At 47.4% G+C, this 128,681-nt stretch overlaps 1 protein-coding gene and 1 long non-coding RNA gene across 2 annotated transcripts; one reads left to right on the forward strand and one right to left on the reverse strand.

Annotated features, from left to right (window-relative positions):
- The first annotated feature begins 21,744 nt into the window (after positions 1-21,744).
- Positions 21,745-106,650, forward strand: MAPK1 (mitogen-activated protein kinase 1). The gene is given in 10 exon segments (XM_078154487.1): positions 21,745-22,103; positions 78,189-78,371; positions 86,275-86,464; positions 93,918-94,034; positions 96,535-96,609; positions 96,611-96,650; positions 97,120-97,251; positions 98,569-98,678; positions 100,745-100,871; positions 103,098-106,650. Coding segments are annotated over 9 exon segments (1,089 nt in total). The 5' UTR covers positions 21,745-21,978; the 3' UTR covers positions 100,862-100,871; positions 103,098-106,650.
- On the reverse strand, positions 31,862-34,657 carry LOC110215169 (uncharacterized). The gene is made up of 3 exons (XR_002326445.2): positions 34,590-34,657; positions 32,661-32,763; positions 31,862-32,035 (listed from the first exon to the last, which is right to left on the reverse strand). It is a non-coding gene; the product is annotated as an uncharacterized LOC110215169 (long non-coding RNA).
- Positions 106,651-128,681: the final 22,031 nt, after the last annotated feature.

A 128,681-nucleotide genomic window follows, 5' to 3' on the forward strand; every position in this document is an offset into this window, starting at 1 on the left:
GGAGCAGAGATCTAGGGCAGGAAGGAAGCGTGGATGGCGTGGAGTCCAGGCCCCCCCACCCCCCAGTCAATCAGCCTTTCTTAAGCACCTACTATGTGCCAGGAAATGGGGAGACAAAGAAAGGCAACGGCAGGCCCTGCTCCCAAGGAGCTCACAGTCAAACGGGGGAGACAGTGTGCCAGCAACTAGGTCTAAACAAACTGTGAACAGGAAAATTGGAAATAATCTATACAGGGAAGACCCTGCATGAAGAGGTATGGAGGAAAGGCCCATTTAGGGTTTTACCTGGGTCTTGAAGGAAGTGAGGGATGCCAGAGGCAGAGAGGAAGAGAGGGGCATTCTAGATGTGGGGCACAGCTGGAGAGAGTGCCTGGAGCCAATACATGGAGAGTCTTTTTCTAGAAACAGCCAGGAGGCCCGTGTCCTTGGAGCACAGTGTGTGTGTGTGATGTGGGGTGTGTATATGTGGGGTGTGTATGGGTGGGTGTGGGGGTTGTATGTGTGGGACATGGGTGTGTGTGGCGTGTGTGTGTGTGTATGGTGTGTGTGATGTGTGGTGTGTATGTGTGTAGAACAATATAACATACAAGAAGACTGGGAAAGTAGGAGATTGGTGGGGGGCGGGTTATAAAGGGCTTTGAATGCCAAAAAGAGGATTCTGTCTTTGATCCTGGGAAGCCACTGGAATTTATTGACTGGAGTAGAGGAGGGGTGACATGGTCAGGCTGGTACTTTCAGAAAATCCACCTGAGTGGAGAGTGACTTGGAGTGGGGGAAAGACTTGAGGCAGCAGGCTCCGCAGCAGCTACTGCAATAGTGATGAGAGGTGATGAGAGTCTGCACTAGAGAGGGGACCTGAGTCAAAGGAGAGAAAGGGGTGTATTAGAGAGATGCTGCAGAGGTGAAATCAACTAGAGATGTTGCACAAGTGAAATGGACAGGAGATGCTGCAGAGGTGAAATGGACAAGAGATGCTGCAGAGGTGAAGTCAACTAGAGATGTTGCAAAAGTGAAATGGACAGGAGATGCTGCAGAGGTGAAATGGACAAGAGATGCTGCAGAGGTGAAGTCAACTAGAGATGTTGCAAAAGTGAAATGGACAGGAGATGCTGCAGAGGTGAAATGGACAAGAGATGCTGCAGAGGTGAAGTCAACTAGAGATGTTGCAAAAGTGAAATGGACAGGAGATGCTGCAGAGGTGAAATGGACAAGAGATGCTGCAGAGGTGAAATCAACTAGAGATGTTGCAAAAGTGAAATGGACAGGAGATGCTGCAGAGGTGAAATGGACAAGAGATGCTGCAGAGGTGAAATCAACAGGCCTTGGCACCATATTGGATATGGGGCAGGGGTGAGAGATAGTGAGGAGTCCAGGATGACTCCTGGGTTGTGAGCCAGATTGGGAGGAGGGCGGTGCCCTGACAGATCGGTGGGGGGCGGGTTATAAAGGGCTTTGAATGCCAAAAAGAGGATTCTGTCTTTGATCCTGGGAAGCCACTGGAATTTATTGACTGGAGTGGAGGAGGGGTGGGAATGGGGAGAGTTTAGGGGGAAAGAGAATGGATTCAATTTGGGACCTGTTGAGCTTAGGATGTCTACAGGACCTTCAGGTCGGGATGTCTAGTAGGCAGGTGGAGATGTGAGACTGGAGGTCAGCAGAGATCGGGACTGGATAAGTAAATCTGAGAATCTTCAGAATAGAGATGATAATTGACTCCATGGGAGCTGATGAGATTACCTAGGGAAATAGTATGGAGAGAGAAGAGAAGAGGCCCAAGACAGAGCCCTGCAGGACACCCAACTTTAGCAGCAACTTGGGTAAAGATCCAACAAAGATGACTTGAAGGAGTGGTCAGACAAGTAAGAAGAGAACCAGAAGAGAAGAGTGTCCCAAGAATGTAGAGAGAAGAGAGTATCAAGGAGAAGAGGATGATGGTCAATGTCAAAGGCTGCAACGAGGATTGAGAAAAGGCCAGTCATTAGATATGGCACTGAAGAGATCATTGGTTTGGAGAAGGCAGCGTCAGTTGAATGATGAGGTCGAAAGCCAGATTGTAGGGTAAGAAAGGAGTTTGAGGAGGCATCTATTATAAATGACCTTCTCAAGGAGTTTAGCCACAAAAGGGATCAGAGATATCGGCTAATACCTAATGGGAATGGGTGGATCAAGCGAGAGGTTTTTTTGAGGATGAGGAAAAAATGGGCATGTTTGTAGACAGCAAGGAAGGAACCCCAGCAGACACGGAGCTGCTGAAGATAAGTGAAAGTGGGAGGGTTCTAGACGGGGCAGTCTGGGGAAGAAGACAGGATGGAATGGGATTGCCTGAGCAGGTAGAGAAATCTGCCTTGGCCAGGACAAGCCTTCCCGACCAACCTTCTTTACACCAGCACCTGCTTGCTTTTCATTTCAATTTTTATTTTTATATCCTAAGCACCTAGCACAACACCCAATACACAGGGGACAATTAATAAGTCATTATTGAAAGGGAAGTAGATTGAACTGAATTGTTGACTCCCAGTTGGTCTCTGACTCTACTACCCACGTCTCCAATCTGTCCTCACACCGTTGACAAATCAATATTCCTAAATCAAGAGTAATCATGTCAACTTGCTCCCCCCTCACTTTCCATGAACTCAAAAATCTTCTGTGGCTCCCTATTGCTTCTAGGATAGAACACAAAATTCTCAGCCTCGTATTTAAAGCATTTTGCAGTCTGGCTCCCGCCTACCTTTCCAATTTGATTTTAGACTCTTCCCCAAATGTTTCCAGCCCAGCTGGCCAGCTAGCTGCTCCTCAAGTGTGGCTCTCCCTCTCTTGCCTTGTGGCTTTGCAAAAATGGTCGACAATCTGTGCCTGAAACATTCTCCTTTCTCATCTCTACCTCGTGGAAACTAGCTTCTTTCAAAGCCCCCCTGTCGCATTTATTCTCTCTGTCTCTGTCTCTGTCTGTCTGTCTCTTTCTCTCTCTGTCTCTTTCTTTCTGTCTCTGTCTCTCTGTCTTTCTCTTTCTCTCTCTGTCTGTCTCTGTCTCTGTCTCTCTGTCTTTCTCTTTCTCTCTCTGTCTCTCTCTCTCTCTGTCTCTCTCTTTCTCTCCATTCATTTACTTATGGATCCATAATATCCCTTTAACAAAATGTAATGGTGCCATTGAGGACAGAAACCTTTTCCATCTTTTTATCCCTACTATGTGCCTAGCACGTAGTAGGTGCTTGATAAATGCTGGTTTCCTTTCTTCCTTCATATAAGTATTTGCTGAATTGAATGTATATCTCCCTGAGGAAGGGAACTGCTTGGGTTTTGTCTTTGAATCCGTATCCCTTGAACATCGTAATAACAACAACAATAATAACATTTATACAAGGCTTACCACGTGCCAGGTATTGTGCTAAGAGCTTTATAATTATTATTTCATTGGAGCCTTCCCTGGGAGGGAGGTGCTAGCATTATCCCCATTTTACAGGTGAGGAAACTGAGGCCTAGGTTAAGAATGAATTGTTTGTTGAGTTGAATTACCTGAGTCCATCCAATCCAGCCTGTACCTAAAAATAATGAGCACCACAACCCTAACAACCCTGACAAAATCCATCCTGTCTTCACGTGAAGACGCCCATTCATCGCCCCAGAAGCAGCCACTCCATTTTGCAGTGGATCTCATTTTTCAGCAGTCTGTCCTGACATCCAGCTGAAATCTGCAGCTTCCACCTGGGTGCCCAGCCCTGCCCTGTGGGGCCAAGAAGAACAAGTCTGAGCCTTCTCCCACAAGTCAGCCCTTCTACGACGTCAGGATCTAGGGTAGGGCTTTGCCCCAGGGAACACACAGTCCTGTAGCACAGAAATAACTGGGCTTAGCTCGGTGTTGGCAAGAAGAATTCATTCAAACCCAAAGCTCCCTTTCCTGCCCCGCCCTGCTCCCCTCCATTCCCCCCTACCCCACTAGGAGGTCCAGCTGACCTTCTCCTTGGCCCTGCTCCCCCAACCCTAACCTTGTCTCCACCCAGGGAGGGCAGTGTCCAGGAGTCTCTGGCTCCCTGCTTCAGGGGAGTGCCGCAGGGTCCTCATGTGTTTTGTAAAGCTTGTCCTGGGCCCCCAAAGAGTTATGGTTCTTCCCAGTATCCCCCTCCTAATTTTCTCTTCCACAAATCTTCAACAAACACGCATTAAATACCTATTCATGCAAGGCACTTAGCTAAAACACTTTCAATTCCTTTATCTAATTCTCATGGGGCTGATCTTGGGTTCTTTTCTGTAACACCAAAGAGTTGGCCTAGATGGTCTCTGTGGTCTAGGAGCCTGAATCCTAAAATCTTAGGTCGATGGCAGGAGTGTAGGCAAAGGCTATGGCCAGTCAGGAGAGAGTGGTTTAATTGGGGGCCATGAATTCGAAAGAAGAGGAGGATGTTGAATATTGCTGGTGCTGTAAGTCGGGGTCTAGAAGCAAGGACTGTGATGATTCCAGCTTCAAGCCCTGGAGGAGAGGGGGAAGGATGTAGGGGAAGAATGTAATAGCTAGCATTGAAATAGTACTTTGAGGTTTCCCAAGCACTTTCCAAATATGATCTCATTTGATCTGTGCTATAACACTGAGAGCTAGGTGCTATTATGACCCCCATTTTACAGATAAGGAAACAGGCTGAGAAAGGTTCTATGACTTGTCCATTTACAGCTAGTAAGTGTCTACAGCTAGATTTGAACTCAGATCTTCTTGACTCTATGTCTATCACCCTATCCACTGGACAACCCAGCTGCCTCTTGAGCTGCTTCTAGATAAATATAAATAAAAATGGGGGAAAAGTGAGGCCAGCACCATAGAAGGCTAGCAGGCTCACAGAGAGCTGGGAAGGCCCTCAGAGTTTACTTAAAGTCCAGCCCTTCCTTTTGTAGATGAGGAAACTGAGTCTGGGAGAGAAATGAGTTCTTTAGAGGAAAACTAGGTTTCACTTAATGGGAGGTGGTAGAAAGAGTGAGAAAAGGAGAGGTAGAGGATAAACTGATTGAGGAAAAACTCCTTCCCCCACCTCAGTGCCTTGGCATAGGCCTAAAATGCCTGAAATGCATTCCTTCCTCATCTCTGCCTCTCAGAATCCCTAGCTTCCTTCAAGCGCCATCTCCCATAGAAAGCCTTACCTGAGCTCCCCACATATGGGGCCTTGAGGACTTGCAGGAAGCTTTAAATACATGCTCTCATTTCACCCTTACCACAACTCTGTGAAGTAGATACTGTCATTATTCCCATGTTACAGATGTAACAACATGGAACTGCTGCTGGCCTCAAGGAGGTTGGCATGCGACCCTCTTCCCCCAAAGGGAGCCCCTGTTCTGGACCCAAATATGTGGCCCTGGTTTAGTCTTGAGTGTGTAGGGGGAGCCTTCCCCTAAAAAGAGGGGCTAGCCCCTTTATCTCAAACTTCCTGACTCTCTTTTCCCCTACCCCAGAGCCCTGGGGAGATACATACAAGTTCAGGTTTGGTTCCTGTCTAAGGTACCCCCCAAAAGGGAGTAGAAAGATATTCATTATGCAATGTAGCTCAGGTATAGGACAGCTATTTATTTCCTCCACACAAGAGAAATGCTTAGAACACAAAAGACTCATAAGCATACATTAGCAGACTGAAGAAGCATTAGTTAGAGATCCTATTGACTCTTCCAGAGGTTGATGGTTAAATGTGCACTTCACCTTCCTCTCTCTGTCTCAGTTCTGCACTGTCTGAACAGCTACCTCAAGGTAAATATACCTATCCTTTACAGGAAGTCCTAGAGAGAAAGAGAGAATTACATCCTCTTCATTCTGGAGGCTGGAAGGAAGGAGAGCCCCCCCGAAGGCGAAATCACTTGCTTTAAGTCCACCGAGTAAGCAGCTCTTCCTGGTTCAGAGACCAATTTTCTCTGATGCAGCTTTGATACAGCCCATGTTTCATCACACCAAAGTGCCATGACCCTCCACAATAAGCCAGAATGCACATGGCCCACTGGAAGTGTTCCAGGGCCAGCAGACAAGGATGAGGAGGGCTCTCCTGATTCCTCCCTTCCCCATTACACAGATGAGTGAAACTGAGGCTCAGTGAATTTCAATGATTTGGCCACTGGAAGTGTTCCAGGACCAGCAGAACACGGTTAGGGAGAGCTCTCCTGACTTCTTCCCCCTCCCCACTACAGAGATGGTGAAACTGAGCCTCAGAGAAATTCAATGACTTGTACACAGAAACACACAAATTAAAAAGTATTGGAGGCAGAGTTCAAACCCATATCTTTTTGACCCCAAGTCCAGACCTCTAATTACTTGTACTGAGGTGGGGTTCTGTCCTTCCTCAAATTGTCATATCTATGCTTATCTGTGCCTATGTTTTCTTTCCCCCTCCTCCTGAAGAATGCAAATTCCTTGAAGACAGGGGCTATTTTTCTGCACCGTACATTGTACATAGTAGCTGGTTTGGAAGAAAGGATGTTTGTTAACAAAGAAGCAATTGGAATGAGGGTTGGAACGAATCCCACAGAAGGGGCGGGCAAGGAACAGGCGGGTAAAGGGGAGGTAGAGCCAGGCTGAAGAGGGAGCCACAGGACTGGTGCCTCTGTGCCTGCCTCTGGATGCCAGCAGCAAAGGGAATAGGAAGTTGTTAGGGGCACTAGCAGGGCATCTCAGCTATAGGGGAAGGGCAGGGCAGAATGATCAGAAACGGTGAAGGCTGGCTCTTAGGAGAGTCTATCTTTTCCCTGAGCTGGCATGCAAACTGTTTTCCGGAAGGCTGCTTATGCATAGCACTGATGTGGGGGTTGCCCAGCTGCTGGTGGGGGGAGGTGATTCAACCTCCTCTTGGAGCTCCATTCTATCAAGGGCTATTAGCAAGCAGGACTCTTGCTACTAGAATCCAGTTCAGAGCCAAAGACTCGAGAGGAATCACACCAATGACTGAGCAGGGGGCTCTGGGGAGAAGCCAGCACTGCTTACTAGGAAGGTGTGAGTGAATAACAAAAAGTATTTATTAAGCCTTTACTAGGATCGGCCATCGTACAATGCACTAGTGAGGCAAAAACAGGCAGTCCATGCCCTATTTGTAAGAGGGCGCCGGCCACTGATCACTCATCGATGGCACATTTGAACGGGCACGTTAGGACCCAGGATATGCAGAAACTCTGCCAAGTCTAAGCCTACTCGCCCCAGGGACTAAGGGTTTGTAGAGGAGACTGTAATGGTGGGGGGAAATGTCTGGACTTCTGTTCTTACCGTGTCTTCTAAGTTAATATCCATTTGTCGAAGCTAATTGATGTTGGTTGGCTAAATGGGAAGCACTGGGGGCTAACGGTGGGGTGGGGAGAGCCTACACCAGAAATAGGAGATTGGAGGCAATGACATTGGAGAAAAGACCAATCCTCTCGGAGATACCCCGGAACCCCTGCTCCGGGAGAATGAGGCCAGAGAGATACTAACTCCACCTTCTCATAGTGGAAGATAAAACCTATGATAGAGGGGTGGTCAGGGACAAGTGATTTGGATGGGGAATTCAGAGAGAATGGTGCTGACAGTCATTGGAAAATTGATTGGCACAACCGTACAGGGAATGGAGGGGTTGACTTGGTTACTGTTCTCAGAGATAGAATTGGAAAAGGGCCAGGGTAGAATTTAGAATGACAGCAAGCATGGCATACATATGGATGAGCATTGATGGTGTAGGATCCTTTTTAATCCAATATACAGATTAGGAAACTGAGGCCCAGAGAGGTTAGGGATTTGCTCAAGGTTACTCAGGTAGCCTTCTCTTACGCCCACTCAGTGAGCCAGCGGGAGAATTAGATATACTCCTTGGGTTGGTTGGTTTGTTTGCTTGTTCGAGTTCCACACTCTCCCTCCACAACAATTACTCGGCAAGTTCTCCTATTCTGAGGCTCACTCCATCCAGCTGTGTTGTTCTGTCCAGGTCTGGTGGGTGTTTTTTCCCCACCCTGGGCTGTTCTCTCTTCTTTCTCAAGGAGTCCAGCACCTTCCTTTATAATTCAAAATGTAACTTCATATTTTGAGACTTCAACATATGTATTATTGTGGCATATAAAAAGTTCAAGAGACATAATTTCTGGGTAAACATTTTATTAATCATGCTAGCATATAATTAATAATTACATACCCTCTCAAATGTCAAAGACCCCTCATGGATCCCACTTATCGCTTATATGCCCTTGGAAGAGTGGGTGTTCCTGAGGGTGACAATTAACTCTGATTGGTTAACAAGTAATGAGAGAGAATAAACACTATAATGAGAGGTAGACCTATTCTAATGAGGAGCTGGTGGAGTGACTGTGATGACTCAGTCTATACCCATATCACCTGTCTGACAAAAGGGAGAATCCACATTTTCTCAGACCTGTCTGAGTAAAACACAATGGGCCGGAATCTATCAATTCACTAGAATTTCTTTACCTTCTGAGCAGATCTGAGTTCTCCCCCTCAGTCTGAGCCCAGCATTTCAAAGGCTACCTGAATAATCTACAGGGAGTAGAAAAGGGAAAAACCTTGGCCCTAATTCCATAATCAGTTTTTAATACAAGAGAGAAATAATCACTTCTCTCAATATCTATATTACTAAACACCCTGGCCTCCTAATTCCCCTTCTTCAAGTCCAATGCTCTGCAGTGACGGGACATCACAGTGCACAGAGCCCCGGGCCTAGAGTCATGAAGACTTGAGTTCCAATCCAGCTTTGGACACTTATCAGTTCTGTGACCTTGGGCAGGTCACCTATCCTCACTTTGCCTCAACTTCCTCAACTGCAAAATGGGGATAATAATAACACTGACCTGTCAGTGCTGTTGTAAGGATCAAATGAGATACTAATTGTGAAGTGCTTAGCACAGTGCCTGGCACATAGTAAGTGATGTGTGTTAGCTACTATTATTATTTTTATGATTTTTATTAAAAGGTGATTCTCTCCTTGCCAAGGCCAACCCTTCTGCTTGTATTCTTGATCTCATCCCTTCCAGTGTCAGAATCACTGAACTTGAGATGGGAGGGACCAAGGAGCAGCTGAGTGGCACAGTGGATAGAGCACCAGCCCTAGAATCAGGAGGACCTGAGTTCAAATCTAGCCCCAGGGACTTACTAGCTGGGCAAGTCACTTAAGCTTAACTGCCTGAGCAACCCAGGCAAGTATAGTGGTTACCAACCTCGCATCACTTATCTGTGATCAGACTAGCCTAGAGCTTAACACATAGCTAAGTATTTAATAAATGTTTCATTAATTCACTCACTCATTCATCTCTTCTGAATTGCTTTTTGCTCTTCTATTCATTTAAAAATATTTCATAGATGCTTTTTTCTTCCTTTTCGTTTTGCATTTCTATTATACTCCCAAACTCCTTTTCCCCCTCCACCTAAAAAGTAAGCCCTCTCTTGTAACGAATTAGTAATGTCATGGAAAACAAATTCACCTCTTGGTTGTGTCCCAGCTTGGACATCTTATTTTGCCTCTCGAGCCCAGGCCCTCTCTGGTAGGGGTGGGCAGCCCCCTCCATCAGAGTTTTCTGATGGGGACTTTGGTCATTGCATCAATCCGAGCTCTGAAGTCTTCCAAAGTTGTTTTTCATTAGAACTTCACTGTCTAAATTGTGCTTCTGGTTTTGCTTGTTTGTATGAGTCTCGGCTGGTTTCTCTCAGTGCAGTAATATTCTGTTCCATTCATACACCACGATTTGTTCAGGCCCTTTGGGCATCCACTTCGCTACCACTGAAACGTGCTGCTATGACTGTCTTTGTCCATGTAGGTCCTTTCCCTCATTCTTTGATCTATATGGGGGGATAGGCCTGCTAGGTGTTGCTGGCTCCTAATGGGGCCCACAGTTTCATGACTTTGGGCCTATAATTCCAAATTCCCTTCCAGGATTGTTGGGCCAATCCCCAGCTCCTCCAACAATGCAGTGGGGTGCCTGTCTTCCCACAGCCCCTCCAACAACTGCCATCTTCTTTTTCTGTCATTTCTGCCAATCTAACGGGTAGGAGCTAAAAACAGTTCTTTTAATTTGCTTTTCTCTTAGTCATTGGGAGCATTTTGTATGTAGCTGTTGATAGACTGCATCTCATTGTTTGAGGATTGCTTCTTTATGTCTTTTGTGCCCATGCCCACTGGGGAAAGGCTCTTGCTCTCATATCAGTCCTTTATGGACAAAGTTGCTGCAAAGATATTTGCCCAGTTCACCGAGGCTCCAGTCTTGCATCACCTCTGTCTAGTGGATAGCTCTATCTGGATGTCCCACAGGTAGATCAAACATGTCCAGAATGAACTTGCTTTTCTCTCCCCTCTACCAATCCCTCCCTTCTTCTAGAGGCAGCTAGGTATCACAGTGGATAGAGCGCTGGGCCTGGAGTCAGGAAGACCTAAGTTCAAATCTGGCCTCAAACACTCACTAGCTATGTGATTTTTGGGCAAGTCATTTAACTTTTATCTGCCTCAGTTTCTCAACTGTAAAATGGAGATAATAGTAGCATCTATCTCCCAGGGTTGTTATGAGAATCAAATGAGATCATATTTGTAAAGCACTTAGTATAGTACCGAGCACATAGTAGGTGCTTAATTACCTCCCCTCTTCTGTCAAGGGTACTTCCTTTCAGTCACCAAGGTTATTAACCTCAAAATCATCTTTGATTCTTCACTCCCCCCTCCATTCAATCAGTTGCTAAGTCTTTTCCATTCTATGTTCACATCTCTCAGTCATTTTTTTTCTTTCTTTCCACTTATATGATCACTACCCTCATCAACTGCATTTCCATAATAGTTTTCTTCTTCTTCTTCTTCTTCTTCTTCTTCTTCTTCTTCTTCTTCTTCTTCTTCTTCATTGGTTAAATGACCAGGTTAAATGACTTGCCCAGGGTCACACAGCTAGCAAGTGTCAAGTGTCAGAGGTCATATTTGAACTCAGGTCCCCCTGACTCCAGGGCCAGGGCTCTATCCACTGCAGCACCACCTAGCTGTCCCCTTAATAGCCTCTTACTTGGTTTCCCAGTCCCCACCTTCTCCAATCCAACCTCCACTTAGCTGTGAAACTGACAGTACTGAAGCTCTGGACTTCTCTAGCTCCAGAAGCTCAGAAGCTCCCTAGTGCTTCTAGGACAAAATGCAAATCCCTTTGCTTGGCATTTAAAGCCCTTCACACAATCTGGCTTCAGCCTCTATTTCTAGAGCAGTTTCCCATGACTACCCCATATGTATTCTACTTTCCAGAAAACAGATCTATTTGCATTTCTCTGTGAAGAATGTTCCATCTCCCATCTCTCTGTCTTTGCTCTGCCCTGTCTTAGATTCATGTCAGAGTCAGTCCTCACTCTGGCCCACATCGGGGCTTTGCCCAAGCATCTGCCAGAAACCTTTCCTGATCCCCTCACCTGCTTGGACCTCCTCCCCTTCCTGACCTGTCACACTGTATTTATTTTATATCTGTAAGAGAACATTTATGGCATAGTCCTTAGAATTGAGGAAGCACCTCTTCTCCCCCAACTACACAGAACAGATGATTGTGTAAAGACGACTTCCAAGGGAGGTAGATGGGATCCAGGGAGCTCCCCTGATTGGCTCCCAGGATTGCCCCCAAAACGACTGGCACTGAGAGTCAGAGAGGCAAGCTTTTGGCCGAAGAACTACTGTCTTCGCCATCAAGGTAAATTCTAGAGTAACTCAGTCCTTTCTTAGACACTTTTCTGTTTTGGATTTCCAGACTTGAGTGCTCAGGGGGTTGGAGACAGCATTCCTCTCTTCCACCATGCCCTCAGAGCAGAAAATGGTTATTACTTAACAGATGAGGCACACAGCTCCAGTGCTTTAAGTGCCTACTGTGTGCTGAGCATTGTGCTAAGCACTAGGGATACAAGACAAAAGTGGCCCCCCCCACACACACACCCTGGCCAGTCTGAGAGGTGAGCTCATGGACCTCCAGGTTCTGGCTGCCTTCTTTCTGTTTCATTTCTAAGATCAGGTAAGCCCCTAAAATTTCTGAGAATGGACTTCTCATGCCTTAAGGATTACTTTGTGGGGATTCCCAAGTTGGAGAATGTCCAAGGTACCTAGAGTTTCTGAACTGAAGTATTCAGACATCAGATATCCTTGAGGGAGAGCTCCTTCACAGTGTTGAGGAAATTCCTTGGAGAAGGCAGAGATCCGCCCATGTGGCCTCCCCAGCTAGAGGCCTGGAGACACATCATGGGGGCTGGGGAGACCTGGGACTTGCCAGCCCTTTTCCTGCTATTCATGAGTTGCTTGGTTGATGCAGGTCTGGGGCAAAGGAGAAGTGTAAGCTTGGTCCCAAAGCCCATTGGGATAGGACTCTCTCTTTATTGGTGGAGATTCATATCCTGATCCTGTCCTGTGTGAGGGTAGGGTGGAATTAGAGACAGCGGGAGAGGTGCGAGCTCTCGGGTTCTGTCTCTTCAGGCCCTGGGCGCTTCTGGCTTCCAGCTTCGAGGGAGAAGCCTGAAGGTGCCAACCTCACTTCAGGCTGCTGAAGGAAAAGACTCTGGAAAGAAGTCGATGTGAGAGGAGTGGACAGTCTCCTTCAGGCCCCTCTCCCCAGCTTGCTACACTAGACACTTTGGGAAACTTCACCTTGGGTGAGATCTAGGACTCCCTCTATTGGTTAAGGTGAGTTACCTCTCCCAGATAGGAGAGCTCTCCTTCACCGGGTATATTGTCTCATATGTAGACTTTCTCTACTTTCTACTTTGCTACCCATTAGGACAAATGGATTTCTTGGCTAAGTACAATGTATGTTTATCGCAGAATTGGTATTTGGTTGGAAAGGGGTCAAGCCTTGGATCTGAAACTTGGTTCGCCTCAATTAATAAACACTTATTGGAAGTTAGATTAAACTGAGGACTGCATCCCCTAGACTAACAGTATTTAAGAAAGAGGATAAATGTAACTGGGCCAGCTAAGTGGCACAAGAGATAGAGTGTTGGACCTGGAGTCAGGGAGAGTCATCTTCCTGAGTTCAAATCTGGTCTCAGACACCTCCTGGCTGCGTGACCCTGGGCAAGTCACTTCACCCTGTTTGCCTCAGTTTCTTCATCTGTAAAATGAGTTGGAGAAGGAAATGGCCAACCACTTTAGTATCTCTGCCAAGAAAATCCCCAATGGAATGATGAAGAATCTGGCCCAATTGAAAAATGACTGAACAACAAAACCCCCCTCTCTGAGGAAAGCAGAGTAGTCAAGCTTTTGGCCCCAACCTCCTCCTTCTCTTATTGGCAGAAATGAAAGTCTCCCTTGGAGAGGGGCTGAGGAAGAGGCTCGAGATGTCTGACCTGCCTCCTCTGAGCCCACAGTGATGACTGAGCTGCACCGGGGACAATCCTTACTACAGAAGCATTTGTTCAATATCTCTTTCCCGCCCCTTCCCCCGAAAGGATCTCCACTTTCTAAGGAGAGCTGAACAGGTTATTTGAATACTTCATATTTCTTGATCATTCATGGGCTCCTTCTCACACAGGATGACATCACCTAGAAGTGTCTGAGGCAGGATTTGAACCCAGATCTTCCTGCCTTGAATCCCAATGCTTTATCCATGACTGGCCATTAGAAACATCATGTGAAATCTAAAGCTTCCACACACTGGAATTTTAAATCTCTCTGGTGCCAGACTTAGCAACTTGATGTCACATGGGAGAGGACGGAGACCTAGAGTCCTTGGTCCCATACGGGAGAACCATGGCCAATGGGAGGAAGTCAAGGGCAGGGTTGGCAGCTTTCAGTTCCATCATTTTGGAACAATGTGCCCTGTCCCGGAATGGCGTTGGCTACCTCCTGAGCCCTCCTGAGGCTGGTTCACTGCTTCTCAGGGGAGTCAGGCTTCAGGGTGTGCTTTGTGCTGGAGCCAGCTCCAACCTGCTTTATCTCAGGGAGATTGTTTCAGTGTCAGTGGGAACATTCACACCCACAAGTCAGGAAACCCTACCAATCGGGGCTGGCTCTACTGTTTTGTTGAGTGTCTAGGCTTCAGAAAGTGATGGAGAAAATGGTAATGAAGCAGATTAAACTTACAAAGTGTCAAGGGTACACTTCTGCCCTACCCAGGACTGGATATTAACCAGCACACCCCTGGTATGGTGCCCTCCACACCAAAACAATGTCATGGATGAAGACCCCCGATTGTAGAATTCAAGGTTAACAAGGCACTTCTCTTACATCTCAAGAGGGCAGAATTACTGCCCTCTACATACTGAGGAGTCAGATGACTTACCTAAAGTCACAAAGCCAGCAAGTGTCCAAGAAATGTAGTTATTGTTCAGTCATTTCAGTTGTGTCCAATTCTCCATGATCCCACTGAGTTTTTTTCTTTTTCTTTTAAAAAAATCATTATTTTTCAACATTCATGTTTATAAGATTTTGAGTTCCACATTTTTTTTCTCCCTCCCTCTCTCCTCTCCCGCCTCCACAAGATGGCAAGCAATCTGATATAGGCTATACATGTACAATCATATTAAACATATTTCCACATTAGTCATGTTGTGAAAGAAGAATCAGAACAAAAAAAAAAGGGACAAGAAACACACACACATACACACACACACACAGACACACGAGACCAAATAGTCTGCTTCAATCGGCATTCAGACTCCATAGTTGTTTCTCTGGATGTAGACAACATTTTCTATTGTGAGTCTTATGGAATTGTCTTAGATCATTGCGTTGCTCAGGCAGCTAGGTGGCACAGTGGATAGAGCACCGGCCCTGAAGTCAGAAGGACCCGAGTTCAAATCTGACCTCAGACCAGACATTTGACACTAGCTGTGTGACCCTAGGCAAGTCACTTAACCCTAATTGCCTCAAAGTTAAAAAAAAAAAGATCATTGCATTGCTGAGAAGAGCTAAGTCTTTCAAAGCTGATCATCTCACAATATTGCTGTTACTGTATACAATGTTCTGGTTGTGCTCACTTCACTCAGCTTCAGTTCGTGTAACTCTTTCCAGGTTTTTCTGAAATCTGCCTACTTATCATTTCTTATGGAACAATAGTATTCCATTACATTCAGTTGTGGTACAACTTGTTCAGCCATTCCCCAACAGATGGGCATCCCCTCCATTTCCAATTCTTTGCTACCACAGAAAGAGCTGCTATAAATATTTTTGTACGTGTGGGTCCTTTTCCCTTTTTTATGATCTCCTTGGGATACAGACCTAGTAGTGGGATTGCTAGTTTTACAGCCCTTTGGGCATAGTTCCAAATTGCTCTCCTGAATGGTTGGATCAGTTCACAACTCCACCAACAATGCATTAGCGTTCCAATTCCATTTGGGGTTTTCTTGGCAGAAATACTGGAGTGGTTTGTCATTTCCTTCTCCAGCTCATTTTACAGATGAGGAAACTGAGGCAAACAGGGTGAAGTAACTTGTCCAGGGTCACACAGCTAGTAAGTGTCCGAGGCCAGATTTGAACCCAGGAAAATGTGTCTTTCTGACTCCAGGCCCAATGCTCTATCCATTGCACCACCTAGCTGCCCAAGAAATGTGGAGAACTCCAGACCACGATTAGATCTCCATGATACAGTACCACTGAAAAGAAACCATTTCCCATCCCAGATTCCAGATCTTTCTCTACCTCCAGAATGGAAGTTGGAGCTTAAGAAGGGACTTGGGCTATCTAGGGGGCTCCTGGTGATGTGACTGGTACATTTTTGCCTGTCAAGGTAGAGTTCAGAGTTAGGAATAGGGTCCCAACACGAAGTGGGATTAGAGATTCTCTTACTCCCTGGCAGCCTAGGTAAGATACCAGCACTGCTTTGGAAAGTTAAAAATCATAGACTCCCCCAAAACAGGCCAGGTGAGTCCATAAATGCTAGCTATTTATTATTATAATGGGCAGCTAGATGGTTCAGCAGGTAGAATGCTGGGCCAGGAGTCAGGAGGATTTGAGTTAAAATCTAACTTCAGATATACTTGCTAGCTACATGACCCTGGGTGAGTCACTTAACCCTGTTTGCTTCAGTTTCCTCATCTGTCAAATGAGCTGGAGAAGGAAACTGCAAACCGTCTCAGTATCTTTGCCAAGAAAACCCCATAGACTGTGTTGGCAGGGTCCATGGGGTCACCCAGAGCAGGACACAGCTGAACAGCAAAAATACTCTTGTTGATACTGGTGTTGTTAATAAAGGCTTTTCTCCTGGGGAGTTCTAGCAGCCCACACTTTACTTCCCCTTCCCCCCCCCCCAGGGGAGGTAGATAGAGATGTACAAAGTGCCTTTGTTTCCCTTTTGGAAGAAAAGGAGATCAGTGAAGGGAACAGAATGAACGGAGTCATTGTTTTCCTTCAGTAACAATCTGTCCAACTTCCTGTCAATCTGTCCATCGGCCTTGCTTATTCCTCTGGGGATACACAGAGTTAACGGACACAGATCGCCAGCTTTCTGAAGAGGACTGATGATTCCCTCCCCAACATTTCCATTTACCTCAATGAACATTTCTGAAAAGCCTACTCTGCCCAGGTCACTGTGCTGGATACTGAAACACCCTCAGTACCCTCAGCCAATCACAGGGCTAGGGAGGCGGTCACAGAAGATCACAGAAGGTCCAGACTTCCCCACTGAGTCAATCAATCAATCACCCCACCCCAACCAGTGTAACTAACCAGACGCTTTACCCAGCATACCTTTACCAGGTGAGAGCACCTCTGAATAAGTTACAGAATAAATCAATTAAAGCTGCAAACTAGGTATGGGAGAAGTCTTTAATCATTCTGAAATGCTAGCCATTGGATGAAATGAAATGAGATCATACTGCCCAGGATGTGTATTGGAATTGGCTGAAGAGCATCAGTCCTTCCCTGTGGGGCTTGGATACAAATAGCCAGCCAGCTGGAACCTGGGCTTCCTTCCACTGGCTGGCCAGCCTGGTGCTGGGATGGTTCCAGACAAGCTCTTAAGAGACCTCTCCCTCAGAAGGAGGGAGGGAGACAGGGGAGGAGGGAAACAGGGAGGGAAGAGGGAGGAAGACAGGGGAGAAGGGAGGGAGGGACATAGGGGAGGAGGAAGGGAGGGGAAGAGGGAGACAGGGAGAAGGGAGGGAGGGAAGGAGGGGAGGGAGGGTGGGCAAGAAGAAGGGAGGGAAGAAAGGCAGGAAGGAGGAAGGGCAGGATACGGGGGGAGGGAGGAAGGAGAGAGGCTCTGTCTCCTCCCCACTTTTGGCCAGAGGAAGGCTTCATGAGCTTTCCCTCGAGCATCAGAGGCAGGCACCTGTAACACAGTGCCTCAGTAGCCTAGAGCAAGCATGCAAAGGAAAGTCTGCAGCTTCGGGACTCTGATAATCATCGCTAGCAGTTAGATGCCCTTTAAGGTTTGCAAAGCCCTTTACAAATGTTATCATCACAACAACCCTGGGAGAGAGGTGTTATTATTATCCCCATTTTACACATGAGGAAATCGAGGCAGTCAGAAGTAAAGTGATTTGTTCAGGGTCACCCTGCTAGCGAGTATTTGAGGCTGGGTTTGAACTCAGGTCTCCATGACTTTGGGGCAGGTAGGTAGTGCAGTGGGTGGTGCACTGGGCTTGGCATCAGGAAGACTCATCTTCCAAAGTTCAAATCCAGCCTTCTAGCTGGGTGATCCCAGGCAAGTCACTTAATCCTATTTGCCTCCATTTTCTCATCTGTAAAATGAGCTGGAGATAGAAATGGCCTACCACTCCAGCACCTTTGCCGAGCAAACCCCAAATGGTGTCACAGAGAGTCAGACCCAGCTGAAACACAGATACATAACCAGAACAACATCATCACTGCAGGTCAGGCGCTCCACCCACCACGGTGACACCTGCCCTTAAGCACTGCGGGAGGGCTCCCCGAAGGGAGAAAGAAGAAGCCCGGAATCCAGGCACTGCGACTTACTTGGCCACGTGCTCTGTATTCCATAGCTCTCGGGGGAGAGTGCATCCCAGACTTTTTCGGGGGGTGTGTGTGAGAGAGAGACTTAGTTGCACTTTGGTCCTCTATGCCTTAATACCCCTTTGTAAAAGCTAACTAACGTTAATTGATAATGGGGCCACATCGGCTGGTCAAGGAATCGTCCCAGAACACGTTTTTCATAAGCAGCCCGACTAGAACCTGGAGGACAGAAGTCGCTGCCCCCTTGGGGGACCCAGCCTAACTATGAGAGAGAGAAAGGAAGAAGAAGAAAGTAGCCCCAGCCCCTGCGATTACACAGGGCTCCAGATCGAGGGCTGGCAGGGACCTCGGACCCCTTCATCTCACAGATGCCCAGGGAGGTGGAGGGACAGGTCACAGAGGTGGTGAGCATTAGAGGTGGAATTGGAACCTGGTTCTCCGATTCTAAAGTCAATGCTTTCCTTTCTTCCTGGATCCCCTGCCTCCCGGAGCAGAAGAGAGCAAAACTGTTCCCTCGCTTGCCTCTCTGAACGCAGCCCCAGAACGCATCAGCTTTCTTTGGCTGCCACAACACGATGCTGACTCATATGGAGCTTGCAGTTTCTTCAGTGTTCTTTCATATTGAGCTCCATCTCCTTCATTCCGAGTTCATAACAGTTGTTTTTTTTGGAAGTGAGAGCACAGCATCGATCCAGTAATCACTAGTCTTCGAATAGTTTTTCAATTAGTCATGAATTCATCTAACTTATACTTGCACATGCTACATCTTGGCACCTGGAGCCTTTGGTTTTTTTTTTTTTTTTTTTGCTGAAATCCATCTATTGTGTACCGACAGCCTGGCAGTCAGTAAACTGGCAAAGAAGGAAGTTCATTTAGGCTGGCATCCTTTGTTCTGGCTCCTGGCACCAACCACTCCTCGTTCCAGGGGTTCCCGGATCATGTTTGAGAATATATTCTAGAATTCTGATGGGCATTTACATGCAGTCCGTCAGTCAAACCGTGTTCCTCTTTCAATCTATCACCAACCAATGCACATTTATTAAGCACCTACTATATGTCAGGCACTCTGCTAAGTGCTGGGGATACAAAAAGAGGTAAAAGACAGTCTGCCCTCAGAGAACTTTGCAAGAAGTAGGGCAGTCTTTCTGCCCCGGTTTCTCCTCAGAGTTTACTAACGGCAGCCTTAAAGTCAGATATGCAAAGTAGGTCCAAGCAGCTACACTCCCAGCTTCCGATTTTGTCACGCACTGTGCTCGCCCTGCTTCCAAAAACAGCGGCTGAACCCGGGTGGATGATGTCGGCTTATCTCTGGCTGGCTGTGGTTTGTGTCTGGGGTGTGTGAGTGTGTGTGTGTGTGTGTGTGAGTGTGTGTGTGTGTGTGTGTGTGTGTGTGTGAGTGCGTGTGTGTGTGTGTGTGTGTGAGTGAGCGTGTGTGTGTGTGTGTGTGTGTGTGTGTGTGTGTGTGTTGTGTGTGAGAGAGACAGAGAGCTGCAGAGGCAGTAGATCGAGGATGAAGGCGTCAGGGCACTTCTCAGCGGGTGTTTCAGTGGCTCTATGTGTGGAAGGTGCCTGTAGGATGGGGGTGGTCTGGAAGGTGTATAGAACGAGTGGATGTGGGAAGAGTGGGGGTGCCTTTGGGGAGATGTGCCTGGAGGCAATAGCTGGGTAGCTCAGTGTGTGTGGTATTGCTGAGTGGGTGTGAGATCCGAGTGGGTTGTAATGGTATGTACAGGAAGAGGGGTTCTTCGGAGTGTGTGTGGGGTCTGGGCATCTGAGGGTGTCTCTAGTGGGGTGGGAGGGCCTCCGAGACTGCACACCTGCTTGTCTCTCTGCATGTGTATGAGCTGCATCTTGGAGTGTTTTATTACCTTTCACCTTATTATAGAGTCCTTTTAGCAATGAGCCTACAGAAGTTAAAAATGCTACATTTAAATAACCCCACACTTGGCAGAGCTGGAATTTGATCCCAGGTCCTCTGACTTTAAAGCCAGTGTTCTTTCCACTAATACTCTGGGCAAAGAAACCTATTTTGGCCTCAGTTTTTTCATCTGAAGAATGGGACTCATAATGACACCTATCTCCTAAGATTGTCATAATGACCATATGAGATAACATTTAAGTGATCTGCAAACCTTCTATAAAGCAGCTAGGTTGTGCAGTGGATAGACTACTGGGCCTGCAGTCAAGAAGACCTGAGTTCAGATCCAGCCTCAGACACTCACTAGCACTGTGACCTTATGCTAGTCATATAACCTCTGCTGCCTCAGTTTCTTCAACTGTAAAAGGGGCATAATAATAGCACCTACCTCCCAGGGTAGTTGTCAGGATTGGAAAGTTCCTGACAGGTAGGAGGCACTATAGCTAATATTATTATTCTGTTAGCTATTATAATTTATTATTAGCTCTTACTGCATCACACCAAGATGAAAAGTGTGTCTTTGGAATGGTGTGTATCGGAAGAACAGGGGTGCATGAGTGCCTCTGTGTCCGTGTGTTTGGGTGCATCTCTCAGCATTGTGATACTATCCTGAGGGAGCGTGGGGTCTCAGGGTGTGTCTCTGAGGGCGTTGGAGCAGTAGGCAGAATACGTATGTCATGCTGAGTGGCCATTGGGGTCTGTGTGTATGTCTGTGTCTCTGGGGCAGATGGACTCGGCATCTCTTGAGTGGGTGAGTGGTACCTGTGTCCCTGAGCATGACTGACTTGACAGAGATGTGTCTCTGGAGGCTCTGTTGAACAATGTGTGTAGGGACAAGAGGGAGGCCTCCTCAGTTTTTGACTGAGCATGTCTGCGTGGGGTGTGTGTCTGGGGGGGAGGTCTGAGTGTGCGCATCTGAGTACATTGGAATGGCATGTTCAGGAAGAAAAAGGTGCTTCTGAGTGTGTGGGTGGGTGGGGTCTGGGCATTTGGATATCTACGAGGGGCTCGTGGGTGGCTCTGAGCTTGCCAGCGAGTGCGTTTGTATGGGAAGACTAGGAGTCTCTGGGGGTGTGTGTGGGTGTGCTCAGCACGCATGTGACCCCCATCTCCGAGTGTGTGCCTGGAGGAGGAGAAGCGGGGCCCAGCTATGTGTGTGGCCCCAGGTAGAGTGCTGGATGTGTGAGGGCAGGTGGTGCCCTGACCCCGAGAGTGAGGGCATGCACGGGCATCTCAGGGCCTGCCAGTCCTGGGTGGAGGCTGTGCCTGCGGGCGTGCTTGGGCATATCTGGCATGCGTGTCTCTGGGGCAGCCAGGAGGGCTACCCTGGGGGCTCCCCCAATTAGACGGGGAGGCCACCGAAGGCACGGACTGATTTCTGCATTTCTCTGCACCCCCCAGAACGTAGCACATCGCCGGGCACACATCAGGTCCCGAGTCAGGACTGCCTCACTGGACCAGGGCGCCGCTGCACGCACGACACCACCGGGGTAGGGTGGGGGAACGTGGATTCCGCCCGCAGAGCTGTGCGGCGCATGCGTGGCTTTCCATTTCTGGGTCTGGGTCCAGGGCGTGGATGTGGCGGGCGTGTCTGTGCCCGCCTGCAGGGGGCGCCGGCGCGCGGCTGGGCGTGGGCGGGCGGCGGCGCCTCCCGGCGCATGCGTAGTCCGGTGTCTCTTGCTTCCCATCAGTAGGGGGTGCGTGGGTGCGGTAGTCGTCACCTCGGACCGAGGGTCCTCCTTTCGGCCTCCTCCCTGCCGCTCTCCCTCACGTTATCGCGGCCCCTCTCCTTATCCTATAAGTCTTCGTCTTCCTCCTCCTCCCCGACTCTCCCCGGGCTGCGGCGTGTGCGCGTGCGCGTCCACCTCCCCTCCGCTCCCAGCTCGCTCCCTTCCCACGTGACTGCGAAGCCTCGGCTTCCCCCCCACCCCCGCGGCCGGGCCTTCCGCATCGGCGCGCGCTCGCCGCAGGCCCCGCCCCTCGCCGCGCGCCCGCCCTCCGGCGCACCAGTCAGTCAGGCAGTCGGTCCGTCAGGCAGTCGGGCGGCAGCAGCGGGCGGCGGGCCGGAGGCAGCGGGAGGCAGCGCGCTCGGCGGGGCACGCACGCAGCTCCCGGCGGCTCGGTGGTCGGCGCCCCCTCCTCGTCGTCCTCGCCGTCCTCGCCCTCGCCCTTCTCTTCCTCCTCCCTCTCCCCTCGGCCCGGGCGGCGGCGGCGGCCATCATGGCGGCGGCGGCGGGAGGCGGCGGCGGCGCGGGGCCCGAGATGGTCCGCGGGCAGGTGTTCGACGTGGGCCCGCGTTACACCAACCTCTCCTACATCGGCGAGGGCGCCTACGGCATGGTGTGGTGAGTGCCCGGGCGGGGGAGGGAGGCCCCCCCCGCCGTGACCCCCCCGACCCCCTGCCGCGACCCTCGGGCTCCCGCAGCCGCGGCCGGCCAGGCCCAGGCCGGGGAGGGGCTGTCAAGGCCGCCCGTGGCCTCGGGGGGCCCCTGGGGGAGGCCGGGCCCGCCCGCGGGGCCTTTTCCCTTTTCTGCCTGGTTACCAGCTGGGTGGAAGGATGGAGACACGATCTGAATTTGAATGGAAGCGTGAGGGGAGCGGGGAGCCCGGAGCTGCCCAAGATGGCTGGTTCGGGCGGGTTTTCCAGAGTCCAGCCCAGCTTCTCCTTGGCTCCGGGGTGGGGGTGGGGGGGCTCGTTAACGCGACCGACTGGAAGTCGTCCCCCACCTGCACCCCCGGGTCCGATGTGATGCAGATGCTCGCGGCCGCTGGGAAGACGATCCCGAGTCCTTCCCAAAGGAAGTAACAGTAACAGGATCAGTAACAGTATCCAGTAACTGGGCGGGGTGGGGTGGGGGGGCTGGCCCGTGTGCGCCGCAGGGTTCGCCCCTGTTTTACGGATGAGGAAACAGAGGCCGGGAGATGAAGGTCACACAGCCAGGGGCAGGGTTGGAGCTCGAGCCTAGGTCGTGTCCATCTGCCCCTGGAGCATAAAAATCCTCCAGGAATGCCCCTTCAAGTTGTCTTCTGGAGATGCTGGGTATGGGCCTCCTTGGAGTCGAGGGATGGTCCCTGCTGCCGCTTGTCACTCACTCTCCTTTACTGCTCTGCTCTTGAAGAGTTTTCCATAGCTGATCCTTGCGGGATCATTTTATAAGGGGACTTTACACACAATGTATGAAGCCCTTCGTGGCACCCACAGTTCCAGGCTGTGGTGCTGATAGAAGCAATAGCCCTTCGACATCTCACCCAGAGCCCCAGAGAAGTACATTTATCTGGAGCTTAAGGACCTTGGCTCTTCCTAGTGATCCTGGTAGGTGGTCAGGGCACATATCACCACTTAACAAATGAGGAGACCTGAGACTCGTCAGAGTCGGGATTGGAACTCCTGATTCTCTCTTCCTGACTCTAAGGCACCCTTTTCAGTGTGCCATCGTGTTCCCTTTAGCAGCAGAGTTAGAGTTGCCTTCCCTCTTTTCATATTTACATTCGGCAGAATCCTAGTTTTAATCATTGGGCTGCCATCTGAGATCTTACATTTTGGAGGATGAGATGGGTTTATTCATTGGTTACCATCAGATTCTGCTTAAAAGCTCTATTGTGTGACCTAATATTGGCCTCCCTTGGTAAATTATAAGCTTCTTAAGGGTGGGAACAATTTCCCTTTTTTCCTCTTTGCATCCCCACCTACATCTTTTCATTGCACTCGGTAGCTGTCTAATGTTTGTTGAATTGAATCTAGTGGACAAGGGTTTAGCGTTATTGTTTTATGGCCTTTTATTGGTTTGAGACTTGAACAGTTGTACATTGTGCTTTTAAAAAAAACCATTTAATGATTAATAGAATCACAGAAAGTATGGATGGGAAATTTTTCAGGTATTTGGTTTCCAACTCATTTCTGCCCCTGATGATCTGCCTATTCTAACCCCTTTGGATTCACTTGAATTTTTGTTGTCAATCTAGACATGCTAGTTTGATGTCCTAATGAGATAATGACATCATATGGAAGCATCCAAATAAGAGTTGAGATAACAAATTTTTTATTCAAGTGTATTTTTCAGTGATTCAAAAGGAAATTATTTTTATCTTATTATTCTGCTCAAAAAACCTCAGTATTGTCATCTTATCTGGTGTAGAATTCAGACTTTTAATGATACTCTTCTGAGCATTGTGGCTCTGTCTTACCATATATTCCCCAAAGTGAGAGAGAGCTCAGCCAGGGTGGTCCTTTCTTGCTCCTTCTTAGAATGAACCAAGCATGATGGATTCTCTCTCTCTTTCTTTCTGTTCTTTCTCTCCCCCTCTTCCCTTCCCTCCTTCACACCCTCCCTTCCTCACACCCGCCTTCCCTCTCTCTTTTTCTCTGTTGCTTTTGCTGTTTCTTTGCTTCCCAGTTACCAGGCCTGCTCCTGGTGGTTATTCTAGGTGCCACTTGATTCTTCCAGATTCAATCTGTCTGCCCTCTCCCACAGTCTTTTCTGTTCCTTCCTAGAACTCCATTAGGGTGTTCGATAGGGTGTTGTGACCCATGTTCTCTTTACTTCTTTTTTAAGAAGTTGTCGCCCAGACCCTGCTGTGGAGGCAGCAGAAGGCCGACCCCACTGGAATGATTTTGTTTTGGGAACTGGTCAAACTTAGAACACTTAATGATATATGTAATTGTTACTGGACTTGTGTAATTAGGCAGGGCTCAGAAGCAGTGCTTAGGACTGACTGGGGTTGCTTTATTTTTGGAAGGGAAGTATGGACTTCTCATAGTGATATACCACTTAGCATGGCTTTGTGAATAGAAAATTCATAGTTGTTGTGTTGTGATGCATCCAGTCCTTTACTCTTGGATTTGAAAGCATTCTTTAGATTGTTTTCGTTGGAGTGGAGGACTTGGCTGCTATTGGAATTTTAAAAAGTTTATTGATGCTTTACTAGTAAAACTACTTTTTCTCTTTCCTCTTGGAGTTTTCTGGTATTTATAATTTAACACCACTGTTGGTAGTTTTCTGCAATGCCATATATAGTTTAATCTTGAACCATATGTTGATATTAAGGAATCAGGATCCAGCTCTCCAGCCCCCAGCCTTCCCTGTGTTCCCCTCTCCTTCCCCCTGAAAGACGTGTCGCCCCTGGGCATATTGAGTTGTTCTGGTTCGTAGGAACCCAGTTGAGCACAAAGCTCTTTCCGGTATAATTGCTGTGCTTTGAAGGGAGGGTAGGAACAGGTCTCTGGGTGGTACGGGGTGGGGAGAGAACCCAGTGAATGTGGACTTTGGCCCCTTAGCACCTGGGCGTCGGGGTAGAAGGAGAAACCATTTGGTGGCTGTGAGCTGCATACATGTAACCTTGGACAGATCACAGGAAGGTAGACTTCCAAGGCTAGGCCTGGGGACCTTAAAGGTCATCTATTTCAATCCAGTCCCTCTGGAGGAATCCCTTCTCCCACTTCCTCCAGAATTGACCGTTGGGGTCTGTTTTTAACACCTACAGTGAAGGCAAATTTGTTGTCTCCTGAAACGTCCCATTGTATTTTGAACAGCTCTGGCTGAATCAAGGCTTCATAGTACATTAGACTAGGAAGGAACTTTAGAAATCATCCGATTCAAACCCCACCTGAAGGATGAATTCCATCAGTAACATCTTCTTAATTGTTTGAAAGTGCATTCTGTGTACTGAGCCAGACTTTTCTCTAACAACTTACTTTATTCCCTTTGGTCCCCGCTGGAGCTACAAGAATGGCTCATGCCTCTTTACATGGAGGCAGCTGTGTCAGATATCCTCTCTCTGGCTTTTAAAGCCTTGCCCCACCCCCAACCCCACCCCCCTCCAGTCATCTTACGTCTTACTCCCTTCTATATACTCTGTGATCCAGTGACCTTGGCCTGTTTGCTGTGGCGCATACCAAACACTCCATCTCTGGACTCCTTTTCACTCATCCCCCATGCCTAGAATTCTCTCCCTCGTCTCTGCCTCCTGGCTCCCCAACTTGTTCATGTCCAAGCTAAAATCCTGCCTTCTCTAAGAAGCCTTTCCCAGGCCTCTTAATTCTAGTGCCTTCCTTCTGAGATTGAGTGTGGTTCTTTGCCCCCCATTAGATTATGAACTCCTTGAGGGCAGGGACTGTTTTTTCCTTGTTTTGTATCCCTGGGCTTAGCTCAGTGCCTGGAATCTGGTAGGTGCTTAATAAATACTTGTTGACCTGACTTGAGATAGCTCTGAGGGGATGGATGGGAGACGTGTAGGCAAGATCTGGCGACTGAGTGAATGGAGGGGGTGAAAGAGAGGGAAGTATAGATCACAAATTTGGGGGGTCCTAGGAGGGATGAGGCAACAAAGGACCGGTAAGGTTTGGTAACTTGTTTGACTCGCTGGCCTCTGGTCCCTCCTGCTCGGCATCTGTCTTAGTGCAAGCTAGGTGCGGAGGTGCCCTGGCCGGCATTCTCCATTAGACTGAACTTCTGGAGAGCAGGCAACGGGTTTGCCTCTTTAACAAAAGCTTATTGACTGACTGAATATTACTGAGCCCCTCTTTCTTCTACCCCTTGTTCCCTTCTCTTCTCAAAAAGACAAAAAACGACAAAGCAACAAAAGCCCAACCAGCAGCAGCAGCAGCAGCGACAGTGAAACTTGGTGAATAGGGAAAGTAGCATTGAAGGGAGGAGGAATGGACTGTGGCGGAGCAGGAAACAGGATAGCATTCTCTAGTGCGTCAACAAACGTTTATCGCACACTTATGTCCTGGGCACTATGACAAGCAAAGTGTTAAGGGTGCAGAGAAAGACAGGGCACATGTCATGGCAGGGGAGGAGTTCATAGGGAGCTCCATTAGAGCTGGAGGGGCTCTTAGAGACCATCTCGTTTGACCGTTTCCTTTTAGAGATGAGGAAACTGAATCCTCTGGGAAATAAGTGTGTGGGGTGGGGCAGGAAGCCTGGTCCTATTGCGTTGTGAGGCTGAGTCCATTTTCTGTCTCCACCCTTATTGTAAGGTTGAGGTCAGAGCTCATACAACAGCATTGCACCCATGATGGATCAATCAGTCTTTAGAGATAATCGAAGGTGAGACATGGGCAGGGACAGATGTGCACAATTTGGAAATGTTGGGAGGCCGTGTTTATTGAGGGGCATCCATTAGAAAGGTTCAGGGGTCACTAAGAGCTCACTGAAGGCTGCCAGCTTGTGGGGGTGGCTCTGTTTAGGCAGCATGGTGGTAGGTATGCCATATTTGAAGTCTGGCTCTCTTACTGTCTCTGTGACCATGGGGAAGCCAGCTTATCTCTTCTCCGTTTCCTTAGTTGTAGGCCTCTAAAAAGTCCCTTCCAGCTCTAAATCCTTTGATTCTAAGATTGATGGGAAAACATGAGCAGGAGTTGCTCAGGATGAAGGGCAGAGAGAGGCTTCCATCTGTGGGTGTGAACTGTTGGAGTTAGCAAGCAAGGCATCTCTCTCGTGCATGTTAAGATTCAGGGTGTTCTCTATGCACGGAGGGCTAGGTGTGTGTTGTCCTTTCTGACTAGACATGTGGTCCTTTGGGGAAGGAGAAAGGCTTGTCTGGAGTCTCTGGCAAGAGGGGCAGTGAGCTGGGCCTTGAAGAGTCAGCAGAGGTGGAGGAGAGTGTTGGACCTTTTCGGTGATTAGGGTAATGACAGAGGCCAGAGGGAGAGAGACACCAATGAAGTATTGCCAGGAGACTGGTTTGACTGGAATGCTGGATGTATTTTGGGAAGTGTGGGAAATCAGCTGGAAGAGGTAGTGGTGCAACAGAGATTTGGGAAGCCTGTTTGGATCTGTGTAGGTAGAGAGAGGAAGCACCCACCCCAGGGAGTCCAGGAACCTTGAAAGATTGACAGGAGGTGGGGCCTGGGGAATGGGGTAGTAGCTGCTTTGTAGAGGGCCTTAAGAGCTGACCCCTGCTCCCATAGGCGGTACTGAGTCTTTCATTGCCGATTGTGGACTGGAGGGTGATGTAACCAGCAGCGCTTTAAGCAGCATTGTGGATTGGATCTGTCCTAGGAGAGCCTCTCTCATTCAGTGTTGATAAGGACCTGGATTAGGGGAATGAATGGCAGTGGAATGAAGGGGAATGGGTGAACCTCAAAGACATTTCACAGGAAGAGATGGGATTTGGGGACACATGCTTTAAAGAACAGTGGTGCTTTACGTGTGGCCTGGGGATCCCCAGGACCCACAACTTCTTCCATGGAAGTGGGGCCTGGCAAAAGGAAGGGAATAAGCATTGCTCTGGCACCTGCTGTGTGCCAGGCACTGTGCTAAGTGCCTTTTACTAATATTATCTCATTTGATTAATTAAGGCATTTTAATTTCTAGTATGGCAAATATCAGCAGCTATAACCCACATAAAGAAAAGAACTTGGGGGGAGGGGGTATCCTCAATAATTTTTAAGAGTATAAAATAGCAGTCCTGACACCCAAAAGTTTGAGAACCACTGTTATGGAGGATGGAAGTAGAGCAGAGTGTAAGATGAAAATAATTTCAGGTTTTTTAGGGGACTTGGGATCTTTTTGGATTTTATCTTTGTAGCATCTCTTGTGCCCATCATCTTTCCACCCCCACATGGTGATTACAGGTCCTCATTGCCCCCAGCACTGGCTCGACTCCTAACAGATCTCTGTGGGCACTGCCCCTTCTGAGCAGTACTTGGTGCTGCCAGCCTTTCAGTCCCTATGCAGAGCTCTGTCTGTGGCTCCCCATTGACTGCCTGAATAAAGTTCAGGCTTCTTAGTTTGGCATTCGGAGCCTTCCATAAGCACCAACTCCAGGAGCTGAGAGGGGCCTCTGAAGTAATCTAGCCCAGCCTCTGCAGATTCCCACTCATCTTCTCTCTTACTGCCATTGCCTTATACAGCCTCTGCTGGAAGATGTCCGGGGATGGGGAGCTCACTCCTTGAGCCCGACTGGTCTAATAAGGTTTCTTTTATATTGATTGAGTTAGAATTGGCCTGTCTGCAACTTCTGTGCTCTTCTAATTCTACACCCAAGTAGAATAAATCACTTTTCCATGTCTCTCTCTGTCTCTGTCTTCCTATCCTCCCCTCTTCTTTCTATATCTTCTCCCTCCTTCCCCTTTCTTCCCCCTCTCTCTCTCCCCTCCCCCCCTCCTTCTCTGTCTCTCTCGTTTTTGTCTTACTTTAATTGGTCCTCATTATGGCATGGTTTCTCACATCTCCTTCCTATCCCATCTCTCTTTCCCCTCATACTTTAAAGTCCAGTTCAGAAGCTGTTTGTCTCATGGGGTCTTCTTTCCTCATCTCTCAGTCCATCCATGGTGATCCTCCCTCAGACCTCATGGAGCATTTGCTTATTTGCTTTTCATGGGATTACTTGTCTGTACCTCTTTCTACTAGACTATAAACTCCCTGAGGTAAGGACCTGTCTCCTGCCTTTGTCAGTGTTTGCTGCATTGGTGTTCAGAACAGGACTACTGTGGAAGTGTTTTGCATGACTACACATCTGTAACCTGTGTCCAGATGCTTGCCTTTTCAGTGAGGGTGGGTGGGGAGGGGGAAGGGAGAAAATTTGTAACCCAAAGTTTTAAAAACACATGTTAAAAATAAAAAAAACATTTGCTGCATTGAATTAAAGAGTGAGTGACAGAAATGGGCTGGTTGAGGGATTGGGCTAGCTTTTCTTAGTTTGTGCTAGAGTGGAAGCCTTCTTTGAGATAGCAGCATGTAGGTTTGTTGAATGGCCGCCCTGTTCCCTTCAGTACTGACTAACCCTTTTCCATTGCCTGTTGTTTTAAGCTGGAAGAATTTCCCCTGATTTTCATCTTGCTTTTCCCTCTCACAAAGAACAGTATGTTTTTTTCAGCTGTAATGACTGTTTAGAAGTCGTGTCTGGATATTCAATTTATTTAAAGTCATTCTTGGGAGTCGCTTTCTGTATTATGGTGGAAAGCGTATGGAACTTGGCTAGTGCCAAGATCCGAGTTCTGCTCCTGACCCCGTCCCTGTCTGTGTAGCTTCGAAGTGAAGGCCCTGAAGAAAAGTGAGGCTGATGGCTTTGAGTTGTGTGGGCCACTTTACAGCTGAAGCCCTGAGCCTGAGCTTTCTCATCAGGGTAATGATTAACTCACCCGGTGGTTTGCAGATTAAATGACACAATGTATGGGAAAATGTGTAACAGTATCTACATTTCAAATACCTTACCTTTCCCTCAGTGGGCAGCTGGATGGCGCAGTAGGTAGAGTGCCGGCCGGAGTCAGGAGGACCAGACTTCAAATGCAGCCTTCCTAGCTGTGCGAGCCCTTGTTTGCCTCAGTTTCTTCACCTGTTAAGTAAATGAGCTGGAGAAGGACATGGCGAGGCGCCTTAGTATCTTTGGCCGAGAAAACTCCAGTTGGGGTCACCAAGAGTGGGGTGTGACTGAAGTGACTCGGCAGCAAGCAGCTCTCGTGCTAGTTTTTTAGCCTACAGTTGCCAGTTTTCTGACTTGTTCGAGCCTCTTCTGTGCTGCAGTTTCCTCTTCTGTAAAATGGGAGTAATACTTCTGATCTTGTGTATTTTATAGGGCTGCTATGTGCAAAGTACTTTCTAGGTGGTTACTGTCTCATAAAAGGCTTCAGACCTGAAGCATGTGACAAATCCTCCTGGACCTGACTTTCTGACCTGCAGGTTGTTGGCAGGGAGTAGAACTTTTTCTTCTGAAATAATGTCTAAGGCATCATCATCACAATGAGCTGCTACTCTTGTCATGGGGTTCTGACTCTTAAGTGTAATGTCTAGCTGGTTTTCACAGAGCACTTTACAAATCTCTTCTCATGTAATCCTCACCACAGTCCTGAGAGGGAGGTGCTGAGGAAACTGAGATAGACCAACATTAAGTGACTTGCCCAGGGTCACACAGCTAGTATTATCTGAGACTGGCTTTGAACTCGGGTCTTCCTCACTCCAGGCTGAGGGGTCTAGCCACTGTGCCACCTACAATGTAGAGGCAGCATGACTTGATATTTATGGAGTGTGAGCCATAGTATTAGGAGATCTCAGTCAAATCCTGCCCCAGATATTAGCTGCAGGATCATGGGCACAACCAGTTTCCTCATCTGTAAAATGGGCATAACAGTGTTTGTGATACCTGCCTCACAGGGAATCCTGGCTGGAGGCCTTCAGGCAGAGGCTGGTGGACCACCTGTCACACGGATTGTGGTGTGGTTCTTTTTTTTGAGTAGGGCTTGGACCAGATGACTTCTGAGATTGGAGATTCTGTGATAAAATTTGAGTTATGTAATAGAAATGTAAAGAAATCTTAATCCTCATCTGGTTTGCCTTCTGTCTTGACTGATGTTCAGCTTTCCAGAAGAAAACATAAAAAGAGGGAATGCAATGGTAACTCCCTCCTCCAACTTGCTGTGAACAGAACTGTGGACTCAGTGGACCTGAGTTCAAATGTGGCCTCAGACACTTACTAGCTTACCTAGTCACTTACCTTCTGTTTGCCTCAGTCTCCTTATCTGTAAAATGGGGATAATAATAGCACCCACCTCCCAGGGTGATTGTGAGGATCAAAGGAGATAATAATTGTAAAGCACTTAGCACTGTGCCTGGCACATAGTAGGTGCTGTGTAAGTGTTAGCTGTGTTGCAAACTCTGACTTTGTGTAAATGTGCAGTAATGGATGTAGGTAAAGTACTTTGTAGATACATATTTGTTGGCTGGCTGATATACATTAAATACATCAGCCATCCTCAGGATTGTGCAAAAAATGGTTATTGCATTGAATCAGTTTCATCCAAATTTTTGCTGTCTTAATGCTTGTGTTACTGGCACCTATTAAAAGAATTTTTGAGTTGTTGGGTTGGCCCTTTATAGCTGTCTTTTCTCAGAAACTACTTGAAAGGAGGTATATCACATGTTGGCATTTGTAAGGCCTTTCAGAAAATGCCTTTCTTTCCCCCTGGAGCGATTGTCGAGCCGCCCCGGGGTCGGGGGTCTGGGGTCGGCAGAGTCGAAGTCACATTTATCTCTACTCACATTTATTAAGACGAAGCCTCTTAATAAATAGCCTAATAGAAATCTCTGGGAAGTGCTCGCCAGTGTGGTGAATGAAGCAAGAAAGGTACTAGAACCTGGTACTGCCAGCAGCAGCTTGTGGTCAGTGGTTCCCAAGGAAAGGGGTGAAAAGATTGGTTTCATTTTGCAGAAGAAATAGTCTCAGGCGGGAAGCAACACGAACGTGGTTGTCTGGCTGACGAGTGGAGCTGGGTTGTGAACCCAGAAGTCTCGATTCCAAGCCCGCCAGCGCACGTCCCGCTCTCCCACATGGCCTCCTAAATATTGGAAGCAAGGATTAGGCCTGAGCTCTTCGGGGCTCCACTGTAGGGCTTTCTAGGGGTCAGGGGAAGAGAATGCTGGGAGGGCAAGAACAGAGTGGGGATTGAGAGGGATCAGAACTCCTCCACTTTGACTTTGCCTCCTAAACAGTCATCTTCAAGCTGGAAAGGGTGGGGCAGATATGGGAAGGGGAGATGGAGCCCCAGATCCCAGGTTCAAGGACTCTTCTTGGGAGCTGGGAGGAGGCTGTTTCACCCAATCCAGCCTGTGGGAGTCCTTCTCCTGGCTTCCTCTCTCAGAGATCACCAATTGGGATCCCACTCACTGGTTTTGTTTTGGTCCCGTCCCCCCCCCAGGTGTGCTGGCATGTAGTGGTTCATCTGAGCCTTGGCACTTGGATTTCAGTGCTGCCTCCCCCGTTCTCTCCCTCCTCAGCCATTTTTTTTATTCCTTCTGGTCCAGAGATCTTTCTCCTTATCAGAGGAAACAAACAACCTTCTTGCCTCCATAGTCTGTGATTGTCCTGTCTGAGCTGAGATTGTGGCCATTTTGGGGTATTCTTCTCTCCTCGAAGCTAAGAAAGCCCCCTCCCCCCCTTTTATTATTCTTAGGTTTGCTCACAAGCCTTAATTTGCTTTAAACTTTATACTTCCTTCTGACGCTCTTGTTCCTGGACCATTCCGTTCTCTTGTCTTCCTCTGTTACCTCTGCCTTTGTACAGTGTCTTAAAAAACAATTAAAATGGGCTAATGAGTTATCTCCTTATTTATTTATATTGATTTATTTATAGTTTTCAACAATCACTTCCATAAGCTTTGGGTTTAAATTTTTCTCCCCCTCCCTCCCCAAGACAATCTGATATAGGCTCTACATATACATTCCTATTAAATGTATTTTCACATTAGTCATGTTGTAAGGAAGAATTAGAACCAATAGGAGAAACCACAAGAAAGAGGAAACAAAAGAAAAAAAAGAGCAAACACGCACACACCACTTTGTATTTATTTTGTATTTTGTATATATCCTGCAGTTACCTATCTGTGATTATCCCCCCTTCAGGGGGAGGGTCCATCTCGATTTCGTGCTTATATCCCCAACACAGAACACAGTGGAATATAGTAGATGCTTTTAAGAGGTACCTGATGACTGGCTGTTGAAAGCCAGTATGCTTCAATCTGCATTCAAACTCCGTAGTTCTTTCTCTGGATGTAGATAGCATTTTCCATCATGAGATTTTTGGAGATGTCTTAGATCCTTGTATTGCAAAGAAGGTCTAAGTCTATCAAAGGTGGTCATTGCACAGTGTGGCTGTTACTGTGTATACCATTCTCTTGGTTCTGCTCACTTCACTCAGCCTCAGTCCATATGAGGCTTTCCAGGTTTTTCTGAAGTCAGCCTGCTCATCATTTCTTATCGCACAGTAGCATTCCATCACATTCATATACCACAACTTGCTCAGCCATTCCCCAGTTGATGGGCATCCCTCAATTTCCAGTTCTTGACCACCACAGAAAGAGCTGCTATAAATATTTTTGTACACATCGGTCCTTTTCCCATTTGTATGATCTCTTTGGGATATAGCCCTGGAAGTGCTATTGCTGGGTCAAAGGGTATGCACATTTTTATAGCCCTTTGGGTGTAGTTCCAAATAGCTCTCCAAAATGCTTGGATCCATCAGCAATGCATTAGTGTTCCAATTTTTCCACATCTTCAATGAGTTGTCTCTTTATCCACAGCTCTCTTTTTGGGGGGGGGTGAGGAGGGAGGCAGTCAAGGTTAAGTGACTTGCCCAGGGTCAAACAGCTAGTTTCTGAAGCTGGAGTTGAACTCAGGTCCTCCTGACTCCAAGGCTGCTCTATCCACTGCACCACCGTCCTGCTCCCCACATAGGTCTCTTTAGACTAAGGGTTCTTAACCTGGAATCCATGAGCTTGAGGGATAGGGTTTGTTTTGGTTTTTTACTGTTTTGTTAACAATTTGGATAGAAGTGGTTTCCTTTGTAATCCTCTTGTTTTATGCATTTATAAACATTCTGCGAAGGGGTCCATAGGCTTCACCAGACTGCCCAAGGAGGCCGTGATTCAAAAAAGGTACACCCTGCTTTCAACAGCCAGTCATCAGGTACCTCTTAAAAGCATCTACTATATTCCACTGTGTTCCATGTTGGTGATATAAGCACGAAATCGAGATGGACCCTCCCCTTGAAGGGGGGATAATCACAGATAGGTAACTGCAGGATATATACAAAATACAAAATAAATACACAGTGGTGTGTGTGCGTGTGCGTGTGTGTGTGTGTGTGTGTGTGTGTGTGTGTGTGTGTGTGTGAGAGAGAGGGAGAGAGAGAGAGAAATAGTACCTTGGGGCATCAGGAAAGGCCTCCTGAAGGAGGAAGTGCTTGAGCCAAGTTTGGAGAGTTAGAGGTTCCACGAAGCAGAAGGGAGGAGGGAGAGCATGCCAGACATGGGGAGCAGCCTGTGCAAAACCACGGACGTGGGAGATGGGGTATTATGTATGAGGAATAGGAAGCGGGGCTAATGTGTAATGTACCTGGAAAGGTAGAGCAGAGCCAGATTGTGAAGGGCTTCTGGTGCCCAAGAGAGGAACTTGAGTTTCATCCTGAAGACAGCGAGGAGCCCCTGAAGTTTCTTGAGCAGAGGATAACATGATCACACCTTTTCTTTCGGATGGTCCAGCTGTGGGGAGGCCTGACCAGAGAAGGGAGAGGCTGGCTACAGGGGGACCAGTTAGGAAGCAGCAGCTGAGGGGCGATGAGGGCCTGGTCTAGGGTGGTTGTGGTGGGAGGGGAGAGAAGGGGAAGAAGTAGAATTGCCAGTACTTGGCCATTGGTTGGATATGGAGCGAGGAGGAGGATTCTTAGGTTGCAAGCCAGGGTGACCAGGACAGAAATAGAAGGAATTTTGATTTGAAACACCTCTTTTTGCCCTTTGACCACATTCTTTCCTTCCCTTCCCTTGTCATGATAAAAAACAGCAATCTATGATAGCATGATGCCTTGTCTGACTGACTGTGACTATGGCATTTTGTCCTTCCAGCTGGCCCAGTGTGTCATGTGGGAGGGTTGGGGTATTGTTTTCTCCTCTTTCAGACCATCACTGGCTCGGCCGTTACTTGGAGTTGTAGCTCATTTTGCGTGATCTTTTCGTTTCGACCTGGGTTGTCAGTGACTAGGCACCAGGCTCAGCTGTGTTTTCTTTTCCACTGCATCTGTTCATGTGAATCTTCCCATGCTTCTCTGGATTCCTCAGTTATCATCTGTTACTGCCCAGTAATATCTCATTTCAGTCTCATTCTGTGATTTCTCCAGCTTTTCTACACTCAGTACCCATCCTACTTTGTGCCCAGCCCTTTGTAAGCACGGAGTGATGATGGTTCATTTTGGTCTCTTGGGGAACTTTACTTTCCCATCTGTCAGTGGGATTGCTCCATTGTGACATACACAGTTTAGTCCTCTTTCTTGCGTGATCCCAAGTTGGAATCCTGAGTCATTGGGTTCCACGGCAGCTCCACCAAAGTCCGTCAGCATGCCAGCCCTGCTCACCCTCGGCATCACTGACTTCTCCAGTCTCTTTTCATCTTCTCCCGTTCGCAGATAGTGGCTCATAACTTGAGAGTTCTTTTCAAAATTTTCACTTTCTTCCTCTGAGTGATTTGGCGTATATTTTCAGGTAGTCACTTACAGAGTGCATTCTTCTTTGGGAATGTTTGCAGTCTTTGGCGTGGATTCTGTTTGGCATGTGTGGAGGTTAAGGTTGCAGTGGGGCATGGCTGGGGGAGGATGCCCAGCGGGCAGTGGGAGCTGTACACCTGGAGCTCAGGGGAGACAGCACAGACGGCAGCTTGCTCTTTACGTCTTCATCAGAAATTGCTCTTGGTATCCTTGGAATTTCAGGCTTGAGACCCCTCCTACTTCCTGGGCTGGCTTTTCTTGTAACACGTGAGTACCTGAAATCCTACCTATCCTTCAGTCATTGATCACTTACTGAGTCCTTGCTGTGTGCCTGGCACCGTGCTGGGGCAGTGAAGGCCAGGACAAGAATGTGGTAGTTCTTTCCCTCTAAGAGCCTCCACTCAGTGGGGGAGGGTAGGAGAGCTGTTTACTCATAGAAGTGAATCCAGACGAGGTAGTTATTTGGGAAGGTGGGGGAGGAGCGTGAAAGGCCTCCTGAAGGAAGGAGGTGGCGCTTGATCTGAACTTTGAAGGAAGCTAAGGCTTAATCTCAGAGATAAGGTGAGAAGGGGGTGCATTCTGGACTTGGAAGAGAGCCTGTGCACAGGCGTGGAAGTAGGAGGTGTGGTGTTATGTGAACACCGCCAAGTCGTCCTGTCTGGCTGGACTGTATGTATGTAAAAGAGAATGGTGTGTGACCATCCTGGACAGGTCAGATGGAGCCAGGGTGTGGAGGGCCTGGAAAGCCAAACTGAGCTGTTTCTATGTGATCTCAAGGGCACCAAATAATAGGGAGCTACGGAAGCCTCTTGAGCATCAGTGATACGGCCACACCTGTGCTTCATTGGCGACTGTGTGGAGCGGGGTGGAGAAGGGAGGGAGAGACTGGAAGGAGGCCCATCTAAAAGCTGTGGCAGCGGTCCTGGTGAGAGAGGGGATGAGGGTCTTCTCTAGGGACAGTGGCTGTGGCAGTAGAGAGGACAGATGCTAGTGAAAGCTTCTGATTGGACAGGGGTGGAGGGAAGGCTTGAGGCATGGCCAAGCATGCCTAGCTCTCCTCTTCTTTTCTTTTTTTTTTTTCTTTTTTCCCCCGTACATTTTAATACAGGTGGAACATTGAATGATTCCTTCACTTCAGCTGCTTCACAGCCAAACCAGGAGGCAGGGACTGTTTAAGTTTCTCTGCCTTCTCTTTGTCTGTGATGACCAGTGTGTACAGGTACCTGGCTGCAGTGAACCTTAAACTTCACGTTGTCCTTGTTTTTCTTGATCTTGACAGATTTGGCATCTTTTCGCGTGGCTATGAGCAAGAAGTCTTTTATTTCCTCCATTTTCCGGGACATAGCGGGCCGTGGGACGAGGGTGTGTGGCACGAGAGGTAGCGCCACAGAAGAGATACTCACAACTGCCCTCTCCTCTCCTTTTCTGTCACGAGCCTTAGCAGGGAGTGGCCCCTTTGCCTTTGAGGTTTTTTACCTCACTTCACCCCAGCAATGAGTTCCTCCTTGTTGGGTGCAAGCCCTTCCCTTTGTGGACCCTTCCACCTTTTGGAGGATGATGTTAAGGCAAGTCTGAATTATCAGAGACTCTGCCCCCCTGGATTCTCTGGGTAGGGGCATTGACCTCACCTCTTACTTTATTGAGAAGATGGAGGGCGGCCATCCTGACCTTCCTCATCTCTTTCTCCATGCTCCCCTACACTTTCACTCATCCTCTCTTTCATTTTAGTTCTGGAGGAGGCATCGGCTCATTCCCTCCAAGGTTAATTCCTCTCCTGCTCCCAGTCACATCTTTTCCAAGGAGCTTGCCCCATCCACAGTTACGCCCTCTAATCTTCGTTCTCTCCCTATCCCCTGGCTCCTTTCCTGTTGTGTACAAACGTGCTAACCAAGATCTCCCCTTCCTTGGAAAGCCTCCCTTTGGCTCTTCGACTCTCTGTCTCCTCCCTTTCACTGTCAACTCAGAAAGAATCGTCTGTTCTTGCCGCCCCCACGTCTTCAGTACTCACTTCTCAACCACTTACAATCTGGCTTGTGATCCCTGGAAACTCTTCTCTTATTGGATACCCAAAGCCTTCCAGCTGCTAAATTCAAAGGCTTTTTTCTTCTGGTCCTCGTTCTGCCTGACCTCTCTGAAGCTTCTGACACCAGTGACCTTCCCTTTCTCCTACTCTGTGCTTTTTTTTTTCAGTTGGGGTTAAGTGACTTGCCCAGGGTCACACGGCTTGTGAGTGTCAAGTGTCTGAGGCCAGATTTGAACTCAGATCCCCCTGACTCCAGAGCCAGTGCTTTGTTACATACTCTTTCCCCTTGGCTGGCATGACACTGTTCTCTTCTAGTTTTCCAATTTCACCCCTTAGATCTGTCCCAGGCTTTCCTTTGTTGTGACTTCTGGTAAGACTCAGCCTGTCTCTTAGCCTCTATTTGCCCATCCTTGATGGAGAGGATACTTCTTCTCCATTTCCCAAGGCACGGTGCCTAGCACTTAACGAAAGCTTAATATATGGTTGTTGCTTGATAGATGGGAAGGGAGGGGAAGGGAGGGGAGACTAGAAGAATGGTGGTATCACTGACAGAAAGAAGATCCCTTGATTCCCCGTGTTGGAAAGAGGAGGCAGTTTGTGAGAGAGGCAATGAGTCAGTTTTGGACATTTAAAAAAAATTTAATTTAATTTAATTTCCCCCCATTGATAGAATTTTTTTTTTGGTGAGACAGTTGGGGTTAAGTGACTTGCCCAGGGTCACACAGCTAGTAAGTGTTGTGTCTGAGGCCAGATTTGAACTCAGGTCCTCTTGACTCCAAGGCCAGTGTTCTATTCATCGCACCACCTAACTGCTCCCTGGTAGAAGAAATCTTCTCTCTTTTCCTATCCCCCCTATTGAAAAAACAGAAAACGAAAGAAAAAACCTGTGCAATATATGTGCACGGTCAATCAGAAATTCCTACATTGGCCACGTCCAAAACGTTTATGCCTCAGTCTTCTCACTGTGTCTATCAGCTCTCTACGGGGGTGGGAACGTGTTTCTGGATGGAATTGTGGTTGGTCATTGTGTCTGTCACATTGTACACATCTTTCAGAGTCATTGGTCTTTATGATGCGGCTGCTGCTGTGTACGCTCATCCCTCTCCTGCTTCTCTTCATTTCGTTCTGTTGAATCAGTTCATGCAGGTTTTCCCAGGTTTCTCTGAGACCATTCCTTTAATCATTTCTTACCACCCGGCAGTGTTTGGGGGCACATTGCTGGGTTTGCAGTGGTATAATCTTATAGGAAATTGCAAGCCCAGGTACTCACCAGAGGGAACAAGTTAGGGGTGAAGATGCAGTGGTGGAGGACCCCCCAGCTTCATGGAGGGAAACAGTTTATAAGAATTTGCCTTTCTTTGAATCAGGATCATGAAGTATCCTACGTTCATTCCCAACTGAAGACTATAGCAGTTTTGTAAAAAAAAAACAAACATTGTAAACTTTGTTTTCTGTGTATCAGACTGAATGGAAACATGGACTGGCAAGGACCTCCATAAGATGCCAAAAGGAATCAGGTCAGAGTGCAGCTGACCTTCTGTGTTCCTAAGACTGGTGAGATGAAGTCTAATCACAGCATTTTGGGAAATGGCATTTAATTCGGGCTCTTTCTCTGCCCTTCCTCATAGCCTTCTGGAGTTGGAAGGGATTTTAGCAATCCAAGAATCTACCTTCCCACTCAGCGTGGTAGTGGCTTGTATAACCTCCCTGACAGGTGGTCTTCCAGCCAAACTGGGTAGATTTCCTTTGAGTAATTATGCCAAACTCAGAAAATGTTTACATAGAATATTCATTTGGGAGTTGAAGAAATGAAACCCTTGTGGGAGGTGACATTACAAATCTCCAAATGTGTTGATAGAGCTTCTTATCTCTGTTCTGAAGGACAGCATGTTAAAATCGCTAGGGTTGGGAGGCGCCTCAGAGAGCATTGAGTCATAGCTCACATTAATGCGGTGCTTGGAAGTTTTAACGTGCTTTTAACGGCATTATCTTACTTGAACCTAAAACCCTGGGAGGTAGGTGCAATTATTATGCCTGTTTACAGATCAAGAAACTGAGGTTCACAAAGGTAATGACTTGTCCTCGGTCCCACAAAGAGATAAGTGTCAACATCCTCATTTGGTAGGGGGGAGGAGGACCCACTTGGCTTACGTGTAGTTTTAGAGAAGTGGGTCAGCCTGCTGGTTGGGTAGGAATGTGATTGTATCACCACATTTGTCAGGACAGGGATTTCCTCTCAGTCAGTCACCTTGCATTTGTTTGGGGTTTTTTTTTGTTTTGTTTTTTTTAATAAGAAATTTTTGTTTGTTTGTTTTTGGTTAGGCAATGGGGTTAAGTGACTTGCCCAGGGTCACACAGCTAGTAAGTGTTAGGTATCTGAGGCTGGATTTGAACTTAGGTCCTCCTGAATCCAGGGCCAGTGTTCTATCCACTGCGCCAGCTAGCTGCCCCAGTTACCTTGCATTTGTTAAGCACCTCCCATGTTATGTACCAGGCCATGTACTAAGCACTAGGGATGCAGAGAGGTAGAGAAGCCTAGTTCCTGCTCTCAAGCTGCTCCCAGCCTAACGGCGAGACGACACCCATACAGCTTTGTGGAGGATAAATTGGGGAAGGCATCTAGATGGAGAAAACTGGGCAAGACTCCTCAGAGCAGGTGGGACATCACCTGAGACTGAAGGAAGCCAGGAGGTGGAGACGGGGAGGGTGAGTATTCGTGCCAGGTATGGGGGCAGGCCAGCAAAGGCACCTGAAGTCAGGGGCTGGAGTGTCTTGTTTGAGGCCCGTCGAGGAGGCCCTGAGGGTGTGGAAGGGAGTAGGGATATTCAGAACAAGAGCCTGGTCATTGCAAAATGGCTCCTTACGCTGATACTGATCGAGGTGGTACGTGTGTTCTCATTTTACAAATGAGGAAACTGAGGCTCAGAGCATTCAGGAGACTTGGCTAAAGTCCCATGACCAGTGAGCATTACAGCTGGTGTGGAAATCCTTGTGAATCGCCTGTCTCGTTCTGTGTGTAGTGCCATCTGTGCTACCTTTGTTGCTAGGCGCAGCCATCCTTAGCAGGGGTCTGGGCCTGCACAGCTAGAGGAGTCTCCCCCCCCCCACAGCCCCCATAGCTGAGTTAGTGTCACTTTCCCATCGGCCCCTGCAGCTGCTGCCTCCCCAGTGGGGCAGCCTCATTGCTCCCTCTGGCCACAGCTCGCTCTTTGCTTTTTTTCTGGCCTGAGGGAGCTGGGGGAATTGCTAGACTGCTGAGAATGTGGATTGGCTGCTGCTGGCTCTCAGGTCGGGCCTGGCCATCTTGCCCCACCTTTTCCAGTTGGCAATGCTGAGTGCTTTCTCCTGACCAAATGAATGTTTCTCCCAAATTCTGTCTACCCTGTGGAGGCCCCCGAATGAATCAGTCCCAAGGCTGAGAAATCCGATCATCCCGTGATTTTAGCTTGTGATTGCCATGATTCTGTGACTCCGGTAGGCTTGGAGTTATCTCTCATTTGGCATCTGAGGTGTAGCTAGATGGGACAGGGGGATAGGCTGGAGTCAAGGCGACCTGAGTTCAAATCTGCCTTCAGACACCTACTAGCTGTGTGACCCTGGGCAAGTCATTTATCTTCTGTCTGGGTTTAATAAAATGGGTATAATCCTAGTACTTCTAGGCTCATCATGAGGATCAAATGAAATAATAAATGGAAAGAGCTTAGCACAGTGCCTGGCACATAATAAGCACTATAGACATGTTAGTTATTACTTCTTATTGTTATTGTTATCATCGTCATCATCTAAGGGGCTTTGCAGTCTGGCTCCATCCCCTTTTTCCAAGTTGATTACATAGTTCTTCCCCAACTCATTCTACATGTGTTTATAGAAGACTTGAGCTTTCAGCCCATCTCCAGTACTTACTAGCATGGTACCATGAGGATGGGTTCTTCTTGGGTAAATGAGAGCTTCTTCCATGGGGCCTGTGAGGAAAGCGTCCTGTACATGATTAGGGGGTGAGGAGGGGCTCTCCTCTCCTAGGAAGAGATTAGACTTGGCTGGGACTGGGAACAATGGGTGGAGGCTGCCAGGAGACGAATTTAAAATTTAGACTTGCTTTCAGGGAAAGTTTCTTAACATTCAGAGCATCCAGCAATGGCCTGGGCAGCCTGGGCCTCGGTGCAGTCGCTGGAGGGCTTCGGAGAGAGGTCGGGGAGCGCTTGCTGGGCACGTTGGAAGGGGGATTCTTGTTCTCGTCAGGTTTGTCCGCTTTGGTCCCCTCCAGTTATGAGAGCCAGGAGCCAGGGGTGCTCTCCAGGAGAGATGTGTTCTTTCTTGTTCTTGCGGTGATCTAGGAGGAGCCAGCTTGTAAGCCCCTAAAGGGTAGGAAGGGGAGCAAGCTGCTATGGAGCAGGCAGTGGAGAAATTTGGCAATCAATGGCAAAGAGAGAGAATGGGGGCTTTGAGAGCCCGCAGGGTCAGTGATAGGGGGCTGCTTTTTTTCCCTTAAAGATTAGGGGTTTCTTTCTGTGCCCCTCATTAATACCTTTCATACAGTAGCTCTTTTTTCTCCTCACCCACTCTATTAGCTACTTCATCTAAGCCTTCTGACAAATGTTTATTGAATTGAATTTGTTCTTTTATATGACAAACCATCCCCCTGTTTCCATGGTAACTCATTTTTAAAAAATAGCCATTGATGGGCAGTCTTACCAACAGCTTCTTGAAGGGTTTACTTCTGCCCCATGGTTCTTCGGGACCATTTCTCTGATACCTTAAGATTGTTTTCGAACCCTGTTCCCCTTTGCTTTAGGTTTCTGCCACAATGATTTTTTAAAAGATTTTTGATGGCTTTTTTTTTTCACTTTACTGTTATTTTCCATTAGGCCCCTCCCTTCCCTGTCGGCTAGGGATTCCTTAGACGACATATGCACCATTCTGTGTCTTTAGAAGGCCTATTAGACATCTCAGACTGCACATCCTATTGACATCTTAAACTCAGCATGTCTAAAAGTGAATTTGTTATCTTTTCTTCCAAACTCTCCCTCCTGTTCTGGCCACCATCATCTTCCCAGTCGCTCAGACTCACAGCCTTAGTATCATCCTTGATGTCTGTCTTCCACACATTCAGCATATCCACTCTGTGGCCAAGTCCAGCTGATTCTGCCTTCCCAGTATTTCTTAGATATGCCCCTTCTCTTCCTTACCACTGACACTCCTCTGGTACAGGCCTTCCTCACTTCATGCCAGGGCGCGTGCAGTAATATTCTGCTTGGTTTCTCTGCCTCACGTCTCTCCTGCTTCAGTCCATCTTCCACTCAGATGCCAAATTGAGCTTCCTAAAGAGCAAGTATGACCATGCCACCCCTTTATTCAGTAAATTTCATTGGCCCCTTATTGCCTCCAGGATCGAATAGAAAATCCTCTCTTTGGCTTTTAGCCCCTTCCTCCCTTTCCAGTCTTTTTATAACTTACTGCTCTCCATATAATATAATCTATGATCATTGACACAGGCTTTCTTACAGCTCCATGAACAAAACATTCCACCCCCAGACCTCATACCTTTTTACTGGCTATCCCTAGAGCTTGGAATCATCTCCACTTCTTGGCTTCCCTGTTGTTCAGTTGTTTTTTCAGTTGTGTCCAACTCTTCATGACCTCATTTGGGGTTTTCTTGGCAAAGATACTGGAGTGGTTTGCCACTTCCATCTCCAGCTCATGTTACAGATGAAGGAACTGAGGCAAACAGGGTTAAGTGACTTGTCCAGGGTCACACAGCTAGTAAGTGTCTGAGGACCAGTTTGAACTCAGGAAGATGAGTCTTCCGGATTCTAAGCCCAGTGCCCTATGCGCTGTGCCACCTAGCTACCCCTACTTCCCACTTCCTTCAAATCTCTGCTAAAAATTCTGCCTTCTGCAAGAAGCCTTTTCCATTACTGCTTTCCTCTTAGATTATTGCAAATTTATTCCCTGTGTATATCTTTTTGTTTACATAATCATTTCTGTGTTGTCTTTTCCTTAGATTATAAACTTTTTGAGGGCAGGTACTTGGAGCTTACTTGGAGCACAATAGGTGCTTAATAAATGTTTGTTGGCTGATTTTGACCCCTTCTCTTCAACTTTTATTTGCACTATTAGCTAACTCTTTTTCTGTGTGTAGACTTGTTAGGCTAATTACAGTGTTAATCTATTAGAATGTAAATAGGGAACTGGCCTGCTTTTCTCCTGTGTCCCTATTTCTTAGTATAGTACTTAGCATGTTAGCTGAGTAATATCTTTTCTTTCATTCCTTTATTCCTTCACTCTGTTGCCCAATAAATGTCTATTGAAAGTTTGAATTAGCTTTTTAATTTTAAGGAAGTTACTTAAGCTGTCTGGGCCTTCGTGTGTGATTGAATCGTATTATATAGGTTCTAAGGTCCCTTCTTATGATAAAATTAGAATTTGATTAAAATTATAACATAATCTTGTTTGCTCAAGGACTCAGTGAACCTGCTTGTCTTCTTTGTAAGCTCACTCTGTTAGTAATGTTTAGGTTGGAGGTCTTTTTTTTGGAGAGGATAATTACGGTAGGGTACCAGCTAGGAGGCTTAATGACAAACAACAAAGGCCTGAATTGTACTGATTTTAGTGGGAATATAAAGGAACAAAGTTTGATTACTGACTGAATGTGGGAGAAAGAAGTCAGAGATAATGCTGTTTCCAACTGAGTTATCAGATGAGCAGTGGAGATATTGGCAGAAGTAAGTAAGCTGATTACAGGGGTGATAGAAAAGGGGACTTGAGGAATTCGGTTTTAGACATACTTGAGGCACCAGAGGACATTTTTGATAGAAATGTGTCTAGTAATTAGTTGTAAGTATAGAATTTAGGAGGTAAGGATTAGAGAAAAAAATCAGAGGGTCCTCTGCCTAGACTGGGAATGGATGGCTCTCTAAAGGAAAAGAAAAAGAGATGGAAGGAAGCTGGAGTTGGGCGGCCTCATCAAGTTAGTAAGTATTTATTAAGAGCCTGCTATGTGCTGGGCACTGTGCTGATTGCTGGTCATACAAAGAAAATGGAAAACCAGCCCTTCCCTCTGGAGGGGCTCTGATCTCACTTTACTGGGGAAGCCACTAGACTCTTTGAACAAGGTGGGTCCAGGGAGGCTTATGTAAAGGTGAGGTGATGGAGAATGTTCTTAGAAGTGAGAGAGCAAACGATTGGGACTGGCCCTGGCTGTGTCTGCCGAACCATCAAGGAAGGTTTGGTCCTGGGGACAGACTTATCTGTCTGCAGATCGTCCTCATTAAGTGTGGAAAAGCTCCTCACAAGGAGGCAGCCTGCGAGCCTTTTCTTTGGCCAGAGCTACTCAGGAAACAAAGACAGTTCCAAAATGCCTCCGCGGTCTTATGGGCTCCTTGTGCTTTGCAGTGACTATGGTCAAGGAAGACTGGACCTATCAATATTCGCATAACTGTCAGCTTGGTAAGTGTGAAATTTGTGTCTGTTGTACAAGGGGTTGACATTCTTCTTAATCGCATCAGTATTGGCATCTTGATATAAATACAATGAGAAGATGAGGAGGTGAATGGAAGAATGGCTCGAGTGGAGCCGGTTTTATTGTGTGTCCAAAGGCACCAAGAAGCATAATTTCATGGGATCCCTTTTCGTTTTCTCTTGCATCGTTCGTTGTGAGCGTAACCGAAAACACACAGATAGCAGCTAACAGGCTCAGTGGATAGAGCCTGGAGGCAGGAAGACCTGATTTCAAATCTGGCCATAGATATTTACTAGCTGTGTGACCCTGGGCAAATCACGGCACCTCTGCCTGCCTCAGTTTCCTCATCTGTAAAATGGGGATGTCAGCAGAACTCCTCTCCCAAAGGTTGTGAGGATCAAATCAGATTATAATTGTAAAGCCCCTAGTTCAGTGACTGGCATGTAGTAGGCACGATATAAATGTTAGCTATTATTATACAGCACCATCCTTTGAAGGAAGTAGAGAAAGCTCTAGGACCCTTCAGATGAAATCAGTATGTGGTTTAATACTTGGCAGCTTCCATGCAGAAAAGGTGGGGGGTGGGGGGGAAAGAGCAAATAGTTCATTTGATAAAGAGCCAACAAAAATTAATAAATAAATAAATGTACGTACTAAATAAAGAAAATTACATAATATATATATTATGTACAATATATGTATATAGATACCTTGTGTGTGCATGTATACACACACATATGTGAATGATAGTGTCCAGTTAAAATATCTCCTACCTGACCTGTTTAAACAGGCTTTTGATGAAAGGAAAAGGATAAAAGAACTCTTATCTCTTGAACTTGGCAGTGTTTAATGAGTGTGGGAATTGGGGTCTGGAGATCAGGAATTGAATTCTGTCTTATATATTTCCTTGTTACCAGCTCTTGGGGAAGTCGTTTCTCCTTTTTAAAGCTATGTTCTCATGCACTTGTTATCTCACAGGACCAGTTATTCTGAAGAAGTGTTTGGCATGCAGACTTTTAAGTTCTGTGTAAATGAATGGTGCTAAATGGCATTCATCTTCCTGAGTTCAAATCCAGCCTCGATACTTTCTAGCTGTTGTGACCCTGGGCAGATCACTTAACCCTGCTTGTCTCAATTTCCTCATCTAGAAAATAAGCAGGAGAAGGAAGTGGCACACCGCTCCAGTATCTCTGCCAAGAAAATCCCAAGTGGAGTGACGAAGCATCGGACGCGGCTGACGTGACTGAACAGCAGCAAATGAGTGATGCCCGGGGAGAGCTATAGCCCGTCTGCCCCAGCCAGCCAGTAAATGCCTGGTGGCCTTTCTAAGTGGGCAGAGATAGCCCTTGGGGTCACGCTGGCTTGGAATAGGAACTCCTTTGCCAAAGTAGAGAATCATGGTGGAAGGTGGAGTCACATTGCCTTTTAAACCAGCTAACGGTGCAGAAAGGTTGGCGTAAGCCCCAAGAACATTTGAGAATGAAACAGGCAAAGACGGCAGAATATCAAAGTCATCGAATCTGGAGGGATCTCAGCAGCTGTCCAGCCATCCTCTCCATCCGCCTACCAGGGCTTAACTTCCTTCGCAGCCGCCCAGTCCATCCACTGCCCGTTTGACTCATTGGCAGCTTATAGAGTTGGGAGGGTTTTCCAGACGTCAGGCCTATATTCGCCTCTTTTCAGCTATCGACACATTGCTGCTAGACCTTCACTCTTGCTCTCAGGAGAACATCTAATCTCTCTCGTGTGGCTGCCCTTCAAACACCAGAAGACAGCTTTTGGGCCCTCCTGTCTCTCTCTAGTCCATTTTCTCTTCTGTAGGCTAAATACCCTAATTCCTTCAGATAATTTCTCCTGGATGGCAAGAATTCAGGGGGCTTTCACCATTCTGGTGGTTTCCTTCTGGATGCTCTCAGCTTAATATTCCTCCTCCAAAAATGCTATGCCCAGAACTGAACCATGGTCATTTGTTGACATCTGGTGTGACCAGAACAGGGTATAGTGAGGCTACTGCCTTCCTTGTCCTGGAAGTTACGCCTCTCTTAAGCTGCCAGTGAAAGAGTGGGAAAAGATCAGTCAGCATTTCTCTAGGGAATAATTACTTCAAAGTGCCTGAGGGACCTCAGCATTTGAACTCTTAGCCTTACAGCCTTCTGTGGGCTCAGCCAAACGAAGCATATGCAGTGGAGAGCTGTATGTCCTGGAAGTGAGGGTAGTGAAGGATCAGTTGGTTCTGAACGTTGTCCAGCGTGATGTTGCTCTTCTGCAGGTGCCTTGCCCAGAACTGAACCATAATCGTCTGTCACATCTGGCCTGACCAAGATAGAGCACCGTGGGAAAGACAAGGGAAGATAATGAATGATTGGGAGGAGTCACAGGCTAGGCAGAAAAGTGGGCTGGATTACATTTGGGAAATGTCACAGCAATTTTCATTGAGCCTTAACCAAAACCTCGTGTTTTCAACACCTGGGTACAGGTAGGGATGCTTTCCATGGCTGTGAATCTTGGACTACCACCTCCAGAGAATCCAAATCTTGAGTTGCCCAAAGGACAGTGGAGAGCTAGCTATACAATGAGTGTGAATAAGCGATTACTGTGTGCAAGAAACATCATACGAAAATTAATGGAGGAAATGTGTGCTCAGGAAAGGTTGACCAGGAGGGAAAGAGGAAGGATGGCCTTGATGTGCCAGGTACCAATAGAATGCTGAGAAGCCTGGGGGAAGACTTCTACTAAGTTAGGTTTGACCCCTCTGCAGGGTTTATGGGCAGGCAGGAAGGGCTGATATGCATTGAAGTCTGCACTTTGGAGGGAGGGTCTGTGTCAAGGAGGTCACAGCTCATTGGATTATCCATTTTTTCACAGAGGTGGGATTTGAACCCAGTGTCTATTAAATTATTGAAGGAGCAAGGAGGATTTGGTTGAGATTCTAAGTATGAATTTGTTATGAATAGGTCCAGGGGAGTAAAATTGGCTTTGCTTCAGTGGTCCAGAACAGCAGAAATGGCCAGCCTTGAGGCCTATCCTGGGGAGGGCTGGATATAAACACTGTGCTGTTTGTTTTAAGGGATTGGATCTCTGTGGCCAACTGTCACCAGCTATGAGTTCTGTGTTGCACTAAGGGTTTCAGTAACTCATTCCAAAGGTATGTACTGTTTAAAATAAAATAAACACACAGAACTGGGCCCTTATTTTAGGAAATCCAAAGCAGTTTATAGGCCACATGTATACAAATTTGTTAATAGATTATAACCTATTCCTAAAGGATAGGTGACAAACTGGCACCTTCAGGATGCTCTTAACATGTCATATAAACATGGCCTAGCTCTCCTCCAAGACCTGGGAGATGGGGGTTGGTTGTGGGATGGCCTGAGAAAGGAAGCAGTGCTGTCGTAGGAGGAGCTAAAAGACCCAGTGCCCCAACAGATTTCATGGAGGGGAGAAGAGAAGATCTATCCCGTATATGTTGTCAGGCTCCTGCCGGTCCTAGAAGGCACCCCCATTCCTTCTTTTTTTTTGTTTTTTTGTTTTTTTTTATTTGTTTTTGTTTTTTTGTTTCTTTTATTTTTTTCACTTCCACAAGTTTTTGAGTTCCAAATTTCTCACCCCTCCCCCCACCCCAAGATGGCATGCATTCTGAATACCCCTTCCCCTATCTGCCTTCTCTTCTATCTCCCCCTCCCTTCTCTTATCCCCTTCCCTTCTATTTTCCTGTAGAGCAGGATAGACTTCTGTACCCCATTTCCTGTATTTCTTATTTCCCAGTTGCATGTGAAAACATTTTTTTAAAACATGTTTTAAAACTTTGAGTTCCAAATTTTCTCCCTTCCTCCCTCCCCACCCACCCTCATTGAAAAGGCAAGCAACTCAGTACGGGTTGTACATGTGCAGTTATGCAAAACACTTCCTTAGTAGACATGTTGTGAAAAACTAATTCTATTTCCCTTAATCCTATCCTGCCCTCCCATCTATTCTGTTCTTTCTTTTGACCCTGTCCCTCCTCAGAAGTATTTACTTCTGATTACCCCCTTTCCCAATCTGCCCTACTCTCTTGTCCCCTTCTCCCCCTGTTTTCCTGTAGGGTAAGACAGATTTCCATACCCAATTGAATGTGTATGTTATTCCCTCCTTAAGCCAAATCCTATGAGAATAAGATTCCTCATTCCCTCTCACCTTCCCCTGTTTCCCCTCCACTGTGAGAGACTTTTCTTTCTGTTTTTTTTTTGTGAGATAATTTACCCCATTCTACCTCTCCCTTTCTTCTCCGAGTATCATCCTCTCTCATCCCTTAATTTTATTCTCCAGATATGACCCCTTAATCTTCAACTCACCCTGTGCCCTTCTATCTATATATCATCATATATACATACATTTTTCCTTCAACTACCCTAATACTGACAAAGTTCTCATGAGTTACAAATATCATCTTTCCATGCAGGAATGTAAACAGTTCAATCTTAATAAGTCTCTTATGATTTCTCTTTCCTGTTTACCTCTTCATGTTCCACTTGAGTCCTGTATTTGAAAGTCAAGATTTTCTCTTAGCTCTGGTCTTTTCATCAGAATGCTTGAAAGTCCTCTATTTCACTGAATGACCATTTTTTCCCCTGAAGGATTATACTCAGTTTTGCTGGGTAGGTGATTCTTGGTTGTAATCCTATCTCCTTTGCCCTCTGGAATATTATATTCCATGCCCTGCGGTCCTTTAATGTAGAAGCTGCTAAATCTTGTGTTATCCTGATGTGTTTCCACAGTACTTGAATTGTTTCCTTCTGGCAGCTTGTAATATTTTCTCCTTGACCTGGGAACTCTGGAATTTGGCTACAATATTCCTAGGAGTTTTCCTTTGGGGATCTCTTTCAGGAGGAGATCTGTGGATTCTTTCAATTTCTATTTTGCCCTCTGGTTCTACTATATCAGGGCAGTTTTCCTTGATAATTTCTTGAAAGATGATGTCTAGGCTCTTTTTTTGATCATGGCTTTCAGATAGTCCAATAATTTTTAAATTCTCTCTCCTGGATCTATTTTCCAGGTCAGTTGTTTTTCCAATGAGATATTTCACATTGTTTTCTAATTTTTCATTCTTTTGGATTTGTTTTACAGTGTCTTGATTTCTCATAAAGTCACTATCTTCCAATTGCTCTATTCTAATTTTTAAGGAAGTATTTTCTTCAGTAATCTTTTGGACTTCCTTTTCCATTTGGCCAGTTTTGCTTTTTAGGGCATTTTTCTCTTCATTGGCTTTTTGGACCTCTTTTGCCATTTGGGTTAGGCTGTTTTTTAAGGTGTTAATTTCTTCAGTATTATTTTGGGTCTCCTTTAGCAAGCTGTTGACTTGTTTTTCATGATTTTCTTGCATCACTCTCATTTCTCTTTCCAGTTTTTCCTCTACTTCCCTTATTTGCTTCTCAAAATCCCTTTTGAGCTCTTCCAAGGCCTGGGACTGATTCATATTTTTCTTGATGAGAAGATCATTGCCTCCTCCTCCTCCTCACAGAAATGTTCCTAGACTTTGTGTTTATCTTTCCTATAGATGTGGTCTGTCATATTAATGAGTTTGGTTGTACATTGAAATTACTTTTGGGGACAAAACTTTTTGTTTAGAATAGAGCCTTACTACTACTGCTGTTCACAGAGAGCGATTTATGTTCAAGCACCAGATCTTTCACAAACTGCCTCTGTTCCCCTCCATTGAAGCCTTGATAACTTCCACTAATGGGCTTCCCCTGACCTTCTTCTGACTAAAGGAGGCTTTGGGGTTGGCACAGTAGCACTCTGTCAGGTCCCATCAAGCTTGGTCACTTCCTTTGGACTTAATAGACTCATTCCCCTACCTGGGGCAGAGCCTTCTTGTCTGGAAGAGAACGCAAACTCACCTACCTAACCTGCTGGCCCCAGGCCATGCTTCCCACCTCCCCACCTCCAAAGTTTTGCTGTGTTCTGGAAGGGTCATTTCTCTGATTCCCTAGACTGGAGTCTCTTCCTTGGCCACCATTCCTCCATCAGTTTTGTCTTGCTCTGGTAGGATGTCAGCTCCTTGAAGGCTCACTTTGCTGTTTGTATCTCCAGGGCCTAGTACATTGCCTGGCACATAGGAGACACTTGATGGATATTTTTTAATTCATTTTTCTTTCGTACTAAACCAATCATAATAATAGTGGCTAGGATTTCTATAGCTCTTAGGCTTGGTAATGGCCTCTGTGTTCTGCCATTGAAGAATCATCTGGATTCAGTTCTGAGAGGGTCTAATCAGAGGCACCAGCCATTAGAAGGTGATTATCATTGGATAACAGCCCCTCATGAAGACTGTTTCGACGTGATGAACAGGGGAATACCCTCACCAAGGCAACCGCAGCATCTGGCTGATCCCTGATCTCTTTCTGTGGCTCTGCTGATCCCACCATCCCCTGCTCTCTCTGCTGTTCACCCTCTCTAGTCCCAGATGTAAAGAAATCCTTCCTCCTGAATCTCCCAGAGCACTTGCCCAGCCTTGTGTTTTTAGAAGCCTGCCATTTTAACATCCTGGCATTCCAATACAAGAAGAAGTAAAAAGTTAGAGGATGACTCCTTATGGGCACTGAGGGGAGGCACCAGTTTTCACAGAAGATTTTCATTGGATTGAAATTGATGGAACCCTCAAGGAAGTTTTTATAAAGAGCTCAGGGTCCTACTGCTAGCAGGGTGCAGCCTTTCCTAATGGCAGCGGGTCTCATCACATCGGTAAGGGCCATTCCTCTTCAGGCTGCCTTAGAGAGGTCTGAGCTGGGAGCACTTTGGGAGGCTGGGAGCAGGCTGCTTCCTCATCGGTGTGTGCCAGCATGAGAATGTGTTTAAATAAACATTTGGTGCATACTACAGATGTTTTGTTCTGTCTTTGAAAGTAGTTTTGTGGGAATGATGGAAGCACAAGGGAGTATTCATCTGCTTCTCTTTAAGACAAGGTAAACAATCTTTGAAAGCAATGTCAGATGTCATTAATAAATGTGATGTTTTCAAAATGTCCGGGTTCTTCGGATTTGTCGTTGGGGTTGTGGAGAGTGGAATTCTAGTGGTATTGTATGAGTCTAGTAGGAGCTGTGAGATAATAGGGTTGAGTAGCAATGTCGGCTCACGCCAAGGCACTAGCTGTCAGGAACACTGGGATTTGCTGGATGAGAAGCGGAATTTTGATCAGCAGTTCACAGAGCATGCAGTCCTCGGTCTCTGGCAGCTGGCTTTCCCTCCCTTCTTTCTCCTTCCAACCCTAAGCTCTCTCTCCTTCATACTCTCCCTTATCTAGGCCTCCTACTGTCTGGGACGCAAGGCATTGATCACTACATTAAAATGATAGCGCCACCAATCTCCTGTTGTGAGAATTGAACTCATTCCTGATTTTAAGAAATAAATCCTTGATTTATGGATTTCCTATCTTTTCTCTACGTGCCTTTTATTTTTCCCTTTCTCCTTGCCTCCCGTCTCCCCGGTCAGAATGTTGGACACCACATCATGCCTTCTCTCATCTCCTCCACTCCTCCTCATTCCTCCTCCCCTTCCTTCTCCTCTCCCCTGGCCTTCTCCTGTCTTCTCTGCTATAGCCCCGGCCACCAGTCCCTTCAAGCTCTAATACACTGGCTCCTCCTTGTCCCTTCTAGGACACACTGATGACATGTGGCGAGCTTTCCAGATAGCATATGATGAAAAGGGTTGGCAAATAGCGGCTCTCTAATGGGATAAAAGGAATTTGTTTTACATTGCTAAATGTGGGCTTTTTTTTAACTGGCAATTTACAGTTATAATTATACATCACTCCCCCCACTCCCCCCTCTCCCCCAGCACTCTACCTAGTTTAGCATCTGTTATGTAACACTACACCACCTGTTCAGATAACAAGGAGTTCTTGCCAATTTAGACATGAAGACTGTGCTTTCATGAAGTTGCAACTTCATTTTTCCCCATTGACATCTCTCAGCCCCTAGGTTGGCCTTTGCCAAAGGTCTGTGCAGTGTCTTTCCTTGGGGGCCTTGGAGCTGCTCTCTGACCAGAGCTGAGGAGACCTAACTTTAAGCCATCTTTCATCTGACCAGCTCAGCCTGCGGCCTGGTTCTTTTGGCCACCCTTACATCCATGAAGGCTGCCTCCTTTCGAAAGGTCCTTGTTCTTCCCACAAGGTGCAGAAGAGAGACCTCTTCTTGGGCCCAGACCCAGTGGGCAGGTTCTGTGGGCAGTAGGTCAGCTCTCAGGACTGAGGGAGCAAGAAGGAGCTCTCCACATCTGAAGGTGAGGAGCTTGCTTGGACTGTGACAGAAGATATGCGGCTGGGTAGGACATGCTCCCTGAGAATCGCTCTCCCCAGTAGTGCCGGGGCCCTTTCTTGGGGGTTTGTATGCAGTCCCTTGCCACGTCCTTTTGCTTCCACCTCGACAGAAGACAATATCTTGAATGGGCCAGAACTGGGGCTGCTCCTTGGTTGCAGTTTCCTAGTCAAGTTTGACCATGTCAGTCCCCGGCTCCAGAAACTTCATTTGACCCCCATTGGTCTCTAGAATAAAACACAACTTCCTTAGCCTAGCGCTTAGGTCCCACCAGCTCTGGGTCACCTTTTCACACTTCCCGCATTCCATCCCAACTGCCCCCACTTGTTGTTTCCTGGACTTGGCCTTCATTGCCTTTCTCTGAGCCTTTGCTCAGGCTATTTTGTGTGTTTGGAGCACCCTGTTCTCACTTCTGCCTTTTGGAATCCTCAGCCCCCTGTCCTAAATCCTTCCTCATGTTACCTTGTATGTGAGGTGGGGGGAGGAAAATTTGTCTTTATGTCCCCAGCATATAAGAAGCACTTTGAACATACTAAGTGTGTGTTTAACGCTTGTAGCATTGCATTAAATGTGTACCTCTTAATTGCATTCAGAATCTAATATGCTGCAAAGCCCATTTATTTTTACCATGTGTCTTTTCATTGCCCTTTGGATGATTTATAGTTTTACTTTTTTTTTTCTAGCATAAGGTTATTTAAATATTCTATTTCTTCTTTCTGTTAATCTGGGCAATTTATATTTTTTGTAAATATTCATCCATTTCACTTAGATTGTCAGATTTCTTGGCATATAATTGAGTAAAATAGCTCCTAATAATTGCTTTACTTCTTCATTGGTAGTGAATTCACCCTTTTCATTTTTGATATTGGTGATTTTCTTTTTTTTTAATCAAATTAACCAGTGATTTATCTGTTTTATTTTATTTTCATAAAACCAACTTCTAGTTTTTATTAGTTCAGTGATTTCTTTATTTTCAATTTTGTGAAGCTGTCTTTTGATTTTCAGGATTTCAAATTTGGTGTTTAGTTGCAGATTTTTAATTTCTTTCTTTGGTATTCTTGAGTAACTCTTTATTAGATTTCAGCTATTAGCTATGCAAGTCCATTTTCTTTACCAAGCAGTAAAGTGTTGTTGTTCAGTCATGTCTGACTCTGAGTCCGTGAGGTTTTCTTGATACTGGAGTGTTTGCGGTTTCCTTCTCCAGCTCATTTTACAGGTGAGGAAACTGAGGCAAACAGAGTTAAGTGCTACAAAGCTAGTAAGTGTTTGAGGCCAGATTTGGACTCGGGTCCTTCTGATTCCAGGCCTGGCACTCTTATCTACTGCACTACCTAGCTTCCCTCAGTGAAGTGAGACGCTTGCAAAATTGAGAAAGGGTAGCAGAAAACAATGTTAATTCCAGTTATTGGATTTCCTGTCTCATTTCTTAGGTAAGAGCTAGGCATGTCTCTGGGACAGGCAAGAAGCTCCAGAAAGTCCTTGGCACAAAAAAATAAAAGGGGTGAAGAAAACAAAGGAAAAAGTGAGGACGTCCTCTTAAATTCGACGGGCTTCTGATCTTGTTACTTCAGGTCCATTTTAGCACCTTGTTGAAAGAGGAGGTTCTTGGCTTCAGTGTCATTGGTAGGAGTTATTAAACCATGGCTTCCTTAAGGATTCTGGGAGGTGATTCACTTGTTCCCCGAAGACTCTGGCTTCCTCCAGTCTTCATTAGGCATTCCCATCCCTCAGCAGAGCCTTTGGCACTGCCATCTTCAATCCCAGAAGGCAAGAGCCCCATGTATCCTGCTGCCTTCCTCAGCACCAGCCAGACTGTTTAGTGGACATCAGTGTTTCCTTCCCTTTGGCCTCTTTTGGAGAGAGAATTACCAAGGCCTAGAATGCTGCCCACAGGCGGGACGTGGGATTGGAGGGTTAGGGTAACAGAGCAGCTGCTGAGTCGGTGCCTACTGAGGAAGTCAGCCCATCACCGCATCTTTAAAGCTTGCCCTTGCTTCCATACTTAAGCCACCTGTGACTTCCTGCATGCAGCTGCATCTTCCTTCAGCACAAAGCACGGGCCTGTTTTCCCTTAGACGGTCTTCATGCTTTCCTGGGGGCCAGCCTCTCCATTGGCTGGATGACCGGTCCTTCTCCTGGCCCATACAGGAGGAGACCTTAGCTGCCCCAGAGCACCGACTAGCATTTGCCTCTGGTGGCTAGCTGGCTACTGATAATAATGACAACAACAAACATACACATGCAACCATATGTACATGTATGTTATAGATATTTTTGCTTTAAGGATCACAAAGTACTTTACACATTATCTCATGATCTTCACGACAACCTTGGGGTGCAGGTGCTACTATTATTCTCATTTTACAGATTGGTAAACTTGGGCTGGAAATGGTTAAGTGACTGTCCTAGGGTCACACAGCTAGGAGACATCTGAGGCTGGATTTGAACTTTGGTCCTTTTAATCTGGAGAGTTAAAAAGCTCTGTCCGTTGTGCCTCCTGGCTCTCCAGCCTAAGATGCAGCAGCAGAAGACTTTACTGATGTAATAATGTTGATGCGGCAGGGCCCGTTCTTTCTTTGTGTGTGTGTGGGGGGGGGCAGTCGGGGTTAAGTGACTTGCCCGGGGTCTCACAGCCAGTGTCGATGTCATGTGTTTGAGGCTGGATTTGAACTCAGGTCCTCCTGACTCCCAAGTCTGATTTTTAAGGAATTATTTCCATCCAGTGAAGTTTTGTACCTCTTTTACCATTTGACCAATTTTTTTGGGTTTGTTTTTTGGTTAGGCAGTGGGGTTAAGTGACTTTCCCAGGGTCACACAGCTAGTAAGGGTTATGTGTCTGAGTCCGGATTTGAACTCAGGCCCTCCTGAATCCAGGGCCGGTGCTCTATCCACTGCGCCACCTAGCTGCCCCCAATTTTATTTTTTTAAGGTGTTATTTTCTTCACTATTATTCTATGCCTTTACCAAGCTGTTAATTCTCTCTTCTTGCATTGCTCTCATTTCTTTCCCCAAATTTTTCTCCTGCCACTCTTATTTGATTTTTAAAATCATTTTTCCCCCTTTCTTTAGCTCTTCCAAGAATTGTTGTTGGGCTTGTGTCCAGTCTTCGTTTTTTCTTTGAAGCTTTGTGTATAGCTGTTTTCATATTGTTGTTTTCTTCTGAGTTTGTGTCTTGGCCTTCCCTGTCACCAAAGTAGCTTTTTGTCATCAGATTCCTTTTTTTCTTGTTTGCTCATTTTCCAGCCTGTTTCTTGACCTTGAACTGCATATTGAAGTCTGCTCACGTGGGAAGGGGGTGTACTGTCTCAGGCTTCAGGCTTTTGTGCCCTGCTGTTTTCACAGCTAGTTCGGGGGGGGGGTGTCTATGAATTTTCAGTGCTTCCAAGGTAGTGTGATCTAGGGAGAGGTGTGTCACTGCTCTCCTGGGCTGTGCTCTGGTTCTTACCCAAGGAGGGACCCTACTCCTGGTTGACCACAACTCCTTTTTTCCCCTGGAATTGAGACCCACAACTGGGTCGTGGGCAATGGAGTTGCCAGATGGGGCCCAGACCTGTCCCCAGTGCCTGCATCAGTGTCTCCTGTAATCTTTTTCTAACCAGGTATCCCGTTCCCTTTTCATGTCTGGGAAGCTAGGGCTCCTGGTACTGCTGCTGGTGCCACCTTGGGTACTTCTGGCCAGCTCCTACTCCAGTGTCACAGACTTCTCCTTGCAACTTCCTGAGTTGACCTGGGCTGGGAAAATGTCTCACCCCAATTTTTTGTTGTTTCTGCCACTCCAAAATTCCGTTTGACGTGTTATTTGAAAGTTGTTTGGAGGGGAATGTTGGGAGAGTTTGTCTGGAATGCTCCCTCTGCTCTGCCGTCTTGGCTCATTCTTAGTTATTGATATTCAACTTCATACCATTGCTACCAGAGTAGCAAAAATGTCACTGAATAGACTATCTCTGTCTCTCTCTCTGTCTCTCCTTCTCTCCTTCTCTCTCTCTCTCTCTCTCTCTCTCTCTCTCTCTCTCTCTCAGTCCTCCCTTCTCTCCCTTACTCTCTCTTAACCCTAGCCCTCTTTTTCTCTCTCCTCCCTCTCTCTCTCTCCTCCTCCCCCCTCTCCTGCTCTACCCTCCTCTCCCTTCTTCCCTCCCCCTCCTTCTCTCTTAAAAAAGGACAAAAGCCTCACACTTATCCGAATTTTGGATGTGTTATTTGCAATGGCATGAAACACATTAAAATGTAAATATGCAAATTAAATGTAAATGAGTAAATTTAGAAATGTGTTTAGGTGGGTGGAGGGAGGAAATAGCAAATTGGACCATTTTTTCCCTTCACAAAACAAACTCCAAGATGTGCCATTGTTTTAAGGTAGTTATAGATCTTATATAACTCAGGCACGGCATGCTTCAGAAGCACATGGAAAAATGGGGAGAATGTGGGCCCTCTCCAGGTCTTAGGGGCCTTGAACCCTAACCCTGCTATTTATTACTGAGTGTGTGACCTTGGCCAAGGCTAGCCACCTCTCTGTGGTGTGTTTGATAAATGGGGGCTTAGGATCCCAGCTTTGGGGGCAGAGGCAAGTCCTTGCATAGGGATATTTGGAGGATCAGATGAGATCATGTAAAAGGCTTTTAATTATGTAGTCACTTTCAGTTGTGGCTTCTTTTAAAATTTAGGAGGCTTTCCCTTTGTAATAACCAATTTACACATCCCTTTGGGGTTGGCAGAAGCCTTTACATAGATTATCTCATTATGAGGTAAGTGCTGTAGGTATTATCCCATTTTTACAGATGAGGTAACTGAGGATCGAGGTTGGGAGGTGATTTTCCCATGGTCCCAGAGTGTCCAAGGCAGGTTTAGGACCCAGGCTCTTCAGACCTCAGGTGTGGTGCTTCGGATGCCGCCCACTTCCCTGTTGGATGGAAGGCAGTCTGTTTCATACCTTGATCAAGGCCTTTCGTTCTGTGTTCACCTGGCTCTTCATTCTCTTTGCCAGTCAGTGATAGAAGAGTTGCTTAGGGAGATCTTTTGGCAGCCTACAGGGTTAGCTTCTTAGCATGAATTTTTTTTTCTCGAAATCACAGGTGGTGCTACCGCCAACTGTTTTCAAAAATGCACCTCTCTACCCACCTACCCACCAGCCCTCCCAACCCCGAAAGTGCTTCTACTCTACTGTGTTTTAGATTTTTGCTAATGAGCAGACAAAGAAAACCCCACCTCTATGCATATATTCTACCCTCTTTGGCAGTGAAGTGGTTCAGTGGACGGAGCAGGGGGCCAGGAGTCAGGAAGACTCCTCTCCCTGAGTTCGGATCTGGCCTCAGACAGTTATTAGATGTGTGACTCTGGGCAAGTCACTTTACCCAGTTTGTCTCTGTTTCCTCATCTGTGAAATGAGCTGGAGAAGGAAATGGCAAACTGATCTGGTATCTTTGCCAAGAAAACCCCAAATGGGGTCACAAAGAGTTGGACACAGCTGAAATGACTAGACACCGATGAGCAGAGGGCTTCTTGTGGGGAAAAGGAGAGAAGCATTGATTATGGGGGTTGTGAGACCACTCTTGATTCCGACCATTTTGCAGGTCAGGCCCCTGTCCCTGCTGGCCTGGACTGTTGTGTCTGATGGTATCTGCCTCCTGATTGGACCTCTTAGCCCCTGTCTCTGGAGAGCATCTGCCAAGCAAAGCCCAGCTTTGACCACAGGGCCTCCCTGATCAAGGGCCTTCAATCAGCTCCTGTCACTTTGGGGAGAATTCTAGACCCCTCAGCCTGATATTTAGAGCCCCTTGTGGGCTGGCGTCAGCTTATTTCCCATTACTACCCTTCATCCAAACTACATCCTGCTCAGACTGGCTTCTTGGCTGTTGCCTGTACTCCGGACTTTGTTTCCCTGCCCCTCTTTTGGATGTCCTTGGATGCGTTCTGCCTCCCTTGAGTCTCCAGATCTGCAGCTTCTTCCGGACTCCACTCTGGTGCCTTGTCTGTGTGTGCCCCAAATTATTATTTACTCACAAGCTCCTCAATCAACAGGTGTTTATTAAGACCTACTATGTGTCAGGCACAGGGGATGCAAATACAGTGAATGAAACAGTCCCTACCTGCCTAGAGTTTACATATTGTCCATGTCCGTCCGCGCACCGCCCCCCCCACCCCATAGAATATAAGTGCAGGAACCTCTTTGAATGCAGGAGGTGTTTTTCATTTTGTTTTTGCCAGTATTTAATGCTTTGCATATAGTAGGTACTTCATAAATGTTTATTGAACTGGACCCTGTGGTTTTGGCCTGGACTTCACTGTGGGCTTGCAGCATCCTGGTTGTCTGAGTTGAATGGAGTTGTTCAAGTATGCAGGTGCCTTCCCCACCCCCATTTTCTTAAGTGTTACCCATGGCAGCCATCACTTCAAGGCCTAGCACCGAGAAGTGGGTAGTGCCCTTGGGTAGAGTCAGTATGGCGGCAGCAGCTCATGACATTGACGCACACTCAGTACTGTTGTTTGGGGGTGGTTGGAAGCCTGGTGTCATCCAGAAGGGAGAACCTTCAAATGCATTGTTACCAGGCCTTAGAGTCAGAGGACCACTGACGAAGAGAAGAGATGAAACCAAGAAGCATAAAGAGATGCAGTAGAATTAATTTTAATAATAATAATCATAGCTGGCCTCTATCTAGCCTGTTAACTTATTTTAGAGCTCTAAGAATATATGATCTCATACACAACCAGCTCTGTGAGGTATGAACCACAAATGCAGCCATTTTACAGGTGAGAAAACTTGGGGTGGGGCTTGGGGAGGAGGCTGAGAGACGAGCTTGGAAGTGATTACTTAACAGTGACTCTCACGTCAAAGATGGACGGGCCTCATCTGGGGTAGCTCTGAGACAAGTGGGGGGATTTGGAGGGAGAAGTTGAAGGGATGGGGCAAGGGGCGGGGGAGGCAGCTGTCACGATGCCCATTGGCGTTTGCATAGCACTTTATAAGAATGATGATGATGATGATGATGATAGCTAGGTAGCATTTCTGTAGCTACTATATTGTGCCAGGCACTGTGCTGAGCTCTTTACAAATAAGATCTCCTTTGGACCTCATGACAACCCTGGGTTGTAGGACCTGTTGTTATCCCCCTTTTACAGATGGGAAAATTGAAGTAGGCAGAGGTTAAGTGACTTGCCCAGGGTCATGCAGCTAGTAAGTGTGTCTGAGACGGGCTTTGACTTCAGGTCTAAAAATTTACCAGCTGTTTCCATCTTCTCTTGGCTCCTTTGATCCTCCTAACCCTGCTCTGGGTGGGTAGTACAGTTAGGATCCTTCTTTTGCAAACTTGGAGCCTGAGGTTCACAGAGCTGGTGACTTCCTCAAGGCCAGCACCAGGCAGGGGCAGAACCAGGTTCTCCGACTTCCAACCCCCTGTTCTTTCTGTGCCTCAGGAAGAGGAAGCAGTAACAACAGGAGGAGGGTTGCCAGGGAGACCAGGGAGAGGAGATGGAGAGACTGCTGCAACCAAGGGAGAAATCTGTCGGAATAAACAGGCCCAGCCAGCCCAAGGTCCCTGGTTTTCTCGGCCTGATCACATCGTCGACCTGTAAAGACAGCCCTTTGCGTTGCTCTGACTCTTATGAACTTTCTCCTAGGGAAAGCCCCATCCACCTGTTAGGTTGGGTACATTACGCTAGGCTGCTTTAGAGAGTGGCCAAAGCGGAATGGTCTGGAAGGCCGAGTCACGCAGTCCAGCCAGGAGCTATTCTGTGAGACTCACAAGGCCGGCTGGGCCCCTGCCTGGTGTGAGCAGTTTCAGCAAAGGGCATGGCTGCTCTTTCTCCCTCAGCAGAGAAGGAAGCCTGACTCATTCTTTTCTGTTTTCAGCTTCAGAGGAACAAAAAGTTTTTTCCAAGGGGCCCAGTAGAGACTGGTCTAGAGCTTCATTTAGAAGTTGCATTGCTGGTATGTTTGTCAAGAGCAACATTTTAGGGATGCCGTGACAGGCAGGCCCTTTGCCCCCCAGCCCTCCGTTCCCCTCAGTTTTGGACATTGTGCTTTAGATTTGGTCATTCACTGTGGAATGCCGTAAAGGAGGATGACTGTAAGACTGAGTCAGCCTGGCCTGTGTTTAGAGGGTGCCGGGCGCCGAGGCCTGAAGCAGGAATTCTTTGTCGGCCAGCTCTGGCAGGTGGTGGTTCTATTTCTGCTTGACATCCTTCAGTGATTTTCCGGAAAGCTCACTACCTCCTCAGACAACCTGTTTCATTTGTGATGGCGCTCATTTGTAAGATTAATCCCAGTATCTGACAAAGTGTGATTTTTAAAAATGTAAATTCTGAGCTTAAGGAACTCCCCAAAAAGAACATTTTTGTATACAAAGTAGAACAGAAGAGGGTTATAATAAAACTATGACTATTACACACAATGTGTTGGTTTGGGGCTTTTTTACTTGTCTTTTTTTTTAACTTTTGTTCTCATATGTGCATTTTTTAAAATGTCATTGGCCCTCTTTTTTTGAGGAGCTAGGTAACATTATTACTGTTACTAATACTGCTAGTACATATGAGGGTTAATACTACTTTGTAACAATTAGAGCCCTCCTCAAGTGGAATTAGCTTCCCCAAGAGGATACCAGATCAAAGGGGAGCCCACATTTCTGGGCCAGCAGAGCATTCCTGCTGGCTGGTGGAATAATGTTTAGAACAGGCTATTCTTGTGCAGACCAAGCCCAGGTCAGGAACATGCCGAGCTCAGCCCAGGGAGGGTGGCAAGCAGACATTGCCTGGAAGCCCCAGAAGCCTGCAGGTGCCCAGCCTGAGCTGCCTCTGAGATCCGGGAGTAACCTAACACTCAGTTCCTCAAGAAAGCAGTAACAGGACCAGCCCTGGGCTTCCTTCCAGAAGTGCTGCAGAGCCCAGCCTGAACTCCAAGTCCTGAGTCAGGGCTAGAAGAACGAAAGAACAAGTCAGGCCACCCCAGAATGAGCCAGTCTGCTTCACTGGGATGCTCAGGATACAAACCCAGAGGAGAGTGACTCCAAAACGCAGACAGGCAAAGCCTCAGAAAAACACAGGTTGGGCACAGATTCAGCTAGCCTTCTTGGAAGAGGGGGATCAAGGGCCGAAACCAGAGTTAGAAGAGGGTTTTTGTTTGCCTTTTTTTTGCATGAAGCAATTGGAGTTAAGTGACCTGCCCAGGGTCACATAGCTAGTATCATGTGTCTGAGGCCGAATTTGCACTCAGGTTGTCTTCCTGACTCCAGGGCCGGTGGTCTATCCACTGTGCCACCTCCCGCCAGGTCTGTCTTAGAGGAGGTATCCTGCCCAGGTATTGGCCCTTGTGGTGTCTCTGAGAGCCCTTCCAGTGCTGATCTCTTGGGACTCCTGGCTATAGCAGCAGAGTTTGAAGCCTGCCTCATACCTATTCTGTTGCTCTGTGAACGTCCCTGAGCAGTGGCCCTCCTCAGCTGCTCTTGGTTCCAGTTTTTTCTCATCTGTAAAATGGGGTGAGAATAGTGCTTAGCTAACTCACAGGGTAGTTTTGAGGACCAGATAATAGAGACCTATACAGATAGATGTATGTATAGCACCCTGCATACCTCTCACGGCTAGCCAGATGCTCACTATTAACAGCTTTCATTATCCCCCACTGCCACCTGTATGACCTTGTGCAAATCATTTACCTGACGTGTCCCAGTTCCTCACCTGTACAATGGGAACAGCAGCACCCTCCCTGCCTCATTGGGTGGTCGGGAGGCCCACAGGGGACCGACCAAGGAAGGGAAGAAGCATCTGTGTGCTAGCTTCTGCTGTGTGCCACGCACTGTGCTAAAATAAGTAAGGCTTTACAGCCATCTGTTGGATGAAGTCTTTAGAACTGGAATCATTTTTGTGGGCCGTGCCTCTGTGCCCTCAGACATTATGATGATGCTAGGCGTTGGGGCTACAAGACGAAAAAGGAAGCAACCCCTGCCCTCTAGGAGCTGACATTCTATAGGGAAGAAAATATGTGCAAAATAAACTCCATGTGGTTAGGCATTGGTTTCATTCTTTCTGTTTGTATCTCTAGCACCTACCTGGCCAGAAGCCTGCTGGGCCTAGAGTGGATGCTTAAGTACTTACTGATTGAGCCTCAGTCAGGCCTGGAGTCAGGAGGACCTGAGTTCAAATGCAGCCTCAGACACTTGCTAGTTGTGTGACCTTGGCCAAGTCACTTCACCCTATCTGCCTCTGTTTCCTCATCTGTAAAATGAGCTGGAGAAGGAAATGGCAAAGCACTCTAGTATCTTTGTATCTCTAGTATCTTTGCCAAGAAAACCTTTCCAAATGGGGTCCGAAAGAATTGGACACAACTGAAAACGACTAGACAACACCATATAATCAGTAGATAAACGTTTACTAAGCACCTACTATGTGCCAGGCACTGTGCTAAACCCCTGGGGGTGCAGAATGAGGCAGAAGACCTGTCCTTGCCTGCAAGGAGCTCACCATCTTCTGAGAGAGATGACAAGCAAACAGATACATAAAACAAACTCTGCAGGCTGAACAGGAAATAACAAAGAGAAAGCGCTGGAAGAGGCCTGGGGAAGGCTTCCTATAGGAGGTGAGATTTTAGTTAGGACCTAATGGAAGCCAGGGAGGTCAATAGTCTGAGCAGAGGAGGGAGGAAGGGCATTTGAGGCATGGGGAACGGCCAGAAAAAATGCCCGGGGCCAAGACGTAGGGTCTTATTCCTGGAACGACCAGGAGGCCAGGGTCACTGGGACAAAGTACATGTTAGGGGGAAGAAGGTGTAAGAAGACAGGAAAGGTAGGAGAGGGCAGGTTAGGAAGGCCTTCGAAGGCCAACCAGAGCATTTTGTGTTTGCTCCTGGAGGCAAAAGGGAGCCATTGGAGTTTATTGAGTGAGGAGCGACGTGATCAATCAGACCTGTGCTTTAGGAATATCACTCTGATGACTGAATAGATGAGATGTGGGGAGAGCCTTGAGGCAGTCAGACAACCCCCCTCCCCCCAGCAAGAGGTTGCAGTAGTCCAGGCGTGAGGTGATGAGAGTCTACATCAGGAGGGTGGCAGTGTCAGAGAAGAGAAGGAGGGACCTATTCAAGAGATGTTGCAAAGGTGAGATCAGCCGGCTTTGGCGATAGCTTGGATGTGAGGGAGTGAGAGAGAGTGAGGAGTCCAGGAGAACTGCTGGCTCGTGAGCCTGAGGTACTGGGAGGACACAAAGTGATTTTTGAGGGGAGGCATTAAGATTGGGGTGGGGTCAAGAAAGAACTCATGGAGACCCAAGTTCCAAGCAGTTAGGTAAGTTTGAAGTTTTCCCCTTAAAACAAGCTTTTACGGGCAGGTTACCATATTGATGTAGATGTTAGAAATGCAGTGCGTAATAATATAGGCAAGTGGTTCTTGGAAAAGTTTTAAAATGCAGTAACAAATATGAGTAAGTAATTATAATCACTAACAGTAGTAAGAGTAAGTTTATAGGGAGAGGAAGTGTGGTGTAGGGGGTGGAAGTCCTGGCCTTGGACCATCAAGAGATTGGCTCCAGGACCTGTCTGCAGGGGCAGCTAGGTATGGTGCAATGGCCCTAGAGAGGCAGGAGGACCTGGGTTCAGATTCATCCCCAGACACTAGCTGTGTGACCCTGGGCAAGTCACTTAACCTTGATTGCCTCCCCCTCCCCCCAAAAAAAGGACCTGCCTGTGGCAGATCTTGGACAGATTATTTAACTCTCGGTGTTCTAGGTCAGTGGCTTCAAACTCGAATAGGAATGAGTATGTATGTAAGGGCTTCTGTGGGCCACATAGTGACCAAGAAAACCATATGTTAGTAGTATTTCTGTTGTGTTGAGTTTTTGTTTATTTTATTAAATAGTTCCTAATTCCATTTTAATATGGTTCAGACTGCACTGAGTATCACTGTGGGCCATGTGCTGTGTTTGACACCTCTGCTGTAGGTTGCAGAGAAAGTATAGACTTGCACTGGTAGAAGGAACTTCCTCATCCCTCTGCTAGTGAAATCACAGGTCCAGTCTTTACCCTCCATTCTTATAATAACACAACTTAGGCCAGCTTTTCCCCCATATTTTCCTTTCCTCAGCTATGAAAGGAGGGGTTTAGATTTTGCAGTGACTTCTCAAATTCCAGGATCTATGATTTGGAACCCAATTAAATGAGCCTAACAGTTCTCTAAGGAGTTTTGGGTTTCTTTTATTTGAAAACCAAATTGCAAGGAATACATTTTCTTTTAAATCAGTTTAGTAGAATTATCTACGTACTTATTTTTGGAACATTAATTTGGATCAGTCAGACTGGCTGAATGTCTAAGACAAGTTAATTTTTATCTGTAAAGTACTGTACTGTACCGTTTTCTATTCAGATAATTAAAGTTCACAAAGATGGAGAGCTTCAGGAGCAGCAGCTTACTGGCTTCCTCTCCAAATAACCCCTTCACAGTTGATAGGTAGCATTTTAATAGTTTAAAAACGTATACGGTATGTGGCATTTGTATATTTCAAGATGTCGTCCTTGCCATTTAGACCAGCTCTTAACAACAGTCTTTTACTGATCCTCTACTGTGAGTGTGACTGTAAGTCATAGCAGTAAAAATCCAAGTAAGTCCCGTTGTCCTTCCCAGAAGTTAGCTTGGCAGGCTGTTTGCTCCATGCAGTGATGCCACCATTGCTTACCATATGTTTGGAGCTCCCCTTTGGGAATTGCCCTCAGACCCCAATTCACAGTCTGCACAAGGGAATCAGACTCCCTTTTGTTGTCTTCACAGCTCATTTTCTTTTCGAACCAAAATGTTTATGAGCCATCTTGCTCCCCTGTCTCACTCAGCAATTAAGCGCCTACTTTCCAAGGTCCCGTCTGGTTCTCCAGCTGCAGAAGCACAATTTGGGGCCAGAGATAAACAGATAAGGACCAGTGTACTGCCCGCCCTCAGACAGCTCAGAATCTAATCGGAGTATGATGCCAGGTGGTCTATGAAAGCATAGTGCTGGAGTCGTCTGACTTGGCTCTGACTTTGTGCTTTCTGAAGACGATTTTAGAAGGCAAGCTCTAAGTTTGTTTTTGAGCAATGATGTCATTGTTGGAAGAGGTCAGGAAGTTCTTGGGTCCTACTAGCTCATTCCCAGCCCTGGCTTTGCAACAAGGCAATAATTGTTCTCGTTCAGTCATTTCAGTCGTGTCCTACTCTTCATGACCCCATTTGGGGTTTTCTCGGCAAAGATGCTGGAGTGGTTTGCCATTTCCTTCTCCAGCCCATTTTACATATGGGTAAACTGAGGCAGACAGGCACATTATTGAAGGCAATAATACATCATTATCCCTGTATCACTTGTTTAGCTGTTCTCTGGTCACTGAGCACCTCTTTGTTTATTGTTCATACGTTTATGGGGCTATGAATATTTTTGTATGGATGGATCTTGTCTTTTACTTCCTTGGGCTCTAAATTCAGTGGGTCAGAACTTTTCTTGCATGATTCCAAAGTGTTTTCCAGAATATTTGGGCCAATTCAGAGCCTCTCTAGCAACGAATGACTTCCTACGGCCTCGCCAACATTGTGCTTCCCATCTTTATTCATCCCTGACAGTTCAATAAGTGTGAGCTGATCTCAAGCTTCGAGTTGTGTTAACTTGAATTTCCCTTATTAGTGATGTTGGTGGTTGGTAGTTTGCTTTCTTCTTTTGAAAATGGTTGCATTCTACCAATGTTTAGTGAGTGTCTGCTGGAGAAGGGGCACTGTACTGACCCATGCTGGGGACAGACACATGAGAAGCTTTGGTCCTTGCCTGACGGCTCCATATTGTTTTCTACTGGGGGGCACAGCCCATACCCAAATCACTTAGAGACCAGGCCTCTGGGCCATGTTGTGTGTGCCCTGACTTCGTGTACCATCTGCCTGCTGGATGGCTTTATTTCTAGGTCTTGCTTATCATATCTTTTCCACAATCTACTGTGATGGCCTTGCCTGTTGACTTTATTCCTGAGAAGACTGAGGGCTTCTAGCATCATTTCCCTTTTCTCCCCTTTAGGTCTGCCTGCCTTGATGTATCTTCTCTGCTCTGCTTCCCCAGCTCCAAGTCAAAGACGTTGCCCTTCCTTTCCAAGGTTAATCGCTCACTTGTGCTCTTAACCCATCCCTCCCATCTTCCCTTAGCTGTAGTTATGTCAGTCGGTTTATTTGCCTTCCCAGCTCACCCTCCAATTTTCAATCTCTTCCCCTCTACTGAATCTAGACTCTTTATCTACAGATGGTCTCAATTCTTTGTTCAAAATAAACATTTTTTAAAACCTGCCCGCCCCTTTGAGTTCTGCTAAGACTTCACAGCCCTGCTGCTGCTGCTGCTGCTTCAATCAAGATTAAGTGACTTGCCTAGGGTCACACAGCTATTAAGTGTCACATGTCTGAGGCTGGACTTGAACTCATGTCCTCTTGATTCCAAGGCCAGAGCTCTATCCACTGCACCACCTAGCTGACCCCTCACAGCGCTTCTTAAACTGTCACTCGTGACCCCATAGGTGTGAAGGGGTTGCAGATGGAAGCAGTTTAAGAAGCACTGCTCTAGAGCAAAGATCATGGGGGGGGGGGTTGATTCTCCTGGGCAGTGATTGTTTTAGTTTTGTCTTTGTCCCTGGCTTGTACCACGGTGCCTGTCACTTAGTAGGTGCTTCTTAAATTGAGCAGTTGATGTTAGCTTCTATTGTTCAGTTGTTTCATTTGTGTCTGACTCTTTGTGACCCCATTTGAGGTTTTCTTGAAAAAGATGGCGGAGTGGTTTGGCATTTCCTTCTCCAGCTCATTTTACACATGAGGAAACCGAGGCAAACAGGGTTACGTGACTTGCCCAGGGTCACACTGCCGGTGTCTGGATGCCAGATTTGAGCTCACTAAATTAAGTCTTGCGTACTCCAGGCCCCGTGCACTATGGCACCACCTAGTGGCCCAGTGGATTTCTGCTACTGCTGGGTTGTGGATCTCAGCTTGAACATTGTGTTGGGGTATGCCCGATAGCCCAGGGGCTTAGTCACATGATTCGTTAAACAGGCATGTAAATGCTACGTTTGGTAATGTTCACATTACCAAATGGCAGGAAGGGAAATGATCAGTAATTACATCCGGTTTTCAGAAAGCCGAGAGGAAAGTGCACCGTGTGCGTCAAGGGTCAGTTTCAGGGTGAGAGACAAAACTGTTGAGAAAGAAACGAGGCATCCTGACTGGGGGGGGGAGGTGTCAGTGGGCTTCCAGCTGAGGGCTCTGTCTGAGGTCAGAGGAGGATGCTGGGAAATGGCTCAAGGTCCAGGGCTTAGGGGTCAGAGGATGAAGTAGGGAACAGGCTACCTGACTTCAGAGAACCGTGACGGAGCCCTGTGTGTGGGGGTCCCTCATTCAGGTAAGATGAGTCGTAGGAGCATGTTATAACCTGGCTTCTTCCTACCATTCCGGTCTTCTGACGCCTCACTCCCCTTTACGGACTCTCTGATCCAGTGACGCTGGCCTCCTAGCTATTCTTTGCATAAAATGCTGTCTCCCAACTCCAAACATTTGCACTGGCTGTGCCCCATGCCTGGAATGCTCTCCCACCCCACGACATAACATAACACCACAGTGTAACACTGGTGGGTTCCCTCTTGGTTCTTTCCAGTTTATGCTGTCTATAACTGGTTTGTACATTGTTGTTTGCATGTTATAAGCTTCTTGAGGGCAAGAATTGTTTTATACTTTTCTGGGTATCGGCAGCATTTATCATGAGTGCCTGGCACCTAGTAGGTGTTTAATAAATACTTATTGACTGGATGGAGGGCTGGCCTCAAAGCCAAAATTTCCCTCTGCCTCAGAATGGCTATGACTTGGGCAGATCCCTGCTTGAGGCAGGACCCCAAGTTGCAGAGATGGTTTCTAGGATGGTGAGATGAAAAGAAAGCGTTGAGCTGTATGGGTGAAAGGTGTTTCCCCACCTGGGAATTCCCTTCCCAGTTTCTGTGCAGCCTCCTTGCTTTTCTACCTCTTCCCATTCTAATGGACATTTCTTGTCCCCTGCTTTTGTCTTTCCCTTTCCTTCCATTTTGCCTCGGCTTCCTGCATCCCCCATGTCTAGAATGGATTCCTCACCATGTTTTCACCTGTTGACATCTCTTCTTTCCCTGACTTCCCTCTGTATCTCCCTTCCCAGCAGGCAGTAGTGATCTCTCCCATCTCAGATTTATTCCACTCTTCTTTGTATCATAGCTGTACTCCTTACCTGCCAGGGTTGCAGGGCGAGAGCCTTGCCAGAGCCTAGAGCCAGCCCCTCTGTACAAATGGAGGCTGCTGGTGTCGCTGTGTCTTTTCCCCATCCCACAGTGGCCCGCGTCTGTGTCCTCCCCCGTCCTCATCCCCAGCTCCCAGCACACTGCCCGGCACATAGCAGATGCTTCAGTAATCCAGGTTGGCCAGTAGTATGCTGCAGAGCTTCAGGCAGGCACAGGGCCTGCTTGTGTCTTAGATGGTGGCAGCCTTGTTACAAGGCAAGTGTGTGGAGGGCAGAGTTCAGGCTTGCCCCCTAGAAAGGGTCACAAGAGAAAGTCACTGTTCATGCTAGCCTGCAGACTTGGATGGTCAGAAGACACAGTTTTCCAGGGCTTCGTCTTGTTGGAAGGCTTTTGTTCTTCCTATCAGGAGTGACCCTTCGAGTTGGAAAAGATAGAAGTGACACAATAGAGACATGTAGAGGGCACCCGGTGGGCCAGGCTGTAGCCTGAAACCTGACCGAGCCCTGCCCCACATGAAGTAGGGGACACGGGCGTGGGCTCCGAGTGTGGCGTAGGGCAGGATCCAGGAAGGAAAGGGCATGACCGATTTGTCTCTCCTCTCCTCTTCAGAGGACAGACGTTCTAGGGGGGGGAAATGTGTCAGTTACAGCAAATCAATGGGCATTTATTAAGCACTTGCTGTATACTAGGAACGGTGCTAAGCAAACACTGGAGATACAAATAATAGCCCGAAAAAGGCAGTCCCTACCCTTGGGAGGCTTATGTTCTAATGGGAGAAAGAGGAAAAGAGAGTGGCAAGAAGGGTACTTTTTTAAAAATCAGAAAAATTTTTAAATTCTACACAAAAACCTCCAATATAGCCAAGACTTTTTTTAAAAAAATAGAAGATATTATGTCAAATATAGCTGATAAAACTTTTAGATTAAAAATGCAAGGCTCTGAGAAATTATTTGATGACCATAGCTAGTTCCTTACAAACAAAGGCCTAAAGAATGGCCACCCTCTTGTTGCTAAGTGCTCACCGCCTTGGTGAAGAATCGTTTCCTCTGAAGACGCTGTGGCGATGCAATCTGCAGTTCCTGGTTAGTGTCCATTCATCAGAAGCATTTGAATAATGCTCTGCAGGCTATTGTGTGGAGGTGGCGTGGACGCTGCGGCTGCCTGTGCAGGACAGGATGTGCCGAGAGAGCGCATTGGCTCCTTACGGGGCTGGAAATTCAAGTGGTTTGAGGCCTCCCTCAGTCGGAGCTCTTTGTTATGTCTCTCTAACAACAGCTACTCTGATAGCAATTTCTTGTCAAAAGAATTTGATGTGTTTGGGAATAAACGGTCTCTTTTCTGCTTGCCTTGGGATTTTTTTGTTGATAGTGCTACTCAGGATCACAGAAGAACTGGGGCATTGAACGGTTTCAGTCACGCCCTCCTGTCGTCATGACTGTCGGTCTTTCGTTTTGAGTAATTCTGAAGACTGTTGGGGGTTTATGATGATCTTAGACTGTATTGGAACTTGAGTAATGAATAATAGCTGACATTCATCTTGGATTTTATTTTTTCCAAAGCACTTTACATAGTAATTTGTGCTTTTTAGTAAATTCCTCACAAGAACCCTGTAAGACAGTGGCAGCGTTATTATTCCCATTTTATAGATAGGAAAAGTGATCTGCCATGTACTTTATCTCTTTGGCAGTTCTGTGGAGGGTGGATTTGAGGTGGGGATACCAAGCAGCCAGCAGCTACTGCAGTAGTCTAGGTGGGAGGTGCTGAGGGTCTGCACCAGGGTGGGGACAGTGTCAGAAGAGAGGAAGAGGAGTATTGGAGAGATGCTGCAGAAGGGCCTTGGCCCCAGCTTGGCTGTGGAGGTGAGTATTAATGAGTGTTCAAGGGTGGCCCCAAGGCTGCCCTTCTGTGTGAACACTCCACATATCTCCAGTCGACTCTCTCATGCTTCCAGAGGAGACTCCACAGGTGCCCGGCTGCTGCTCCAGTACCTCTCTAGTGTCTCTGACTGTTGCTCATTCCTTTATCCCAGCAGACCCAGGCCTTCCTGACACATTTTAGACAGGCCTTGCTTTAAACCTGTCTGCGGAAGGCAGAGCATGCTGCTGGGAGAAAGGCTGCCTGTTGCCATGTGAGTTGGACGGTTTCGTTTTGTCTTGGCAAAAGCGCTGCATTTGAAGGCACGATCCCACAACGTGACGCCTGTCTCCCACCTGTGTGGTCTGGACCAAGGCCTCTCCTCCTGACCCTGTTTCCTCTTCTTTCAAATAAGGGGCCTGGAACAGTATTCACAATGATGACAAAAATTTAAGTAGTAAGAATAAGAAAATGAAATACCATGTAGCATGCTTGGGAAGCATCTGGTACCAGCATTCTCCCCATTTGACAGAAGAAGAGACTGAGCTGCGTAGGAGGCTTCAATCTCCTGTCCATGGTGTGGCTGTCAGAGCCAGGATTCAAACCCAGGGCTCTTGACTCCAAGTCCAGTACTCTTGCCAGTGTAAGAGCCTTAGTCCCTAAGGAATGTATAATCTCGTGAGATTTCCTTCCAGCTCTAACTCTCAGATTCTACAAATATAATACGTAAATGTTGTGGTCGTTTGGTTGATTTTCAGTCTCATCTGACTCTTCATGACTCCATTTGGGGTTTTCTTGCCAAAGGTACTGGAGTGGTTTGCCATTTCCTTCTCCAGCCCTCTTTGCAGATGAGGAAACTGAGGCAGACAGGGTGAAGTGACTTGCCCAGGGTCACACAGCTGGTCACTGTCTGAGAAGATGAGTGTTCCTGACTCCAGACCCAACGCTCAATCCGCTGCACCAGCTGGCTGACCCGATACCTAAGGACGGTAACCTTGGCATAACTTGAACACCTCAGAAGATTCCAGGTTTTTTTGGCAGGGCTGCTCTTTCCATCACTATGTATCTCACTTCTACCACGCCTTTGTATGTACAGCCAGGCCTGGTTTGTGTTTGACACGCTCTCCCTTTAGTCCTCTGCTTGGTTTGACAGGGCAGGCCGTCGACGGACATGTGGCCAGCGCTCTTGTGGAAGGGACCGGCCCACGGGAGGGTCTGGGGTGGCTGAATTGTCCAGATGGAGACGACTGGATTGCCACCATTGAAGGAATTAGAGAGAGGAGGTGACATGCAGTAGGGAACAGTTAAAAAGAACCGGTCTGAAGAAAGACGATGCCGGTAACAAGTTGCAGTCGTGGTTAGGGAAGTAGTGCTGACTCTCCAGCTGAAGTTCCCTTTTGCTCTCCCATGGCTCTACTGCCTGCTTGGCAGTAGATCTCAGGTGTGTTGTGTGCTGGGTGACTCCTGCAGAGGGAAGGCAGCTGGATTGCTCCCCCTGGTCAGAACGAACCTCCTTTTGTCCCAGGGCTAAGCCCAGCTCTCACTGCTGCTCTTCTGATCATCTTGTGGACACTTTGATGGACGAGTTTCCCTTTTTGTGCTCTGACTTCTCTATCTCCAAGTGATTTTCTTGTCAAGTCTCCAGTGTTGCTCCCTCAAGAATGAATGAATTTAAAGACTGAAAAATTAGACCAGATCACTTTAGCATATGATTCTTGGATTCCTAACCGGTCACAAGTTTTCTCATAACCAGCGTCATCACAGATAAAACTTCTTTCCTCCTGAACCTTCTCCCAGATAAAGTGCAGAGGTATCTCCAGGGCAAGAAGCTGACTTAGTCCAGACGCCTTCTCCAACAGATTGCGCCTTCTATCATCTCTATTCTCCTACTTTTCCCTGTCTGCTGGTCGCTTCTCTACTGTCTGTAAACATGCCCCTATCTTTGCCGTTGGCAAAAACCCCTCATTTTATCCATGCATCTCCATTAACTGTTATCCTGCATCTCTCCTTTTTGTGGCAAACCTAGAGCAGGCTGTCTCTGCTTCCTTTTTTCTTACTCTCTGGCTTCTGATCTCATCCTTCAACTGACACTGTCCTCTCTTAAATTTCCAATGTTTATTTAGTGGCCAAATCCAGTGGCCTTTTTTTCTCTGTCTTCATTCTTCCTGACCTCTGCTCTCTACAGCCTTTGACCCTGTTGATCACCTTCTTCCCCTTCATGCCCTCTTCTCTCTCTGTTCATGGGGTAATACCGTCTCTTGGTTCTCCTTTGACCTCTCTGACAGCTTCCTCTAGGTCTCTTTTGCTGGATCTTTACCCTGGCCACACTTGCTACCTGTGGGCGTCCCACAGGGCTTCGACACAGTATCCTGGCAGCCTCTTAATGGGTCTCCGGTTTCTGACCTCTCCCTTCTTCAATTCATTGTCCACATAGTTGGCAGATTGCTAATACGCAGCCGTGAGTCCATCTGCTGGAGAAGCTTCAGGCTCCCTGTTTCCTCTACATAAATACCAATTCCTTTAATTGATCTTTCCAGACTGATGTTGCATGATTTCCCCTTGTGCATCTTGAGTTCGTCCCTTCTCTGTCAGGAAATGAGCACCGTTCTTCGTCGTCAGTCCTCCGGAGATGTGGTTGATCAGACTTCATAAGGCTTCCAAAATTGTTCACTTTTACAGTGTGGTTGTTAAGGGAATAAATTGTTCTCTGGGATGCAGATCAGATTTGCAGATGAGACCAAGCCAGTGTGGGAGATGACAGTCAAGATTCAAAAAGATTTGGACAGGTTAGGACAGTGGGTCAGATCCACTTAGGTGAGACTTAAGGAGATGAATTAGAAAATCCTGTACTTGGGGCCATGCAAGGATGGGTTGGATGCACTCAGCAGAGTTGTTTAGCCTGAAAAAGAGATGACTCGGGGAGAAAAGAAAATGTGCCAGCAATCTGGAGGACTGGCCTCTGGAAGAAGAGGTGGGCAAGCTTTGCTTGGCCCAAGGGATCAAAAGTGGGGGCAGTGAGATGCTGCCAGGAGACAGATTCAGAAGCTATTCCGAAATCACAGCGCTGGGCATACATCGGGAGCTTCATAAATGCTTATTAGTTGAAAGTTTTCACTTGTTCTCTCCATTGTAGAAGATCTTGGTCCTTTGGTCAGAGATTCTGTGAATCTGCTTTCTAGGAAGGAGGACTCTTTGCTTCCTTCTCTTTTATCCCTTTCTCCTATGGCCTAAAAGCAAAAAGCCTTCGAACTTTTCTGCAGACTTCCTTCCTGTGGCCCTGATGTCGATTGGGATGCTGTAACAATATATGTTACTTTCTGATTTTGCTTTTTTCTTGAGGGATCAAAAAATTGCTGTGCCATGTATTTGTGAGAATAGGATCCAGCCTCTGCTAGGCCCCATGATGTAGTGGGTAGAGCACTGTACGGAAAGTCAAGTCAGGAAGATCTAGACGAGAATCCTTCCTCTCCCATTTACTGGCTGTGTGACCATGGGCAAATGACTTCATTTCTCAGAACCTCCGTTTTTCTCATCTGTGCAATGAGGGTACCCATTTTCTATCAGAACCTCTTTTTTCCAACCCTACATCAGGGATATTTGGTGTGAATCTTAAATGTAGTGTTATATTTCACCAACTCTAAAAAAAAAAGGATTTTTTTTTATTAAAGAAGAAAAATTATAAGCATCTGAAAAGTGGTTAGAACTCAGCCAGAAATAGAAAGTAAAATAACTGTGAGATAACACCGTAAGCCATTAAAATAAAAAACAATAAAATGCATTTGGGGCAGACTGGGAGGCGGGCAGATTTCTTCTGCCAGGAGAGCTATGAATTGGAATAATCTTTTTGGAAAGCGAAGTGAGAATGTGTAGGAAGAACTTGAGTATTATTTTCACCTTTGTCCCAGGATATTACTTTTGGACTATTCCATAACTGTGTTACTAAAGGGAAGAAAAGACATGCCTGTGTAAGTATTCCCAACAGGAGTATTTGTGGTAGTTTTTGTTACATTTCCTAGCTGTCTAACCTCGGTCATCTCTCTCTAAGCCTCGGCTTCTCCCTGTGAAATGAAGGGCATAGGACTATTGCATTTGTCAGCCATTATGTAAGAGTAGATGAGGTTGAGGTGGGGGAAGGGCACCATCCTTTGTTAGGAGTTGAGTCTGGTGCTTTACTGCAGATCTCTGGTCTGTTCTTGGACACAGGACCCTTTCCAGAGCACAGCTACGGTCACATGAGCCTCTCACCCTAAAACCTTCACAAGCTCCCCATTGCTTGTGGAATATAGTGTACCCTCCTGGTCCTGGTGTACAGACCCTTCCGTGGTCTGGTGGCACCTGGCTTTTGCCTTTGTTTTCCCACATTGCTTTCTGTGGACTCGGTAAGATACCTCACTGGCCTGCCTCCTGCTCTGCCTGTTCTCAAGGCCTGGCTCCTCCATGACACTGCTGGGAATGATCTTCCGTCTTGGAACTTTTCATAGCAGGTCGTTGTTTGGATGTATCGGTTCATCTAATTAGGTCCGTGTGTAGCCAGATCCTTGCTCCTCCCCTAGACCATCAGCTCTTAGAAGAGTGGGAGGGTGTCCAAGTGAACAACCTTAGACCCTGAATACAACTGACACAATCAGATGCCGAAGAACTCTGCTGTCTTTCATGACCCTCACCGAGCGTAAGTGGTGCGTGCCTTTGGATTTGTTCTGGTTTAGACAGAGATCTGAAAGTCTCATCCTGGTTTAACCCTGCCCGGTTGGTCAGGTGAACACAGCAAATCTTGGGACCTCTTTGGGCTGGGAATCTACAAATGAGTGATTCCTCAGGGCCCTTCCTTTCCCCACATTCTCTATTGTTGTCGTATGTCCATGTGGAATCACTGAACTCCAAGGATCTGACAGGGCAGTGGTACCTGGGGGAGGAGGGTTGGGGTATTGGTTTCCAGGTTGATTTTAGCTACTTGTGGTTTGGGCAGCACATGAGAGTTGTGGGCACAGACCAGAAGGTGGGAGGTGTTACAGATGATAGGTTGTTTTTTCGCACGTGTACTTGACGATCTTTTATGGCAGGAGAAGTATTGGTGCTCTTTGGGGTTCATTTCAGCCACTTGGTACCATCTTCTCTGATGGCTACTCCCCCATCCAGGCATAATGCTTAAGGAATGGCTGTAATGGGGTCATATGGGAGAACATATGTAGGAGAAAAAGAAGAGCTGTGCAGTCTCCTTTTTTCCAGGTTGACTTAATTCTGTCCTTTTGGCAGAGGCAAAACACCTTCCACCTGGAGAAGGCTGCTTTTGTTCCATACGGCTAGCTCTTCGGCCAGCCAGGGTGGGGAGAGTCAAGTCAGGCAGCCTGCCCGCTAATCCTGACGCTGCCATTTGTCCCCTGGTGGTGTTTGCTCCTGGCTGTCCTCTAGTCATCCTGCAGATTAATCACACTCAAGCATCAGTCCTTCCACTTCATCTCCCTCTTCAGTAAACCTGAGTGGCTTCCTTCGCTGCCTCCAGGGTCAAATCAAAAGCCTTCATCTTCCACCCCCACCCCCACGGCCCTGGAATCCAGTGACCCCACTTGGTCCAGCATCTCTGGGCATTCTCACTGTCTTCTTGCTAAAAGTACGTGAAATGCTCCTGCTCCTCCTCTCCACCCCCTGGCTTTCCTGGATTCTTTCAAGTCCCAGCTCAGATCTCACCTTTTGAAGGAAGCCTTTCTTGTTCCCCTTCATGTGTGGGAGGGGCCTTCTTCTTTGTCGGTCATTCCCCATTAGGCCTGTCTGTAGTTTATTAGCACATTGTCTCCCCGTTAGATCTCAAGGACAAGGACTGTCTTGACATGCCTTGTATTACCGACACCTAGCACAGTGCCTGGCACACAGTAGGTGCTTAATAAATATTTCTTGACTGACTGACATTACCACTGTAGTCTTCAGTTTTGTACCCTCAAAATGTAAGTTAGAATGATCATCTGTAAGAGCCCCCTTCAGTTCTAACATTCGGTGGGGTTTTTAAATTTTTGTTTCAAATCAAGACTAATTGATGGGGGCAGCATATATAGATACACATTGTGTAAGAGAATGGACAACAGAAGGGACCTCGGTGAATGTAGTGTCACGTTTGAGGAGACACCAGCCGTTGGTCTTGACTTGACAGTATTCAGAGACTGCCCCGTGGTCGCTGGTACCATTCTGTATGGTCCTTTAGAGATTCCCAATCAGCCATTTATTGAGAATGAATCGATCGGTACTTGTCACTAGGTCCTGAGGCTCCAGACAAAAGTAAAGCAGTCCCTGGCCCTGAGGAGCTTCCATTTTTAGTGGGGGTGATGGCATGTGCCCAGACAGGTCCGGGCTGAGCATATGCAAGGCAGCCTTGTGGGAGGCATTTCTGAGTGCCAGTGCCTGGCAGGTAGCCATTGGGCCAGATGCCCGCTGAGGTGTCCTCTGGCTCTGAGAGGCTCAGCTTCTATGCCGTCAGTTTGCCCGGGAGTGGACGATGTCTTTGGGGAGGAGAGGTGCCCCGAGTCTGCCATGTTGCAGCAGACACGACCGTGATCTTAGTGCCATGTCTGAGCTGGGAGGCGTCTCTGAGAGCAGTTCCTCATGTCCCTTCTCTGTCCCTTACAGCTCTGCATACGACAACGTCAACAAGGTCCGAGTGGCCATCAAGAAAATAAGCCCCTTTGAGCACCAGACCTACTGCCAGCGGACACTGCGTGAGATCAAGATCCTTCTGCGCTTCCGCCATGAGAACATCATTGGCATCAATGACATCATCCGGGCCCCGGCCATCGAGCAGATGAAGGATGTGTATCCTTTGTCGGGAGACTCAAAGACCGGCGTGGGGGGGAGATCTGCTTCGCAGGGAGGGTTTACAGTTCACATGGCAGCGGAGCGGGGGCAACCACAGGCCTGGAGAGGGGCTCGACGTGTCCAGAGTCCCGTGGTCAGTGAGGAGTCAGGAGGAGAGCCGGCCCTCCTGACTCCCAGCCGTGCTCGCTTCTGACTTTGCAGCATTTCCTTTCAGTTTACCATTCTTTTTGTTGATGGTGTTGAGCTGTGTGTTGTTTTTTCATGGCTCTCTTTCATTCTGCATCAGTTCACATAGCTTTTCCCACGTCCCTCTGAATTCCCCTGGTGCTGAGAACTAGAAGTCACCCTGCACCGAGAACATCACTCTGGCTTGGGCTGGTGCAATAACCTCCTTCTTGGGCTCCTGCCTCGGTTCTTCTCCCACTCCAGTCGACCTTCCCAGGGCTGCCTAAAACTGAGGTCTCTCCCTGTCACTCCCCTCCCCAGACCTCCCCAGTGTGGCCTCTTTTGTCATTCATAGCCTCATTCCCTGCAGAGTCTGGCCTCTAGACCGTTCTCATGTGCAGCTCTTTCTTTCTCCCTTCTGGTCTCCATGCCTTTGCCGAGGTTGTTCCCCAAGCCGGGAAATCCTTCATCTTCAGGGTTCAGTTCAGGCATCACTTCTCCCTGAATCTTTTCCTGTTCCCTCCAGCTGCTATCGGGATAGCTGTTGATACGGTGAATAGAACTCAGGGCCTGGAGTCAAGAAGACCTACATCCTGCCTCAGGCACTTACTGGCTCTGTGACTCTGGACAAGTCACTTAACCTCTGGCTGCCTCAGTTTGCTCAGCTGTAAAAATGGGCATAATAATAGCACCTGTCTCCCAAGGTTGTTGTGAGGATCAGATGAGATGGTAATTGTAAAATGCTTAGCACTGGGCCTGGTACTTGATAAATGCTTATTCCCTTCCCCCAAATAAACCATAAATTCAAACACCGCCTTTCATTCACTTGTGAGGTCTCTTCCTCACCCTCTTTATCCTAGGAGAAGGCAGGAGGACTTCTTACCCACCCATAGCTGAAAACTGGACCCTCTCCAGCCTCGGGGGTCGTCTTAGCTAAGGCAGGGCCTTCTACCGAGAAGTGGTCGGGCTCACTTTGGTGATGGCCAGCTTCTGAGGGGGAGTCATCTCTTCTATGGCCATTGTATCCTGTAGAATGGGTCAGAGGTCATTCGCTTTTCCCACTCAAAGGTCCTGTAATGGGAGATTTATCTCAGTCCTTCCAAAGTGAATTGGGGTGACCATTCTGATGGGAGGCTAAGGAGTCTGAGAGAATTGACTCCTGGCAGGGAGAAAGTGACTGTAGGAAGTCTTGTAGCAAAATCGAAGAAGTCAGCTTATTTTTATTCTGACAGATTGCTTTATTTAATAAGTAATATAATTTGGGAGCAGCTTGGTGACCCAGGGGATAGAGCATTGGGCTTGGAGTCAGAAAGACCTGAGTTCAAATCCAGCCTTAGACACTTATTAGCTTTGTGACCCTGGGCAAGTCACTTAACCTCTTTTTCTCTCAATTTCCTCATCAATAAGATGGGGATAATAATAGGACCTACCTCTCAGGGTTGTTGTGAGGATAAATGAGATAGTAATTGTAAATTGCTTAACACAGTGCCTGGCACATAGCAAGCACTATATAGATGTTAGCGATTGGTGCCATTATTTCTTTATGTCTTTATTTATTTTTATTTCTATTTATTTATTTATAATTTAATGATTTAATGGTTTGTTGGTTTGTTTATTTATTTATTTATTTTTAGGATTTGAACCCAAGTATTCTTGGTTCCAAATCTAGCGTTCTCTTTATTTGTAGTTTTCAACATTCATTCCCACAAGTTTTTGAGTTCCAAATTTTCACCCCGTCTCACCCTCCCCCCACCCCAAGATGGCATGCATTCTGAATATCCTTTCCCCTAGTCTGTCCTCTCTTCTATCTCTCCCCCCTTCTCTTATCCCCTTCCATTTTCCTGTAGGGCAGGATAGACTTCTGTACCCCATTTCCTGTATTTCTTATTTCCCGATAACATGTGAAAACTTTTTTTTTAAACATATGTTTTTAAAACTTTAGGTTTCAAATTTTCTCTCTTCCTCCCTCCCCACCCACCCTCATTGAAAAGGCAAGCAACTCAATATAGGTTGTACGTGTGCAGTTATGCAAAACACTTCCATAGTAGACATGTTGTGAAAAACTATTTCCCTTAATCCTATTCTGCCCTCCCATTTATTCTATTCTTTCTTTTAACCCTGTTCCTCCTCAGAAGTATTTACTTCTGATTACACCCTTTCCAGTCTGCCCTCCTCTCTATCATCCCCCTGCTCTCTTGTCCCCTTCTCCCCCTATTTTCTTGTAGGGTAAGACAAATTTCCATACCCAATTGAATGTGTATGTTATTCCCTCCTTAAGCCAAATCCTATGAGAATAAGATTTACTCATTCCCTCTCACCTTCCCCTGCTTCCCCTCCACTGTGAGAGACTTTTCTGTTTTTTTATGAGATAATTTACCCCATTCTACCTCTCCCTTTCTTCTTCTCTGAGTATAATCCTCCCTCATCCCTTAATTTTATTCTCCAGATATGACCCCTTAATCTTCAACTCACCCTGTGCCTTCTATCTATCTATCTATCTATCTATCTATCTATCTATCTATCTATCTATCTATCTATCTATCTATCTATCTATCTGTCTATCTATCTGTCTGTCTATCTATACATACATACATACATATAATTTTTCCCCCCAACTACCCTAATACTGACAAAGGTCTCATGAGTTATAAATGTCATCTTTCCATGCAGGAATATAAACAGTTCAATCTTAATAAGTCTCTTATGATTTCTCTTTCCTGTTTACCTGTTCCACTTGAGTCTATTTGAAAGTCAAATTTTCTATTCAGCTCTGGTCTTTTCATCAGAATGCTTGAAAGTCCTCTATTTCACTGAATGACCATTTTTTCCCCTGAAGGATTATACTCAGTTTTGCTGGGTAGGTGATTCTTGGTTGTAATCCTATCTCCTTTGCCCTCCGGAATATTATATTCCATGCCCTGCGGTCCTTTAATGTAGAAGCTGCTAAATCTTGTGTTATCCTGATTGTGTTTCCACAGTACTTGAATTGTTTCCTTCTGGCAGCTTGTAATATTTTCTCCTTGACCTGGGAACTCTGGAATTTGGCTACAATATTCCTAGGAGTTTTCCTTTGGGGATCTCTTTTAGGAGGAGATCTGTGGTTTATTTCAATTTCTATTTTGCCCTCTGGTTCTAGTATATCAGGGCAGTTTTCCTTGATAATTTCTTGAAAGATGATATCTAGGCTCTTTTTTTGATCATGGCTTTCAGATAGTCCAATAATTTTTAAATTCTCTCTCCTGGATCTATTTTCCAGGTCAGTTGTTTTTCCAATGAGATATTTCACATTGTTTTCTAATTTTTCATTCTTTTGGATTTGTTTTACAGTGTCTTGATTTCTCATAAAGTCACTATTTCCAATTGCTCTATTCTAATTTTTAAGGAAGTATTTTCTTCAGTAGTCTTTTGGACTTCCTTTTCCATTTGGCCAATTTTTCTTTTTAGGGCATTTTTTTCCTCATTGGCTTTTTGGACCTCTTTTGCCATTTGGGTTAGGCTATTTTTTAAGGTGTTAATTTCTTCAGTATTTTTTGGGTCTCCTTTAGCAAGCTGTTGACTTGTTTTTCATGATTTTCTTGCATCACTCTCATTTCTCTTCCAGTTTTTCCTCTACTTCCACTTACTTGCTTCTCAAAATCCCTTTTGAGCTCTTCCAAGGCCTGGGACTGATTCATATTTTTCTTGGAGGCTTTGGATATAGGAGCTTTGACTTTGTTGTCTTTTTCTGGTTGTATATTTTGATCTTCTTTGTCACCAAAGTAAGATAATATAGTCTGACTCTTTTTGCGCTGCTTGCTCATGATTCCGGCCAATTACTTGAGTTTTAAACTCTTTGTTAAGGTAAGAGTATGCTTCCAATGTGGAGAATGTCCTGTCCCAAGCTCCAGGGGTTTGTATAGCTGTTTTCAGAGATACTTGTAGGTACCTGTAAATTTTCAGTTCTTGCAAGGTGGTGTGATAAGGGGCAAGGTGTTTACTCCTTTCCTGGCCTGTGACCACAAATATTCCTTTCTGTCCTGTAACTGTGAGGAGGGGTTCCACTCCACAGCCACTACAAGCTCTACCACACCAGTGTTCCTCCTCACCCCAGCACCACCACCCAGAACTGTGACCCAGATCCACACATGGGCAAAGCAAGAGATTCCTGCCTCAGCACTGGCAAAGAGATCCCTGCAATCCCTCTCTGATCAGCCACTGGATTCCCCCTCAGTCTGTGGGCCAGAAGCTCGGGAACAGCTGCTTCCCGCCCGCCCTCCCCCCCCCCCCCATGACCATGCTCTTGGGGAAAGAAGCTGAGACCCCGCCTTCCTTTCTCAGCACCGACAGAAACAGACTTTTCCCACTGACCTTCTAAGTTGTCTTTGGCATTAGTGGGTTGAGGAGTCTGGAAAACTCCACAGCTGCCGGTGATTCAGTCCTCCAGGTTCGCTGTGGCCTGCGCACCCATGCAGCGCTGTGCTCCCAGCCTGCCGCAATGCATCTTTCTGATCAATCATCCAGGTTGTCTTGGGCTGGAAATTTGTTTCACTCTGTCTTTTTGTGGGTTCTGCTGCTTCAGAATTTGTTTAGAGCCATTTTTTATGAGTATTTGAAGGGGTTTCGGGGAGAGCTTAAGCAAGTCACTGCTTTCACTCCACCATCTTGGCTCCGCCCCCTGGTGTTATTATTATTCCAGAAGGAAAATGTGCACATCAGAATCTTTTTGCAGACCCTCATTTGTATGAAAATGTCACAAAGGACAGCAGGGTCCTTGGACAAGATCAGGGAACCCCTTTTCAACCTACAGATTTTATTTTTTAAAAATTATTTATTTATTAGTTTTTAGTTTTCAACATTCACTCCCATAAGGTTTTGAGTTTTCAATTTTCTCTCCTTCTCCCTCCCCAAGACAGCATGCAGTCTGATATAGGGTCTGCTTACACATTCATATTAAGCATATTTTCACATTAGTCATGATATAAAGAATTAGAACTAATGGGATGAACCATGAGAAAGAAACAAAACAACAAAAGAAAAGGAGAGCAAATAGTCTGCTTCCACCTGCAGTCAGACTGCATAGTTCTTTCTCTGCATGTAGATAGGATTTTCCATCATGAGGCCTTTGGAGATGTCTGAGATCCTTGCATTGCTGAGAAGGGCTAAGTCTGTCACAGTCACTCATCACACAACGTGGCCGTTACTGTGCACAGTGTTCTCCTGGTTCTGCTCACTTCACTCAGCATCAGTTCATGTAAGTCCTTCCAGGTTTGTCTGAAGTCCCCCTGCTCATCATTTCTTATAGCTCAGTAGTATTCCATTACATTTATATACCACAGCTTGTTCAGCCATTCCCCCATTGATGGGCATCCCCTCAATTTCCAATTCTTGAGCACCACAGAAAGAGCTGCTATACATATTTTTGTACATGTGGGTCTTTTCCCCTTTTTTATGATCTCTTTGGGATACACATCTAGAAGTACTATTGCTGGGTCAAAGGGTATGCACATTTTTGTAGCCCTTTGGGCATAGTTCCAAATTGCTCTCCAAAATAGTTGGATCAGTTAACAACTCCACCAGCAATGCATTAATGTTCCAACTTTCTCACATCTTTTCCAACATTTATCATTTTCCTGTTTTGTTGTGTTATCCAATCTGATAGGTGTGGTGTGGTACCTCTGAGTTGTTTTGATTTGTATTTCTCTAATCAATAGTGATTTAGAGCATTTTTTCATACGACCATAGATAGCTTTAGTTTCTCCCTCTAGAAACTGCCTGCTCATATCCTTTGACCATTTATCAGTTGTGGAATAACTTGTATTCTTATAAATTTGATTCAGTTCTCTATATATTTTAGAAATGAGGCCTTTATCAGAGACACTGGTTGTAAAAATTGTTTCCCAGCTTTCTGCTTCTCTTCTAATCTTCATTGCATTGGCTTTGTCTGTGCAAAAACTTTTCAAATTAATGTAATCAAAATTATCCATTTTACATTTTGTAATGTTCTCTATCTCCTGTTGGGTCATGAATTCTTCTGTTCTCCATAAATCTGACAGGTAAACTATTCTTTGCTCTCCCAGTTTACTTACAGTATCAGCTTTTATATCTAAATCATGAACCCATTTTGACTTTATTTTGATATGTGGTGTGAGATTTGGGTCTATGCCTAGTTTCTGCCATGCTCTTTTCCAGTTTTCCCAGCAGTTTTTGTCAAAGAGTGGGTTCTTGTCCCAGAAGCTGGGGTCTTTGGGTTTATCAAACAGTAGATTACTATAGTCATTGACTGCTGTGTCTTGTGTACCTAACCTATTCCACTGATCCACCCCTCTATTTCTTAGCCAGGACCAAGCAGTTCTGATGATTGCTGCTTTATGATACAATTTAAGATCAGGTACAGCTAGGCCACCTTCTCTTGCATTTCTTTTAATTAGTTCCCTTAATATTCTGCACCTTTTGTCAACTTACAGATTTTATAGGAAACTAAGCACAGGGCACAAAAAAAAAAGTAGAAAGGGGCAGCTAGGTCGTGCAGTGGATAGAGCACTGGCACTGGATTCAGGAAGACCTGAGTTCAAATCCAGCCTCAGACGCATAACACTAGCTGTGTGACCCTTGGCAAGTCACTTAACCCCCATTGCCCGACAACAAGAACAAAAAGCACGGGGCGGGTAGGCCACTGACCCGGAGTCGCCCATCCCCATAAAGTTGGTTGGGAATGGAGGCTATGGATAGCTGATGACAGGTGGTCCTCCAGCCTTTGTCTGAGAGTGTCCATCGGGGTGGCTTTTGTATACCTCTGTTTGTTAAGCTTGTTTCTAAGGCTGCATGCAGCTGGACCTGAATTCAGATCTCATCTCTACCATGTACTGGTTATGTATAGGGCCCTGAGCAAGTTAGGCAACCCCTCTGGGCCACAGATTTCTTCTCAGAAAGTGTGGGGTGGGGGTGCTGCTTGTGATGATAGGGCCAGAGAATGGGTCTCCAGCACATAGTTGCAGACTCCGAAGGGCTTTCTGGTGTGGTGGGGCTTTCTTGATGTAACCTTCCCCTGGCTTTGTCCTCAGGGCTCAGGAGCACAGAGCTCATCTTGCTTTCCTGGGGCCAGTTCACTCTGCCACCCACCCCAAAGAGATGAATTCAGATATTATCGAAAGGTTCTAGGAAGTTTGTGTGATTTCATTGGGTTAGCGGTGATTTCCCCTGAAATATCATTTTAAGGAGAAGTAGAAACGTGATGGTAAAGATGGTGGCCAGCAGCTACAGCACTTTATAGTTTACAAAGCACTTGATCTGAATTTTTCCAGGTGTTCTGCACATCTGTGTGAAGGGAGCAGGACAGATATTTTCCCTGTTTTATAAATGAGCAAACTGAGGCTAGTTATGCTTTGAATCCCTTGAATAAAAGTAACCCACGTATTGAAAAGCACGCTCTGAGCTGTTCTCCTCTCCCCTTTCCTGCTCTGCCAACTCCCAGGCTGGGGAGCCCGGGGAGGAGGGCTGTCTGGCCTCATCCTCTCCCCTTTCAGACACCCTTAGCAGAGTCTGTCTGGGGCCCTTCTTTCCCCCATCCCTCGCTCCTGATCTTGTCTGATGAGTTTTATCTGTCTGCCCATAGAATGTCAGCCCCCTGAGGGAAGGGCCTGTGCCGTGGCAGTCTTTGCTTCCGCAGCCGGGTGCACAGGTGCTTTGTCAGTGACATGATTGAGCTGCCTCGATGCCATCTAGTGTCATAGTGGCTTTCCTTAGCCTCCCGGTGCAGATACATCGTCCAGGACCTCATGGAGACAGACCTTTACAAGCTCCTAAAGACACAGCACCTCAGCAATGACCACATCTGCTACTTCCTTTACCAGATCCTGCGGGGTTTGAAATACATCCACTCAGCCAACGTTCTGCACCGCGACCTCAAGCCTTCCAACCTGCTGCTCAACACCACCTGCGATCTCAAGGTCAGTGCAGGCCCTGTGACGCCTCGTGTCTTGTCTCGGTCTGTCTCTGCGTCCCTGTGCTGGGCCCAGCCTCCAGGCGGTCATAGCAGAGTGCTTTTTGGAGGGGCCGGGAAAGCTATGGGTGACTTCTCAAGACTCACTAAAGAGCAGTTGCTACTAGAATATCTAAGCAAAGAGTTACCTTCCATTTTATCTGCTCCCAGATCCTCGTGCCTTGTGGAGTCACAAAATTAGAACAAGGTTTGCACAGGTCTCATATACATACTCCTTATGTAGATACCTAAAAGTGAAAGTAGTGAGTAGCTATGTTTTCAAACCCCAAAAGCATCTGTTGGGAACATGAGGGAAACACTATATATGGGAGAGAGAAAATGAAAGTGTTTATGAAGCACTGGGCTAGGTGCCGGGGATCTAAGCAGAAAAGCCCATCAGCCCCTGCTCTCTGGAGTGCCCAGACTGAGAGGCAGAGACAGCACCTGCAAGTTAGACCCCCAGGGCCCGGGTGCAGCTCACGCATCTTCCTCGCGGCATTTCCATTGGTGAAATCTGACACCAAACCGTGGAGAGCCCCAAGGGCTTTGTGTTCGGGGCCCTGCAAGGTGCATGGGAGATCATGGTTCTGTGAGGGGTGATAGGAATGTGTGTGTGCATGTGGCGCGCGCTGTGTGTGTGTGAGAGTGATGGTGTATCTGTTTCTCACACACACACACACACACAGAGTAAAACAGGCACACTGCCCTTGTGCTTTTGAGAAATGCTTGCAGCTAGGTGGCACAGTGGATAGAGCACTGGCTCTGGAGTCAGGAGGACCTGAGTTCAAATCCAGCCTCAGACACTTGACATTTACTAGCTGTGTGACCCTGGGCAAGTCGCTTAACCCTGATTGCCTCACTAAAAAAAAAAAGCAAAACTAAATAAATAAATAAAATGAAAGAGAAACTCTTAGTATTGTGACTGTGAGTTACTGTTAGTACAAGTATCATAGATCTCATATATTGCTGAAAAGACATTTAGCCTGTAAGATGATCGCTTTTGTGTCCAGGCTTCTTCCTTGGCTGGTTCTTCTCTGAGGGTTCCTGTCTAGCAGCTTCGGGCGCCTGCTCACCTGTCTCTGAAGATCCTGGTTACTTTTGGTCCTTTGGCCTTGCAGAGTGGCCATCACCCTGGCCATGGCTGCTGTAGCAGCATCTACTCGGTCCTTTGAAGCCACCTGTGGCCAGCACATCCTCCCCAAAGAGCCTTATTTTCGGGTAGGACTTAGTGTCCTGTTGCTTTGGTCCACTTCTTTCCCCTGCAGATGTCCTTGCAGAGTTGCCCCCCTCGCCTCCCGCTCTTCCCACCCAGGGCAGTCCCACTCCGATGGCCTTGGCTGTTGGCTTGGCACCGGTGGCAGGAGCCCCACCATGCGACTCTCTCTGTGGTGCCTTCTCCTCTGCCCACTGCCCCTTGCCATTGGTGACAGCATCTTTCCAATGCCATGCTGTCACAGAAGCCAGCTGGATAGAGCATGTCCCCACCCGCAGTGGATGAGACAGGACTGGAAGCCTCCACCCTGCCGGAATTAGCCCTGGTCCACATGCTTATGTTTGATATTGGGGAAACCCATTCTTGACCCCAGTGTTGCTGTTTATTCCATATTAGGCCTATGCTGTTGAAAGTAATGAGTCCTCTTAATCACCATAGCATTTAATAGAGGTAGAAAGAAAGATGGCTGGATGATGCACACAGATAAGCCAACTGTCAAACCAGAATTTTGCTGCCCACGTGGTGTTGAGGCGCCTTTGGTGTTTCTAAGATGGGCTGGAGTAGGCAAGCTTACGGCCTCATCAGCCAGGTGCTCTTGAGCTGACGTAGCTCTCTCCAACGGTCTTTGCTGGGAATGCCTGCTCCACCGTCCGGGGCTCTGGCTCCCTCGCTTGGGGAGGTGCAGTCAGCTTTGGATCAGTTGGGTTTTTAGGCCAGGCATCACACAGGCCAGTGACTGCTGCCTGGGCAGCCATTCCAGGCTGTCATGGAGTTGAGTTTGACAGTTTTCTTGAATTCCAGGCCTTGTGGAAGATGCTTCCGAGTTCACTGGCTTGCTGATTAGCCCATGCACTGGCAAACCTCCCAGTGACAGGTCACGGCCAGTCATTTGGAAGGTCCGCGGGATAAATGGCTGGATAGCGTGTCCCCCATCGAATGTTAGAAGAATAGAAGCAACAGGTCTGGGATAAGCCTGGGGGTGCTGCAGAAACTGTTACTCTATCTCCCGGGTGTAACGGCAGCTTTTTGTGCAGAACAGTCCTGTAAGTGCTGGGGAGGACGTCTTCTCTCCTCCCTGAGCTCAGAGGATGCAGGCACAGACAGTGACAATTCCGACTAAGGTCTGTGGTTGGGGCATCTGGACATGACTTGTGGAGGAGGAAGAATTCAGCAGGCAGAGCAAGGGGACGGGAAGGATGTCCTAGGGGGAGGTGATGGTGCCCCCAGAGGCCATGGTGACATGTAGTGCACGAGGGGTAGAGCATAGACTGTGTGGTTAGGTATAATGGTATGGACAGAGGCTGGGAATGTGGGCTGGGGTCAGATTGTGCAGAACCTGGAACGCCAGACAGAAAACCCGAGCAAGACTGCTGGAGAAGCTAGATTTCAGTAAAACTGGCAGGCCACATGACCTAGTGCCTCCCCCGGGCCCCCGTCCTGTCCTTCCATGATATTGGCCAGTTTTAGTGAGTGTCAGACGTTATCTGCAGGGGGGGAGGGGGTAGTTTTCTTCAGGCCTTTGAAGGACCGGCCTGTTGAAGGGCAGTTGGGTTCGTTCTTGGCCCCAAAGGGCAGGACAAGGAGCAGGCTGCAAGGTGAAAGTCATAGATTGGCATATTCAGCTCAACAGGAAGTGAAACTGTCCCTGAGTCACATGGTGGGCTGTGTGTGCGCCATACCCCTGGACGCCTCTAGGTGGAGCCTGGAGAAGAGTTCCCTGGGAATGCTTAGTACGGCTTTCCTAGTGACTTGGGAGAGTTTTTTCTTCTCTGAGATTCTGTGTAACTGTGGATTGGAAATAAGGAATCCTGTGGCCCTGGTGGTGTTCATGCAGAGGCTGGAGGCCATTTCTTTTTGGGGTTGTAGTGGGCTTTCCTGCTTCAGAGAAAGGTTGGACAATGTGACCTCTGAGTTAAGGTTCTGTGATGCTCTGAATGTCCTGAATACTCTCACAATTTCTAAATGGTCTCTTCTCCCCAGTGAAAACTCTTCTAGGACTAGAAGTCATTTAGCAAAGCTCTTTCAGTCTGTGTCTTCCTCCACCAAGATCACGTATCTCTGAAGAACTGAAGAAAGTCAGACAAGGATATTGGATGTAATGACCTCCACGTGTTCTTTGCATTCCGTGATTTTAGAGAAAGAATGGCACCGATGGTAGCTAAAGCTGTGCCCACGTCGATGCCCAGAAGCATCTGTAGCTGTTCACCATAGCCTTTAAATCAGTCAGCCGGTATTTATTAAGCACCTACCACGTGCAGGCATTGTGCTAAACACATGAGATACAAAGACAAGCAGAATAGCCTGTGTCCTCAAGGAGCTTCCGTTCTTTGGGGGACAACTAACACGTGCATACATAAATAGACCTAAAAGACATCCAAAGTCCATACAGGTTAATTTTGGGGTTGGAAGGAACTGACAGCTAGGGGACCAGAAAGAGCCTCATATACAGCATAGCTCTTCAGTGAAGGAGTTTGGGAGTCTAAGAGTTGGTGGTGAGGACAGAGTATACTTTAAGCATGAGGGACAGTTGAGATGGGGTGGGGGGGAAATCTGAGAAAAAATCTAATTAAATACCCCACCCCCACCCAAGAACACGAACAGGCCTTGGCCTATCTGCTTCATTTCCCGTCTGCATAAATGGTTTTTGAAAGTCATGCACATGCTCATCAAAGGTGCTCAAGGGGGAGACGGAGGAGTGTGTGTATGGAGGACTGTGGTTGGCAGGAAGATGATGAAATGCCTGCGTGGATGGCAGGAGGGGATGGGAAGCTCAAGAATGGGCTGGTGTCTAGGTCCGCTCATTACACAATTTTCACCCAGTTGGCCACCAGTCATCTGCTTTGCGTCCCAAGGCAGGAGCTCCAGTGGTCAGTGGCTTTACTTCCCCGGGGCTTGGGTGTGGATTCCGGAAAGGCCAGGGCTCTGATCTGGTGTCAGTGGGGAATTGCAGGCCAGTAGCGGCAGGAAGATGCTGAGATGATGGCCTGGATGGATATGAAGCTGAAACACAGTCTACTTTCGGTAGGTGTGGGTTGAACTATGTGATCTTTGTAGGCTTTTCCAACTCAAAAGATTCTTCTAAATGGGGATGGGCCCTTCTAATCAATCCTCCCACTTTGTGTGCCCAGCAGTGGTTCACATACCTCAGAGGCCATCTTGGCATCTGGGCCAATTCAGGCTCTTCACCTCCCGCAGTGCCAGTCTGTTAACTAACAGAAGAGAATACGTTGTTGCCATCTTAAAAATCTCTCCTTGGCCTTAGTGCATTTCCCCTTGTGTCATCCTGTCTCCATCTGTGTTACAGTCTCTCTTAGTTGCCACCTCCTTGACGGTCAAGGCTATGTTATATTCTTCCTCTGTGTATCATCTGTGTATTCACTTCGAGAGTGTATCTCCTGGCACTTCTTAGGCTCTTCAGCCTGTTGAATGGAGCTGAATTGAATGTCTTTGGGGCTTCCCTCCATGCAGGGTTGAGCCCAGCTCCAGCCTTCAGGTGAGTGAGCTCACCTTGCTTTTCTTCTCCTCCCCCTTTTCTTTCCCTCGTGGGTGGAGCTGGGCACCAATGCGCTTTCTCATTTTGAGGAGGTATTCATCTGAATTTGTTTGGGCGTGCCAAATACATTTGGCAGCTGGAGGTGTGGTTGTGTTCACTATGAAACAGATCATGTGGGAGTGCCATTGATAAGTATGGGCGGGAGAGGTGAAAATTTGTGCAGGCCTGTATCCAAGGTTTCTCCTTCTTATGCTTGTGTTTTGATGAATACTGTAATTTAAATGGATTTGCTTTTGGTTTAAAAAATATATATATACACACACAGATGTACTCCAACCGTTAGAATTGTGTGGGTTTTTTCCCCTCTTTTTTTTTTAGCTTTAAAACTTCTCTTAACACTGGGTGTATCAAAAAGAAAAACTGGGTTTGTCATCGTGATTATTGTAAAATTATATCCTGATGAACTTCTGCAGAAGAATTGAAGAATTATCTATTTCTCTTTCAAGCAATTGTTTTTAAAGAAAATATATTATGGCTTAATTATTCCCAAATGTATAGAAATAAAGCTTATTAAATTTTCTTTTTCCCTTATTTTTAATTAATTTTTTTGTTATAAAGCATTTTTTTTCCTCCAACCCCCCCCCCAAAAAAGGGAAAAAAACCCCTCGTAATAAATGAGCACAGTTGAGCGAAAACAGATGGGCTGTGTTCAATGATGAGTCTCGTTGTGCATGTGAGTCCGTCATTGCTCAGTCAGGTGGGAGCTCCATCATCGGCTTCTGGAGTCACGGCCCATCATTGCGCTGACCAGAGGTCTGCAGTCTTTCAGAATTATTTGTTTTTACAATATTAATGTTACAATAGAAATTGTTTTCCTGATCTGGTCGCTTCGCACTGCCTTAGATCATATGAGTTTTCTCAAAATCTTCTCTTTCTTCATTTCGATCAGTCAATCAAAAAAAATATTAAGCTGCAAGTATGTGCCATGTACTGTGTTAAGTGCTACAGCACAATTTCATTCCATTAATATACGTAAATTGTTTTGCCATTCCCCAGTTGTGGCACCTCCCCTCCCCCCCTTAGTTTCTGGTTCTTTGACACCAAAGTGAACTGCTATAAACATTTTTGTAGCTAAAGGTCCATTGGCTCTTTCTTTGCTGTCTTTGGGATGTAGACTTAGTAGTGATCTCTCTGTGTGGCTCCAGCTGGACTTTGTTATTTTTGTAAAATTCTGCGAAGCAGTCTTTAGGTAGTTTAGTATAGAAGTAAATAAGGAAATTAAGCAGGATTGTCATTTTTATGCTGTTGGCCTGGCCCAGCCATGAACAATTCATATTCCTCTACTTATTTAGGTCTATTTGTATTTGTATAAAGAGTATTTTATACTTGTATTCATATAGCTCCTGTGTGTACCTTGGTTGGCAGGCTCCTAAGTATTTATACGTTCTCTAGTTATTGAAGTGGAATTTCTTTTTTTAATCTCTTCTTGCTGGATTTTTACTGGTAATGTATATAAATGCTGATGATTTTTATGGATTTACTTTATAGTCTGCAACTTGACTGAAATTGTTTCAATTAATTTTTATTTGATTCTTTTGAGTTTTCCAAATATACCATTTGAAAAAAAACATAGAATTTTATTCCTTTTCTGATTCATGTTCATAGCATTTCTTTTTCTTGTCTTATTCCAGTGCCACCATTTCTAGCATTCTGTCCAATAGAAATGGTGACAGTGGACATCCTTACTGCTGCCTTAGTCTTAGATATATACTGTTCACCATGTTAAGGAGAGGTACATTTGTTTTTATGTTTTCTAATGTTTGTAATAGAAATGAGTGTTTGCCTTTACTGATGTAATCACAGTTGTTGTCATCAATGTAGTCCTTTATGTTAATAATTTTCCCAGTATTGAGTCAACCCTGTGTTCTTGGTAGAAATACGACATGGTCATAGGGTATCACACTTTGTGATACCTCTTCATCAGTATTGTATTTTAAGCTTTAGTATCAGTGTGCATTAATATTGGTCTGTGGTGTTCTTTGTTTTGATTCTCCCCGTTTAGGGTACCAAGACCGTATTTGTATTATCCAAAGAGTTTGGCACAATCCTTTTCCTATTTTTGCACAGTTTGTATAATTTTTGGAATTGTTTTTTGAATATTTTATAGAATTTGCATATTAATCCAAGGGTTTTTTTTGGGGGGGGGGAACTAATTTATGTCTTGTTTGATTTTTTTTTCTGAGATTAGATTTTAAAATGATTTAATTCAATCCATCTGGATATTTTATATTTTTGTAAATACTGATACATTTCATTTAACTTACTGACATATAGTTGAACAAAATAGATTCTAATGATATTCTTCATTTCTTCTTTTGTTTCTTGGGATTTCACCTTTTTCATTTTTGAAACTGATTTTCATTTAATTTTCCAGAGGAAATATGAAGTCTCCCAGTGGTGGGGACTCCATCCAGATTGTATGTTCCGAGATCATTAGTGTTCCATCTCACTAAATCTTACCTTTCCCTTTTCGTCAAAAGGCACTCCCCCTCCACTGAATTTTATTTAAAGAAAGTTTCTTGGAAATTGACCGTTGGGAGACACTTCACTAGTTTTCAAATGTAGCCTCTGCTTTGTTGAAGCTTGGCCATTGGCTGACTGCTTGGTGCTTTGGATTGACCATGTATGTAAGCGATTCCATTCTGTGTTCCTCAGATCTGTGACTTCGGCCTGGCTCGTGTTGCAGATCCAGACCACGACCACACAGGCTTCCTGACAGAATACGTGGCCACACGCTGGTACCGAGCACCTGAAATCATGCTGAATTCCAAGGTCAGTCCCCCATTGGGCGTCCCACTGTCACACAGGGAAAAGTCAGCTCCACAGTTAGGCTGGTCCTTACACAAGGGATACATGCCCCTCCCAAAGTTCTTTTCCATCTTTATTGGACCTGCTAAGGCTTGTGTTTCATTGGCAGAGCCTTTAAGAGCCCAGGGCCTGCCTTCACAATGCCGTCATGAGGCAGTCAGGAGGGCATTGGGAGGACATTAAGAACCAAGACATTCAGGCTCACACGGTTTCTCCCTTTCTTCAGTGCTTGATCCATGTGGCGGCCAAGCTCTCGCCTCTTCTAAGCTGTCGTCTCTCCTTCTGTTCATCAGTGGCTCTTGTTAACTTGGGGTGTAGTTGCTCCACAGGCTGTATTGGACTGACACCTCAGGATCATGGAGGATTTTCTCTCCACTCCCCAAATCTAGTGCATCGGTTGTGAGATGTTACTTAATATTTAGATATAGGTTATGTGTATTATTAGGCAAGCGTCTAGTGTGTGCTTGGCACCGTACGAAGTGCTGGCGATACAAATATAAGCAGAAAGACAGTGCGGTCCCTCGGGGAGCTTACATTCTAAAGGGAAAGTGCTTTATAGCAGACTGCCTGGCCTGTAGGACACCCTTCATAAGTGGTGATTGATTGACTTAACACATTAAAGGATTTTCTCAATCACATGGCTGTTGAAATATTGTTAACAAAATGTTTAAAAGTGAAGGTTGCAGGTGCCATGCTCAGAACACCTGCTCTGAAGTTTACTTGGTTCCTATCTTAGTTCTCCCTGCTTTACTCTGCATTTGCTTGTAGCGACCTTCCCAAGATTCTCTGAATTCTTCATATTTGTCATTTCTTAGAGTGCAGTTATGTACCATTACATTCTTACATTACAGGTTTTTCAGTGATTCCCTAACTGATGGGTATCATCAGTTTCCAGTTTTTCAGAAAATGCTGCTCTAAGTATTTTTGTATGCGTAACATAATAGCTAGCTATAGGACTTCCCTGTGGTCTAACCATCGGAGTAGCTCGCCAAGAAAAAAGGTCTGCGTGTGCAGTGTGATGTTGTACTGTGTGGTTCCAGGCTGTTTTCTAGCCCTGTTGAGTGTGTTAGGGTTCCTGCCTTTCCAGAAAGCCTCTGCTCTTAACTGCTTCATCTTGTTATCTTTACTGATCTAATGGACTGGTGGTTAGAACCTTAAAATTGGTTTAATTTACATTTCTTTTATTAATGGTTTGGAGACCTCTCTGATATGGTTGATCAGTAGTTAATGGTTCATCATTTGAGAACTCTGTTCATCCATTGCCTTTGAGCACTTACCATTCTTATGTATTCGTATCAATTCTCTATGTATCTTGAAGCAAACCTTTATCAGAGACATCAGATGTGAAGATTTCCCACCAGTTGATGGCTTTTCCTTATCCCAGCTGCATTCATGTTGTGTGTGCAAAAGCTTTGTATGTGTGTGTGTGTGTGTGTGTGTGTGTGTTGTGTGTGTAGGTGTGTGTAAGTGTAGGTAGATAGAGATTTATTATACTTGAGATTGTCTCTTATAGCTTTCATAATCACCTCTGCCTCTCCAGAGCATGTTCCAGATCCTCTGGGGGGTGGGGCAGACGACTGACTGGCTTAGAGGTGATACAGACTGGAGGAGGTGAGGGACCATCTTGGGGTCAAGGCTCTGCTCCCATGATGGTGTTTTCTTGGTATCCAGTGCTCTTCCCTATCACGCACACAGTGAAATGCGAACTACTCCGTGTGATGTGGGGTTCCCCACCCTTCCAGCTCCCCCTCTGCCTTTTCCAGCCATATTTCAAACGTAACCCTTTGTGTGCCCTCTGCTTGGCTACTGTGCAGGACAGCCTCACTGACTCTGTGCCTCCCTCGTCCAAGGACTTGGCCCGAAGGAGTTCTTAGGACTTGGCCCGAAGGAGTTCTTGGCTGGGCTCTGGCTTTCTGCGCCCTTCTCTTCCTTCAGAGCTTTGCTCTCATGCTGCCTTCCCTGGGACGCCGTCCCTCAAACACTTGTGGCCCTCCTTGCCTGCTGTACTTCTGGCCTCAGTTAGACATCTGTCCCTAGAATGGGGGCTAGTTTGGGCCTACCTCTTCACTCCATGTGGAGTGTTTGTGGGAGGCCTGAGGAAGACAAACTCTCAGGTCGTCTTGAGAAACCTCTATGGTGGAGGTTTGTGAGTAGAAGACCCAGGCCCATGTTTTAGCTTGGTCCGGTAAGTTCTTTAGCCACGGCGGGCACTTTCTGTCTGGAGGTAAGTCCTCAGCGTTGGTGCCTCCGCCCCGACCAGAGCCACAGTGCTATGTAATTGGCCGTGCTGTGGGGCCACAAAGCCCTTGGGCCTGGCCGGTGAAGCCTCGAGACTCTTCTCAGAATCAAGTGAACGGGTGAAGGAAATGCCGCACCTCCCTTTAGAGAGGAGGAGAATGAAGCTGCTGCCTGCCGTGACTGCTATTTGGCTGACGCCGTCCCGTCCTCTCCTCCTTTCTTCCAGGGTTACACCAAGTCCATTGACATCTGGTCCGTGGGCTGCATCCTGGCAGAGATGCTCTCCAACAGGCCCATTTTCCCCTGGAAAGCATTACCTTGATCAGCTGAACCACATCCTTGGTAAGATTCCATGTTTCCTCCTTTCCCAAAGCTTCAGTGCTGTAACTGGCTCCTTCCCTTAATTCTGATTTGTGGTCTAGACGTTTTTCCTTTTCCCGCGTTGATAGCTTTCACGCTGTCCGTGAAGGAGAGGGGGTGGGGATGGAGGGACGTCGCACCTCTGGGAAAGGCAGCAGGGCTCATTCCAAGGCTGGTGCACCTTCCCCATCCATCTGCGGGTGTGGCCCCACAGGTGTGTGCTGTGTGTGGTGACAGATGTTTCCTTGCTGGGGGCGGGGGGAGGGCTCTGAGTTGGGAGTGCTGGCTCTCTTGCCAGCTAGCTCGGTGACAGGCTCCTTCCCTCGCTCAACCTCAGCTTCCCCGTCTGTGAATGAGGGCATAGATGGCGGCATGGGCCAGCCCTCCTGCCCTCCTCTGACACCTCTCAGGGGCTTCTCTCTTGTAAAGTCCAAATCCTTTCTTCTGCTAGGTATTCTTGGATCCCCGTCCCAAGAAGACTTGAACTGCATAATAAACCTAAAAGCCAGGAACTACTTGCTGTCTCTTCCTCACAAAAACAAGGTGCCATGGAATCGGCTCTTCCCCAACGCTGACCCCAAAGGTACGTGCTCCTCCTGCAGTTCCACCTTCTGGCTGGCCAGAGGGGTTCTCTGTGATGGTCAGGTGCTCGGCATGTCTGTCCTGGGGACCTGGAAATGACGAATGTTGGCGAATGCTTTTAAAGCAGCCTTTGTGCCCCCTCGACTAATTAGATTGCTTCTTTGGCTCTTGTGGGGGTGGGGGGCGAGTCAGCTCTGGTTTCTCCAGTCCCTGTTCTGACAGAGCCGCCCTTCTTTCTCAGTTTTGGGGCCCAGACACAGGAATATTCACTGTTGTTGGTCAGAAGCCCACCCTTAGCCCATCTGTCTTTCCCAGCCTGTTTGCTTAGGTCTTTCATCAGACTGATGATGCACTGGGGTGGGTCTGGCTATCTTGGTCTGCTTCACAGAGGTCGTGTTTTGAATATACGGCTTCACGTGTGCATCGTCTATTACTTATGAGATTGGTGCACACCTTCCTAACTGAGTTATGTCACCTGAGCAGTTCACTAGTGAAAATACACGTGTTGCCGTGTCCGTGTTCCAGGTTGCCTGGCAAGCTCATTGTAACAGTGCAGTGAAGCAGAATTCCATTTCTGCGGCTCCAGTTTGCCCAGGCTTCGGTTGGGGTGTGCTAAGGACTCTCTTGGGTGGATAAATCTATTGCTGTCTCAGTGACAAGGAAGAACTGGTCACCAGGGTGGAACGGATGAGATCTTGATGTCAGGAAGCTCAGAGGAAGGATAAGGTGTGATAATTTTACAGTGTAGGTCAGCCCAGGCTGGAGGACAGACACCCAGGAAGGGAATTCTGAGTTTGGAAGAAGAGGGGATATTCTGAGAGGCAAAGGTGGGGCAGGAGTGCTTTGCCCAGGATGGCAGCCAGTGCGTCTCCCATGGAGAAGGCCAGACTGACCAACCTGGGCACTGTTGGAAGGGAGGGATGACACGGCCGGGTAGATTGGGGCCAGGGATGACGGTCCTTTTATGACCTAGAGTCAGACATGAATTGATGTCGAGGAGAGGAGCAGCCTGGTCAGGCCTGTGCTTGAGGGAGGTGACTGGCACAGGGCCTTGTGGCTCTGGATTCCCCACCTTCAGCCAAGTCTGAGGATTGGAGCAGCCAGGTGGGATGGCCGGTACTTTGCCCGTGTGCCCTGAGCCCAGAGCTCAGCCTTAGGAGCCAGCAGGTGTGGCCACAGTCCAGGACATTGAGGACAAGTTCGTGTCTTTGTTAAGCTCTTTTAGAGGCAGATGAGCCCAGGAGCAGATTCTTCCTGTCACATCCCCCTCTCCCCCCCCCCGCTTTTTTTTTCCACCTAAACTTGGTTCTCCTTCTAGCTCTGGATCTGTTGGATAAGATGTTGACATTTAACCCCCACAAGAGGATTGAGGTAGAGCAGGCACTGGCCCATCCCTACCTGGAGCAGTATTATGACCCAAGTGATGAGGTAAGGAGTGGGTGAGGCTCTTCCTGGGTGGGCTTCCCCAGCGGCCAGTCTGTAAAAGTTCCCTTGGGAGCTTCCTAACACGAGGGAGATTCCTGAAGAATTCTTCCACCCCACCCTACCCCACCCCACCCCACCCCAGCCAGCTTTGGAATGGCCCATCTCCTCAGTCGCCATCTTCCATCCAGTCATTCATGGACACCGTCAGCTACACTGGGAATGTTTGCTGGGGGCACTGAAGAGAGAGTACCAGGGAATGGGGGAACTGTTTGGGGAGGCCAGTGAAGTGTGTTTTTAAGAAATAACTCATTCATATAGCACTTTAAGATTTACCAAGCTCTGTACAGGGTTTTGCTTTTAAAACTGTTGACAGCCCTGTGACCTCTGCTGTGTTCTTGGCAAAGTCAAGGCCACCTACCAGGTCCCTTCTTGTGTATTCATCTAGCATGGAGAGCTGGGGGCAGTCTCGTGCCTCGATTTCCTTACCAGCCAAAGCCCCTGAAGCTTGGGCATAGAGAGTGAGTACCTGGGAAGGCAAATGTGAGGAGGGACCAGCTCTCTGGCCATCCTGAGGCTAACCACACGGTCACTGCTGACCTTCAGCAAGCGTATTTGTTAAGCTCCTACTGTGTGTCCAGACTGGGCTGAGCATTGAGGATACGAGGACAGAAATGAACAGTTCTTGTGGTCCATCAGTTCTGTGTGCTAAGTCCCCTCGTAGCTCTCTCTAACACAGTTCGGTCAGCCCACGTCACTTCCATCAAAGAGCAGTTCCCAAGAGAGCGCTGCCATGTCTTGAGCACGAACCACCCCCTAGTCTGGTCTCAGGGTTCAGAGTCCTGCCCAAGGGCACTCTTCTCTCCCCCCTCGTGGTTCCCCGTCCTTGGGGCTCCCCAGCTGATATTGACACCCTGCTCCTCAGTGGTGGTCTGCAGTAACTCTTGGGAAGTCACTTCATCCCTCTACCTGTTTCACCATCTTTAAAATGGTGGTTCTAATTCCTGTCCTTCCTGTCCCCTGAGATGAGGTGGGGGCTGTCAGTTGCCTGAGGTCACGCACGTTCCAAGCGGCAGAGGCAGGATTCCAGTTGGCCCCTCTGACTCTAAAACCATGGGTCCCGTGGTGCCACGCTGCGTGCCTTCCAGCTTGGACCCTGTATCTTCTGGGTTCGTCTGTGACAGGTGACGATCGACAAGCCTCTAGTGTGGTTGTGACGTTTGTAAGGCGCTTAGCCGACCTCAGAGCGCTGCCTAAATGTCTGCTAACAGGCTGGGGGCCCTTGCAGACCCACGTCCCAGGAGGGGATGTACTGTGGCTCCTTCAGGTGACAGTCAGACCTCTAACACTGTGTGTACTGATCCCCACGTACATGTGCCTGGCTTAGAAATGGGGTGGGTGCCAGGGTTTCTGAGGCAGTTACTTGGAATTTGAAACACATTTCCCCAAAGAAAACAATGGTTTAAATGGCGGTTAGATCCCAGAGCAGCCATAAATGCTGACTTAACCTATAATGTCTCTTAATTATAGTACTGGCGACCCGAACCATCATTTTATGACAGGGTTTCTGTGGGAAAACACATTGGAAGTTGCTTCCACCTTGGGGTGACATGCCTCCTCTGCCAGATGGTGGGAGCAGATAGTTCCCCACTTCCTGCAGAGCCAGAGTGCAGGTCTGGAGGCCAAGGGAGAGCTGGGTCACTGGGGAGGGCTCTTGGCTTGAGCAGCAGGGAGATCTATTTATGGAGCCTGGTCAGATGCCAAAGGAAGTCTTTCATTGCCTTGCTTATCTTGGGCACTCGGTAAGTATTTGGTGAAGTGAAGTGAATTGAGGCCGTGGCTCAGATATGCACAGTGACACTGGGGCAGTTTCATGGGTGACTCCTCCTGTGGCCCCATTGCTGGCGCCATTTTCTGACCATGGCCTAGACCGATGCTGTGATAGCCATGATTTCGGTTGTACTGACCGATCCCCTGAGGACCCAAACCGGCCGCTCTCTCAGAAGAGACGTGAAGCTGCTGGAACTTAGCGGCGCTCCCCAGCTGACGTAAGGTCTCCTTTCTTTTCCAAGCCTGTAGCCGAAGCCCCGTTCAAGTTTGACATGGAATTGGATGACCTGCCCAAGGAGAAGCTGAAAGAACTGATTTTTGAAGAGACCGCTCGATTCCAACCCGGATACCGATCTTAAACTCCTACAGGTAACACTGCTTCCACCGTCTCCAGGAAATCGGGGCCCCAAGGGCCGAGGAGGGGGTGGTTGGGTGATGGTGTGCCCTTCTGGGGCCCTCTGTTTTTTAAAGCATGTCCCCTCGACAACCCAATGGGACAGGGGAGACAAGGATTGCAGCCCCCAGTTTACAGGAGAGGAAGTCAGACAAGACGCTGCCAGCCCTGGTGTGGTGATTTTAAGTCACACGCTCTCTCCACTGCCAGTCCAGGCCTTTGTGGAGTCATGGTGGATTTTTCTAGCCAGAAACGTTGATCCTCTGCAGGTCACCCAAACCACTGGGTCCTGTCGGGACTGGTAGGCCCAAGCTGAAAGGCCATGATGGGCAGCAGAGTGGTTCAGTGGGTAGAGCACCCCTGGGGCACTGTTGGGTAGTGGCAGAGAACTTCAGTGGAGGCTTGTCTAATGGTGTAAAGACTGTAGAAGTTCAGAGAACGCAGAGCTCAGGGCAGGCACTCATACCTGGTGCATGAGAATTGCCATCTTGAATCAGCCCTGTGCACCAGGCAACTCAGAGGCCTATCTTTGACACTTGGCACCTTCTTCCAGGTCTTGGAGGGTGGGCCCCGCTTTGACCATAGGAATTGAGGGTTGAGCAGCCATTAATTAAAGTATAGATAGCAAGCAGCTGCTCAGGGTGGTGAGTGCCAATGCTGACAAGGCCCGAGAGGTCAGAAGTACCAGGGCATTGAAGGCCAAGACTCAGGCTAGGTGATAGGAGCCTTGGGACCATGAAGGACCTGGGAGGTCATCTCGTCTGACCCCCACTTTTCGCCCAGTTTGATTGGGTGGCCTCGAGGAGTCAGGAAGACCTGAGGTGACATCCTGCCTCAGGACTTACCAGCTGTGTGAGCCAGGCGAGTCACTTAACCTCTCTGCCTCGGTGTCTTCCTCTGTAAAATGGGAATAATCATACTAGCCCATACTTGCCGGGGTAGTTATGAGGATCACGAGGGGACATGGGCAGATGACATGGGGACACTCGAGCCAGTGCTCGCCATTATCATTACTAGTATTGTTCGAAGCTCCCAAGGTCCCATAGGTCCAGTGACTCATACAGCACTGCCTCCCTCAGAGGCTGTCCTCACCGAGCCTGCTGCTGCCCACCAGGCTGCCCTGTGGAAGGCTCTGGGCTGTGCCCTGACCCCTTCCTCCTGACTTTGGTCCCCAAGCCATTGATGCTCCCCCAGTGTACGGGTCTCCTTCCTTCCCTTTCCCAGGCCCAGCAGGCTTTCTGAGGGGGGATGCAGAACACCAGCACCTACTGAGTGGAGGGCCCCACTGTTCCCCGCCATTAGCCCTCACACTCCACCACCGGCTGTTGCCTGTCCCTCGGCCCAGAGTACACTAAATGATCTGTTTGACCCCATGTGGCTAAGCCGTGAAGTGGTCATGATGCCTGTTTTGTGCAGAAGGAAAGTGAGGCTCAGAGGACTTGCAGGGCTGCCCAGGGTCAAACAGCTGATCCATGTCTGAGGCAGGGTTGGCACTGAGGTCTCTCCTGCCCAACAACACACACTTCCAGAGGAAAGCAGTTTTATTAAAATAGTCATTTCTCTATAGTGAGCACATCTTTAAAAATAGGGAAAACTTCTTTCCTCTGCCTCCACTGGCCTCACTGCGATGGCATGGCAGTGACCCAGGACTTGGAGGCATCTATGTGGATAGAGCCCTGGAGTCAGGAAGACATGATTTCAAATCCACCCTCAGTCATGTGCTAGCCAGTGTCCCCAGCAAGTCACCTGACTTCTGTCTGCCTCAATTTCTTGAACTCTAAAATGGTAGCATAGCACCTCCCTGGCAGGGCTGTTGTGACAATCAAATGAGCAAAGCACTTAGCCCAGTGCCTGGCATATAGTAGGTGCTTAATCAAGGCTTGAGTCCTGCCATGGTTACTCTCCCCCTGCCCCCCAATAAGAGCCTGAGAGCTTCTTGAAAGCCAGAAAAGCCTAGGCTGCAGTGTCACCGGGAGATTGGGTTTCTCTTGGCCGAGCACATGCCGGAGGCAGGGCGGGTTCTCCTCTCCAGAAGATAGCCATCCTGCCTGCCCCCACATGCACGGAGGGAGGGTTTGAGAGAGGTCACCCACACCTATGTCAAACTTGCTTCAGCAGCAGTGTTGAAACCATGTCTCAGAGGCAAAGCCTTCCTCGACAGAGGGCTCCTCTAATAACGCGCCCCTCTCTTCTCTCTGTAGGGGACCCTGACATGCTCTGCAGGGACGTTCCTCTCCCACTTCTCAGTCCTTGGTCGTGTCCCTCTGGCCTGTCTTGGCTTCTCCACTTTTAACTCCTTGGAGCCGTTCCAAGGGGCGGCTTCTGGTAGTTGTGGCTTCTCTGCTTTTGATGAATTCTTTCAGCCTGAAGAATCGTGATTGACACTCCCGTGTGTGTTCCCCATTGGTGACTTGTCCGAGGACACTGACTGCTCACCATTCGTTTAGTCTCCTGCTCGCTTTCCGGTCTGAGAGATGCAGTGGTTCCTTCCACTCCTGAACCGATGCTAGACAACTTCCCCGGGGACCCTCGAGTTGATGCAGTAGTTTCCATTTCCCTGACTTGGCTTCAGTCACTGGCATCTTGTTTTATCCTGTTGTATTGGAGGGAGAGCTAGATTAGGACTGTTCAGGGCACTTTACGTCAGTGACACCCCCTCGTTTGCACTTCGACTTTGAACCGTAACTGTTTACCCCAAGCAGGAATCATTGAAATCGATCTTAATTAGAAGTCAACAGGCCTAGCAAGTGTGTCTTTTACCTTCATCCCAGGGATGCCCTTGGCCACCATTTTACTAGACCCAGCATGGATGGGGGGCTGATTTCTTCAAGCTCCTAGGAAATTAGGATTCTGTTCCAAAGGCTGGAGCTGGCCACGGTGTGTTTGTGCTGGTGTCCCACAGCTCCCTGTCCCATTGCTCCGGGCCCTTCCAAAGCTCATGTTATATGCAGTAGTGAGTGTTTACAAAATGTATGCAAAAAGACCCCATCCCTAACCCCCCACCCCTACCCCCTGGGGGCAGCTGGCTGCCATGGATCACAGCCTGAGAGTTGAGTGGATGTGGACTCCTGCCCTCCAGGGAGGGAGCTCAGTGTGTGCGGGAGGCCGAAGGTCTGATCTTGGGGTAGGAGCAGAGGGAGGGGCGCCTGTGCCCCAAGCAAGGAGGTGCCACTCTTCCTGCTCCTGTAGCATGCCTGCCTCACCTGCTCGCTCCTGACCCACCCTCCCACTGTGCCTGGGCAAAACCCAGCACCAGAGTCCTCCGTCCACGGTGATGGCCAAGAGCTTCCTCCTGAGGCCGTGGCCGCAGAATCTCCCCGGTGTCCCAGCCCATGCCGGGCCTCCTCCCTTCTCCCTCCGCTGCTCTCCTCTCCGTGGTGAGAAACCTGCCTTGTTCCAGATAATGACCGTGCCCTCGCATGACTGTCACTGCTTTCTGTGCACAGACGACTGTCTTAAGCCCCATGCCTATTGATGGAGACAGAAAATCTCTCGTTACCTCTGAGTTGTTTTCCAGCAAGTACCTTCGGAGAAAGAATTCTGTTTTTAGCTTCTTGTTCCCCTGCTTTCCTCTTCCTTGTTTGATTTGGGCAGCAATGGAGAATGGATTCTATAAAAGACTGCCTGCTAATATGAACAGAAATGCACTTGTAATTCATGGAAATAAATTTAAGTCTGATATCTTCACACTAACGTTAAGGTTTAGTTTTGCTTTTCTCTGGGCTAGTGTGTTCGGATGGGCAGTCAGGCTCAGCTGGCATCCCTGGGCAGAGCGCTTACCTGCCTCGGGTGGTCAGTGAAGGTAACCTTTGTACAAAGCTCTGCCCAGTCTCTTACGACTCCAGTGTGCAGGGAGCACGTGGCCTCAGTTTTCCTGATTCCTATGCCAGGTATTAGAGATGTAGTAGGAAAAATATTGTGGCCAAGAACTGTTCTTTGGAAGTACTCTTGGGTGGGAGGCTGTGATCCTGCAGGATTTCCATTCCCCTGCCCTTTCTAGAGGGCTGCTGCCACACTGGCGAGCTCTCCAGGCCTCACCCTCGGCTCTGTTGGCAAAGCCAAGTTGGGTCTCTGGGGTCACAGACGCTGGGCTTTTCATTTGACTTTCACCTCCACACTTGTGCTTCTCCCGGGAGTTTCTAGAATCAGTCTGGAATCAGGTGTAGACATGGAACTGTCCTCATTTTTCATTTTGTAAGGAGTGTGCATGGCTTCGTTTCCTCTACTCCTCTTTGCTTTTCAGATGCATTTATCTAGAAATATAGATTTAGAACTGGAAGATTTAGGCCAACTCCCCCCCCCCTTTTTTTTTTAACAGGTGAAGAAACTTGAGGCCTGTAGAGTTCAGATGACTTTTCCAAGGTCGCACATGTAGTAAGCAGAGTCTGGGTTTGAACCTGGGTTTTCTGCCTCCAGATTCAGCACTTTTCCTCTGGACCATGCTGCCTCCCTTGTGTTTGTATTAAAAGATTGGTCTTCAGATCCTCCTTGAAACCACAGCCTTGGTGTATCACTAATCTGGTGCTCTGGGCAGCCTGCTAAGATGGCACCCAGACCTTTGGCCACGAGTTTGTAGTCACTCTTGGCATTGGGCATGCCAACAGAAATCCCATTAGAAACGTGCTAACCCACGACACCAGATATGCAATGACATAACCGAACTGCTTGAGCTTTGGCTCTGAGCCCTCAGAGCGATTTAGGGGGAGGTTCCCCAAAAAGGCTTTTAGCAGCTGAGCATGTGCACCTGGAATCACAGACCTTTAATGCTCGAAGGGGCCTTAGAGATCACCTAGTTCAGCTCACCCATTTTATAGGAGATGAAACTGAGACCCAGATGAGTCTTGAGTGGCCATCCTCAATGAAAAAACACACTGCCCGCCATTTGTTCCACATCACATTTAGACCATTTCAGAGCAGCTATTAAGTTTGAGCTCTTTTTCTTATGTTGATATAATTTTTAAAGAAATTGGTAACTTTTGTAGTCTGTAGTATGGTACTAGTATGTCCATGCCTGCATCTGCAAACGCACGTGATCTGGGCCCTTGCGAAGTACTTTTATATTTGTAAATCAATGTTTCCGAGTAATCCCCACTTGGTGGGAAATATTTTTGTAAATGCAGCCATTAAAAAAAAAAACTATTGAGCAGTCCTTCTGCTGATACTTTTCAATGCACTTGGGCTTCTAAACGGCTGTGCCGCTGTTGGAAAAGCAGTGCCGTCAAGATGGCGGCCGAGAGAGAGTCCGGCCAGCCCAGAGCAGCACGTGAGAAAGCGTGGCCGTCCCAAGCCACTGGCCGTGACTCGCGCCTGCGTGGCCGTCCGTGGCCCGTGCTGTCTTCCCTTCCTGGGGCTGGTTCCGTGTAGGGCACTCGCCGAATGCGTCCCAGAAAAAAACGGCTTCGTTTGTACCTGCTTTGTCTTGTCGGTGCCTTTTTAGTATTGTACCCCTAACCTCTGCATAAGTGACTTAATTGATGGTAAGTTTTAAAGAAACATGGAAAAGGGAGATTTTTATTAAGAATCTGAATGTATATTCTTCATTGTATTGTTTTAACTGAACATTCTCTCGTGGCATTTGTGAGCTGGTCAATCTGTATAAAACGATTGTAAGTAGCAAAGGTTTCTATTCCCAGTGGACCCTTTGGATGTTGTACCCGTACCTTTGGGAAAAACCAACCAACCAACAACCTGATTCACTGAGTGTTTACTGCTTTTGACATCCAATCATTAAATTGTGGCCCTGTCTTACCCAGACACCGTTGTCGTCTGTGTGTGTGCGTGTGCGTAGAAAGACGGGGGAGGGGCTGCTTTGGTAGGTCCGTCGCCACCCCCCACCCCCTCATTCCACACTTCCTCAGACCGACAGGATCCCAAAAAGAGAGTTGACAGGCTGTCACATTGGGTCGACTCCTAGAAAATGAAATTGGATAGGGATAAGGTCAGTTGGCATACTCTTGGCTCCAGTCACTTTATTAGGATACCATGGGGAGCCACCACACCTAGGAAAGAGAGAGAGAGCACAGTGTAGTCCAAGGTCTGTGTGCATCTGCGATGTCCGTGGAAGCCAAAGAAGCAGAGGCGGCCCCTTTGACCTGAAGGACGGTCCTGGGTAGCCGATCACTTGATGAGTAGTGTCTTGGGGAGGCACATGAAGGGTCTCCGTCGTGCCCTGTGACACCATGAAAATGGAGGGCCTGAGGATAGCTAGTGTGGAGGAGGGAAGGTGTTAGGTTCCTTGCTCTGCACTTACCGGAGGGGACCTCAGAGTCCACCCAGGCCAACCCCTCAAAAGTGAAGGACCCAGCTCAACAACACCGAGGTAAGTGGCAGAGGTGGGTTTGGAACCCAGGTCCTTGGACCCCCCACAAGGGACGCCTCCAGGAAGCAGGGGGTCAGCTCCAAATCTGTGATCGTGTGGTCCTCCCCCCCCCCCAAGGGTATAGAGGGGACCTGGTCAGGTCCATTCCTGAGGGTCTCTGCAAGGGACAGAATCTGAAACTTAATCTGACAGTAATCGATAGATGCTTGTTTGCCTTACAGAAATTTGACAAGAAGTTCTTAAGGAAAGGAGAGTGAAAGTGGAAATCCAGGTTACCATCCTCACTTCTGTTACTTTGAGCGACATTAGCTGACACGGAAAGTGCTACAGGGCGCTTGAAAGCACAGGATCCAGGGCCATCTTCACAGAGGACCTTTGGGAGGAGAGGATTAGGAAGCTTGCCCAGCTCGTTGAAGAGCCATTAGATTAGAGACACATTAGCTAGCCTGACAGCAGACGAGGTTCAGAAGGAGAACCTCTGCAGTGTGCTAAACCGGAATGAGGCCTGGGGCCCATCTGGGTCTGCCTCGATTTCCCTGTCTTCTCCACGTGACATGACTTGATGGGAGCTCCTGGTTTTCTAATCTTCTGAGGTTTGCACGTCCCCTGAGGTCCAGAGCCCAAGGCTTTGAACACGCCACTCACCGCGTGATTGGGGGCTGGTTTGCTTAACCCAGCCAAGCTTCCATTTGCCCATCTCTCAAAAAAGAATTCTGTTTCCCCCGCTGAGGGTCGTGAGCGTCAGGATCTCAGGGATCCGGGCATTCCTGACGACATCTCGCAGCCGTCCTCCATTTTTGGAAACACCAAGGAAGGGAGAAGGCATTACCTCTTGAGATAGCCCATTTCCCTCCTTAGCTTGTGTCCATCCAAGGTTAGGAGACTTCTCCCAGGGGGTTCTGGATGGGTAGACGATCTCCTTGCATGATTGCGCCCTTCATTGTTTCAGATCACAACCCATCTGGGCTTTCTGAGCGCCGCTCTTCCGTAGAGAAGGCCAGCCCCAGTCTAGCCCTGGGCCTGTCTTTGTTTTATCCTTCAGTCTCCCTACACACCTGCCCCACGTCCTTTTGGCTCCCGTGTGTGTTTTTAATGTCCGTCTGCAGTCGTGCCGCGGTCTATTCAATTGCTAGACGCGTGCCAAGCGCTGTACTAAGTGCTGGGAATACAAGAAGAGGGAAGAGACGGGCCCTGCCCTTGAGGAGTTTATAGTCTGGATCCTTCCAGATAGAGATCGGTGAGCCGTACAGTCAGACTGGAGACCACTAGTGTCTTGAGGAAATGCCCCCCTCCCTTTGTCGCCTTGACCTTTTGCTCCCTCTTCCTGGCTCCCACCACAGATACAACAGAGCAGCCTGGGTAAGGGACCTCCGGGTCTGATGCGATACCTAAACATTCTGACCCTGGAGTTTCTTTACCTTCTGTGCGTTCGGAAGGTGAATTATTAACTCAAACAGCAGCTGAAATCCAGTACCTCATTGCAATAAAGTGCTCTGCTAAGCCTCGCCTTTTCCAAAGTCCCCTCCTCGGAGCCAAAGATATGAGCCCTGACACCAGGGCAGATGCCAAGAGACGCAGTCATAACCGGGTATGCTTTGGGGCAAAGAGGCCACCCCGGGAACGCCCATTTCTGTACTGCTTTAGGTTGTAGGGACGCTTTCCTCTCAAGGATCCAGTGAGGTAGGATCTCTTTTGTACGTGTGCCCAAAGGCGAGGAGAGGTAGCCCTTGAGGTGAGTTTTGAAAGAAGCTAAACTGGGGTGAGGAAGTGTGAAGGCCAGGGATGGAGGGACCTGTGCAAGGACACCGGGGAACAGCAGGGAGGTCAGTCTGGCAGCAGCATTTCGCATGTGAAAGAGTAGGGAATAAGGTGATGAGCCCAGGGAAGTTGGCTGGAGGAAAGGGCTTTAAAAGCCAGGTGGGCAAGTCATCATATTATGCACATGCCAGGCATCCTGCTGAGTACTGAGAATGCAAAGAAAGGCAAAGATAAGCCCCTGCCCTAGGAGCTTAGTCAAATGGGGCAAGCAAGTATGAGCAGGATTGACTGAATGTGCTCCCAGAGGAAAGTCGGTGGCATTGACGAGGTCTCGGAAAGGCCTCTGGGAGAAGGGATTTGTGCTGACTTCAGGGAGACCAGGAGATGGAAGGGAAGGAAGAGACTGCAGGCATGGCAGATGGTCAGTGAAAAGACATGGAGTTGAGAGACAGGCCAGTGTCATGGGGTCATGGAGTAGAGCATAAGGAGACTGAAAGGTAGGAAAGGTTCTCATTATGAAGGGCTTTAAAAGCCAGTTGGAGGATTTTCTATCCTACCCTGAGGGCAGTAGGGAATCACTGGAGTTCATTGAATGGGATTTGGGTAGGCGGGTTCACATGATCACTTTGGCAGCTGAGTGGAGGAGAACTGAGGCAAGAATGCCAACCAGAAGCTAATATGATAGGGTAGGTGTGAGGTGAGGGCCCACTCCAGGATGGTGGCAGTGTCAGAGGACAGAAGTGGCCATATACAAAAGATGCTGAAAAGGTAAGGTCAATTTGATTTGGCCAGAGATTGGCCATGGAGGGTGAGGGAGGAGTTGATGGTGACCCTAGTTTGAAAGCCTGGGTGATAGAGGATGATGGTGCCCTTGACAGTAACAGAGAAGTTAGGAAGAGGGGAAAGGGTTTGGGGAAAAGGAGAGTTCAGTTTTGGACGTGTTAGATTTAAGATGTCTGGAATCTCCAGTTTTAGATATCCAATAGACAGTCGGAGATGTGGAAGTGGAGGTGAGGAGAGGGGTTAGGGCTGGATATATAGATCTGAGAGTCATCTGCATGGGGATAATTGAATCCTAGATAGCTGATGAAATTAAGAAATGAGATAGTAGAGGGGGAGAAGAAAAGAAGACCCAGGACGGAGTCTTGGGGGACACTCGTGGTTAGGAAGCATGACCTAAAGATCCAGCAAAGGAGACTGAGGAGGGGTCAGATAGATAGGAGTAAACAAGGACAGTGCCATATCATGAAACCTAAAGAGAAAGTTTCCAGAAGGTGAAGAACAGTATCAAAATCTGCAGAGGTCAAGAAGGAAGAGACTTGAGAAAAGACCCTGAGATTTGGTCATTAAGAGGTCATTGGTCACTTTGGACAGGATGGCTTCTGTCCAGTGGTGAGGGTGGAAGAGAGTGGGAGAAGAAAGAGTATAGGCACCTGTTGGAGATGGCGTCTACTAGACGCAGTAGGTGCCCACTGAAGCTTCTTCAGTGAGAGAGGGATGGTCGAATCTAGGCTTTAGGGGGGTCGTTTGGACACCTGTAGAGAATGGATCAGTGTGGGGAAAGGTAAATCAGGGAAGCCAATTGGCAGGTTAATGCAACTGTCCAAGTGAGAGGCAATAAGAGCCTCAGCTATGGCAGTCGTCATTTGTATGGAAGGGGCAGATGCAAGAAATACCATGGAAATAAGATCCACAGAATTTGACAACTGATTGGCTATGAGGACTGAGTGACAGGGAAGAGTCAAAGATGACTTCAGTTCTAACCTTGGTTACTAGAAGGTTTGAGGCACCCTCAGCAAACACGAGGGATTAGAGGAAAGACGTGAGTTCTATTTTGAACACGTTAAGTTTGGAAGACCTGTGGGATAGCCAGTTGGAAATGGCATACCCATTGCCTCCCCTTCCACCCCCAAGTGTCCAGTGCAGAGGGTGCTATTGGCCAGGCTTTAATCACCCAGCCTACCATTCAGACCTGTCCAACCTTTTCTTCCTCTTTGCTAAAGGAACTTTTTCCTCCCCGTCACAGAATGTTAGAGCTGGAGAATATTCTGTTACCAAGTTCACTTCTCTTAAAAACATGGAGATACTAAATCAGTGCTAATAAGAAAAGCTTTAGAGCGCCTCCTTCCTCCCTAAATACTGATAGCGGCCCCTGTTGACGTAGCAAGGAACTGGAAGCAAGGTAGAGGCTGTTGGGAGGAAAATCCTTCTTTTGGGCTTTCACCCTGGTAAACGAGGGGAAGCCCAGGACAACGAGCAGTAGAGGGAGTTTATTATAAGTGTGCCAAGGTAGGAGAACTCGGACAGACTGATCACTGGAGATCAGTGACGGATTCAAGGTGGGGCCAGCTCATAACTAGAGAAAGACGAGTCTATAGGTCAGCGCTGGTGAAAGAGGTTGGGTCCTTGCATCTTGGTTCCTCCCCAAGGGAGCAGGAACATGACAGTTTGCAGGTAGGATTCAGACAGTCACAGGTAGGGGGTATGTGTTACTGCAGAAAGCTGCGGCCAGTGTTGGCTCCCCCAACACTGATGGACCAGAGGCTGGGAACAGTGGGTCACCGCGTCAACATAACTCAGTGCTGCCCATCGGTGGCAGAAGGGCTGAACACCTTGTGGTACATGAATGTAAATGAATGTTACTGCTGACCATGAAGAGTACAGAAATGAATGGGAAGATCTATGTAGACTGAGGGAAGTCGGCGGAACCAGGAAAATAATGTACACGAAGACGGCAGACAATGACAGTGGAAAACCCCAGAATAAAGCTTTTTTAAAATACTGAATATTATAAAATTACAATGACCGAGCTTGGTCCTCAAGAAAAGATAGGAGAATGAACCCCGGTATGTGAAATACTTTTCTTACCTAGCCTAAATCACTGAATGGGTGTTGCCTCAGACAAACTGAGACCTGGGAAAGACCTTAGCTTAAAAAAGCCAAAGCTTTGGGGCAGCTAGGTAGTGCAGTGGGTAGAACACTGGACCTGGATTCAGGAGGACCTGAGTTCAAATCCGGCCTCAGACATATAACACTTACTACCTGTGTGACCCTGGGCAAGTCACTTAACCCCATTGCCTAGCTTTAAAAAAAAAAAAGGCTTATTAAATTGAAAATTTTGCACAAAGCCAATGCAACCAAGATTAGAGGGGAAGTAGAAAGCTGGGAGACAATTTTTACAGCCACTATCTCTGATAAAGACCTCATTTCTTTTTCTTTTTTTAAAAATTTATTTTTGGTTTTCAACATTCATTTCCATAAGCTTTTGAGTTTTAAATTTTCTCCCCCTTCTCTCCACTCCCCAAGATGGCATGCAATCTGATATAGACTCTTATACATTCATTTTAAGCATATTTACCATTAGTAATGATGTAAAGAAGAATTAGAACTGATGGGAGGAACCACAAGAATGAGCCAGCAAAACAAAACAACAAAAGAAAAGGAAAGGCAAATACTGTGTTTCCATCTGCGTTTCAGACTCCATCGTTCTTTCTCTGGATGTGGGTGGCATTTTCCATCATGAGTCTTTTGGAGTTGTCTTAGATCCTTGCATTGCTGAGAAGAGCCAAGTCTATCAAAGTTGGTCATTGCACAGTGTGGCTGTCACTGTGCACAATGTTCTCCTGGTTCTGCTCACTTCACTTAGCATCAGTTCATACAAGTCTTTCCAGGTTTTTCTGAAGTCCCCCTGCTCATCATTTCTTACAGCACAATAGTATTCCATTACATTCATATACCACAACTTGCTCAGCCATTCCCCAGTGGATGGGCATCCCCTCAATTTCCAATTCTTTGCCACCACAAAAAGAGCTGCTATAAATATTTTTGTACATGTGGGTCCTTTTCCCATATTTATGATCTCTTTGGGATATAGCCCTAGAAGTGGCATTTCTGGATGCCCTTTGGGCATAGTTCCAAATTGCTCTCCAGAATGGTTGGATCATTTCACAACTCCACTAACAATGCGTTAGTGTTCCAATTTTCCTGCATCTTCTCCGACATTTATCATTTCTAAAATATATAGAGAACTGAATCAAATCTATAAGAATACAAATCATTCCCCAGTTGATATATGGTCAAAAAATATGAACAGGCAGTTTTCAGATGAAGAAGTTAAAGCTAAAGGGCAGCTACATGGTGCAGTGGATAGAGCACCGGACCTGGACTCAGGAGGACCTGAGTTTAAATCCGGCCTCATACCAAACACTTGACACTTACTAGCTGTGTGACCCTGGGCAAGTCACTTAACTCCAATTACCTAAAAAAAAATGAAGTTAAAGCTATCTATAGTCATATTAAAAAAATGCTCTATGCAAGTTAAAACAACTCTGAGGTACCACATCACACCTATCAGGTTGGCTAACATGACAAAATAGAAAAGTGATAAATGTTGATGAAGATGTGGGAAAACAGACACTAATGCATTGTTAGTGGAGTTGTGAACTGATCTGACCATTCTGGAGAGGAATTTGGAATTATGCCCAACGAGCCATAAAACTGCATACATACCCTTTGGTCCGGCAATACCACTTCTAGGTCTATATCTCACAGAGATAATAAAAATGAGAAAAGGACCCACATGTACAAAAATACTCATAGCAGCTCTTTTTGTGGTGGCAAAGAATTGGAAATTGAGAGGGTACCCATCAACTGGGGAATGGCTGAGCAAGTTGTGGTATATGAATGTAATGGAATACCATTGTACTATAAGAAATGATGAACAGGCTGACTTCAGAAAAACCTGGAAAGACTTGTATGGTCTGACGCTGAGTGAAGTGAGCAGAACCAGGAGAACGTTGTACACAGTAACAGCCACGGTGTGCAATGACCGACTTTGATAGACTTAACTCTTTTGAACAATACAATGATCCAAGACAATTCCAGAAGACTCATGATGGAAAATGCCACCCACATCCCTAGAAAGAACGATGAAGTCTGAGTGCAGATGGAAGCAGACTATTTTCTCTTTTTTTTCTTTCTTACGGTTTTTCCTTTTGTTCTGATTCTTTTTTTTTACATGACAAATGTGGAAATACGTTTAATGTGATTATACGTGTAGAGCCTATATCAGATTGCATGCCATCTTGGGGAGGGGAGAGAGGGGGGAAATTTTAGAACTCAAAATCTTATAAAAGTGAATGTTAAAAACTAAAAATAAATTAATTTTAAAAAAAAAAGCCGATATCTCCCACTGCGTTGGGATATCTCCAGTCCTCCTGATTGATATCTGGCCACTGGGCTCAGAAGGCTCCAGAGGAGAGAGTGAGGCTGGTGACTTTGCGCAGCCCTGCCTCACTTAAATCCAGTGCATTTGCATGTCGTGGCGTCACCTTCCTGACGTCACGTCATAGCCCTCTTCAAGAACGAAGGCCAAACACCGTGGAGCGCTGTGCGCCACTTTGGGACTTGGCTGAGGTGTTTCATTTTATCGCACTGTTTTCGAGGGTCAGTTTTTTTCCCTCCACTGCTGACCTCCTTCCTAGTTAACAGTGGAACCATTTTGAGTTCGTGCAAGTGGGCATTTGACTCACCCACAGTGCTCCTCGTTGCCCACGAGATTGGCACAAGAAGCTTTATCAGTCAACTAGTACAAGTGCTAAGGGAGTCACAGAAGCACAAAACCAGCCCTGCCCTCAAGGGGCTTACTTCCTAATGGGGACTGAAGTCTGAGAGGGCTGTGTGTGCAGCATCTTCCACATCCACTGTTTTGTCAGCCTGTGACAAAAGGAAAGAAGGCTAGACTGGCCTGACTCTGTTGAAGGAGAATTCCTTGTGTGGGCTTTGAACATCACCATTCACTTCCCAGTAACAATACGCCCTAGACCAGGGGTGGGGAACCTGCCGCCTCAAGGCCGCATGTGGCCCTCTAGGTCCTCAAGTGCGGCCCTTGGACCGAATCCAAAGTTCATAGAAACAAATCCTCGGTTCCCCATCCCTGTCTAGAGCTTCCAGTGACCTGGGGAAGGCAGTCTTTTTGCTTCTACTTTTCTCCCTCTTCTCTTTTTGGGACAAAAACAAGACAAAGTTAGTTCTCCAGCCTAGCTCCTGTTCTCCACAGTTGTTGAAAGTCTGCTGACAATGACTGAGAAATAACCATTAGTTGACTCCTTTGAGGGCAGGGGAGGGAACCAGCATTTATTAAGTGCCCACTGCGTGCCTCGTCGGAGAAGGAAATGGCAAACCGCTCCAGCATCTCTGCCTAGAAAACCCCAAATGGGGTCACGAAGAGTCAGCCACCACTGAGCAGCAACAGATATGCCAGGTGCTATACTACGTGCTCTACAGATACCTCATTTCACCTTTACGACAGCCCTGGGAGGTAAGTGCTATTATTATCCCCGTTTGACAGTTAAGGAAACTGAGGCAGACGGAGGTGACAACTAGCTGTGTGAAAAAAACAATCAGAACAAAAGGAAAAAACCATAAAGGAAAAAAAAGAGAGAAAACAGTCAGCTTCGTTCCGCGTTCAGACTCGGTCGTTCTTTCTCTGGATGTGGGCGGCATTTTCCGTCATGAGTCTTTTGGAGGAGTCTATTAGCTTCTGTTTGCTTCAGATTCCTCATCTATCAGATGAAGAGGATGGTAGCACCTACCTCCCAGAATGATTGTGAGGACCAAATGAGCTGATCATTAGCACTGAATAAACGGAGACTGCGATTATTAAAGGTGAAGTGACTTGCCTAGGGTCACACAGGTAGTAGCTGAGGTCAGATTTGAACTCAAGTCTTCCTGACTCCAGGCCCAGCTGTGCCACCTAGGGAGAGGTTTACAGTCTCCCTTATCTTGTAAGAAGAAAGGAAGGAGCCAGAGAAGAGGGAGAAGCTGGAAATAGGGAGCAGGTAGGCCAAGCCTTGTGGGAAATGGCCAAGAGGATAGTCATAGCTCAGTGAGTGCCCAGGGGTACACAGAAGCCTGGAGCCAAAGAGCTCATCTTTTAACAAGCTGGCAGAGTTGGAACAACCTTAGATCAATAAACAGACTGTCTGAGCTGGGAGGGGCCTGAGGACAGGGGATGTCAGCTGGGGTGAGGGTGGGGGAGAGTGGAATTTAGAGCAGTGAGAACTGGCTATCAGATGGCCTTGCCCTGGAGGTGGTCACCAGAGAATATCTCAGGTTTTTGGTTAGCAAAGTCCTATACTTTATCTCATCTGATTCTCATGATATTGTCTGGGAGATGCAGCGGTATTATTATCCCCATTTTACAGATGAACAAACAGACTTAGAGGGGGTGTGGCCAATATAGTCAAATGGCTAGTAGGTCCTCTGGGCCCCAAGGCTGGCGTCCTTCCACTACTCCACGCTGGCCGTATCCCGTCACGTGCTAACACTTTCCCACGAGCAGTCCAGAGACAGACTAGTGCTAAGTGAAGGCCCGACTTTGAAAGCCTTGGACTTCACCGAGCCACGCTCAGATACCCTCGGACCTCCTGCTATTTCAGGGGAGCCCCGGCCAGGCTTCATTTCATCCTGTGCTCTCCGACCCCACCAACCTTCCTTGACCTCCCAGGTCCAGAACCATGAACTACGATCAGGTCAGTTCTTCTACTGCTCCTTGATGGGGGAGGGGGATGACTAGGCTCCACTGAGCCAAGTCTGGACCAAAGACCCTCCGCAGCCACTGTTGTCCTCTGCCTGTATCTCCTCCCTTCTACTGGGAGCTCCCCAGGGCAGGGACTGTCTGCTTTTGCATTTGTACCCCCAGCTTCTAGCACAGCGGGGGATATACACTAAGTGCTTAATTAATGCTTGAGGTGCCATTTCCACCTTCTCCTTCCATTGGTTGTTCCCTATATTTTCCTTCATGCTTCTCAACACTCATTCCTGGTTTCTTCCTCTGTAACAGGAGTCTTTATAATCACTTCTCGACTGAATCAGAGGTAGGAGCTATAGCTGTGGGCAAGGCCTCGACACCTCTATTGAATCAATCCATCAAAGGCGTTCTAAGGCGCAAAAAAGTCCTTGGAAGGAGGGAAAGCCTTGGATGAAGAGAGGTAATGCTGCCCGGGGTGGGTTGGGATTGGCTGAGGAGGCTTGGCCATTCCCTGGGGGGCCCATGTAAAGGGACAGGCCAGATTGGATTCCAAAATGTCAGTAGTGAGTGAGGTAAGAGGCATTCCAGCCACGATGCAGGGAGAGAGGGGCTTGGGGGTCAGGAAGAGGAGCCTCTGTTTCCTGTTGCCCACCCATCCCCTCCTTCACCAGAGGAAGATCTATCAGACGTCAGAAGGTCTGATGGTTTGGACTTTTCATCGGCATCCTAGCCATGTGCCTAGGAAGTGGAAGCAGTGTCTTTGTGAGAGCAGAGCACAACCTGAGGGTACTGAGGCAAGCAACCCAGCAGGGGCCACTAGGGGGCACCACGGAGTGCCAGACCTGGAGTCAGGAAGACTCATCTTCCTGAGTTCAAATCCAGCCTCAGACACTTCCTAGCTGTGGGACCCAGGGTGAGTCACTTCACCCTGTTTGCCTCAGTTTCCTCATCCGTGAAATGAGCTGGAGAAGGAAATGGCAGACCAGTCCAGTATCTTTGCGAAGAAAACCCCAAATAGGGTCCTGAAGAGTCAGACACGACTGAAAAATGACTAAGAAGGATCCCAGCAGAAGTCTCCATCACACCCATCTCAAGGACTCCAGCCAGAGGGCTTCCAGAGCTGTGAATGCCACAAATTCCCTCACTTTGAGCCCACGTTCACTTGGACTCTGCATGTTCTCTTGGGGGAGTGTCAGACTTAGGGGAGCGGGGCATGTCTTCTACTTCTCATCATCTTAGGAAATGAAAGAGAATGAAGTAGGGCTAACTAATTGATATCAACTGGGAATCAATAGGGAAAGGTCACTGATGGAGACTCATGGTGCTAGAAAAGATACCCCAAACCCCTCAGGGTTCACCCCTAGGAAAAGAGGGGACAAGTCTCCAGCCCTGCCCGGGAGACCTAACCTGCCAGGATGAATGGGAGCGTGGATGAGTGAGCTGAGCGCCTATACCACATAAGTTTGTGCATGTATACGTGTGTATGACATATATGTATATAATTTCCTTTTTTTTTTTTGGTGAGGCAATTGGAGTTAAGTGACCTGCCCAGGGTCATACAGCTAGTAAGTGTCAAGTGTCTGGTCTGAGACTGGATTTGAACTCAGGTCCTCCTGACTCCAGGACCAGTGCTGTATCCGTTGCGCCACCTAGCTGCCCCCTCCTTTGCCAAACTTTTTTATTTTAAGTTTTCTTGATTCCTTTTTCTTCTTGCATTACCGTTATTTCCAGATAGACCACTCACACTGAACTCTCCTGTGACAAAGAAACCAGTTCAACATTTCTGTCTCAGAGGAGAAGCAGATGCGTCTTCCTCAGGGGGGGCTAGCCCCTCCTCTTGGAGAAGAGCCTCATGTGTGTTTCGTGGCTCCAAACAGCCTTTCTCTTTCTCCTCTGAGTGACATTTCCCAGTGTGCCAAGACCTGAGAGAGGTTATCGTGCCATTTGCTTCTTCAGGACCTTTTTCTTCTTTATTTTCACGTTGAAGTCCTCATCCTGGTTTCGTGAGGATAAGCTGGAGAGTAGAGAGGCGTTCCTTGCTTTTTGAGGGGTCCCCATTAGCATCTGGAAAAGCTCCATTGCTGCTCAGGTCTTCCTTGCTATAGGAACGCAAAGTTTGGGTGGAGCACCCCATCGAAGGAAATCGTTGTTTAGTCATTTTCAGTCATGCATGACTCTTCCTGACCCCTTTGGGAGTTTCCTTGGCAGAGGTATTAGAGTAGTTTGCCATTTCCTTCTCCAGCTCATTTTGCAGATGAGGAAACTGAGGCAAACAGGGAGTATCTGAGGCTAGATTTGAACTCAGGAAGATGAGTCTTCCTGTGGGCCAGCGCTCTGTATGCTGTGGCACCACCTGGCTGCCCTAAACTAGAGGAAAGGGAAGGCGCACACTTCTTTTCATCCTTGTGCTGTCGTCAGTCTTCCATCTTCTTGTGCTCATGGGAGCCCTGATCTCTCAGGAAGGAATCTGATCATCCTCTCCGGTGCTGACGGTTCCTCTTCTCACATTCCCGAACACACTTAGCTGGAAGGCACAGACACGTTTCATTCCCCACTGTCACTTCGAGATTTCCTTCAGCAACCTCTACTCTTTTGCGAAAGATAGTATCCAACTTGGTGGGGGGTGGGGGGGAGGGGGGGGGGGGGAAGGGTAACTAGGTGGCACCATAGTGGATAGAGCACCAGGCCTGAAAGACTCATCCTCCTGAGTTCATATCTGATCTCATACTAGCTGTGTCACCCCAGGCAAGCCACTTAACCCTGTTTGCCTCAGTTTCCTCAAACTACTCCAATATCTCTGCCAAGAAAACCGCAAATGTAGTCACAAAGAGTCGGACATGACTGAACAACAGTAACGTGTCCAGCTGCATCACCTGGTCCCGTCATTCCTTGTTGCTTTCGCATATTGGGTTCTAGATCATTTTCCCTCTTTTCTCAAGTTCAGAACCTGGCTCAATAAATATCTTCTCTTCCCCAACCCCTGCCCTCGTACCTGGGTACTCATTCTGCACGTTGGTTTTCTCCTTGGACATCCTGGATTCTCAGTTCGGCAGTGGCCTGAACTTCCTGGCTTATATCCTTATTCTACCTAAGCCATCGACAAGAGCGGTCAAAACAGCTAATATTATGGTGTGGTGGTGTGATCTAACATTTGCATAACAATCACTGCGTACCAGGCACAGTGCTAAGTGTTTTATAATGACTTCGTTTCATCCTCACAACATCCCTGGGGTGCTGTTATTGTCCTCATTTTTACAGATGAGGAAACCGAAGCAGACCAGTTAAATGACTTGTCCAAGGTCACACAACTAAATAATGTCTGAGGCCAGATTTGAACTCAGATATTCCTGACTCCAGGCCCAGCACTCTATCCACTGCCTGGACAGAGGCACCAACTTCGCAGGGTTCTGCTGAGGCTCACATGAGATAATCATTTATAGTTAATATAATAATATTTATTTCTATTTATCCACTGCACTACCCAGGTACATCACCCTGTCACTTCCATGATTTCGAACTCTGGAATTCTCTCTGTGATCATAACGTCCTGTACATTAATTTTCTCTCTCTGTCCCACTCCTAAATCTATTTGTGCCGTGAGTTCAGCAATGGCTCGCCTGCCTACCTACCGGCGAAAGCAGCGTGAATGATTTCAGGGTGCAATCCCTAGATCGACCAGTAGGGGACGCTCTAACTGAGCTGGTAGCTGGGGCCTCTTATCAGAACCCAGGTTCTGGTTAAGGCTCTTTGTAAACAGGGTGCAATATCCCCAGTAGCCACTAGAAGGTGCGCGCGCGCGCCCGCCCGCCCGCAATTGTGTGCAATTGCTGGCAATTCACAGGGCTCTAGATTTGGCTTGGAAGTGGTTTTTTTAATTCCTTGCTGATCAAATTCAATTTAATCCAAGAAATAAAATGAACCATTGCGAAAATATCGAAGTGTGAGATTCACTGTTTATATTTTTGACTCCTATTACCCATGCTGTAAAAAGTTTCACCCTCTCCTTTTCCCTTAGCACCAACAGACTGTGGCAGTATGTGTGATTATATATACACACACACACACATACACACAGAGATACATATACATATATCACATATACATACATGCACACACGCACATTGTGCATGTGTGTGTGTGTATGTATGTGTGCATGTGTATAATACACATGTGGAATGTGGAGTACCTTGTACAAAACCGTGTAAAGGCTTTTCCCTGTTGGGCCTATGGCTTTCCCCCACTCACTGGTCTCCAGTGCAGAAGGTTGTGCTTGCCGGCTTAAACCTGCCAACCCATAGAAGTCGGAAGGAGGCGGCCAGTGGCCTGAGCCGTCTTCCACCATTGTGACCTGTTCCTTCCAAGGGAAATCCTGCCCCGCCTCTTCCTCTCTGTCCCTCGGCAGGCTGTGCTTGCTAAAGGAACCTTTCCCTCCCTCCTTTCCTTTTAACTCCTCTCACAGAATTTTAGAGCTAGAGGGAACTTCTGTTACTTAGCTCACTTCCCTGACTTTAAAAATGAGGAAATTAGGTCAGCAATAATAACAAAAGCTTCCTAACCTCTCCTTTTCCCAAGCTGAGAGCGGCACCTATCGAGGTGGCAAATACCTGGAAAGAAGACGCCATAGATGCCCCTCAGTTGGGAAGTGGCCGAACAAACCCGGGGCGCGCGGACGTAACAGAACATGACTGACAAGCACGATGACTGCCCAGACGCACGATAAGACCTAGAGCAGCCGATTCAGAGTGAAGTCAGCAGAGTCAGGAAAACGACAGGCACAAAGACTGTGACAGTGTTGACCAAGGAATCCGTATACTATTAAAGCGCAGTGACCAAGCTGGGGCCCCCAGAACTGATGCAAGAGCGGCCTGCCTCTTTTCTTCGCAGAGGAGGGGATTATGGGTGTGGAACACGACATATAACTCTGGATTTGTCTGAGACGTCGCTTAGTTTTGATCAGTTGTTTCTGAGCGCCAAAGTTTTTTCTCTTAAAAAAATTTTGTTTTGAAGGAAAGCTTTTGGGGGTGAGGAGGGAGAAGGGTAGGTCGGGAAATGTAGATGATGCAAAATCAAACGATATCATTAAAAGGTTTAAAGGGGAAAACTGAGGCCCCAAGATGCCAACGGTCTCACCACTAGTAAGTGGTTCAGTTGTCCCATCCTTAGGGATTCTTGTCCCCTCCACCGGTCTCTCCATATACCCCTTGTATGGAGCAGGTATTGTTGCGGGGAAAGAGTGGGTGCTAGGGGGCGCCACAGTGCACAGAGTGCTGGGCTTGAAGCCAAAAAGACTCATCTTCCTGAGTTCAAATCTGGCCTCAGACACTTACTAGCTGTGTGACCCTGGGCAGGTCTCTTCACCCTGTTTGCCTCAGTTTCCTCATCTGTAAAATGAGCCGGAGAAGAACAGGACAAACCCCTCTGGTGTCTCTGCCAAGAAAACCCTACATGGGGTTGGACGCAGCTGAAATGATTGAAAAACAACAGGCGGAATAGAGGGCTGGCTATTGCCCAGGTCTGCGGACGAACACTTGCTCCTTCCCTCTCCCAGACCTGAGGGGAAATCCCAGCGATACACAGGTATTCGGACTTATTGAGATTCCCACAGCTAGGAAGCTTTGTCCCAAGGATGCTGGCTCATCTGGCCTGAAGGTCACCCTCTCTATTCATCTTCATGGTCTCCTATTCACAGCAAACCTGGCCTCTACTCCCATCCCTCACCACCACCACATCCCACTAGGGTTCCCTGTCCACCGTTAAGTACTGAGATCTTATAAAGGGCCCTGTCTTTCCTTAGCAAAGGCCAAATATGCCCAGTTTCTTTAACCAATCCCGTGCTGTGGACATGAATCCTTCTGCCTCGCTGGTCACCTTCTTCAGAGAACTCTAGCTTGTCAGTATTGTGTAGCTAGTTACCAGCTGGATTGAACCCAGGTCTTCCTCACTCTACCTCCAGTGCCCTGTCCACGATGCCAGGGCAGCTCACAGTCCAACAAGTTCGATGTGAACCTGAAGGAACGTTCCTTCTGCATGGGTCAAGTTAGATGTCCAGCCTCTTCTTGTAGACCTCTCCTGAAGGGGAGACTCAAAGTGGCCCCTCCCACCTCAGGGCAGCCTCATTGTTGGGAACGACCTCAAGCATGAAGTGGCCTCTTTGTAACATTCACTCAATATTTCTCATTTTGCCTTCTGAGTCAAAAGAGAACATCCTTCTTTCATAAGCCAGTCCTTCAAAGATATTTGAAGACAGCATGGCTGCTCCCTCCCCCCAGTTTTCTCTTCTCCAGGCAAATATCCCCCAGTTCCTTTACCTAATTCTTGAATTGCTTGAACTTAGGGTCCTTCACCAGCAGAGAGACACTGTGGAGAGAATGCTGGATTGGGCACCAGAAGCCTGGGTTCAAATCCTGGTTCTGCTATTTAGTACCTGTGGGACTTTGGGAAAGTCAGCCAAGTCGGAGCTAATATGAGGACATTGCCCTCAATGGTCTAAAAGGACCTTTCCGTCCCAAGTCTGTGTCTTCCTTAGCATGTGGCCTGGCTTATCAGCACCCTCCTTCAAATGCGGTGCCTGGAACTAAGCCCAAGAGGCCAGGTGTCATCTGACCAGGGCAGAACATGGTGGGATAAAAGCGTCCTTATTCTCGGAAGCTCCAGCTCACTTGATGCAGCGCAGACTGCACTGGGGGTGGGGGCTGCCCTCTCATAATGGTGATTCATAGTCAGCTTGCTCTAAACTTCCAGATCTTTGTTCTTTTCCTGTATTATTCATCTTTATTATGTGTGCTATCGCTATGTGTTTGTATTACATGTGTTGTATATGACCCATGAGTTTGGTTATCACACAAGTCAAATCAACAAGCATTTATTAAGCACCTACTTGTGTGCCAGGCACTGTTCTAAGCACTGGGGACAAAAAAGAAAGACAAAGGAGAGCCTTCAAGGGGGCTCACAGTCTAATGGGGAGACAACATGCAAATAACTATGGACAAACAAGCGATATACTGGATAAACTGGGGGTGATCTCAGGGGGAAGGAAAGTGAAGGGAGGAAGGATAGAAGGAGGGAAGAAGAAAAGAAGGAAGGAGGGAGGAAGGAAGGAAGGAAAGAAAGACGGAAGGAGGGAGGGAGGAAAGAAAGGAGGAAGGAGGGAGGAAGGAAAGAAAGGAGGAAGGAGGGAGGAAGGAAAGAAAGGGGAAGGAGGGAAGGAGGGAGGAAAGAAAGGAAGGAGGGAGGAAGGAAAGAAAAGAGGAGGGAGGGAGGAGAAAGGAGGGAGGGAGGAAAGAAAGAAGGAAGGGAGGAAGGATGGAAAGAGGGACAAAAAAAGAAAGGAGGAAGGAGAGAAGGAATGAAGGAAGCATTTATTAAGGATTTGCTCTGTGCCAGGCACTGTGCTAAGCACCGGGGATATACATATAGACAGTTCCTGCCTTCAAAGACCTACCATTCTAATAGGGGAAGAGCTCACACAGAAGGGGAGTGAAGGGGGGTGAGGGGTGGAAGGTATTTCAAGTGCAGGGAGTGAGGAACCGGGCCAGGAGAAGATTAAAAGTCAGCTGGCCTAGAGAAAACACATCAGTGGGAGAAGGGCGGCGGGGTGGCTTGCAAAGGGATATTCCAGGGCCAGGGAGCCCCAGATGTTGAGGGAAATTCAAGCGTGAGTTTGAAAGGCAGAAAGTTAAGAACAGAGCCAGGTGGGGAAACGCCGGGGAAGCCAGGAAGTGGAGATGAAGGAGGACACTCCAGGCGTGGAAGACAGCCAGAGAGAAGGCCAGAGTCAGGAGCTGGAGGCGAGGCTAGTGTCACAGGATCCCAGGGTATACCAGAGGGAACAAGATGTCAGAATGTCAGCAAATTAGGCACAGGGCAGCTTCTACAGCATTTTAGAATTGATCCTATAGGTAACGGGGAGCCAGTGGAGCTGAGTGTGTGTGTATAGGGGAGAGGAGGGAAGGTGACATGGTCAGTCCTGCACTTTAGGGAGATCGATTTGACAGTGGAGTAGCGGATGGATTGGAATGGGAGAGACTGGAGTCAGGCAGTCGCCCCTCCCCAGCAGCTCCGGCAATAGTCCAGGTGGGAGGTGATCGAGGTGAAGGGGCCGTGTCAGAGGAGGGGAGAGGACAGGGAGTATTCCAGAGATGTTATATCTCAAAGTAGAAATGACAGAACTGGATGTGGGAGGTGAGACAGGGAGTGAGGAATCGAGGATGGTGCCTAGGTTGCAAGTCTAGGTAAGTGGGAGATCGGTGGAGCCCTTGACAGTAACGGGGAGGTTAGGAAGAGGGGAGATTTAGTGGGGAAAGGCAGTGGGTTCGTCTCGACACAGGTTAAGGGTGAGACGTGTGCGGGACATCCAATTTAAAATGTCCAATACGAACCCGAAGATAAGATTGAATGTAGAGAAAGGTTAGGGCTATGTCAATAGATCTGAGAATCATCAGCATAGAGGTGATAATTGAACCCACGGTGAAATCGTCGAGTGAAATTGTATAGAAGGAGAAGAGAAGAGGACCTAGCAAAGAACTACGAGGGACCCCCTTGGATGGCGGCAGAGGCCAGGAAGATAATCCAGCACAGGAGACCGGATGGCGACGTCAGAGAGAAAGGAGGAGAACCAGGAGAGGGCACGTCCTGAAAATCGAGAGAGAAGGGAGGGTCCGGGAGGGCGATCCATGGTGTCAAAGGCTGCAGAGGGGATGTGAGAAGGCTGGGGCCGTCAGAATCACTGGTGCCTTTGGACAGAGTAGTTTCAGTTGAATGCTGAGGTTGGAAGCCAGACTGGAGAAAGTACAGAACCCTGGGACAGGAGCTGGAGGGGAGTTCCTCTCATGGGGAGTGAGGGAAGCTATCTTCGGGCGCAGCTGAGGCGGTTGAAGGAATAGCTCCTAATTAGGAAGTAGAGGAACGGTGAGCTCAGGCTATTTGAGGGAGTGCCAGTATATGCCAGAGTCTAGAATGTGCCTGGCCAGTGCTCTTCCAGCTTGACTGTCGGCAGTGAGGGGGCGCCAGCCTCCCCGAGGCGGCTTAGTCCACTTTTGGACACCTCAGCTGGTTCAGAAATGTTTGCTGGCACCCAGGCAGGCTCTCCCCCCATCGCAGCCTCCACTCCCTGCTCCTGCCTCCGGGCCAAACCCGTCGAGGTCAATCCCTCCTCTCAGGACTGGAGCTGGAGGGAGGGCTCAGGGAGGGCTCAGGGAGGGCCCTCCCGCCCCGCTCCCCACCTCCAGCAGGCTCACTGTGGCCGGTTCCCTCTTGCTCAGCCAGTCCTCAGAGGACAATTCCAGATTCAAAGCTGAAGTTGTCAGGACCCGCGTTGCCATGAGGTCACTGCAAAACTCCAACCCGATTGTCAATGGGGCCACTGTTTATGGATGAATCAGACTCAAGGCTTGTCCAGTCAAGTCGTGGGGTTCAATACCCAGCAGAGCTGCAGGCCAAAGGCAGTCTTCATTTCCCTTCCCCCCCTTTCCCTCTCTCCTGCCAAGGGGGCTGCAAGCTTTGTGTCTCCCATTGGGAGCACATTCACCTTTTGTTGTTCATTTACTGACAGAGAGGGACACAAACGGAGAGACAGAGAGAAGGACCGAGAGAGGGGGACAGAGACATGGAGGGAAACAGAGAAAAACAGAGAGACAGAGAGGGACAAAAAACAGAGAGAGGGAGAGAGGAGAGAGGGAGAGACCGAAACAGAGGGTCAGAAAGACAAAAGCAGAGACAGAGACAGAAACAGAGAGACAGAAGAGAGAAAGACAGAGTAGAGATAGAAAAAGAGAAGTTGAGAGAAACAGAGATAGAGAATGTAGAGACAAAGAGGAGAGAGAGAGAGAGAGAACAAGATCTCTGACTGGGGGCTCAGAGCTAGAAAAGATAATTACTGATTTACTTTTACAACTTGCCAGGGCAACGTGAACACTTTTACCCAGGTTTTGCTAGTCAAATGAGTCTGTAGCAAAGGTTAGTCAGTAACTGGCTAGGCTGGCACTGATATTTTTGCAGAAGTGGTTTGAAAGCAAAGCCCCATCTCTGGAGGAGAAGGGACCAGGGAGTGGGTGGAGAGAAAGTCATGCCCAAGGGGAGGATTAACTAAGCCTACCACGGGGGGGGGGGGGGGGGAGTGAGGAGGAGACTTCCCTGCCCATTCATCAGCTCAAACAACAATATCGCTGTTATGCTAACATTAGTCATCGATATAATGAATTAGCCTTGGTTTGCAGTGATTTACACTTAAGTTAATTTCTGCAAACCAAGGCTAATTCATTATATCGATGACTAATGTTAGTCTCTAGGTCTCTGCCAGGCTGGCCTTACTGGGTCTTCTGCTTTTCTGGTGTGGCTCCCCCAGCTCCTCATTTTCATTCTTTTACAAAGGTTTTTCCAGATTGCTTAATATTCGTTGTCCCTAACTCCTTTGCAGAAACTTCTTTGTCAGGGACTTGGGACTTAGTGTGCAGGGACTCCCACCTGGAGCACAGAACAAACTGTCTCTAACTTACAATCATAGATGGTTGCCTGAGGCTGGGAAAGGGTCACAGCTCACAGATCAAAAGCTGGAAAGGCCTTTAGAGGTCATCTCTTTACAGATGTGGCTTTTGAGCTGAATCTCGGGGTCAGTTAGGGATTCTAAGAGGGAGAGGTCAGGAGGGGAGTGCATTCTAGGAATGAGAGATGGCCAGGATTAAGGCACAGGTATGGGAAAGTCACAGATGCATAGCATGAGGGACACTATGAAGATCAATTTGATTGGACCCCATAACATTGAAAGGACAGCTAGGTGGCGCAGTGAATAGAGCACTGGGTCTGGAGTTTGGAAGACCTGAGTTCAAATCCAGCCTCTAACACTTCCTAGCTATGTGATCCTGGGCAAGTCATTTAATTCTGCTTGCCTCGGTTTCCTCATCTGTAAAATGAGCTGGAAAAGGAAATGGCCAACCATTCTGGTATCTCTGCTAGGAAAACCCCAAATGGGATCATGAAGAGTCAGACACACCTGAACGACAACAGCGTATATCTGGAGAAGTAACACGTAATAAGGAGGAAAGCTAGCTTGAGGCCAGGCTGTGAAAGGCTTCAAAGAATACAGAAGAGTTTAATTTTTATCCTAGAGGTAATAGGGAGCCAGGAAAGTTTATCGAATAGGGGAGTGACACACTCAGACCTGAGCTTTAGAAAACTCACCTTGGCAGTGTCTGGATGAAGTTGTTGAAGTTTAGGGAAGCTCACCATTACATACGAAGTAATGATTAACAAAACAGTTTGTCTGGCTGAAAATAGAGAAGTCAACCAGTGGAAGGCATCAGATCAGGTAAACTGCATGAAGAAGGAAGTGAATGTAGTAGCCTAGGGTCTGATAAATCCCAAGACTTCTCTATTGGGCTATTTGTTGTTCAGTCTTTTTTCAGTTGTGTCCAACCTTCCATGACCCCATTTGGGATTTTCTTGACAGAGATACTGGAGCGGTTTTGTCATTTCCTTCTCCAGCTCATTTTACACATGAGGAAACTGAGGCAAACAGGGTGAAGTGACTCGGCCAGAGTCACACAACTGAGACTGGATTTGAACTCACAAAGATGAGTCTTCTTGACTGCAGGCCCAGCGCTCTGTGCACTATGGTGCCTCCTAGCTGCCTCGCTGCTGGGACAAGGTCCAACTATCTGACAAAAGTTGCTGAGAAAACTGGAAAGCAGTGTGGCGGAAATTAAGTAGCTAGCTAGACAAAGCATTTTTTAAGTAATTACCAGGAGACACTGTGCTGGGAATATAAAACCAAAGTCTCCTTCCCTGACTCCTGCCTTCCTTCAGCTCCCGGATTTTGCTCCCCTCACTTGAGTTGCCCAAGGTCTAGCCCAGGGGGGAAGCTGATAACCTTCCTGAACTCCTCCCTCAGCCATGAATAAACTCTCACTTGGTCATACCCTCCCATCCCAGTTACTTGTGAATCCCTGCTGTCATCCTTCAAAGCCCTCCTCCGCCTCCCTACAGCTCGAAGGATCACTGGTTGGGACCATTCTTGTCCACTGAACCCCATCCGTGTCCCACTCTCAATCTGCCCAGCCACCCCTTCCTCTGTGCTCTCTGGGAGATGAGCTCCATAGGCAAATGTGCTTTCACTTCCAGTCTTTTCCTTTCCTACTCCTTCCATCTTCTGGCTCTTGATGAGACCTGACTGTCTCTAGATAA

The sequence above is a fragment of the Phascolarctos cinereus genome, unplaced genomic scaffold, assembly GCF_003287225.1.
Source record: "Phascolarctos cinereus isolate Bilbo 61053 unplaced genomic scaffold, phaCin_HiC Scaffold_4;HRSCAF=312, whole genome shotgun sequence".
Taxonomy (NCBI): domain Eukaryota; kingdom Metazoa; phylum Chordata; class Mammalia; order Diprotodontia; family Phascolarctidae; genus Phascolarctos; species Phascolarctos cinereus.